The sequence below is a fragment of the Tauraco erythrolophus genome, chromosome 7 (genome assembly GCF_009769465.1).
Source record: "Tauraco erythrolophus isolate bTauEry1 chromosome 7, bTauEry1.pri, whole genome shotgun sequence".
Taxonomy (NCBI): domain Eukaryota; kingdom Metazoa; phylum Chordata; class Aves; order Musophagiformes; family Musophagidae; genus Tauraco; species Tauraco erythrolophus.
Window position 1 is genome coordinate 61,166,861 of NC_141471.1, and position 101,247 is coordinate 61,268,107.

Genomic DNA, 101,247 nt, shown 5'->3' on the forward strand with positions numbered 1-101,247 from the left:
TTACGTTCAGCCAAAAAAAAATTCAATAAATCTGTTGATAGTCAAGTCTTGTGAACTCATGGTAGGGTCCACAGAGCACCGGCCGTCAGGTAGAGCTTCACTGCACGGCCCCCCGAGCAGTTGGGCATCCCCTGCCCTGGCCCTTGGGGCACCCTCCCACCACACTGCTCTCAAGTTCAAGGAGAAACGCTCTCACGCAGGTTGAGCGGGCGGGTGGATGACATTGACTTCTACGTTCGTTTTACCGCGAGGCAGCTCAAAGCGTTTGCACGACGGCGCGCTCTAACGAGCCGTACGGCAAGCGTGCTGGTTTCCTCTCGGTAAAAAAACTGCCTTCTTAAGTGGAGTCCGTTTAAACAGAGATTTTTTATTACGATGATCCTTTGCAACGAGTTTGTACTCTGCAAAACAAGAACTGAATAAAATTTGTTTATAATTACCTATATTACAAAAATCCTTTTTCCTAAGTAGGAGATACATAAAGTCGTGGGGCTTTATGTTCTCAGGGAAACAAATAAGGTTTCTGTTTTTATTATTATGAAGTTCTATTACGTCTACATTTTGGTAACAGCTTAATTAAAGCCATGAATCTACACCAGCCCTTACAGCAGCCACCTTGAGTAGACTGTGTATAAGAAGCAGACAACATTTTTTCTTGTGGGCATGTTATAACTTTCCCTAAAGCAGACTGCTCAGTTTAAGCCTCATAGTGATACAGATTTTGGGTTTTAAGTCTTTCATTGGATACACGTACACTGGCTACCTATTTTTCAACAATTAATGGAGTTTGTAGACTTAATACCTGGAAATCAGATAACATTTCTGAACAGTACTTTGATTTGCAAATTTAACATGTCTCAATCCCACTAAAATTTACATATTGTTTACTGGGGTTGCCGCATGAATTATCCCATCTAAATTAAATATATGCATGAGTAAATGTAGGACTCCAGTCTTAAAGGAAGTCATTATCCATTTATTTGCAAAGAAACAGTCTTTTTGTTGCATTTGTTATTGTATTATATACCATTTACATGTCGTTCACATCCTTTTTCCTCTGGACATGATTGTGATGCCCTTCCTCATATGAGGATCTTTCACTTAAATGGCCTCACATCACTTTTGCCTGCATCCCTTCCAAGCCCTTAATACAGACATAAATAATTCATCTCATTTTCTATCCTGCTTTCTTACCGTGCAAGAGATGACATTTTTAATACCTTTTCATGTTCTCCAAAACTTTGGTTGTAAAGAAACTGAGAAAAAGCTGAGTTGTCCCATTAGCCTGGAAAACACTTTCCTGGCTCTCCTTTGTCTCTTTAGGAGAGTGATTTAGGGAGTTTCACCTGACTCCAGTAGGGTTCTTATTCCATGTCTGCAACTTGCTCTACATCTGTTGACTGTCTAGTTGCTTAATTGCGAGACAGTTGCTACAGAAGACCCCAGGCCTATGAGGAGAGGCAGCAGAAGTCAGTGTTGAGGTCTGAATGACCAGAAAGAGTCTGAAAACCAGAAGAAGAGGGCACCCAGCTGGTTTGTCCACAACAGCCCATGAGGAGCTTTGTTTTTCATTAGCTTTAACACTTCAAGAGGCATCTGTGAGATCCTTCTGACATTCCCAAGGCAACCAGAAATGTTTGCACGCACGACTGTTAGGACATAAAATCCTGTATGATGACAAAGTTCTGTGTGATTATAGATTCCCAGGAAGCATGAAAAATCAGATACTCATCCCTCAGAGAAGGCACATCAAACAGTACTAGGATACTTTTCAAACTGATACATTAATTCAAAAGAATAGAAAATGTGTGCTTTCTGTGACAGGTTCAAATAAAATCTGAATGAGAAAGCTGTTTAACTTGTGCTTGGACATTTTTTGATGTAATTTAAAGTTCAGTTCTCTTAGTCCAGATTTCCATCTCTTGCTAAAAGTGTAAAACAATATTTTGTCTTTCATCTTGTTTTTTGCCTTGGAAATTCCTATCTTCTTTTTTATTTTTACTTTGAAAAAATTAATGTGAGACAGCAAAATTTAACATCCAGATCACTGGGTAGGTATATTCTAATAATGAAGTGCAATATTCCACACTGCAACCATGTAAGAATAGCAAAGTAAAAGCCTACCTAGAAGCATTTTGCATCCTTCTGCACGCTGCTGACTAAGTGCTTAGAGGTGCAGACATCACCAGTTAAAAAAAAAAGGTAGCCATTGCCCAGTGGTTTTAGGTTTGAGCTTGTTTTTTTTTTTTGAAAGATATCTTTCACAGAAAAATGATTAGACCTTTTGATATGACACAGGATGCTTTGCCATCCATGAAAGAAAAAAAATTAATTCTTACACATCTCTCAGACTTGAATGAATGAAGGTCCATATTCCACAATTTACCTAGACATTTAAATACTATTTTTTTTTTAGTGGGACTCACGCACATAAACATCATTACAGAAGTGGACTTACACAACATGATTTTAGAGTACTGGCTATTGCAAGCATCAGACTCCTGCTGATAGCAGTCTCTAAGAAGAACACATAAGCAGAAGCAGTAAAAGTGAGCCCAGTACACAGAATCATAGAATGGTTTGGGTTGGAAGGGACCTCAAAGATCATCTCGTTCCAACCCCCCTGCCATGGGCAGGGACACCCTCCGCTACACCAGGTTGCCCAAAGCCTCATCCAACCTGGCCTTGAACACTTCCAGGGATGGAGCAGCCGCAACTTCTCTGGGCAACCTGGTGCAGTGCCTCACCACCCTCGGAGTGAAGACTTTCTTCCTTAGATCTAAGGAATTTCTTCCTTATGTCTTAGTTCAAGCCCTGGTAATTGAATACCAGAAAGCTTTGTGTCTATTGAAGATTTCATATCTCCTTGACACTACAAGATGCAGGAGAACAGGAAAATCCTCTCTCAAACCACAGGCCCCTATTCAACACATAGGAACAAATGACTCAACAACAAAAAAAAAGAATATTTTCAAAGTGACTTTGGCAGAGAATTTCTCAAGAGATGAGGGCTTTAGGGTAACACTGACCTGAGATAACGAAGGATAGTCTCTTGCTACTCCCTCTATGAGGAATACACTAGCTGGCAAGATGCCTCAAGTTACATGTCCCTTCGGAACGCCCTACCTCTCTGCTCATGCAAATTTGTTTCAGACAAGAACCCAGAAGGCATCACGCTACCTTCCACTTCACCTTACCCCTCACAAGGACTGCATGCATTCTTCAGAAACACTTGATGGAAACAGAACAAGTACAAAAGCAAGAAATTGCAGAAAGCGCAGCAAAAAAGTATATCTATACCACGGGCACAAGTGCCTTCTTTCAAGAAAGGAATCGTTCTACAGATAAAAATAAACAAGTGCAGAAGCTCTCTCTACCTTCCAACCCAGAGCCTGGTGCTTACAGGAGCAGAGATTTTAGCTTATTCATCAACCTTGGGAAACATGATTGATTTGGGGAGTAAATGCAATTTTGAGTGTGAGGTAAAATATGTTTCACTTTCTTTAGCAAACTGTAATTTATTTTCCACAGCGTTCAATTTAGATAAGTATAGCTGAATGGTTCATCAGATAATCTTTTGTCATGTTTGATGGCATCTTATTCGGAGTAAGCATAAAACACAGGGGTAGAGGGTTAGGCGTACAAACACAGGCATGAATTTACAAATAGACATTGTTGATTCCTCAGACTGAGTTGGTTATACTGGTACATAATTAGAAGCTTAACTGTTAATTTAGACTCAAGCGAGGCAAATGAAAATGGGTTAAAACTCAGTTTTAATAAATTCAATAAAAATGAACAGCGTCTGAGGCATCACGTAGAAAGAACTGGATGATCCTCAGAACCCAAATAGCAGAAATCATAGAATCATGGAATGGTTAGGGCTGGAAGGGACCTTCAAAGGTCATCTAGTCCAACTCCCCTGCAAGGAACAGGGATATCTCCAACTAGATCAGGTTGCTCAGGGCCTCGTCCAACCTGGCCTTGAACGTCTCCAGGGATGAAGCATCCACCACCTCTCTGGGCAACCTGTTCCAGTGTTCTACAACTCTCATGGTAAAAAATTTTTTCCTAATATCCAACCTGAATCTACCTCCCTCTATTTTAAAACCATTACCCCTTGTCCTATCACAACTGGCCCTCCTGAACAGCCTCTCCCCATCTTTCTTGTAGGCCCCCTTGAGGGACTGGAAGACCGCTATAAGGTCACCCCGGAGCCTCCTCTTCTCCAGGCTGAACAGCCCCAACTCTTTCAGCCTGTCCTCATAGGAAAGGTGCTCCAGCCCTCTTATCATCTTCGTGGCCCTCCTCTGGACCCTCTCCAACTGGTCCATGTCCTTCTTATGTTGGGGACTCCAGAACTGGACACAATACTCCAAGTGAGGTCTCACGAGGGCAGAGTAGAGGGGGAGAATCACCTCCCTCGACCTGCTGGCCACGCTCCTCTTGATGCAGCCCAGGACGCGGTTGGCCTTCTGGGCCGCAAGAGCACATTGCCGGCTCATATTGAGCTTCTCGTCCACCAGTACTCCCAAGTCCTTCTCCTCAGGGCTGTTCTCGATCCATTCTCCACCCAGTCTGTATTTGTGCCTGGGATTGCCACGACCCAGATGTAGGACCTTGCACATGTGGTGAAATACGCCACACTGCGTGCTAATAATCAATTACCTCGATTACAAGAAATTCTGCTATAAATTGAGAGGTCATCGGCTGGAAATATCTGAAGAGAAGAAACCCTTGAGCGTGTTCATCGGCCAGATGACGCCTGGTTACTGACAACAACGTGGCCAGTGGGATCAGGAGGCTGATATGATCCCAACATGGATCCAATGGAGCATTTGTCAGAAGAGCTAAGGCTATGCTAGTGTCACTGTTGCCCTCTGTGGAGAACACTCCGTGTAAAACAAGAAAAAGAAAGGACGTGGGAAAGAACCACCTGAGATTTCGGCTTGTTGAGGCTGGTAAAATGGAAAGCTGAAAAGGGGTATTTCTGCTGCCTGTTAATACAAGGATGTCAATGGGAAAAGGATGGAGGGGAGAGAACTGCTTATTATGCATGACAAATCTGCAACAAACCCTGGCCCCTGGAATAGCCTCACCATGAATAAATCTGAATGAATTCAGCAGACGCAACGATCAGCCTGTCCAGACCTTATTGCACAGGTCAGGAACAAGCTTTGTCTGGAATAAGAGAGCCCTCCCAGCTTGTGCTGCGGCTGTTTATTGCGAGCTAAATGCAAGGCAAGGCTTTCTGTGCAAGCTTTTCAAGGACACCAGGAGCCGGTTCCTCTCGATTTTGAATCGTGCTAATGGCCATGCCTTTGCAATGGTGCAGCAAGGAGATCTGATATGAAGAATATCGGTGGGGGACGTTTGTTTGGAGAGATAATATCTTTTTTTAATCAAGGTGATGGAGCTGGAAAAGCAAACGAACTTTAAGGCAGGAGCATGCCCTCCCCATCCCTGCCCTATCAACTCACATCACAGCTTTCAGAAAACTGCAAGGTAGCAGCTGGCCTTTTTGCTTGTGTTCAGGCTTTCAGGTTGAGATCAATACTGGCGAGGGCAGGGTTATACAAGCATTACTCTTTGAAGCAAAATCCTCTCTCCTCTTTGCCCAAGACACCGTGGCTCCCACTGTTTGGTCTCACACAATGAACTCGTGTTGGAGCAGCAGCCTACAGCCACGCCAGTGGCTCACAGACAATCTGGGTCTACTCGCCTGGTAACTGGGTTGTCACTCAACTACCTTCACACGTGCTCATGGTTTTACAAAGAAGCCATTAAGAACCTGTAATTGGACATCTATTTATGCATGGCTTGACTGGAGAGCTGCACCTCCTGGGCAGTACGGACTAATGCCAAAGGGAAAAATTCTTGTAGCCGTAAATTAATAAAGTGTCCTTGACTTAAAGGATTTGGGTCCCTTAAATGCATTACGCAGGAAATTTAAAGAGACTCAGACTCCCTTGATCATGCTGAAAGCTAAAAGGTACTTTATGAAGCTACCATAGAGTGAGAAAAGACTTTAAAGTGATGGAGTAGGAAAATATCACTGAGTCCCTTTTGGAGCCCATAGCTTAATCTCCTCACTTGGGAGAGAAGGATTACTCCAAGAGAGTTTTTAAAGACCTAGACAGGGGAATTACGGAGTCGCACAGACGTCAGGGAGGTGGAAGAAGAGTGCTCAGTTTTAGTACAGCGCCAAACCAACAATTTAAAGGTGACTCTGGCTTTGCGTTGTTAAGATGCTGTGGATGCCGGACTATTCATAAAGGAAAGTCAAATGCAGTCACTCGTTCAGGAATACTTGGCAATTCCCTGAACATCCCCCAGAGGATGGGCTGTTAATGCTGTTATTCCCGCTGGATGGGGTGTGGCGTCATTTGGGAATATTTATTGTCAAACAAACTCCTGCAGGAAATTACTATTTTTGAGAAAACTTTGATTTTGAAGGGTTTTGCATGCAGAGAACATCTTCAGGATCAAACAGAAGAGGGAGGCACCTCAGTATGGCCATGGGGTTAGGAAATGTGGTTAAGCAAGGTCTTGATGTAACTTCCCAGATCTGAAAATCCCAGGGCTACATAGCCAGGTACTAAATAAATATTCACTCATTTGTCTGACAACAGCTCCAACGAGATGTAAGGAGAGGCTTCCCAGCAACTTCTCCCACATGGTGCCCAGCATCCATCCTGCGGTGGTGAACTCCTCGGACTCATCTCACGACTCCCCGTTCAAAGGGGGAGACCCCCACTGAGGAGTATCCTGGAGCTGCCTTTGCTTTTGTGCCCCTCTGAAGTTGCTCCCCTCTTTCTCAGTCTATCTTCCCTCCCACACCAAGATTTTCATGTGGCTTGAGACTTCTTATTGAGTCTGGAAAAATGTCTGTGTTCTTAAGAAAAGGAAAAAAAAAGAAAAAAAGAAAAATTTCATGCAATTGAGTTTAACTCAAGAGTCAAGAGGGGTAATGTGGCTCTGCCTCAGTTTTCTTAGAGCATCACTTGGCAGGCAAGAACCACTGCAACAGATCATGCTACATGACTGCACTAAATGCTCTTTTCAAATCCTGGAGGTGTGGGTGAGATACCTAATGAACAATGCACAGAGGCACGCTGTTGATACGGATCACACGGGGGATCAGTGAGGTATCAGACAGGGCCTGTTGGGAACCCAGCATCGCACCGTTGAACCTGTTTGATATTCTGAGCCGCATTCTCCATTCATGTATCTCAGCAGGGCTTCATCACCTTTTGGTGAAGATATGATGGTTTTTAGATCAGGTCTACACCCATGTATCAAGGAATATGCACGTGAACCATTCTGAACCATGATCAATCATCAGAAAACAGACATAATTATAATTTTATAATTAGGAGAATAATTGCAGGAGATTAGTAGCCTACGCAGCTGGAGACTTTGTAAAAGCCTGAAGGCAATTAAACTGCTATATTTTGAGAGCATCTAACGAATTTAATTTATTTTCTCAGATAAAGGAGCATGAACTTCAGTTGGCATTGTCAGAGGAGGTCTCTTGGGTGACGAATAAGTGTTACTGGCAGATCAACCCAGCCCTATCACAAGTCAAGAAGAATCTTCTTGCTGGTTTCAGTAGGAGTTGATCGGACTCTGTTCAAGAACACAAGACCCATTTAACGTGTTTACATTTACTATTTTGAGCAGGACTGAACTGATTTAACTGCCACCCCAGATCAAACTGACATTTAAAAAATAGTTGCAGAGACTTTTTCAGGTCAGCCAAGCAAAACACTAAGAGAAAATAGCACATATTGACATGGAATTATCTAAGAAAAACCTAAGAAATGGGATGGGAAGAATCACTTAAATGGTGACAGAGGGGAAAAAAAAAAAAGAAAACAAATAAAACACGCACTTCCTAGAAGAACAGGTCATTCCTATTTCTTGAAAGACTGCCTTGATAGCCAGCTGAAGTTTAGTGGACTCAAATTACACTACAGACAAGAAGATCATAGAATACCAACAGTCTGGAAACAGAGTGTATTTGATGACACTATGGGGCACAAATGTCTCCAAGAACGCTGCATGAACCTCAAACATGTTCTTGATGTTTTTATGGGCTCAGCAGTGGTACAGTATAATTCCTGGATCACCGAGTATGCTTAAAGTCACATCTGTAGGAACTAAAGGCAATCGAAGGGATAATGTAAGCCTCTCCCTACTGAGATGAGAACTCTGTCGAATTTCACTCCTTCCCGCCCCAAACTGGGAGCAAGCAGCACAGAGTCCACGGGACCTGTTTCAAAGGTCCCGATAGACAAGAAGTCTTAAACTCCATAAAATTTGCTACCCTGCCCTCAGAGTGTGACCAAAAGTCATAGGCTTTCAAAAGTAGATCTGGACTATTTCACAGGCCCTGGAATCTTCATGAAGAGTTCGAGGAGTCACTGTCATCTTCTCTTTGCACCCTAGGGACACCCTGGTTACTGTGAGGTAGCTGGTAACACGTGCTAGTGGCTGCAGCCTGAACCCCAGTCTGGAGAGAGAAGGAATTGGGCTGGAAAGAGAAAGTGTTTCCTCTGCCAAGACATTGTTTTTTAAGGTTCATTATATATCAATCTGATTTTAATATTTCTATGGTGTATTAAAGCCACCCATCACTCCATCTTGGCTTCACAAAGCTAATATGACTCAGATAATTAACTCAAGGACAAATGATTATCAAGCTACAGGACGCTCACCAGTGGAGTCATTAAACCCTTTAAACATATAAGCACTGCTCTATTGGCTGACAATCTTTATGTGATTAGCTGAATTCAGTTCACGATCTTTTCAATCAGTCACCAGCACAAGCCGCACGGCTGCGGTTTCCTCCTCTCCTAAATTGCTACATGAGCCTCCTCTGAAGTTTGAATCACAAGGATTTGTGAAGCTTCTGCTGCTATCTATTAAAGTGATTTATGGTTTCTACTATTTCAGCTGGCATACCTGCAAGCAGAGACAGAAGTGGCACTTCTGCTCTAAAGCTGCTTTTAAGTCCTTTAAAGCATTTCTGAAAAGGAGAGGAGGGGGGAAAAAAAAAAAAAGGATTTTTCTAGTAGAGCGTGACTCTCGGGAAAGATTATTTACAGCAACCCATAGCTGCCATCAGAACAGCAACGTGACATTTTGGCACATCGAGCCCCCCCATTTAGGACTTTCTCCTGCTACCCCACCCTGCCCCTTCAATCCCTTACAGTGCATCCAAAATCCTCCCACCACCATGTCACGGCGTGCTGGAAAGCTGGAGAACACCATGTCCTACTGATGGCACTACTCTCGCCATCACTTTGCAAACAAGCGTTACGCAGTCCGGAGTCTGCAGGCAGACCAAAAAGAGGGTGGAGAAACGCCCTATTGATCCGATGCTCTCATCCCAGATTGGGAAATAGAAAGGAAATCACTTCTGCTAAGCTACGCAGATGGCAAACGGATAACACGGACTAGGGTGGAGCGTTGACAAAAGCAGGACAAGGACATTTAGTAAATTAGTCCTATACAACAGGCGTGTTAGGACAGTCAAACCCCAAGCTATGCATCCAGGGGGGAAAAATGTCCCCTTTACCTAAAGCTGCGCTGTGGCTGGAAAACCCGAGACTAGAAACGAACCAGGGAGAAGAACAACAAATAAACAATCCAGCGTGAGCTCCCAGTGTGATCAGGGGATCAAAGTGGATCAGGGAAAAGAAACGAGGGGTTGTTCGATAGCCTTCTACGCACAACGAGAAGGACAGTTGTGGAGGTTACACCTTTTCCAAAAAGCATTCACAAAACTCAGGTATGCTGCCAGAAAAGAGCCATAAACGAGTCCGAGCATGGAAGGAAACCTACAGTAAGAGATGTCAAGATCAATCTCTTCGGCTTAGAACAAGATTACCAATAACAGCACTTAAGAACTTTCACAGGGAGAAAAAGTACAGTGCCAAAAAATTAAGCTTACTGGAGCAAGGCGTTACACATCAGTGGGATAAAGCTGAAGCCTACAAATCAAGTCAGACATTAGGATTATATTTTAACAGTGAAAGTGTTTAACTAGTGGAGGGAATTACCGTGATAAATACCGGATTCTTCATCTTTGATGTCTTCTAACCAAAGTTGAGGAGTTTATATTTTATAAACGCAATTTGACAGTTTAAAAATCTTTGAAAAGCAAAGTTATATTCTGCATGGCTTTGCATCATCTCTTCTAGCAATAGTCAGCTGTATGGGGTAACGTCAGAACCAAAGGCTAAACGGTTGGCCAGCTTCCAACCCCATTATTGCATCCTCAGCTTTGGATAGAAACAAACTCAAAACATTGACTGTTTATCTCTAATCAAAAAGCATCTTTTGGAACCTGTAGAAACGGCACAGGGAAACCAGCAGAGGGGACTTTCGGTGTGGGTGGAGCAGGCTCCTAACCTCATCCCAGCAGGAGCACAGGAAAAAGAGAGCGAGAGGTGAACATGACCACAGCTGGCTAGCAGGAAGAAGCTTGCAGGGCTACCAAGGAGATCCTCTGGCCCTGCCGCAGTCGATGGAAATTCTGCCTTTTGGTTCAAAATGAACCAAGATTGCACACAAACTTAGAATCATAGAATGGTTAGGGCTGGAAGGGACCTTCAAAGGTCATCTAGTCCAACTCCCCTGCAAGGAACAGGGATATCTCCAACTAGATCAGGTTGCTCAGGGCCTCGTCCAACCTGGCCTTGAATGTCTCCAGGGACGGAGCATCCACCACCTCTCTGGGCAACCTGTTCCAGTGTTCTACAACTCTCATGGTAAAAAATTTTTTCCTACTATCCAATCTGAATCTACCTCCCTCTATTTTAAAACCATTACCCCTTGTCCTATCACAACTGGCCCTCCTGAACAGCCTCTCCCTATCTTTCTTGTAGGCCCCCTTGAGGGACAGGAAGACCGCTATAAGGTTACCCCGGAGCCTCCTCTGCTCCAGGCTGAACAGCCCCAACTCTTTCAGCCTGTCCTCATAGGAAAGGTGCTCCAGCTTCGCTCAGTTTACCTGGGAAAAAGTCAGAATCTGCCTATCGTTTAGGCACTGCTGGGACAGTTGCCTCAAAAAGACAGGAATAAAGTATCTAAAAGAGAGATACGGAACAGACTGGACACACCTGTCTATTTTGTCCCATAAGCAAAAAAGTGGGAGCATTAGATCCAATTAGAAAGGCAATCACGCACGCGATCGCTGTAAATGCAATATTATAATTAACACATTGGCATTTGGAATTCATTAGTCCATGCAAACACTTAATCAATTCGAATCTTCATAAGTTCTTCAATGCTTGAGGGAAAAGAGCAGCACCTGCAGGTACTGTAGCTCTGGGTGGGTTTCAGATTGAAAATATCGCGATTGCTATATTTGCAGGTAAAAAAAACATCACTGGTGGGATCAGAAATAAACTTCCATGTGGTACTTTGCATGTAGCAAGTGGGAAGAGAGTCATTTTTCACTTTCGCAGTGCGGCACAACGGTACTACCAATTCCAAATTTAATCTGCAGCGTGGACTGCTTACAGCTTTACAGCTGAGTTACTGTGATTGCTTGGATCTGCTTTTGTAATTTTGAGGATTTATTTAAAAAAAAAAAAAAAAAAGAAGGAAGGGGGGAAGAAAAAAGACTAAACCGGTTCATTGGTGCTTGGCAAACACCTGAGTCATCTCCTGCATGGAGGATTAGTGGGCATTCATCCTTCCTGAAGGCAGTATATTGAGTAGATTCCCATGGGGAACGTGGTCCGCTATGACAATTGAGATGTTCTCCTTGAGAAAAACTCAACGAGTGCCCTTGTCTGAATGCCAGGGTGCCCGTAGCCAAGCAGTGGTGGGCCAGGCTTCACCTTGGGAGAACCTCAGTATGTGGGACCCCGGCACTCAGGGCAGCAAGGAAAAATCTGTTCCCTCCATGGCTCCACCAGCGATGGTGGGGCTTCAGTGTGCTCGACCCATCCTCTCTTTGAAAGGACAAATAGATCCATCAGCATCTCACACGTGGGACTGCAAGCACAGGACCTTCAAGCATGGAGGGGCTGGTAAGGGTCTTCACAACAGTTAACCCGTATCAATTTTTCATTCAATTTTCATTTCACTTTTTTAAGGCCTGAAATTGGAATCCCACAAACAGCAAGGTTGCTGTATTTTTGTTGATAGTACATTAAGCCTGTTTTCATTTAATTTCATTTATTTCAGGTAATATTTTGAGCGCTCAGTGTTTTTTTCCAAATAACCTCTCTGTGTTCAACTGCATCCAGGTTTAGTTTAAATATATTGCTTCCTCTTCGCCTTCAAGCTCAGGTAATGGTATTTTTTTGTTCAGTAAGACAGATGTAGAAATTATTTATTACCTGATCAGCTACTGGTGGCTGAGGAAACACACTCATGAATGCTTGAGGGAATTTGTTTACATGCACTCGTTTATTGTCAGTGTTAACCAGACTGAATATCTTTGACTTTCCTCCTGTTTTTATTTTTTTCTCTAACCAAGACATTTGGAGACGTTTTGAAGGTTAATTTAGCATTTCTCAAATGTCACCAAAACCTCGCACAACAAAGTTTATCCGATTTCTTTTTCATCTTCCATCACAACAAACTGTTAGTAACGTACGCATTGAAAAAGTCTCCGGGCCGTAATCCCTACAAATGGAAGGCATCTGGAAAGCATGAGCTGAGCTCTTGCTCGTGATAGAATAAATCCCACTTCCTCGGGTTTCTTTGGTTTCCTCAGCTTATTTCCACAGAAGATAGCAACAGGGCAGCCAATTCTACCTACACCTCCATTCACTTACCGGGCAAGGATGCCGAGAAGGAAGGGGTGGGCATCCTGTAACACAGATTTGGGTTGGCAGCTTGCTAGGTCCTTTGGGTAGCAACTCTCCGTGGAGTTTGAAGCCAATGGATTTTCTCATAGCTACTGAAGCCGATCTGAACCGGAGGTGCCATGGCCACCAGGCTGGCAGAAGGACAACTGTTTATTTTTGTTGGAATTGTTCCTAGCCGGGTCATTTACGAGAACCACTCGCGTTAACACGCAGGGAGGCGGTGGGGACATGCCCTGTAGGCTGGTGGGAGTCCAAACTGCAGCAACCCTGACAGATTCAATCTACACCAAGATCACTGCAAAGGTGCACAAATCCATGTGCCAAATTGCCTGCGCCCTGGCAAGCCCAATGAGACACCTCTACCTAACGCAGAACTGGAGGCACCAGGAGCAAACTCTTCACACTACCCAAATTCGTGCCTCTCTCGCACATCGACAGTATCCTGCCAAGGTCTCAACTCTGCAGACACACAAAGTGAACTGAGACATGGGTGCCCCAGTTAAGACCTGTCCCTGACCAACCTGCAAAACAGAGGCAGATTCAGGCCCCAGTGCCACCTCCCTTTGCACAGCGTCTATCTGCTACCAGACCAGGGCACAAGACATCAAATCAGCTGATGGGTTCACTGCTTTGACCTAACCAGAACTTCCCACCGCAAATCCCAAAGAAAAAACTCACTGTGGATGAACCGCTGCTGAGGATGGAGAGGTTCAGTCCAGAGATTTGTGAAACCTCTCTGCCCCACAGTTCCACCACTGTTACCACGCTTGCGGTTTTACACCTTTCAGTGGTCAAACAATAGCAGGTCATCACCATCACAAGAAAGAAGTCAGCCTTACCAGGGTATACGGTGACCTTGAGCTGGATTTTTCCTCAGTCAGCACAGAGTGGGGAGAAGATTGAAATGGAGTCACCTCCCCGATGTGTTGTCAGCATCCACCCAAGGGCGTACGTACCCAGGTCAGCCTGCCCGAAACAGATGAGGACAGTCAGTCAAACAGAAAGTTTCAGCTATTTACCCATTTGCCGGAAAAAACTCGATTCTGACAACTCTTCCCACAGCAAATTTCCAAACAGTATTTCTTTTGTTGCTGAGCGTGACTTTGCTGTGTTTGGAAACACCAGCCACATGGACCGAGCTCGGAAATACCAGCACGGAACAATAGTGGCAGGCGGGAGGCAGGGAGGGAAAGGCATTCAAAGTCACCAGAAGGAAAACTGCCATTTTCCAATCAGCTCACGGACGAGGGTTCATTGACGCTGTGACCAACTCGTGCTTCCATCAGCCTGCAAAGCCTGTTTTATCTAATCTGCTGATGAGCCCAGGCAAAGCCTTCCTCCTCACTCGGCGCCTTGGTCTCGTGCTAACCACACGTATCGCTGAGGCTGGTGCCATCCACCCGTGTTCCCCAGGGACTCTCTGCCCAAGGATAAGTGAGCAGATGATGCCTGCCCCGCTCTTGTGATAGCATAGAAAAAAACCAAACACCTTTTTTTGAAGTTGGTGCTAATCTAAGAAGACCCAATATATCAACAAAAATATGATGGCGATAAAACAGCCTTACCAGGATAACAGCTTCAGAGGAAGGGAGGCTGATACTGTCTCTGTAACTATAATTGTTTAATAGGCATTTAAAGCAGCAGTGTAATTATTCAGCCCGCACTGTAACTGTGCCTTGGAATTTCCCCAAGCTGATAAACAGATAATACCAAGTAAAGGGTCATTGCAACACATGCAGTTTCCACCCCACATAGTCCCTTACCACGCAAAAGACCAATAAGATGGGCTGAGAAAGACAGAGGATTTGCCATGGGGAGGCTGGACCTCGGAAGACGTGGGTCTGTGCAACAACCACTGCACCGCTCCTATCCCGGGTGGGAAACTCTGAGATTGAGTTTGGCAGCTCAAAACTCCCTCATCCCATGTTTAACCTGGTACAAACGATGGCAACGTGGTTTATTCCCTGCTCTCCTCGGCTGCCAGGCAAGGAGAGGAGGAAGGAGCACAAGCACGTTTCCAAGAGGACTATGTTGCTTCTCCGTGGCTGCATTTTTCAAAGCAAGCCAGACACCTCTGTGCGTAGGATCATTCTCTACCACCAGCACAGCTCTAATTCAGAGGGCTTCTTCAAAATACCACTTTATCCCACCAATTACCCTTCCTACGAAAGATCATGTTACCATCTCTCAGATCCCATCCTCCTGTGCTCCCTGGGACATTTGCTTCAGGATGATAAGGTTTAAGAGCAGGCATGTGGGGAAGCTCCCTTAACATCGTGGCATGCAATTATCATAGAACGGTTAGGGTTGGAGAGGACCTCAAAGTTCATCTAGCTCCAACCCCCCTGCCATGGCCAGGGACACCCTCCACTACACCAGGTTGTTCAAAGACCCGTCCAACCTGGCCTTGAAAACTTTCAGGGATGGGGCAGCCACAGCTTCTCTGGGCAACCTGTTCCAGTGCCTCATCACCCTCTGAGTAAAAATTTCTTCCTTATATCCAATCTAAATCTCCCCTCTTTCAGTTTAAAGCCATTGCCCCTTGTCTTATCACCATAAACCCTTGTAAAAAGTCCCTCTCCAGCATTCTTCTAGCCCCTTCAGGTACTGGAAGGCTGTTAGAAGGTCTCCCCAGAGCCTTCTCTTCTCCAGGCTGAACAGCCCCAACTCTCTCAGCCTGTCTCCATAGCAGAGGTGCTCCAGGCCTCGGGTCATCTTTGTGGCCTCCTCTGGACTCGCTCCAGCAGCTCCATGTCCTTCTTGTGTTGGGGACCCCAGAGCTGAACATGGCACTGCAGGTGGGGTCTCCAGAGAGCAGAGAGGCAGAATCCCCTCCCTCGACCTTTAACTGATTTAACTCAGATTAACTGAGCTGTCTGTAGCACCATCGACACCAAAAACTCGTTTGAGCATGTGAATATTGGAACGGAGACAGGCTGAGGGCCAGGATGGCCAGTTCAGCCCATCAGATCCAGGTGCAGGATGCTGAGCTGCCTGTGCCAGGGCAGCCCCTGCTTCTCCTGCTCCCTGCCAGCCCCACAGCTGCAGCATGCCCTGCACCCGTGCCAAACAGCCCCTGGAACGCAAGGGAAAATCCCCAATCCAAGACCATGAGCCTAAAAGCCAGGGAAGGGAAACACCAGGCACCTCATTAAGAGGCTCCACGCAGGGCTGAAGGAAAAGGACGCCAACCAGATGCCTACAGAAAATATAGACAGGTTTTCCCCCTTGCCTTTCCTTGGGGCAGGGATGGATTTTCCCAGAGGCTCGTTCAGCTCACCGAGTAGCTCACCTGGTCACCGGCGTTAACGAAAAGCGTACGGAAAGGGCCGCCATCCAGCTCGGTGCACCTCCACCCACAGAGCCAGAGGGTCGGTTCCACCTCCCCGGCCTCGGCTGGAAGCAAGTCCCAGGCAACATCAGCAGAAGCGTGGCTGTCCGAGGCGATTTCCTCACTCCACTTTAAATATTAGATACCTTTCTGAAGCAATTTCCGATATTTTAAAAATGTTATTTTTATTCATTCAAGCAATTTGTAATACTAAATTTTAAATATTATTCAGAGGAATCCTTTGCCCTTTTCAAAACGCCCTTATACTCATCCAGGCACACATTTTATTTGCATGGCTCTCTTTGATTCTATTTTACTGTATTACTGAAAGCAAAGTGCGTAACCTTTGGCTACACTTTGAATTCCTCTTTAATTGCGTCGCTGCAAGAACTTCACCCTGCACCGAGTTTGCTGGGGGGCTCCGAGGCTGTTTCTTCGCCTTCCTTGAAATATCCTTGTCTGGAGGTAGTCCTCTAAATTATTCCAAAATCAAACACACGTGCTAGTACATAGACAACAAGTTTAGTCCAGTGATGAGACTGAATCCAACCACTAACGAAACAAAGCCTGAGTAAAACTGGGCTCCCAGGTGCTGGAAAAGTGGACTAAGATCAAGAGCAACCTCCCCAAAGTCACTGGAGTGGCACTTACAGAATCTTAGAATGGTTTGGGTTGGAAGGGACCTCAAACATCATCTCATTCCAACGCCCTGCCATGGGCAGGGACACCCTCCACTACACCAGATTGCTCAAAGCCTCATCCAACCTGGCCTTGAACACTTCCAGGGATGGGGCAGCCACAACTTCTCTGGGCAACCTGTGCCAGTGCCTCACCACCCTCTGAGTGAAGAATTTCTTCTTCAACAGCATGTTCCCTGGCAGCAATACCTGCTATAGATGAAATCCGATGGAATGCTGGCGTGTCGGCTCTGCAGGTCAGCCTGCTCTGTGGCCACAGCCCACAGCACGGGATGTGACCTTCCCAGCTTTGAACGTATCTTTTGGATGGACCTTACCGGTTGTTCGCTGCCACTCGTCATTTTCCATCACAGTCAGGAATCAGATAGTCCCACAGGAATCCATGAAGTTCATTTACAGGGTCTACTTCCAAGAATACAAGCAAGGTTCAGAAGGATTTGCTGCAATGGATGTCTGCCACCGACTGCGCAGAAATAACAGATAGAGCAAATTCCATAAGCATGAGGCATAAGAGAGTTTGGCTCCTTTGCCTTTTACCTTAAAATTGTCTCGCTGCCCACTTATTCTCTGCTATCTGCTCAGATGGCAACAGCAGCCACACTGTGCCATAAGGGACAAAATATAAGGGACAAAATATAAGGGACAAAATGGGGAGGGACAAAATGGGAAGGGGGATGAGGAGATGAGAAACTGGTGAGGAGTGTCCATACTGTTCACCCTCAGTCGCTATTCCAAGTTGTGTGATTCCCTCATCTTTGGCTCTTACCGAGTACAATCCGACCCCCACCAAAACAGATCAGTGTGATTCCGTAACACTGTCAGAAAAGATCTTTGGACTTTTTGGTCGCTTTATCGGAGGAAATTGCCACAATTTATGAAGCTTTCAGTAAAACTTGCGCGTATCTTTCCTGTGTTTGCTCGGCACAGATTTGCAGGTGCACGTTCCAGAAGCAAATACAGACATTCACAGGACAGCAGCAGTATCCCAGTATCCCGAAGTCCCTCACTGTTGTGATCCATTTGTGAAATATAACTAGGGGAGCACACGGCAGGTAACTTCCCACCATAGCTGCTTGCCCTGCACAGATGGCATTGGAATCGCTTTAGTTGCACAGGGTGAAGCGTTACCTGTAACACGAAGGCATTGGATGAAGCGTGATGGTGAGGAGGCAATGAAAAAAAGGAGCAAAACACAACTGGGAACATGGAGGTCCTGTGCCTCATCACGCTGACAGCAAAGACACCAGCACCCATGTGCTGCCTGGCAGGGTCTGAAGGATTCAAAACAACGCAGAAAACACACCAGCACAAAGATAAACACAACGGCTAAGCTGGCAGGCAACGACGGCATGAGATAACATCACCAACCCCAAATAGCTCAAATTTTGTGCTTTTAAAGACCCCAGACATGTCACCTCCCGTTTCAAACGCTCCGACACCAGCGGGGGTGATCGCAGAGGTTACCCGTTCATTAAGCACAGCTCTTCACAAAAGCTTTCCAACTGCACTTGGCACAGCACAACAACATCCTCCTGTTCCTTCTTCAGTGACTTGTCTCAACGTGCTTTAACATCAGTCTTAGGATAAAAAAAAAAAAAAAAAAAGAAATAAAAAAGGAGCCTCAGAGCAGGAGGACTGTGTAATTCTTGGCATGGCAGCAAAAACCAGTTAGCAAGCTCTACTTCTCCATTCAAAGCAGAAGAGCAGCTTGAAAAAGTGCTCAGTGAGGATCAGACGATGGTTTTAAAACTAAAAATTTATTTCTTGAAGCACTTCCAAGATTTACTGTAACTACTATTACACAGATAGCCTGGAGTAAGCTACTAGGAGGATATCAGTTTCTCTCCCTTTCTTTTAAACAAAATCTGGGGCTTAGAGTTTTGCTTTAAGTAGCCAGTTCTGAGTGACTGATGTGACCAGTATATCTTTCTGGAAATGGGGCCACAACTGCGTACCCTAGAATGAAGGCACATAAAACCAGTCACGACTTTCGAAAAGCCAGTTCTTCCCCTCTTTTGTGCTAAAGTTTGCTCATTACCTTCCCAGTGATTAACAACCTCAATAATTTCTCATTTTTCTGCTGCAACCTTGAGAAGCATCCTAATTCTGAAGTTTTCTATAAAATCGGTCATAATTAAGAATATTTTGAATGCCACAGCTATGTCAGGAATTTCTTTGATCTCCGGCAAGCCTCATCTTTCACTTGGCTAAGTACATCAAGCAGATCAGATTACACTCCTTTCAAAGGATTACACCACGATACAGTACATGATGTTTGTGCAAAGGGCTCTTAAGTTGCAGACAAAGTACAGGAAATTTGATCAAACCACCACTCTGACATCACAGAGACGTCATTCTGATTCATAGCAGTAACTCGAGTCAATTCTTCAGTAAAACACACTTCTGGACTTACTGATTAGGTTTGTAGCAACACGCTCAGTCCTCACTAAAAATAAATCCAGCTCCTATTAGAGGGTCCAGAGGAGGGCCACGAAGATAAGAGGGCTGGAGCACCTTTCCTATGAGGACAGGCTGAAAGAGTTGGGGCTGTTCAGCCTGGAGAAGAGGAGGCTCTGGGGTGACCTTATAGCGGTCTTCCAGTACCTCAAGGGGGCCTACAAGAAAGATGGGGAGAGGCTGTTCAGGAGGGCCTGTTGTGATAGGACAAGGGGTAATGGTTTTAAAATAGAGGGAGGTAGATTCAGATTGGACATTAGGAAAAAATTTTTTACCATGAGAGTTGTAGAACACTGGAACAGGTTGCCCAGAGAGGTGGTGGATGCTCCATCCCTGGAGACGTTCAAGGCCAGGTTGGACGAGGCCCTGAGCAACCTGATCTAGTTGGAGATATCCCTGTTCCTTGCAGGGGGGTTGGACTAGATGACCTTTGAAGGTCCCTTCCAGCCCTAACCATTCTATGATTCTATTAGACCACAAATTCAAGAGCACACACAGGATGACGTGGTCTGATCATCGCGGCGAGACGTCCGCTCTGGTCCCTCCCATCACAGCACAGCATACCACGCTTTGGGGAGTCTACTGTTGCTAACTGGTGAGCACAAACCAGTCAAGATCTGCTACATATGGAATTTATTGCCAAGAAAGTTATTTTCAGATATAAACAAACCTGTATAAACAGTGACAAATGACAGGTATGTGGGTTTTTTTTTCCCCTCCAACTGTGCTCGATGCCCTTTCTGTGAGGTCCTGATGACGACGTGCTCCAGGTTCAGCCTTGTCATAAGCCCAGGCTCTTTTTAACTCATTAATAAACAAATCGCAGAGCAATGGAGGATGATGACGGACCACTCCGGTACAGGAATACTGAGAAACACAGACCACTTCCATCACCTGGTTCGTTGGCACAAGCCAAGCGTTCCGACAAAGTTTAGGAAGAACAGGTCACGTTTGGAGGGCACAAACACCTCCTCAGTTTCAGCTATTCCATTTTGCTCAATTCTATTCTGTTCACTTTTATCCCATTTCCCAGCACTGAAGTGAAACAGAATAAGATGAACTAGAACACAGAAAAAAAAAACCCCAAAAACCAGAAAAACACATTCCAAATCCAGTCTGACTTTATTGAAACCGTGTTTCCTTTCGGCAATCCTGCCGCACCTTGACATTGCAAATATTTACGCTTTTCAATTTATTTCGATTCGAACTTTATTGCTTCACTACTTCCTCATGTGTAAGGACAATCTTACAAAACAAACCATCAGTGCTGACAGGTTTCTTTCTAAATTCAATTATCAACTCAATTGCACATCGAGGGTTCAAAGGAAGACGATGTATGTCCTAATTCGAAGGCGTCTTTACATTCCCTTTTTATTTCAGGCAAAAACCTAATGGATGAAACAAACCTGTAACTATTCAAGTAAATAGCCAAGACCTCATTAGTTTAAAAATTAGTTACAGATTCTGACAGCACCACTTGCTGAGTAGCATTTGATTGATTTTAAGGCTCAAGGGCAGTAAACTCTAAGATTAAAGTGCTGAATAAAGAAGTCGTGGTAACAAGATGATCAAAACTAAGTTGGATCCCATTTCTCCCTTCTCAAAATATTTACTCCTTTTCAATTATGTGACACAAAAATGGCCAAAAAGTATCAAATGAAAGATCCTGTATGCAGCAGCCTGTAGCGTAACAACTGGAGCTAACTGCAGCAAGGATCCAGAACAAAGGAAATGAAAGGAAAACATCTACTCCGAGCACTTTTATACAACTCATGCTTTGAGTTCAATGGCCTTTGAAATACTTCAGCATACAAAAGTCTCTATCCAGCTAATAAGCTTGATTCTAACTGTAGCTTATTTTTATGGGGAGTGGAAGATGAACTTCCCCAAATACAGATGCATTCTATTTTCATAATCAAAACCAAAGCAAAGCAAGGCAGGAATTCAAGCACCATCATAAAGCTAATTCAGGAATAAAAATAGGAGGCAGCCTACCTACTCTGGGGTATTTTCAGCCTTTCTTTAGCTAAGAAAAAAAACAGTTGGGTTTTTAGAAATAGTTAAACTGTAAAAGCCAATACTTCAGAAGAGGCCAGGATTTTTGGCAGAACTCAGGCAGAGATATCTACAGCAAAACACTAACTGCTTGCAAATAAATGTTTGCTGACCGCATCCTAAGGCACTCTAGGGACCTGTAGTCAGAGAAACCGAGCAGCCAGTTGCTCAATAACACAGAGATGATACGGCTCAGGTGTGTAAACACAGCAATAATTAGTAATGAAAGTAAGAATTCAGTGCATTGGCTTGCAAAATAAGCTTGGTCAAGCCTGAAGAATGAACTCGAGTTCCTTGTTTGCTTTCAGAGGGACACCTAAAGGGAAAACCTTCCACCTTTTGAAGTGGTCCTGTTTCAGGCTCAGTATTACATTTAAATCAGACCCAGCAGAGCGTTTCATATTCTTCAGGCTAAAAGCTAGATCTCATCCCTCCTGCCAAACAGGCAAAAGAAGTGCTGCTCGCACACGAGAATCAGTTGGTACATGGACTGTCAGGGTGGAAGACCGGCTGCAGGGATCCTGCCCGAGTCCTCAGTCCTCCTTCACTGTGTGTTCCATCCACACCACGTGCTCTATTGGCAATAAATGTTCTATACGTGCTGTAGTAGGAATCAAGTCATAGATGCATAGATTTCTAGGTTGGAAAAGACCTTAGAGATCGAGTCCAACCATCCCTAATCCCCATTAAACCATATCGCTAAGTAGATCATCCACCCTATTCTTAAACACATCCAGGGATGGGGACTCAACCGCCTCCCTGGGCAGCCTATTCCAGTGGCTGACAACCCTTTCAGAGAAGAAATACTTCCTAACATCCAACCTGAACCTCCCCTGACTAAGCTTATGCCCATTTCCTCTTGTTCTATCACCCATCACTAATGTAAAGAGCCCTTCCCCCACCTCCCCACCATCTTTTCTCAAGTATTTGTAGGCTGTAATCAGGTCTCCCCTCAGCCTCCTCTTCTCCAGGCTAAACAGCCCCAACTCCCTCAGCCGCTCCCCATAAGTTTTATTTTCCAGCCCCTTGACCAGTTTAGTCGCCCTTCTTTGGACCCGCTCCAGGAGCTCAATATCTCTCTTAAAGCGAGGGGCCCAAAACTGGACACAATATTCCAGGTGCGGCCTCACCAGTGCCGAGTACAGGGGCAGGATCACTTCCCTATTCCTGCTGGTTACACTATTCAAGTCATTGAACTACTACTTGACGAACCCACTCAAACAACCGATCATTTCAGACATTACATGAATTTAGTCAATAATGGTTTCACTGCCCAAGCAATTCCTCCACAGCTGGCCAATTCTCACATTTCCAACTTCTCCATGCCATTTTAGGTCCCCAGTTTTAATGTCACTCAAAGTAGAGTTATTCCTTAACACCTAAACTCTATTAATATTCAAACAGTAAAGTCTTCCTTTCACACCACACCTGTCATCCTACTCTTTCCTCATAGTACAACACTACAGCCTACATAGCAAAGCGCTGCTCAGTTATGATTTGGATTCACTTGTCCAGCTGCTGAAACGACTCAGAAGCACCTTATCCTTTTGGGTTTAAAAATTTCCTGTCGTCTTACTGCAGTCCTTCATATTATGTAACCTGGGTGAAACAACAACATTTCCAGAAACTACCCAACGATGCAATCTGAAACCACAGGTCCCGAGCCGTAATTAGCATTTTGTAATTGCTTTCAACAATGCGGATTTCTGAGCATAAACCCGACGTTTATGCTCTCCCTTACTCAGGAAGACTTAGCATCTTTGCTTCACAAAGGTGTCTCGTTCGGTCTCCACACTAAATACTTTTTGCACAATTATCAAAAGTCTGATAGCAAATTGTAATTTGTGCCTGTTGTACTGAAGAAATATTTCAGATTCCAACGGACAAATCTATAAGATTCAATATTACCAGCATGTAAGAGAAACTGTTTTCAGGTACTGAAGTATTCCAGTCCTGGGGCTAAATTACGTCACAGCCAGTGCATATTTAGAAACAAACTTACTGGAGTTAGATTTATTGATTAGGATCTTGTGAAGGGAAAAACAACTTCATTGAGAGCTAAGAAATCTCCAACTTCGTTTTCTGCTTCGAGTTGCAGTGATAAGCACAATGTTAACACAGTGCTCCTACACATAAAATATTATATTATTTAAACTCAAATTCTTTCCTTTGGAATTGAAAGCAAATTACTGAAATGACAAGAAATCCGTTACATGATACACCCAATTTCAGAACTCCCATATTTCCTCCCCAGAATCATATATTGCATTTTTTTAATTCCTATTTTTCCATCACTAGATTTTATCATCTTAACATTAGATGACAATAATTATTTGGTTTTAAGACCAGTTCAAAGAGAGGGACATGATAACATCCCTCAACATAAGCTGAAAATTCACACACAGTGCCCGGCCATGTACTCAGTAACAGCCTCCTCATGAAATGGGGAACATTTTTACTGAAGCACATCTCTGAACCTTAGCTTTCAAGTGTTTCTTCATTCTACTAGCATTTGGGCTCCACTCTTGATTAACCTGAGAGCTGAGAAACTTAGAACAAAAAGAGAATAATTTTGAACTGCCTTCCAAGCTCACTTGGCTTGTAAATAGGTATGTGACATTTTGTCAAGGTCTTTTCACATATTCCTGCACCACCATTCCAAATACAGAAGGCCAGAAAGAGAAATGTGAGTTTGGTTCAATTATCTGAAGCACTTCCGTGTACTGTTCAGTGGAGGGTTCAACTTCAATCATATCTGCTGTGGCAGCTGCATTAAACTTCAGTTTAAAGACAGAAGAGCAGAAAGGTAACATCCATCAGAAACACCAGAAAAATTTCCATCTTTTTCTTTTTTATTTAACCACATAAGTACATGTCAACAGTTGGCATAAACTTCATAAAAATACAGTACCTTTTTGTGCTGTAACACTAGTCACAATGTTTATATAAAGATTTCATTCCCGCTTCCTTGAATTCAATTAACATTTTAAAAAGTGACTTCCCAAAAGCCCTTTTGGTGATAGGTTCCTTATAGAAATTTTTTTCCAAAAAGCTATTCTGTAAAAGTTAAAAAGCTAATGCATTTTCAGCCATTCTCCCTCACCCTCTCAATAAAACAGATTTTAAAAAAATAAGAAGTCTTAGAATACTGATCAGTTGTCACACTACTACCTTATCATGGGTTCCCATTCAACTGATACTCTCACAGGCGTGATGGACGCTGTTCCTACAGCACCCAATACTGCTAGATGCTATTAGGGCTAAAAAGACCAGTCATATCAATAGACTGATGTCTGAACAACAACAAAAAAAACACATAAACAAGTCAAAACAAAACTGAAACAAATAATATACAGAGAAACATCAGACTTCAGAAGTCTTACACTGCAGAATCACAATTACTGTGATACTTCCCGATGGCAATAAGCATACAAAAATTCTATCAAGTCAGGTAAATGATTAAAGGGTGGCCTTGCACTGGGGGTCTCCTGGAAAGTGAATTCTCTAGGATTCTTTATTACCTACAATATTGGTGTGACACCAAGATGACAGGAAAACTGCAGAACCAGTCTAATGTTGCTGGAGCAATTATACCCACACAACTTACTATGGGGTTAAATTTCATTTTTCTTTAACGCTGATGACAAAATCCAGGCAGGATCTAATGCATGGGGAAAGAAAACAGGGCACAAATTTTGAAAGTAATTTCTTATCAAGTTAGGCGCTGAAGGTCTAGTTAAGGCAGTGAAGGATTTATTTTAGTATCTTCCTAAGGCTATGACAGATTTTTCCTGAATAAAGCGTTTTCCCTTAAAAGTTTCATGTATATTACGCCAGCTTATTCTGGATGCATAAAAATGCTAAAAATCCTTGGACATGGAGAAGCTAAACTATTGCTCACTGCAAATATTACCCTTATTAGTCTTCTTTTTTAATATCAATAAGATTCCAAGAACATGCACCTAAATAACGAAGTTTCAAGCCTGCCTACAAACTCTTCCATTTCAAAAGCAAGCTTAAAAGCATGTGTTAAGTGATCCAAAACAAGTGCTCTTAATCGTCTCAAAGAAAAAAAAATGTCTTTCTCTCAGACACGACCAGTGAAACTATGTGACTTTTAAGAGAATTTCTAGTATCATCTCGCCCAGAAGGGAGATGGGGGATGAAAGCGACACGAGAAACGCGATGCCAGATGCTATAGCACCATTCCTTTGTTCCTAGCTGCTAGCACCAGAGCTTTAAACAAACTTGCTTTGCTAAGACATTCTGACAGTCCCATTTCACAATATCATTGGTTTTGAGAATGGAGTTACTTTCCACAGCTACTCTTAACTCTTTTTGGATCAGTGTTAAATAAAATGTGCACACACATAATCATTTGCATAGCAAATCTCAAGGGACTGACCCTGAAATAGAAATCCCAACTGTTAGGTTTAAGATATTTCTATAATCAGAATTCTCTTAAAATGGTAAAAAATAAAATACACATTTTTCCATTTTAAGCCTAGTAGAAAAGGTATTTCTGATTTTGAATTCTTATAGTTGCCAGTTTAAAAAGTTGAGAGACTGATGGTTCTTTGCATTGCAACGTTATTCCTTTGGAATCTTCAAGACTCTGTAATTGCTATTTTCAAACACTGTGATGAAATACGGCCTGGAATCCTTGCTCAGAAGGGTACATAAAGGAATTTTGCCACTATTAGCGGGATCTTCGACATCCCAGATTTCAGGCATACTGCAGCCAGGCCTGGAAAACATATGAATACGAAAAGAGAAATGAGGAAATGCCACCAAAAACATACAGCTTGCTGAACCGAGTTTTATAACTCCTCCATGAATACTTGATTGTGCCATCTAGACTTTTTTTTTTTGAGTTTGTCTTTATACTAAAATTTCTTACCGTAATTACTTACACCTTAAAACTTCCTATGAAATGGAGGGTGATGTTTACAGTCTTAACATTTCTAAAGAAAACTCAGGAAATAAAACACCTTTTAAAAAAAAAAACCAACCCGAAAGTAACAACTCCTTGCTTTTTTATTAAGGCACATAACCAACATCAATTCCCTGTACAATTATCTTTTAAAGTTAGAATGACTGAGAATTTCCTAATTTGGTCAAAGATAATAGCAAAGGAATAGAACAGATTCACTTCATTTTAGTCCAAGTACAAAGAAAAGAAAAGAAAAAATCTAAACTAACAGTGTTCTAAAGACCCAAAAGAGAAATCAGGGGGAAAAAAAAAAAGCATAGCTTTTTCTTAAGAACAGCTTAAATGTGACAAAATTTGTAACTGACCAGCAATGGTCATAATATTTTGCTGCTCAAACTATCTTGTACTCTGCACCTTTTATTCATACCTAGGCTTTCACTATACCTACACATCTGTTCTGGCCATCACAGAACTATGACTTGTTTCCTTTGTGAATCTCTTCTGTATTTTGCAGTGAAGTTTAAAAAACCATACAACACAGCTTTTCAGGAGCACACAAAGACCACAAGGTTGCCAAGGTGGGTAAAGTTAAATATTCTTATTAAAATCTGGAGATGCTGGACAAAAATGTATTTTGGACACTTTTCATGAAGCACAGATGGGCATTTCAAGACTACTACTTGATATGAATCTTCAGACTACGTATCTGAGCAGCGTATCATTCCTGGGAGAGAGGGATTACTCACTTTTTCCTGCTTACACACAATGACTCTTCCAGAATGTAGTAATTCACTCCTAGTTTTATCAATTCTCTTTTTACTTCTTTTGCAGGTTTTCGACTGTACATGGAATATACTACTTTAGTTCTGGCCCTGCAAAAAGAGAAATATAAAACTTAGCTAGCAACATAGCATGAAAATGTAAGCTTTAACTTTAGACTGGAGAGGAAGACTTTTTATTTCAGAACACAACTAGGCTAAAACAAAGTTTAAATAAACAGTGTCATTTGCCTTCACGTTTCATGTTTTCACTAACATAATGATTCCAAGAACAACTGGAATTCAGGGCTGACCAAAAAACTTAAAGCCAGCTAATGCCAGACCCAGAACTAAGGACATATAAGGCACATAAAATGAATCTCCTTTGTTGTAGTCTAGGACCAGCCAGCAACTAAGCACCACGCAGCCGCTCGCTCGTTACCCCTACCCCTCAAGTGGGATGGGAAGGAGAAGATATAACTAAAGGCCCACAGGTCAGGACAGGGACACAGAGGGATCTCTCATCAATTATGGTCATGGGCAAAACAAACTCAACTTAAGGAAACAACAAGAAAATCAATTTCATTTGTTACCAATCAAATCAGACACGGATCATGAGAAACAAAGCCAGGTTAAAAACACACTTTCCCCCTACTCCTCCCGTCTTCCAGGGCTCCACTTTGCTCCCGATTTCCCTGCCTTTCCCTTTTAACCAGTTTTATTAAATGACCAAAAAATGATGCTACGATATTAAAATTAAAAAAAGAAATTCATGACCCTGTCAGATAAATCCATTTCAAGTTAGAAAAATATCCTGATTTTGAAAGTAATGTACAAAACTTAGTAATTCCATTACAAAAATTTCAATTTCAACTAGTCTTAATATTTCAATAGACATAATATCATGGAAAAAAAAGACAATCAATCACAGAAAGCTAATAGGAATAACTAAACTGGCTGCTTTGAGGAAAAAAAAAAAAAATCGAGTCTGTCTACAATACCAGGAGTAACTAGAACAAAGAAAGGATACAATAATACATATCAATTCCAATTTCATACTCATATTCTGATTTTTTTTGAATAGAAGTTTGAAGCCATACCTATCCTACAGTATATCCTTTCTGATGAACACAAACCCGGAGGAAATACTGCACGTGCTTTCAATCTGACTGAAATAACAAATCAAGTTCTGCGAGGTTTTAACAAATTTTACAATATAACATGATGCCATTCCTACTGTATATTACCAACATTTAGAGAATTAATAGCAAATAAAAATAAATCTTTAACTTTGAAATTTACCTTAGTCCTGCATCTTCATAGTGAGGATGATTTACAATAGGACGAAGCGTAGACAATTTAACACTTGCCATTGTAGGCATTGCTCCTGCAAAAACTGCATCTGGAAAACAGAATGAAAGGCATGCTTGAAATAAGGAATCAAGCAGCAAAAGCAGGGAAGCATTCTTCAAATATCTAAACAGTAATCCCACAGGAAGACATAAAGAGGGTAAGGTACTCTCTTTGGAAAGGCCTTACATGGCACCAACGGGAGATGCACAAAATCTCTTTTTTTTTTAAAAAAAAAGTCACCTTGAACTCAATATAAGTCATTAGAGAAATAAACATTTAGGAATGAAGATTTAATACATTTTAATTTTCTTAAATGGGTAGTATAACATATTCATTATGACAACACATTTTTATTTGGCACTTCTTACACCATTGTTAAATAACCAATAAAATCTCCGTCCATTTCAGCTTGAAAGCATTTTCCTGATTAAAAAAAAAAGAGAACTACTTTGTTTGCAGCTACTTTTCTGACACTTTTTAATCGTTTTAGTAAAAGGATGAGTACAACCACAACACCCAAACTTCGAATTCTCTTCTAGCAAAATAATGATCACGGACCCACATACAGGACCACTGTCTTTTAAGAAAAAAAAATATTTTAATTGGACTTTGCAAAAACACTTTTGTTGTACAAATACCACACCAGTGGCTAGAATCTCCAGACTGGAGTCTAACAAAGCAAGTTTTTGGTGGTTTTTTTTATTTGAGATAGCTTCTACATGAACAAGTAGATAGTCCCAGGGCTAAGGGACAGTCCCAAGGCAAAGCCACGGAGAGTAGTGACACCTCTGCAGTCATTCACACCAAGTTCTACAGTTACATCTCACAGTAAATGAGGAGTATCATACATTATGGAATAGCTTACCTTGTCTGGTATTGACTTTTATCCACTCTAAAAGTTCCTCCTGTGGCAAATTGCTAAATTCTCCCATGATATTCCACTGAGTTTGAAGGTTTGCTGATCCCTCTATTGCCATCAATGCTAAAATAGCAAAGACCAATGTTTTGGGCTGGATTTTACAGAAGAGCCATCCAAACAACTGAAATGCAAGAATTTATTAATTTCTACACAACAATTCTGTAATGTTGTATGCAGCACAATTCATTTTTATTTCTCTATAAGGAATCTAACATATATTACAATACGAAACATCTCTGCTATTGCTTGTCCACTAAACTTCAGTGAGATCTCATAAGAATTCGTGTTTACCGAACGTAGGGCATTATATTCATAATTGTACAAAAAAGAAGAAAATTTACATTAATGCAGCTTTTAAAGTTGTAGTCAGATTCTGCAAGTAAAGATGATCCAATAATGTATTTTATCTCCTATTTACACAGAGTTTCTAGCTGTAGTATATGGATTAGAGACAGGTCTGCAAACTTCCAAAAACGTCTCAGAAAAGCTGCCCTTGGGGATATAAGGTTAATGTTGTTTTATATCCTGCTCTTCCCTTTCTTGAACTGAAAAAGATGGTCTTTGCATTTTTCCCTAAAGATAGTTTGCTGGAGGCTCTAAGCGAATACTCACAAACACATGAAAAGGGTAGCTAAGAAGAAAGAATTATCAAATTTGCTACATTGAAGTTTAGTTTGAGCAAGAACACTTCATCTCATCCACATCTGACCCAAACCTTAAGGAAGACAAAGTATGATCTACCTTTTTCCCCCCCCCCAAGCTATTGTTAATTAAAAGTAAGGTTTCACATTTCAAAAACATCAAACCTGCATTAAATCCATTTCATTCAGAGCACCAAATTCATTCACAGTATCAAATTTACCAGTATTTTGTTTACTAGAATGGTCAAACATACAAGCAACATAAAAGAAGCATTGATTTTACAGGACGCTGCTCTTCATGTGGTTTTTGTACCGATGCAAAGTTTTTTATTTGTTTTTGCCAAACAAATACATCAAGTCTTTCTCCAGCTGTTTTTCTTTGCTTTCAAAATTTCCATTCAGGATAGTATAATTCCTCTTAATAGAAAGAGGAAATATGTGGATGTAAACAGTTATAATTTATATTGTCCATCAGGTGCCACAAGCTGCAGCACTGAGGTAATGGAAAGTACACAGATTCGTGCAATGGGCTGAAAGAACACAACACACAAAATTGCTTTTCCGCGTGCAGAATAATTCTAGCACGTCTTTTGCCTGTTTGTTCACTTTCCGTCTGCGTTACAAATGTCCATCTCAGGCTGGCTGTTCACTAATAAAAGGATATATTTTGAAAGGCAGCTGATTAGCATGTTATCTCTCTATAGCCTAAAAATAAATCAAGTTATATTAACATATCGCTGCAGGTAAACTTTCATGGGCTGCTACAGGAAAGGATAGTGGTGACCTCAGTTAAAATGAGGTAATTGCTTATGTTAAATTTGCTTAAATTTTTCTTTGTCAAAACAAATTGCTGCTTATTAACTCATCCTTTATGCAAACACCTTTAAACTTTACATAATGATAAATGTACCGAGCGTTAATCAATTGTTTGGTCACAAGTCCCATCTTCCCCTTCTCATCTCCCTCCACCACTGCAATTCTTCTAAATCAATAACTGCACATACGGTCAGATTTTTCCACCTCAAAATACTACTGCTGCTTAGTAGGCAGTAGGACAGAAAAAGCACACTGAAAACCAGTTGATATTTTCCTGACCCTACAAAAAAAAAAAGGGAGTTTTCTTATCCCTTTGCTTGCTTAAGTCAGAGCAGTCTTAGAAGTGGTGTGATTGATTCGGCTCAACAGCCTTAGGGGCCAGTGTCTCTCTCATGCTGAAGCCAGTCATGTATTACCCAGAAGATTTCCAGCTGCTCCCTACTAAAGCATCCATCAGTCAGATCAGAAAAAAAAAAAAACACAAAAAAACCCAACAAAAACAGCTTGCCTTGTACAGGTATCAATCAGCACCAGCCTAGGGAAGAGGCTGAAGAGGCATAAGAACCTTCACTGATCACAAGAAAAGGGAATTAACTTGGGTTTTACACACATTGTTCACCTAAAGCTGGGTACTCTTCAACACGGGTATTGCTTCTCCTAAGGCCCAAGGCAGGGCCAGGACAATCATACCCCTTATTGTACGGGGCAGCTGGTCATTTGTCATCTTCTGCACAGAACAACTGTCCAAACTGCAGTTATGTAAAGCCTTCCCTTCCCTAGCATTCCAGATCTATTTCTTTCAAGCCAACTATGCCTCCATGATGCTGCAAAGGAGGAAGAAAAAGTCACTGGACCTCAGCCATTTGGTCCAACAGGGGCAGCTCCCAGAATAGGTTATCATCTGCATTTGGAGCTTCCTGAGAAGCTTCCTCTCTGCTCTTCCATAACCATAGGAAAGAGCAGAACAACCAAAGGGCCACAATGCAGTTGGAAGCAGAAGAAAAGAAAATATTGATAAAATACTCCGAACCTGTCCTTCTTCCAATATTTACACAGTGGTAATGTGTGGCATTCTCCAAGACCCAAAACAGGCTGAGAGAGTTGGGGCTGTTCAGCCTGGAGAAGAGAAGGGTCCGGGGTGATCTTACAGCAGCATTCTAGTACCTGAAGGGGCTACAGGAAAGCTGGAGAGGGGCTTTTTACAAGGGCAAGTAGTGACAGGACAAGGGGCAATGGCTTTAAACTGAAAGAGGAGATATTAGATTAGATCTAAGGAAGAGATTTTTCACTCAGAGGGTGGTGAGGTACTGGAACAGGTTGGCCAGAGAAGTTGTGGATGCCCCATCCCTGGAAGTGTTCAAGGTCAGGTTGGATGAGGCCTTGGGCAACCTGGTGTAGGGGAGGGTGTCCCTGCCTATGGCAGGGGGGTTGGAACTAGATGATCTTTGAGGGCCTTTCCAACCCAAACCATTCTGTGATTCTATAAAACACAATAATTACCAAAAGCACCAGTTTTCATTAACTGGCCTGACGACCTCAGTTGCAGTCCCAAAACAAAAACTGCAACAATCCAGGATGAATCACTGCAGTGACATTACCCAAGTGCTTTAAAAAAAAAAAGAAATAAAAAGATCACCAGCTGGAAATGTCTACTAACTTACAATATAGTGGCTAACTTCCTATATGGAAAAACACAAAAGAGGCTACATATTAATAGAAACCATTCCTTGCAGCTCATCTTTCAGTCATTATTAGTTGCAAGGTACTTTTTCCTATATTTCAGAGTTTTTTTCTCCCCATACAGCAAAAAAAAAAGCAGTTCAGATTATTTTGGTTTTTCAATTCTCAGAAGGCTGAGAGGCCTTTTTTTTCCTATGGCACAAAATACAGAAATATTTTTAGTTCTAAACTTCGTACACTGGAAAATTCTACAAAAATTTTTCAGTAATAACACGGCAGAAGAGCCAATCAATTTTGTTCTAGGAACACACAGCTAAACCAAGAAGAATTACAAACAAATTAACATTGGATAGAATTCATTAATATTGTAATTGTCCTCTAGAAATTGTAGGTTAGAAGAAAATAGTCTTTTTTCATTTTTCTGTCTTGTGAAAAGCAACTTCATTTCAAATTACTCAGAAACACCTCATGAAAATTCATTTAGAAAAATTTAACTACAGTGTAACTGCTATTAAACAACCAGACCACCTAGGAGGGTGTCATGGTTTGATGTGGAGGGGGGGGTGGTTCTGGTGGCAGGAGAGGGGTTTTGCTCCCTGCGACCTCCCCGGTTTTGGAACCGGGTTAGGCTTAGTTCTGGCCACCAGATCAGACTGCCATCCCCCTCGGGGTTGAGCCAATAGGGCGCCTCTGCGAATTGCCCTATTTAAGTCAGGACAAAGGAACCGGAAAAAGTGCTTTGCCCAGGATCGAGCAGAGAAGGGAGGAGGGCACTGCCCCCGCTCCCTGGCTCCCGGCCGGGCAGCTGCCTGCGTCGGGCCGGCGCCGCCCACGGAGAATGGCGGCGGCGGAGCCAGCTGGGGAACTCGGGGTCACCCCACTCCCGGGGTGCCCACTGGGCTGAGTTCACCTGGAGAGGACTGAGATCTGAGAGAAACAGCCGCATCCACAGCAGGTCAGTGAGGATGGAGCGGGAGGAGGTGTGCCGGAGCCGAGTTTCCCCTGCGGCTGATGGTGAGATGGCAGGCGGCCCCCCTGCAACCAGGACGGCCTCGGTGGAGCAGAGACCCACTCGCAGCCCGTGGGGAGAAGATGCCTGAGCCTGAGGATGGTCATGTTGGGGTGCACGACAAGGCAGAGAGGCATCTGGAGTCTTCGTGACGACCCACGCCGGAGCGAGTGGCCACAGCTCCTTAAGTACCCGAGACTGTGGTGAAGCCCACACTGGGGCAATCTGTGGGGAAGGATTGTTTCCAGTGGGCTGGACTCACGCTGGAGAAGTTGGTGGATTTTTCCTCATGGGTAGGGGATCCATTGGAGCAGGGGAAAAGGGTGTAAGGACCCCTCCTCCTTTAAGAGAGAAGCAGCAGTAACAGCACGGAATGAACCTGCACTCCCCCAGTCCCTGCCCCCTGTGCTGCTGGGGGGAGGAGGTAGAGCCGGGAGCAAAAGGAAAGGGGGGGGGGGGAAGGTGTTGGTTTTTAAGATCTGGTTTTGTTTCTTTCTGTCCTCTCGAGTAATCAGTTTTGTTTCCCTTTGTCTTTCTAAGTAATCATTAATAAATTGTTTTGCTTTGAGAAAGCCCAGTCTGTTTTGCCCAGGACCATGGTTGGTGGGTGCTCCCTCTGTTCTTGTCTCAACCCTCAGTCCCTTTGGTTTTTTTTTTTCTCTCCTCTCTACTTTACTGGAGAAGGAGAGACTGTGTGAGTTTTAGTTGCTGGATCAGCCTAAAACCACGACAGAGGGCACCAATACTTCAACAACTAAAAGCTGGGAAACATTATAAGAACACCTGTGAACCTTACAGAACAGCAAAATTGTAGAGAAAATTAAATTTCCCTTAAGTCCCTATACTTGTTTACAAGGTGCATAAAGAAAGTTACTTTTTAAAGAGATTTTGACACATTTTTAGCATTTTGTATGGTCTCTGTACAGATTCATTTGATGTTGGCATAGAAGTACTTACAACCAGTAACAGAACAGGCATCAAGAAAGCGATGAGCACAACATTTAAGCAGACTGGAGTGCACCCTCAGCAAGTTCGCTGATGACACCAAGCTGTGTGGTGCTGTCGACACGCTGGAAGGGAGGGATGCCATCCAGAGGGACCTCAACAGGCTGGAGAGGTGGGCCCGTGTCAACCTCATGAAGTTCAACCAGGCCAAATGCAAGGTCCTACATCTGGGTCGTGGCAATCCCAGGCACAAATACAGACTGGGTGGTGAATGGATCGAGAGCAGCCCTGAGGAGAAGGACTTGGGAGTACTGGTGGACGAGAAGCTCAATATGAGCCGGCAATGTGCTCTTGCGGCCCAGAAGGCCAACCGCATCCTGGGCTGCATTAAGAGGAGCGTGGCCAGCAGGTCGAGGGAGGTGATTCTTCCCCTCTACTCTGCCCTCGTGAGACCTCACCTGGAGCACTGTGTCCAGTTCTGGAGACCCCAACATAAGAAGGACATGGACCAGTTGGAGAGGGTCCAGAGGAGGGCCACGAAGATGATAAGAGGGCTGGAGCACCTTTCCTATGAGGACAGGCTGAAAGAGTTGGGGCTGTTCAGCCTGGAGAAGAGGAGGCTCCGGGGTGACCTTATAGCGGTCTTCCAGTACCTCAAGGGGGCCTACAGGAAAGATGGGGAGAGGCTGTTCAGGAGGGCCTGTTGTGATAGGACAAGGGGTAATGGTTTTAAAATAGAGGGAGGTAGATTCAGGTTGGATATTAGGAAAAAATTTTTTACCATGAGAGTTGTAGAACACTGGAACAGGTTGCCCAGAGAGGTGGTGGATGCTCCATCCCTGGAGACGTTCAAGGCCAGGTTGGATGAGGCCCTGAGCAACCTGATCTAGTTGGAGATATCCCTGTTCCTTGCAGGGGGGTTGGACTAGATGACCTTTGAAGGTCCCTTCTAGCCCTAACCATTCTATGATTCTATGAGACTCCAGCATTATCAAGAACTGTCCTTCCCTGAAAGAACATTCAGGGAAGCAATCCTATTTTCTGGGAGAAAAAACTTGTTCAGTTGCCTTAACAAGGGACAGCTTTCTCTCCTTTGCATAATTCTGTCTCATTCACTCGTTTTCCAGTTGTACGACACAGGTGTCAGATGTTCCACAGACAGTAATTGCCTTCACCATCCAACCTTAATTTAATTCACCTCTGGGACAGGCTCCAATCCCAGATATTGTGGGAAAAACAGTATCTGTTGGGCATTACGGTCTGTATCATACTGCACATGCACAAGGCAGACAGAAAAAGGCTGTACATACACCGTCACTTCTGGCACTCTGGATTTTGAGTACTGAACTTTGTCATGTTATTCTTGTATCTCTTCAGTTTTTAAGAGCAGCAAACCCAACAACTCAGGTTTCTTATTCATATCCTCATTTCCTTCCCCAGTCATTGCCTGTTTCCCCACTGTCAAACATTTTTCTCTTTTCCTTTTTTTGCATTATGTCCACAACAGTTCTTAGCAATGGATTCCTTCTCCCACTCATCCTCATGGTGATGTTCCCCATATAGACATTTTCATGAGTTCTCCAACTCATCTTCCCCATTTGTTTTCTCGTTAGTGAGCCCAGCTCACTATTAATTACAATCTTTCAATCTCTTAATGTGGGACACTTATTTTATGTGATGTAAATAACACTTTCTACAAAATCACAACAGCATGATTGAGATCTTCTGGTCCATCCACCCTGCTCAAGCAGGGCCACCTAGAGCCACTTGCCCAGGACCACGTCCAGACAGCTTTCTGAACATGTCTAAGGGTGGAGACTCCACAGCTTCCCTGGGCAACCTGTACCAGTGCTTGGTCACCCTCACAGTGGAAAAAGTGTTTCCTGATGTTCAGAGGGAATCTCCTGTGTTTCAGTGTGGGCATTGCCCCTTGTCTTTCATGGCACCATTGAACAGGGGCTGGCTCTGTCTTCTTTGCACCTTCCCTTCGGGTATTTACATACATCGATGAGATCCCCCTGAGCCTTCTCTTCTCCAGGCTGCACAGTCCCAGCTCTCTCAGCCATTCCTCACAGAACAGATGCTCCTTAATCACACTCGTGGCCCTTTGCTGGACTCTCTCCAGTATGTTCATGCCTCTCTTGTACTGGGGAGCCCAGAACTTGATCCAGCACTCCAGCTGTGGCCTCACCAGTGCTGAAGAGAGGAGAAAGATCACCTCCCTCAACCTGCTGGCAACACTCCTCCTAACGCAGCCCAAGATACCATTGGCCTTCTTTGCAGCAACGGCACATTGCTGGCTCGTGTTCAACTTGGTGTCCACCAGAACCTCAGGTCCTTTTCTGCAAAGCAGCTTTACATCCAGTCAGCCCCCAGCATGTACTGGTGCCTGCAGTTTTTCCTCCCCTGGTGCAGGACTTTGGAGCTTCCCTTTGTTGAATAGCATGAAGTTCCTGTCAGCCCATTTCTGCAGCCTGTTGAGGTCTCTCTGGATGGCAGCACACCCATCTGGTGTAACCAGCCACTCTTCCCAGTTTTGTAGCATCAGCAAACTTGCTGAGGATACCCTCTGCCTCACCATCCAGACCATTAACAAAGATGCTGAACAGGACTGGACCCTGTATTGACCCCTAGGGTACATTGCTAGTTACTGGCCTTCCATCAGACTTCATATAGGTGATCACCCCTCTCCAGTCCCAGACCTTTGGTCAGGTTTTCGATCTATCTCCCTATCTGATTCCCAGACAGAGAACTGCTTACCCTACTTTTGCTGCAACTGCAAAGCTTCTAAAACAGCTGTTTAGATACAGATCCAATCAAGTTCACTTCTCAAAAACACAGATACCGAAACATGGAAAGCCAGTTCTAAGATCTTTCATACCTGGAGAAAATCTAGTAACATTTTATGTTATGGATGACTTCAAGATAGGAAAAATTAAATGTGGGTTAGGCATATGACTTTTGATTTTTAAGGCTGAAATATTATCAACACGTAAGATTTCAAAACTATACTTCTGGAAAGAATTAGTACACAAAAAATATGCAAGGCAATAAACTCTAAAGAGCTGTGTGAAAACACAATGTAAACAACATCAAACACTGTTTGGATAAAATTAATAGTCAATAGAAAAATCGCAATGGCATAGAAGTGTGCAAATACAGTAAAATCCAGTGCATGCCTCCCTATGCTCAAGCTCAGTATTAACTTGTGTAACAATGCAATTGGACAAGTCACATAAAACAAGACATTTGCTCTATTTGAGGAGAGCAAAGAGTGGAACTTGCATAACCATATTCTTCGACAGGCAATATAATCTGGTTTATTTTTAACTGGTGCACTCAGATTCAGCAATTACAAACACATAAACTCGTTTCAGGATAAATATCTGGGTAACACTGTGAGTATGGAGATAGCTACAGGATTAAAAAAAAGACCTTACCTGTTTTGAACACACCAAGGAAGCCATAACACATAGATGTGGTGTCAAAAACAGTTTTAGTCTCATGATTAAAATCGCTAGGACACTGTACGCCAACAGCTGCAATGCATGGTATACCAGCTGCAAAATAAAAACAACAAACAGCCCCAACACACAAAAGTACAATATCTGCACACTTTTCATTTGTGTCTTAAACATACAGCTTATTTTTCAGTATAGCTTAAATGACAAGTTTGTCTGAAAAAGAGTCAAAGTCATAGATTCATAGATTTCTAGGTTGGAAAAGACCTTAGAGATCATCAAGTCCAACCGTCCCTAATTCGCATTAAACCATATCCCTAAGTAGATCATCCACCCTATTCTTAAACACATCCAGGGATGGGGACTCAACCACCTCCCTGGGCAGCCTAAAGTAAAGATCTTCACATTTCAGATAGCGGTGAGGACTTTCTGTTACCTTTTTTCTAAAGTGTATGTAGCAAGAAAGTATGGAACAACAGAAATGATAAACATTAAAAATAAAACCAAAAGGAGCTGGAGAAATGGCTAGCTATGCAAAAGATCCTGACACATAAACAGGCAATAATATACATAAAATTTCTTGTATAACCTCTTTATAGAAGTGAGGAGACCTTGCTAGTTAATGCCTAACCTAAGTATGAAATGAAGGACGCAAATAAAATCATCCTTGGTACTTGCACGACCACAGGCAGCTTGCTTCAGTGTTCTCAAAAAAGCTAAAAATGCAGAGATGTCACTCACCACTCCTAACACTGAACCTGTGTTACTTGTGGAAGTGCTGCAGTAAATCATGGAGGCATTGTTGCCATCAGTGCTTTTGTCTACCTGATTGACTACCGTATGCTGAATGGCAGGAGATATCTCTCATAGCACAAACCACAAAGAAACTGCTGTTAAGAAAGTTCTGCACTGTCCTTGCCGATTTAATTGCAAATAAAGAAATCACATAAGAAAGCTGCCATTCAATTATATTTTTTTGCATCACTTTATTAAAAGAACCACGTGTAGAATTATTTTCATTATGGCGTATTTCAAATGAGAATTTTAACATTATCTGTCATGTGAAGGCCCAGTAAAGGAACCAATCTCCTTCCCAGTCTACATAAGGAAAATGGAAGGTCCAGCATCATTTCAGTGTCTTTCTGCACTGCTACAGCAAAAGCCCAAGGACTCCTGTCTCACACTGTCACCCCACTATTACCTAGTATATTTTTTTGTTCAACATTCTAGAGTTATTCTGGTGATGTACCAGACCCAATTTAAGATGAGGGAAAAAAAGATGCAAACACTTACCTTCAAATACACCACGTATCAGGATCAGACCACTACAATCTGCGTTTCAATATTAAGTATTCACATAAACGCACAAAATTGTGCAGAAAGAGTCTTACCTCACCATGGTTAAAACGTTCCTCTCTGAATAAAAAACAAAATCATGTTATTTGTTTATGTACTACAGAAGTACTGGTTTCACTTCAAACTCACCTATACTGGCTCTAGACAACTGAACTAATCCAGTAAGCATGAGTCAGCAGCTGCATGGATTTTTTTTTTTCCCCCCTCTACAAGCAGCTTGGAAGTATACTGCAAATCAGTAACTATCCTCCTTAACTCCCATATCTAGTTGGAAATCTGAAAACTAATTTTAGCAGGTTTTTAATTACTTCCATGAATTATTTCAAACATAGAACAGCTTAGAGAATGAAACTTCTGTAATGTAAAAGAGGGAGAGCACTGGTACCAAATAAAGAGTCCGTCATGTACTCAGGTACTACATAGGTCGCTTTTGGATTCCCAGAAGGAAATACAAATGTGAAAACAGTCAAAATCATCTATACTTGTTGCTCTCCAAAAACATCTGTGAATACAGGATGCTGAATCCTGCTCACATCTGCTGAAATTTTGATAACGGCCATTAGACTATGGAAAGCAGAGATTACTGAAATGCTTAGTGATGAATTAGAAAAAAGCAGGAAGCAAAAAGATACATCAGGGAAATGACAACATTAAACTGGACAGATTTTCTGCTCTTGAGCACGGCATCAACCAGTGATGCCAAATGGCTGTGGCAGGTAGAGCACATATTACAGATACTTAGAAAATAAAATTAGCACAGTTAGGATCCCTTCCTAAAGATGAAACTCAGGTCTTTATAACCTGAAAAAAAAGTAATGTGGGGTAAAGAATTTGCACTCAGTGTTCATAAGAGAAAAGCAAATAGGCACATAAATAAATCTTGGTTTAGGAATAAAGCAGAAAAATAAGTTATTAAATAGAAAATTCAGGGGTAAGAGGGTTAAGATGTCTAAAACCAAGTTGAGCAGCTAAACTTAGTTTCAGATATCCTATAAAAACATCCCGTATAGTGCATCAAAGCCATTCAGTTACTGAACTACACATAATTTACCTTTCAAAAAAGACCAATATAATGTGGAATTCTGAATTACTTAACATACAGCAAATCAAATAGACTTCCAGCAGAAAATGGAATTTTACAGTAAAAAAGAAGACAATACGTACCTTTCATATTGGCCTTCCTGAGATAAGGCCCACATGAGATATTTAATTGCCTGAAGAAAACAAGAGCCAACAAAAAGTAAGAATAAACTTTCGAAAGCATTTTCAACCTTTGCTAAATTAAATTACACCTGGGTAATCTCATTTTGAGATAATGCTAAGATGAAGACATGAAATGTTGTAGCTAAAAGTTCTTTTTGAGGATGTGTAATTAGCCAGGCAGTTAGCAGTTATCCCATCTGTTCCTGAGTAAACTGTAAGTTGTTTTTACACAAATTATACATAATCAAATTTACAAAAACAGTTATAAACTTCACTTATAGCACTCATCAGTTAAGTGACAGAAATGGCACTTAACATCCAAGTAAGTTTTACCACTGAATCAGGACTGGACCTTTGCAAAAATCTATTTAAAAAGAATACAGATTTTTAGGCAAATAGTTTTGAAAACCCGTACTTTATTACTGTATAGAGTTGACATGGTAAGGTTTTGGTAGCAGTGGGGCTGCAGGGGTGGCTTCTTTGAGAAGACCAGGGGCTGACCCCATGTCAGACAGAGCCAGCTCCAGCCAGCTCCACAACAGATCTACCACTGGCCAAAGCTGAGCACATCAGTGACACTGGTGGTGCCTCTGTTGATAATATGTGAAGACAAGGTGAAAAACACTATACAGCAGCTTTGAGAGAAAGCATTGAGAAAAATGAGACAGCAACAACTCTGCAGACACCAAGGTCAGTGATCGAGGGAGAGGAGGTCCTCCAGGTGCCAGAGCAGAGATTCCCCTGCAGCTTGAGAAGGTGACCGTGGTCAGGTAGATTTTCCTCCTGCAGCTCATGGAGGACCATGGTGGAGCAGATATCCACCCTGCAGCCTGTGGAGGACCCCAAGCCAGAGCAGGTGGACATGCCCTGAAGGAAGCTGCAACCCACGGAGAGCCCACTCGAGCAACCTCCTGGCAGGAAGTGCAGTTCGTGGAGAGGAGCCCACACAGGAGCAGGTTTTCTGGCAGGAGCTGCGACCCTTGAAGGACTGTACCACATGGAAAGGACTCATTCTGGAGCAGTTCTTAAAGAACTGCAGCCTGTGGGAGGGACTCATTGAGCCAAGGAAGAAGGTGACAGAAATGAGAGGAAGGTGTTTCCAGTTCTGCTTTTGCTTCTCACGATCCTACTCTATTTTTAATTGACAATAAATTAAATTCACCTTCCCCAATTCAAGTCTGTTTTGCTCATGACAGTAAACCGGGGAGTGATCTCCCTGTCCTTATCTTGACCCAAGAGATTTTTCAACTCTTTTCCCTCCTTGTCCAGATTAGGATGGGGAATGAGAGCACAGCGGGCACCTGGTAGCCAGCCAAGGTTAACCCACCACACTAACTTCTTCCCATCTCAAAATAAATAGCGATCCCTTCGAAAAATGTAATAAGTAAATTCAAGGTAAAGGTGATTCACTAAATCAATCACTTACCCTTTTCATGATTACCCCAAAAACCACCAGAACAACTGGTAATAGCAGAGTCTTTGTGTATCTTACTGGAGTCTACAACGGAAATAAACTGCATTAATTGCTTCCTATTCACCTATAATTACTTCGGTAGTCATTTTAAAGAAAATTTTTTTTTAAAATTTTATTTTATTTCCTCCTCGAGTAAAATCTAAACTTAAGCATTCAACAACAAAGCAAGCTTAAAGAAACTCACATTTAAACTCCACCCAGTAATTGCACTAGAGGTCACAACACTAAGGTCATTAGTCAATTATTCCCAGTTCTTTGGCAAGCTACCCAAAGACTAAAAGTGGATTATACATCATCTGAATTTGACTACTATGGGTTGAGTAACCTATAAATGTTCTAAATGCAGATCCAGATACTGATCAACTACAAAAAGTCTACTATGGCCATATTAAGAAGCTTTGATGATCTTTTGTAGTCTAAATCTACCACGCAAGACCTTTGCAGCTCTCAAAACATTTTCCCCTAGACTCAAAACCAGTTACTGACAGCCACATAAAAACTTAAGTTTGCAGAACTGTAACCTTTCATTTACCCCTGAGCAAGCACATTTTTCATTCAAGCAAGCACATTTCTTAGATCGAAAATCAAAACACTGTTTTGGTTTCACTTCATTTAAAAGCAATAAAACCAGTTAAATTTAGCTTAAGTTCATGAATGTCTCTAACTTCATGAGTAAGCACTTGAATTTAGGATGGCAGTAGGAGGTTGTGGCTCTCAGACGTTTTAAGTTATAAATCAAGATAAAACAAAAAGTTCCCTCTTCCATAATTATCTATTTTGATCAAATTACCTCTTTTTCCATGAAGTCAAACTCTGCAGCACAGGTATACATTAAAGTATCAAAATCCTTGTAGCCAATAAATTTAGATTTTAATATATTGCCTATATGAGCCTGGTAGGATATACAGGAAAAAAAAAAAAAGATATAGTAAGCAAAACCTGTCCTGTTTTCCACAACAAAGTAGTTTAAAAGTATATGAGAAATATTTTTAATCAGAACAGAAGTTTATACCATTTACAATATTGTTATAAGAGCACCAAAAAAACTATTTCTAGTATATTAAATGACATCTGAGTGTCAAACAAATTGGGCTGTGTTAAATAAACAGCAGAAAGCAGCAGAAAAAGGGTGATGCCATTGCAACCACGTTAATCAAGAGTACAGTTTTGCATACTCATATTTTAAAACATAAGCTTCCCATCTTTTGCCCCCCAATGCACATCTGCAGATAGTTTTTTAACAGCAGAAGCTGACAATAAATGGGCTGAAGCGAAGCAAGGAGTCCTAGGTACAACGAGCATTTCATAACTGTCTGAAAAATTAGCTGCAGAGGAAAGTGAAGTAAGAAACTGAGTAAATTCAGGAAAGATGTAGGTAGAAGATATCCAAAATAAACAAAGATCTATAAATCCACATTTAAAAACAAAGTATTTACTAACTTAATAGTAAAACCATTTGTCTTTTCACAAACTTCAGTAATAACACTTCAAAGCGATAATACATAATGAATGACAAAGCAAATATGCAACCCCTCTCCCATTTCTGCAAAACAAAGGCTGGAATTTCAGGAAAGCATATCAGTAAGATGCCAAGATCAAAATACTACGAATTAAAAAGTTTTTTAAAGACACCAACCAGATACTCAGACAAGAAAACTTACATCATCAGCTATTCCAAACACTAAAGAAGTTAGGTATTTCAAGGTGACTGTCCCAAATAACCAGGCACATCCTTCAATGACCTTAAAAAAATATATTCAGGATGAAATAACATGTGTCAACAAACTTTCAAAGAAATCTTTTCTTTTTCAAAAGGCTTATTAAACTTAGCTACTAGTTACAAGCTCTCCTACGTTATCACCAATAAGTACAGTAATTTCTAACCAATTATACTGCCCAAATTTCATTACACTGAGGTGTTTCAGGTCTCTTTGTGTTTTCTATTACAGCTGAAACAATTTTCAGATTTATATTAGGGCTGTACTGCTGCACATGACACTGGAGCAGAGGAGGTACCCAAGTTAACTTTCAACAGAGCAGCCTAATTGTCAATTCCAGTTGTTTTCCATACACCAGTGTTTAGTGATTATTTCCCACCAGTAGCCTCTCCGGATTATCAGCTTGTACTGCTCCGGTAATCCAAATCTTTGGAGGAATTTGCTGATTTATAGTACCTTCTCCAAATAGTCTCAAGCTAGAACTTAAAGGAAATATAAACTATGTACAATTACTACTTGTAGTTAGATATCGTGCTTATTCCTGTACCACAAAGATTAAATTCTTGGCCATCTAGCTTAATTTATCTAATTCTTTATAAAACCAGACCAACCGAATAGGACAGCCAGGCTCAGTATCGTGTATCTGGAACCAGCAGCAGATGCCTTCAGAGGGAACGTAACAACAAAACACCAACTGGTCTTTACCCTAACGTAACCTGGGTTTTTACACAATGATAAGTTGCATTCAACCATCCCCTTTAACGGCTGCAAATGAACCTAAATACTTAGGAGGAACCTAATCCTTTGCTGAATGCCTCTAATTATTTTTTTTTTTTGCTTCCATAGTATCTTTCTTCTCTTACAAGCTTATTGCTGTTAGCATAAGGGGCAATGAATAAACTATAATTATATTCTACTTCTATTCACTGCCTTTGTCATATTTACCTTAATTTTACAAAATGTAGAATTCTAACCTATTTTAAAATTTCAGCTATTTAGCAATTCTACATTAATAATTATCTTCGTACTCTACTTAAATGCCATGGTAGTACATTTTGGGGAAAGGGATTCTATATTTATTTTTTTTGAGAGACACGTTGACTGAGACTGCATGCAATATTTAGGATGCTACATATGAGTTTACAAAATAAAAATATTGTCTGCTTTCTCTGCAGGCCCTTCTCCATGACTTCCATCACGTATTTTCCTTTTTGATGCCTGCTCAGTCATGAACTGATGTGTTCAGAGAACTTTTCCTAAGAAGATCAAGATTTCTCTGCTAAGTTGCAAGGACTTATTTAGGATCAATTATTTTATATACATACTTAGGGGGGGGTGGTTTTCTTTTGAATTTAATCCCACCCTTTGTTTCTTACCTTCTAATATTCACACTTTATCACACGGAATCTATTTTCTTTCATAGTTTCAATTAGATATCTTCCCCAAAAGGTTTCTGAAACTCGAGTGCATTATATTACACCTTCCCCCCGCCTTACCTACATCCTTCCAAGGAGTCAAACACATTTGCAAGGCAGGAGTTCCCTTCACAAAGGCTGTGTTGGACCTACCTCATTATATTGCATGTACATGCAAGCTTAAGAACTTCATCACTGGTGAAGTTTTTATTCTTTTACAAAAGTTAGACTTATCAGTCTGCAGTTTCACAAATGCTTTGGATCTCCTTTCAAAAACTGACATGAGATTTGCCCACACTCCCATTTCCCCTTGTACCCCAGCTAACTACACTGGCAGGTTTTGCATGCACTGCAGTCTGTTATAAAGAGATTTTTTTAATTCCTTTATAATAACTATGTGAATTATATCCAGTTTTGCTAACAAGCCACCTTTCTTTTCATAAGAATGCCTGTCTTAAGCTAGGCACAGTCTTGGTAGGCTCCCATTCATGTTATGTCTTAAGCAGTAAGTTACTTCTCATGTTTTCTACAGTGTTTTACGTTATTTCTCATCGTTTTGGGAGTGTCCTCCATGTTTGGACGTGACTTCTGCTGCCCTCAAACCCCACTCACAACCTTACAGTGTTTTACCCTGACTTGCTTCTTCTACTTAGTTACGTAATTACAAGTTGCTTGCTGTTGTTATTAAAAAATATCCTCAAAAAAATTATGTAGGACACATTTTAATGAATAATATCTTAATAATTTCTGCAAGCACTGTTAGCCTTTTACTTGCCTTGTCTAAACTGTCCTTTATTATACAGGGATTTTCATACAGATCTTAGGTTTTTGCAAACTCATTTAAGTCGGTAATTTAAAATGAAATATGTTGCCATTTGAAGGCTGTTTCAATTTTCTGATATAAATGTATATGCTGCTTTTCTTCCTTCAGTAATTTAAGATTAATTTCTGGGAATAAGGGCAATTTACTCAAAGAGAGTAGTTAAGCAATATTTCTTGATTTTCAACTATTAGAAACTAAACCAGAAGTTATTTCTGTATTTCATTAAAACAAACAAAAAAAAGAAGTCACAGTTCTTCTCTGAAATTCAAAATACATTAAATTCCTTACCCATAGATAAACTTCTCTTCTGCTGCTTTTCAAGATTTTTGGACTCAATTCAAGAATTCCCTAACAATAAAAAGAATGTACATTTTCAGGTAATATACAGTAACAACAAGATATTGCAGTACCCTGGATGAGGGTTTTTTTTTGTTTTGGTAAGCACCTACTGCACCACACAGCTATCTAATAAAAAAGCCTCTATAATTAATACGACCTGAAATACGAATGAACATATAATATTGTGATTTCACTCTGCACTGGCAAAATATGCCAACATAAAAACTCTTCCTGCAGTTTATATACAACTAATGGAAGACTACTCTTCTCCTTATCAAGATGCTGTATTATACAGTTCTGAGATTCTTTAAATCAAAGCAAATAGGAAGCTGAATTATGTCTGCTTCCACGAATGAAAAGACACATGTGAAGCAATAAATAAATTACTGGCAGCATAATACAAACAATTTTCAAACAAGGCAACAGAATATAGAGGATGAGGGGAGCTACTGGTATTTTTCTGTTTCACATTATGTTTCTCATTTTGTGACAAAAGGAAGATTCACTTTAAGCTTGAACAAAGTAATTAAGCAACACTGAGAATGAACTTAAAAGCTTTTAGAAACCCAGTCCATACATGAGACTAAGACCGAGGCCATTATAAGCACCCAAACAACAGGCAACAATATTTTTTCCAAAGCAGAAAATAAGAAAGAAATTCAATGTATCTGTAATTACTGTATAATTACAAAAGATCCTAAAAGAAACTAGAGTGGGTTTGTAACAAGCAAACTAACAAGCAAACTATACTACAGCAAATATTAGTACCCGAAGGCAGCTTATCCGTAGCATAAGTGAGAGATTACCACTCTCTTGCTGATGGACAAAATATAAAAATAAATAATAAATTAATTAAAAATAAATTTTATGAGCTCACTCCAAGCTTCTAGGAGAGGCAAAAAGCATCAGAAATGGAAATTATTTGTAGCATGCTAAAGCAGATCTGTTCACACAGCCTATCTCCTATTTCCTGGATACACAATTCCCTTAAAAGAAACTGTATGAAACTGAAAGAGGTTGGCGGTTGTTTTCCCTATTTCAGGAAAAATTAAGATAGTGAAGGATGAGATGATGAGTCTTCAGTGAATAATTTCACTAACATGGCAGTATGAGTCAGCAGTTTCAAACAGTCTAAAACCATTGTTACATCTGGTTTAGTTATTTTTTCCTGCATTTGCAGTTTCACAATCAATAGAGCAGCAGTTAAAACAAACTCCTCCTTGCTCGTGTTCTTGTTTTACAACTATTCTGGTCAAAAACACATACGTGGAAAATCTTGTATTTTTATAAAAATAAGAGAACTGAGCCTTAACTGAATTTCTCCTATGATGCCATCTTGGTGTAAAAACATGATTTCTTAAATTATTATTTACCCACGCTCCAAATATCTTGAAGGTCTAACTCTGTTTGTCATGTGAAAGATTTCTCAACTCTCTGGTAATGCAGTAGTTTCACCTTTTACATCAACACACACAACATTACAATCTTAGCATGCCATATGATTATTTTTTTTCTTAAATAACTTACCCAGATAACTACTAAAGATGCAGCATAATATGATGTCAATAACATTGAATTACCAAACATCAGAATAAAACACACTACAAGAGATACCTGAAAGAAGAAAATAAAAATAATTAAATTTAAAATAGAAAAGAATTGCCCAAGTGTAGAAACTACCCTGTATCAACAGCTTTAAATTTAAATACAGCTACTTCACAGCAAGTGCAAGCTCGATACTCAGCTGTTCTGAAAACACTGATTATAAGGACTTAATGGCAACAGGTAGCCAAGTGTAGATAATTATGTTAATTTACATTTTAAAAGTACTTATAGACAAACAGACTTGATCATAGGACTAACTCATCTTACACAATACACCAGCTACATTTTTGAAGTTATTCCTAACTTATTTTTTTCAAATTATTGTACTATTTCTCCATCCTGTTTGTTATCTTTCAGAATCCTACACAAATATAAAAATGTTGAACTAAACATTTGCTGTCTTCTTTCTTCCCAACTGAGAAGCATACGTTTAAAATATAATCATCATCAAAATCAAGGAAGCAGAACTGAAAGTCAAGGCTGAAATACAACTTTTATCCACCATCCTGATCTCCTGCTGTGCTTTCTTTTTAATAGAAAGCAAGCTGAATTCCATTTTCTAACTTGGAGAGAAAAATCAATGATTAATCTCTGCCTTCTTCTGCGCACAGGAATAAGGAAAAATAATGTAGTTATTTATAAAATCTGCAGACTTTTGTACTCCCCCCCCTCACGCAGTAAAACTTTCGTTTTCCACAGAAAAGTGAGGGAGAGGAAAAACTGGAAACACCACAAAACACAGACTGGCAGTTTACCCAGCCTCATTAAGCTTTCTCTATAATATAACATGATTGTTTATCTGTCTGAAAATAGGCTTTTTATGACACTTAGGCACAAAAATTATGATATAGCTATTGACATAAGCCAAAAGGCTTAAGTATTTCAACCTGCTTCTGTCAAAAAATTACTAAACCAAAATGATTACTTGCAAATTTTCCTGATTAATCTGGCTGGAAAAAAAAAACATTTGGTGTCCCAGGTTTACATCAGAAATGAGTTGCACAGAACTTATTACTGCCTTTAATTTATCATATACAGTATTTCAAAACATGTTTGTAAACACATGAAATAAAATTTAGCTTAAAACTTCTTTCCTGTGTTAAACATTCTCTTTTTGCCCACTGAGTTTGCATAGCACAATTTTTGCAAAAATGCATTTTTAAAGAGAATCATATTTCTTAAAAAAAGTTGTTTACATATTCCTGTATATTTAAAACTGTAAGCTCGCCTCAAGGAGCAAAACTTCTGGTAGCAAAATTTGATCGTTATCTTAACTTCAAAAATGAAAATCAGATATTATGCAGAAACTTACGTGCTTTTTATTTATCATCTCCTTTCTTTATTGACTTTCTTAACCATTTTTGAAAAAAATAGTTTTTCCTCAGACTAGTATTTTATTTTCTTTGTCCTACTTGCTAACTGTCTCCCCATATAGTTCAACCACGACATCTTTGCATGGTCAAGACTACAGTAATCTTCAAAACCCAGTTTTACTTGGGGTTTAGTCTTCTTCAGTGACAAAGACTTACTAACAGTAAGTTTTCACTTACTAACATCTCTTTTTTTTGTTTCTACTAACCTATGGCATGAGATACATGCTGCCTTTTCAACTTTTTATTGCTCAAGCTCTATTATAGAATTATAGAATGGTTAGAGCTGGAAAGGACCTCAAAGATCCTCTAGTTCCAACCCCCCTGCCATGGGCAGGGACACCCTCCACTACACCAGGTTGCCCAAAGCCTCATCCAACCTGGCCTTGAACACTTACAGGGATGGGGCATCTACAACTTCCCTGGGCAACCCGTTCCAGTGGTATGTCTGTTGTTTGAGACAGTATCTTTCATTCCATGGAATAAGTAGAGACAGAAAGGAGAGGCAATTATTTCTACAAATCTTTTAGGTTGATCACTTTTCCAGAGTTCAGAAACTCCTGTGCACCAGAGGGATGATAATTTCTGACACTGTGATATAAATATACCTAAGAGCAAATGTTCAAATCCAGGCCCCTCCATCCCTTATTATTCCATCTTTTCAGTCACCTTGCAACTAAGGAAAACGTTTCATACAAATGGCCTCTCTTGATGCTCTGACCTGTTTGAGAGGATTTAAGTTTTTTAAAAAAAGTATTACCATATGAGCAGAGAGTATCTTCTGTAATTTGCAGGAGTCAATATAACCCATAATACACACAGCAAATAATGAAGCTATCTAGAATCAAAAGTGAAAGATGAGTCAAAACAATTTGAAGTGGTGTACTCTTTCTAGCAAAACACATTCATACAAAAAAGTGATTATTCAAACAATCATAAAGTAACTTATATTGCTACTTTTTTGCTAAGTAAATACTTAGGCATTGCATAAAGGTTTCTTTCAAACAACCTATTGTGGTGCTCTGAATAACAATTACCAAACATTCAAACACTGAAGAAATAAGTACTCAGCTTTACAAAAATGCAAGTCATCAAAATACAACACTAACACATCACCTTTCACCCTTAGATTTTTAAAACAAAACCACCATTCATTAACATTATTTAACCTTCACTTTTCACCAAAGTATGGGAACATCTATAACTTGCTGCTGAGGAAAACGAGATTCATTGACTAGGCAGCTTGCTAAAAGTCACATGGGAAATTAATGAAATTATGAATTGAACCTGTAATTTCACATTTCAGGCCCAGCATCTTAAACGGGTTATAGTGATGAGCTTCTGACAATATTTTATAGAATTTCATGGCTTCCTCTTCTGCAGTTAGAAAATTTGCATAGCACAGCGTATATTGATTGTTCAAAACTACCAACTCAAACCAAGCAACATCTGCTTCGAGTAGGACAGACGGGTGAAAAGGTATGGAGACATAGATGGATTTCAATCAACAGGCTACATTTCAATCAATTTAAACACTAAGAAAATATGCTTTATGACAACATCCTATTGCTCACATTAGCATTGACCATATTTCAACACTAGCTAAAGTTATCCCAATTCTCAGACAGTAATATTACACCACTACTTATAGGATCATCAAAATTAAGTAGGAAACCATGCAAAATCATGCCAGATATTACATGCCATGCAAACACTGCTCCATTTAAAAATGTGGAATAGCCTAAAGATGCAAAAATCAATGCCTGTTTTATTTTTGTACTTCAGTATACAAAGTCTTTTCTTATTCTGCGCTTGTTCTAATGCCATGATCTTAGGCTGGAGGCTGCTTTTAAGAGAAAAGTTAAATTCTTTAGTCCTGGAAACAGAACACTGAGTAGCGTAAATGGCCAACTTTTAATTTTAAGACTAGAAAAATAGCGATGTGCTAAAGGGTGTGAATCTTTCCTGCCAGCAAGAGTGCAATCTGGCTAAAAGAAGAGGATTGGCATAGTTGTGAATCCAGTGGCTGTCCATACAAAGCAGCAATTCACCTGGATAAGACAAAGAGGCTATTTAGAGGTGAGTATGGTCTTACCTGCGTTAGAAGAACAAACTGAGCAAACTGCCAGGGAAGCATGAAAAAGATATTAGAAACACACAGTGCAATCAAGCTTCCTGTATTAATATTCGGAATCCTTGGGAAAAAGAGACAGAATATGCATCAGTAAGTAAAATTACACAGGTGTTTGCATATTATTGAAAAGTACAATAGAGAATGCAATAAAACAGTTACCTTGCAATTTAGCTAGCAATGTTGATCAACTACAAATAACACCGCTCAAGTACATTTAATATCCATTTTCCACCAGTTTCCAAAAACAATAGTTCTGATGCTTAATGTTTCTTGTTTAATGCTTGATGTTTCTTAACTATATGATGAGTAACTCATTACCAAACAAGTCTTCTCCTGGCAGCACGCAGTATAGTAGGACAACCTACATCATTTGCAGTGGTCCACTTTCTTCTAACAACTCTACAGTCAGGTCACAACCATTTCCATCTCAGCTGGGATCACAACTATTCTCAGAACAGTCTGCATTTAAAAGTGATTTCTCACTCCTCTCTCACGTTGCTTCCATATTCTTTCTGCTAGCAACCCTGAGTGAGGTTTCAGGGCAGGAGACAATGACAAACACATTAAACTCATCTTTAACTAAAACCAGCCCGTTCTCTATGTCCTGCTATAAGTGTTATTTATTTAATCCTGTGTTAGGTTCAAGTTCACTTCAGAAACATGTCATGTTTCAAATTTCACTAAGTGGCTTCCAACAGATGAAGACACCATAAATATTCTGCTGTAAAACCCAAATGCAACAGATTACAACAGTCTCACCAAATTCAGTAAAATTTTCCTTCAGCTTCTTTTACAGAGCCTCAAGATTAACTTCTGTTGGAAGTCATGCTGCGCACGAGTCTAATGTATTCAGTAATACATTAGACAAATGTGATACAAATAATGGAGAATTTAAGTTCGAGTCTCCGTTTCAAAGACAGCTCCTGTGCTTCATTGGAATACTGCTATACACAAAACAGAGCTGCTCTTGAAGCAGGAATTGTAAGTGAGAAACAGAAAGATAAAATGTTTTATCCCTTTTTTGGAAGCTTGCTCTGAAATGCTTAGATTAAATATCTACTTCTCATTGGTAGGCAAGCCCAAGTACTACCTCATGTACCCAGATCTGACGAGGAGGAGTGAATCTATCTAATCAAGAAGTGTCATAATTATAGGTATAGAATACATGTGCTTTGATCACCCTAACTTAAAGTGTAATTTCCTCGTTTTTTGTTTGACCTCACAATTTAGCGTTAAATGAACAGGTGTTCTTCTAATACGAAATCTAGCAATGAGTCTACCAACTATTCCTCAAAATATTTTTCTGGATGGCACGTATCTTTTCCTCACCTGAAAACAACAAGCTAGTGGTAAGCACAAAAAATTTTTGGTTTAATCAACAACTACAAATCAGTATGACCTAATAAAGGAAAATCTGGGGTTACAAGTATGAAGTTCAGCTAAATAATAAATACACTGCAAATCTGATGGAATGGAGTTGATGGAAAAGCCCTCAAGTATTAACCAGAACGCTTATTTTTCAAAACATAGGCAAGACAGTAACATAACCATGTTGCAAGCCAGAAACAATCACTGAAAAGCAGGGCTAATAAACTCAAGAGTATCCCTGCATTAATGTAATTAGATTGCTCTAAATCACTGAACTAGTTAATTAGTCATAGAATCATAGAATGGTTAGAGTTGGAAGGGACCTCAAAGATCATCTAGTATAGAAAAATGCAAGAACATAATAACTTATGGGTGCTTATAGCACCCTCTGTTGCATAGCATAGGGTTATTCTAAGCACAACCAACATACCACTCTCCAAGAGGGACAAAACCAATTGATGGACTATCAGCTTTCTCATGGGAAGGAAGTGACATTGACCAAAAATTCTGATTTTTTCAGTTTAGATACATATTTGCCAACACAGTAATTCTGATTTTTATTTCAACCATGTCTTCAAGTTGCAAAGTTTTTCCTTTTTAATAAGTAATATGACTGCAGTTCTACTGGTGCAGCGTCTGCAATGTAACAGCCACAGGAAAGTTTCTATGTTAATGATATCATTGCTACAGCACACAGAGGCACTTCAATAAATATTTAATTAAATGCATTTAAATTAAAGTCCTGTGACATTCCATTTTTTTTAAATCACTGCAAAAAGCTAGGTATAAATTGAGAGGTACCTGAGAATATAGGTCAAAAGCAACATCTGAAGCACAAGGAATGGGTATGAGAAACTTTCACGAAGAGGAGGAGTCCACATGACACGAGTGCACTAAAAATAAGAACTGGGTTAGATGATAACATTTGCTGCTTCATTTCCATCAAGCAATGCATTTGTATTTCAAAGTGAATGACTACAGATACTTCAACAAAACCAAACCCAAGCTACATGAGATATTACTCACAAACTTAAAAAAAAATAAAAACCAACAAGCCAGGAAGCAGAAAAGAGGAGGAAAAGGAAGCGGCTTCCACACTTGAGGTCTATGATGCACTGTTTAATCAAAACACATCACTGCTTTTCCAAAATTAAATGTGACAGCTAGAGAGCATCCAAGGAAAAGCCAGGACAGCAGCTGCTTGTCCCTGCTTCTGCTGAAATTAACAACTCATTCAGGTAACTAAAACCATTCTCAAATTCAGACAGTGCCACACTTAGAGGGAGAAAGGATCTGAAGGATAAACCAACATACTCTTCGTTATGCTAGAGTTTTCTAGGTTACAAACATTTCACATTTCTACTACCAACAGCAGAGAAAGTACAAAATCTGAAGCTGCCCTCCGAAACAGGCCAGTCAAATTGAACACATGAAAAAAAGCTTTTACAGAGCTCATACTAACTTCCATACTTTGCTCTTCAACCCTAATAAAGCAAAGCATAAAGCAATGAAGCCCACTGAACAGCTTTTTCATTAATTTCTTGGGGTTCATGGCAAATGGCTCAGCTGTAACTGTCATCCCCGATGTTTATATTCAGCTCTTTACAAAGTGCTTGCAGATGGCACTGAACATCACCAAAATAATTACAACTTTACTTTGACATACAAATAAATGGGTTCAAAAATAGATTCGCACTAAAATTAGAAGTAGGTTCTTTACAGGACTAAAACGTAGTTTGTCTTAACACAGACCATAATGAATCTAGGAAAGCTTATAAGATGTTGACACCAGGGTGTTCAATCTCCTTCAATTCTTATTATGTTGAAACCACTTTTTAAAATACTGTTTTACCAAAGAAGTCACTAGAATCAACATTTTACAACTCCTTGCTTATTGCCTTGCTGTTTCACAAGTATGTTAATAGTGTAAAATAAATGTGCAGAAATAGTGTACAATAAGTGTACAGAAGCCCATCACATCAATCACACACAGTCCTCCCTGTCTAAAAGCATTCTCTGTAAAAGCTGCACCCTGATTATCATTAAAATAAACCTTTCATAAACATATATATACACTAATGTGCTGTCTTCAGCTGACTGCACAGATGTGATTAGTTAAAATTGGGTTTTTTTAGCAATAAATATAATCATGATTATTCTAATCAGTGTAGTCTTTCTGATTATTTTTCAAGACTACGGCAACATTTGATTTTTGATGCTGGAGGAGATAAAGACAGGAAAGAAATGATGAGCATACACGACCATAAAAAGGAAGCGTTACCTTAAAAGTGGATTGACTAATGTAGTCCATGCTCTTTTTCTATATTTGGAATGTAATACTGAACTCAAGCATCTGTGGATGATTTATCAAGGCTGTAAACTAACTTTGCTGCAGGTATAGATACATCAGATCTGCCTAAGCCTGAATCATTAAAACACAGTAGCACAAGCACAGCCCAAATGAAAACATGCTGCCTTAGGATCATCAGCTCAACACCAGAAGGCTAAAAGCCACTTTTACACAGCATTAGATCTGAGACACCAAGACTTGCAGACCAGGCTTACTCACATAGCTCAGTCCTATCCTCCCAGAAAAGAAAGGCGAATTTTTAGCAACTGGCCTAGCTCCACTGTACATACTGTTGAAGCCCGTGCAAGATGATTTCCACAGAATCAAAGGCATATCAAAAAGTTAAATAAAATAGGTTTATGAACAAGCACGCACACCCCTTGTATATGATCCAAGTACACAGAGTGAAGCTAGACCACCTACATAAACTCATAGAATGGTTTGGGTTGGAAGGGACCTCAAAGATCATCTAGTTCGAACCCCCCTGCCACGGGCAGGGACACCCTCCACTACACAAGGTTGCTCAAAGCCTCATCCAGCCTGCCCTTGAACACTTCCAGGGATGGGGCATCTACAACTTCTCTGAGCAACCTGTTCCAGTGCCTCACCACCCTCAAAGTGAAAAATTTCTTCCTCATATCTAATCTAAATCTGCTCTCTTTCAGTTTAAATCCGTTGCCCCTTGTCCTGTCACTACACGCCCTTGTAAAAAAATCCCTCTCCAGCTTTCCTGTATAACTCTATATCCACAACAACATCAAACAACTCTGAGTTATTTCATTAGGTACAGAACAAACACAAAGAGCCAGCTGTGATCTAACACTGCACCTCTCCAACTAAGTCCTACTGCTCTCCAGAAATCCATATAGCTGAGCCTGCATCAGGGTCACCCTACTTAAGCTCTACCTAAGCCCAGACTACGTCTGTGTAGAACTATGCAGATCTAATTTCATGCCATTCTTCAAAATACTCCCATTATCTCTGTTTTTCCCCCAAGTCATCATCCACAGAGAGATGACCCCCCCCTATAGAGTCTCCTATGGACAGCAGAACTGCCTGTGCTGTAGTGAAATAAATACTTCTTTTCATTATTGCTTTGAAATTTTATATCTTTGAAATTTTCAACTTGTTCCTTTCTAAAGTTACACTTTATCACCTTTGCAGACTTGGCAAAACAGTACATACTCTATCAGTATTTCCTAGCAAAGGATAAAACATTCACTTCACTTCAGAATGTCACTAAGAAGAATGGAAACCCACACAAAACTTTTAATTACCCTCTTACAGCACCAAAAAAAGTTCAGAAACTCTGTAATGTTTACCTGGTCTGGACCAGGCAGTTAATATCCATGGGTGAAAATTCTTCATGGAGGATATTTAGAGAAAAACATTCAAATGAAACTCAAAAATAAAATAGCTATTTTGTCACGTGGGTTTTTGTTTTATAAGAAAACTTTCAAAGCTCACTAGGAATAGAAGGATCTTTGATTCTGTCATGTGCAACTACGTATTCTCACTACTCAGAATTTTCTATCAAGTTCAGCTCAGTAAAATAAGAAACTACATATTCTTACTACTCAGAGTGGCCCATCTCAGGGGATGCACAGAATACCCACATGGCCCATATGTGCTTTTAGGATTTACAGAACCTGTGGGCTTTGGCCATGATATCGTCTGTTACCATTCACTTTTGCAGATTTCTACAGGTGAGCCCTCGTGCAAACGTGCTTACTGCATGTTTCTGAGGGGAGTTGATAGGATTTTTTTGAAACTTTCTTTTGTAACTCTTTTCAAAAGTCTTTCCTTACCCAAAGAGTATGGAAACACACCTTTGTAAGGCCAGGTAATGTCTTATTCCCTTTAAATTCATCCCCTAATAGCAACATCACTATCTTTAATGAAATGAGAATTAGCTTAAACTATAAAACAAACAAACAAAAAAGGGTGGAGGGTGAGGAGGGAGACCTACCTCTCCATGGTTGAAAAAGAAACACATCACAGTAACAAGGCCTCCTAAACGGCTCCCACTGTGAAAAGAACACAAAAAATAGGTACAGCAGAATCTCATAATGGTCAATGCTGCCTAAAAAAGTTCAACAGCACTTATGTACAGCTAAGTTTATGGGAGGTGAAGTGGAACGCTTTCAAGCATCAAGGGAAAGCAATCTACAGTGTACATACAATATTAAAAAACAAAGTTAGTTAGCTAATGTTTATTTCACAGCAGACCACTCTTCATGTATCAGCTCTTTTCTGCAGAACACCAATTTTAACATAAGTAACTTCGAAAACAGTTATTCCACTCCTCACAAACTTTGGTTTAGATCATTACATCAGGCGCATCATCCACTGTGCCCAGAGCTTAGTCTTGAAAAGTGCCCAATTTATTTATTTTTTTTTAAACACCAAGCAATATAAATGGAGCATTTCTTCCCTAAGATGCTTAGCAGAAAACTTAAGAATTTGCATGCTCACTCGCTCAGCAGAGAATTTTGGTCTGAATCTAAGACTATGTTAGCGTAGTCAAATCAAGCACATTCAGAAGACACAATTAGAAATGAATTTGTGACATGGTCAATGCAAGATACAATTTAATTGTTTTCTGAAATACAGTGATGTTAACATGAGAAAGTTTTTTCAGCTCTTGACTTAAGGATTTTTATATGTTTCTAAACCAATCAAATTCACCTGTTGAATAATTAGCATCACACAGTCATCACTAAAACCAAAGATATTACTTTGATTTATGCCATTTCAAAACAGCAATAGATAAGGTTCCTATTTGTTTGACTAGATTTACTATTACTCGAGTCCTGTGATATAAAGCAAAGAACATTTTTGTGCACACTGTACTACTGTAAGTGACAGAATTTTTGCTACTAAACAGAAATATCGGCCAGCTGTTAAGATTCTTTAAAAAAAAAAAATCACACAAACCTCAGATCCTCTCAGATCCTTCACCCATCACTAATATACAAGTCAAACAGACTCAGTGGGTACAAAACCTGAGGATTAAAGATAGCAACTGAGTGCTAATACAGTCTCCAGGAATTGTGCATTCTCGCATGTAAAACTCAACCTTTCATTCCAAAATTCTGAAAGCATTAACCCTAAAACCCAAAACAACTACAAGCGTGCGCTTAAGAGTGAAAAATGTTAGTTTTAGAAACAAAAAAAATTTAAAATTTGCAAAAAAACCCCAGTCAAAATCAGAAACAAAATTCAAGGTCTATGCTAAAGGTTAACGCTGTGATAAAACTTTGAAGTCTAGAATGCAAAGTCTTCATTGTATTACGAATGCTTTGGAGCTATCGGCCTCTATAAGGGATCACTATTTCACCACATGAGAAAAGGCCAGTAAATCTGTAGCACAGAACAGAGGAATGCACCTTGTCAGTATCTTTTCCAGAAAAGGAAGTGAACACAGCCAGAGAGGGTTATGTATACTGTTGAGTTAGACTGGTTATCTCCTAACAGTGGGACGCCATCACGTAGGAGATACAGGAGGTAAGCCTTTCTATGCCAATGTAAAAGATAACTCTTTCCATTGAAACTCCCATCCCACACTACAACTGGTGAAGTACATGCCCTTCAGTTGGAACCCACTTCCTCCACGTTTAATAAAGAATAATCTAAATTTAATAAATAATTAGTCATTTTTAAAGAACCGCAGATGACCTAACAGTGACACTTTGTCTGGTAGAGTCAGCTCTGGAATATCAGAAGAACTAGTCTTTTGACTCCCAAAGTACAACAAGCTGAAGCTTAAAGTCATCTGTGGAAATGCTGTAATTCATTGTTGATTAACATGCAAGAAACGAAATACCGAAAAAGTGCTGTCAGAAGGAGATATGGGAAATTTACTGGTGGTTCCTCAAGATGCAGTATCTGACAACCAGCTGAAGTATCCTGTCCCTTCACTTACAGGAATAGAGAGGCAAGGAAAGTTGGGGGAGGCAGAATCTTACAACTGCATAAAGTATTTCTCATCCAAATGCCCTTCCATTAAAAAAAAAACACCCTAAAAAACAGCATGAGTTCTTACCATATCGCTTCAGTTGTCTTAACAGAGAATGCTCCTGAGCTTGAGACTAACTTGCATCATGTAAGAAGATTCCCAAGTGTATTTGCATAACCAAAGACCACACACAGAGTGCTGGGGCAAGGACACACTACGGCCAGCCATCTTCTAACCTTGTGGGGAAACTGCTTAAGGGAGCTAAACAGCAAAAACTAGTTCTACAACAAAAATCAGTCCTACAAAAGCCAACTAGCTTTCTGCTACCTTAACTCTTCCAACAAGCTTATTACAGAGTACAGTGAGCACAGATATGAGAACACATGCTAACTTGGAAAATAATAAGTAGTTTTTCACTATTCTATCCACCTTCCATCACCAGGCAAAGTTGCAAAGAGACTAAAAGCAAATAAAGGCTGAAATAAAAAGCTTGCATGTTCCATGAACATATAGGGAGACAAAAAAAAAAACTAGAAAAAAAACAATTATGTAAGCTTGAGATGATTACTGCTAACAAATCCAGGAATGAAAAGACAGAAAGTATCAGAGGATCGTTTCCCACCATCAAATGAGTCAGGCTATGAAAAAGGCTTTCAAAATGCATAGCAGAAACAAATCAACTTTATGAAGGAGACTTATGCCAATACAATTTACTTCAGTGTAGTAGAATTGCACTACTCCAGATTCAGTTCTTCTATTTTTCACACCTTATGGAAAAGCCTAAATATTCTGACTTGCTTTGACTAAGAGGAATCTTGGAACAGCCATGATGACTAAACAGTCATCTAGATCTGGTATCCAACTATGAATATTCTTCAGAATAAATAAATAAGATTAAAATCCTACCTGCAGGAAACATCATAGTCACTTAATATTTTTTGTAACCCAGATAGCTAGTGGCTTACAACTTGAAAGATGTGCATTTATATTCTAGTCATCTCGACTACCTCATTGTAGATCATTTACGTTAAAAACTGAATTACCATCAACACTGGATAGTTACTTACATTCAACACAGCCTAAGTCTAAGCAAAGTACTGAGAAATTACGACCTTATTGTTTTTTCAATGATTTAACATGTAAAATGTGGGTTTCCATACACCTCCCTTAAGAGAAAAATGACAAGTTAACGATACGAATATTCAAAGTTTATCTACTTCCTCAAAACCTGAGACATTGACTTCCTATGTTAAGGAATACAAACATAGACTCTTTACCCTGAACATCTAATTGTTCACAAGGCAACTTCCCCTTTTCACTGTCGGCTCCTGCCCTGCACTATTCTTTATTTAAACTATCAGCATACGCTTCAGAGAGAACAGGAAAAAAAACCACAAGACAGTGAAGCCAGGGAATGAGAGGGAAAACCAATCACATCTCTAAGGAAAATGTAGCAGCCTTTTGCTTTTTGCAAAACTCACAAATGAAACTAGAGGTAAATAGAAAAATATTTCCACTTCTGTTTTTCTGCTGAACGTGACGTCTATTTTTGTATGAAAGTGTATTACAGTTCCTGAAATTTAAGGACAGATACTGAAAACAGAAATTCATAGAAAAAGGGAAGTGTATACATATTTCTAAAAGAATCCATTATTTTAAAAGATATTTTGCCTTCTCAGTTAAGTTAAAATCAGAAGACATGCAATATGACTCGAGGCAAAGCATTGGGAAAACTCCAGTCTTGCTTAAAAGTATACTGTCATTCAAACATTGTTTAAAAATGAGTTACACTGAAATTTTAAGAGCAGAAATCTGTCAGAAACATTTAAAACCTGTACAGCACTTAGTTTTATCCACAACCCAGCTGTATCAATGAGATACCACTTCACTGAAATTTTTCACAATTTTCCTGCGTCATCATTTATTTAGCAAAAAGCTTCTCTGTTCCAGTAATTTTTTAGTGACAACACATACGTAATAAAAAGCACTACTACTGTACAAACGAATAAGCAATATCCCACAAAAAATATTTTAGCATTCACTTTTTCAAATTTCTTAGAAAACCCGACAGCTAGTACCAACTAGCTCAGTCTCAGCCGCCTTACCTGAGGTATGTACCGTATATGAAGAACAGTGACATCATTAATCCATTCAAAAGAAAAATCACAGCAACATAAAAGGAAGCAGGGTCTCCCAACCCTAACAAACAAACAGTTAACACGTGTTGTCAAATACAGCAGAAAGATCATATTGCTTATAAACCACCACGCAATCAGTATCATACAGCACACAGCATACTACCTTAATATATCTACAGAAAGAGAGAACAAAAAAAAAGTCAATGTCACCAAGACTATTGTGGAGATTCAATTGGAAGACTACACTTCTGAAAAAAAATAAAGGAAAAAAAAAATAAATGAGGGGTGGACACAGCATTGGGGCAGTCGGCAACAGAACAACCCTAGAGGGAAGCAGTAACTGTAAAGAAAAAAAACCTGCAATGCACAGAAGCAATAAGCATCACTAAGAACATTCTCTACAGACGACGTTTTGACTTCATAGAGCTTTTTAGAACAGGTTTGTACTCCCTATACTCTCACTTCCCATCCCCTGCAAGAGTAAATCCATCTTTACACATATCACACATAATGCTCTTTGCTTTCTTTGTTTCATTAGAAGCCACGAGATTTTCCAATAATGCAAGTCTTTCAATTTATTCATTCCCAAACACTTCTGTGTTCACACTTCTGTCGTTATTCGCTTTCCCATTAGTTCTTTAAACCCTCCTGGCTCTAATCATTTCAGCAGTACAGCATAAAAAGCCTTATTCATTATAGAGAAGGTAGCAAAACTTCATCATTTTGTATGTAGAAAGGATTATTCACCACTGCTGAAAATACTGCAAGACAATTCTCCAAAGAAAGATGATGACATGCTCATCAGACACGGTAGTCTCAATTGTTAGTGTTTTTGTTGGTTTGGTTTTTACAAAAAACAAGAATGAAAAGTTATACATTTACTCAGTCTATTGCTTCTGCCAAAATTTGAGAAAGTCAGTCATTCAGACTCTGAAGAAAGTTCTTAGAGATTTTGCGCAAAGGAAAAATACTAACTTGTCACCACACAAAGACATCTTAAAACAAAAAAGAGGCAGCATCCAAGCTTTGGTAGCAAAATCAAAGTGTAAGATAGAAATTGTTATGTTGAATAGTAGGTCACAAGAGGAAGAGGATTCTTCCCAGCAGCATCACTACACAAAATTTCTCCAAAAGGGTGCCTTGCGGTTACCTTTTTCCTCTTTTTCCCTGCTCAAGTGGTAGTTAGAGGAAGAAGTACAGAAGGTTTTTGAAACGTAGGAACTTGGAATGTATCGGGGATTCTACAGAAGCTACAAAATTTAATACATGTACAGTGGCCTCCAATTACATTTAGGACATCTTATGCTTTGTAACAGTCCAACATTATGAAGGCTCAGCCTACAACTGTGAAGGTCTGACGTGCAGTATAGGAATTCAACCTAGGTAGGAGAAGGTAGGATCCTAGGTAGGATAAGCAAAGCCTGCATTCTCACCCCTGGTGTTCTTAAAAGTATCTTTTTTTCACGCTCCTCACTTACGTGTGAACCTGCCAAAAACACAGGCCTAGCCAAAAGAAAGCATGTCAGTGACACAGACACAGAAACATTTATTACTTCCGAAATACGAAAAGTCACAATTAGAGGCTTCCAGGAAGAAACTGGAAAAAACACAACTCACCCTCGCAGCTTTCAACAGGACTAAGCCCTTTTCCTCTGTTTACAGTCCAACAGATCTTTGTTGGCACACCAAGGAAATCCATACTGGCAGTATATATGCGGTACCAGCCGGCAAGGACCACCTAGGTGGAAAACAGGATTTGAAGCTTCTGAAAAGGAACTCCGAGATTAGCTCAACGCCCAAAGTAACCTCTCATGACAACTGGCCCTCATCCAGGATTTTTTTTTCACCTTAGAATTTATCTCAACTACTTAGCATTTTTGACTATAATTTCCTAAAGGCATCCAACATAGGCCAAGTGTTCATTAATTGACTAAAATTACGTCTGCTTCAGAACAAAAATAACTTCGTACATCAAACTGCAATATTTGAAAAAACTATGTACTTCAATACCGTCTGGAAGGTTTCCCATTCAACTATTTTTGTTTAACAGATTAAAATCCCAGACTTTGTTGACAGACGACAATTAGCCAAATTAAATCCATTAAAATATTTTTTTTTTTCCACCTGGCAAAAACATTAATGGACCAAATCTTTAGGGTTTTCACTCAGATAAACTTTGATAGGTTAAATTTAAGCACGCATTAGAAAAGGACTGCAGATGCGACGTAAGACAGCGTTTCCATTTTCCATGCAAAGGTCATGCTGTTCTTATAACAACAACCAAATTAAATCTTAACACCCGACACAAAAAAAGGTCAGTATTTTAGACACAGCAAAACGACAACGCAGCTCACAGCAAAGTCACTAGTTATCATTACCAAGCTATTTTGTCAGGATATAACTGACTTTATGGACTTCATAAATGAGTAATGTGGCCATTCCAGTCAAGCTGCTTTGAAAGTTATAAGCCAGGGGTTCCCAGACTGAAAATATGTTTCACCACTGCAGTATTAGCTGTCTCAGCCCTGTGTCACACAAAACATGTACAAGAAGGATGATTCTCTCTTTTCCTTCCCCATGCAATTAATAAAACTCTTTGTCACTTCTATCTTCAAGAAGGGCAAGAAGGAAACACAAGGAATTACACCTTGATCTCTGAGAATGTAATGGAGTAAATCCTCCTGAAAACCTCTTCCGAACATACTAAGGAGAAAAAAGTGAGTGGGAGCAGTCAGCATGGATTGACAAATGGGAAATCCCACCTGCCCAACTCCATAACCTTCTGAGACGACCGACTCAGTGGATGAGGGGACAGCTGTGAAGGTTGTGGGTTTTTTTTTAACTAGTGCCAATTCTGTTCTACATCTTTATTAAGACTAAATGATGGCACAAGAAAACACCCTCAGCAAGTCTGCATATAACACAAAATTGGAAGCAGTGGTTGATGCTTGTGTTGCCACTTGTGGAGACCTCAATAGGCTGGAGAAATGGGCCAGCAGGAATCTCATAAAAGGGAAATGCAAAGTCCTGCCCTGGAGAGGAACACCACCATGCACCAGTACAGACTGGAGCTGACCAGCCAGAAAGCAATTTTGCAGAAAAGGACCTGTCAGTCCAGGTGGACAAGTTGTACTTGAGTGAGTGATAAGCCCTTGTTGCAAGGAAAGCCAAATGTATCCTTGGCTGTATGTCACCAGGACAAGAGAGGGGATCCTTCTCCTCAACTCAGCACTGCTGAGACCATACCTCCAGTGCTGAGTCCACCTCTGAGCTGCCCAAAACAAGAAGGACACAGAGTAATGGCTGAGACAGACTCTTTTCAGTTGACAAGACAAGAGACAATGACTACAAATTGAAATACAGGAAATTCCACTTAAACATAGGAAAAAACTTTTACTCTGAGGGTGGTCAAACACTGGAACAGGTTGCTCAGAGGTAGAGATATTCAAAATGAAACTGTAGATGGCCCTGAGCAACCTGCTCTACTTTGAGCAGAGCACTGAGACTACATGATCTTCAGACATCCCTTACAACCTTAACTGTTCTGCAATTCTATAATTCATTAAATTTTAACACCAGGGCTCTGATCCATCACGGCTCACCTCATCTTTGGCCTTTACACTCTCGCAATGCAAACCTTCATATATCTAAAATACAACTACACATTCCTAGACCAAGACTCCCTGCCTCATTATTCTGTCCTGCAGAGTACGCTATCCCGAATTCCTGGAGGCTTTCTGAACATCTGAGCCCTGGCACTTCTGACTGTGCACATGTGCATAGAGGAACCAGATATTTGCCCCATCTCCAGATAGGCAACAACAGGACCGGAGAACCAAATCCAAATCTTTCCTCCTTTCACCTGAGGATGGTTTGTACGCTGCCAACAGAATGGATATGGCAGCTCAGGGACATCTGTCTAGTGTATCTGCATCACCAGCCCTGAAGCTGACCTTACACTTGGCACATAAAACATTCTTGCTGAACTGATCCTGCACAAAAAAAAAAGTTTTCTTGATTTATCAACTGAATCTTTTTATTTCACAAGTACTTGTGTCGGCTGCAGATGTTACTCCATATGAATACTCCCTAAAAAGGTACCAGGTTAGGTACTTCATGCAAAATACAGAAACGTTTTTTACCAAAAGCTGCTTTACATGAAACAGGTAACACGGGCACAAAAAGGGAAGCAAACCAGTAGTACAAAATTGCTAGGTCAATTAGAGCACAATGGCTTTTTTTTTTTTAATTTCTACGGTCCCATATCAGATGAGGCAGTAAATGCAAAACTGGGAAAACAAAAGACTGGCTCTCAGACTCAGGAGATCTCTGTGGGCCAGGCCAGTCCATGGCTGTGAAAGAACATGTACCAAAGTCAAGCCCTTTTACTCGCTGCCTTCGAGTAAGCACCCTACCGCCAACTACACAACTCTCACCACTCCAAACTCACATTTTCATCATCACTGCCACACACAGAAATATCAACTGTTCCGTAACGACGGACAGTCGGAGAGTAAACTTAACACATTATCTCTCCGCCACAGAAATTAGCACATTAGCTCTCTGCCATTTTGCATCGGGGATCACAGATGAAAACACCACCACAACTACTGGAACATGACTATGCAGCAAATACCTGGAAAAATCAAGACTTTATTGGGACTATAATATTGTACAATTATGAAGACTGACTTGTTGCATTTGATAGATTTTTTTTTTTTTTTTTTTACTGCTTATATTTATAATTTACCCAGACAATGTAGTGATTGCTATGGACTGACTTTACCTTTTTTTTTTTTTCCCCTTCTGTTGAAGTTTTCATGGCTAGTACGAGCTGCACATGCAGGTGAATCGTTCTACTTCACTTAATGAGTTCAACATCCTGTTTAGTAACCTCATTTCAAGGCTATTTTTGATGCAGTTAATTTTGAAATCCATTAAAGAAACAAAAAATTTATTAAAATCCAGCCTTAACACTACAGATCCGCTGAAAGAGCTGGAAAAGATCCTAAAATATCAAACAGGAAATGAAACACTTTCAGAAAATGAGACTGGATACTGAGTATCAGAACAAAAAAAATCCACTGCCAACAAATAAATTCACAAGCATCTTCCTACCATCCAGCCCCATTATAATCTTAAGTAAAATTAGATAAATCTGGAGAACATACTTCAAATGTCAATTTGCATTTATTGACAGTTTTATAGATGTAGTTACGTGGAAACAAGAGTACTCAAGAAATACACTTTAAAAAAAGCTATTTACAGGAAGGCTAGGCATCAAGCAGTAAATGATTGAAAGGAACAGAGAAGACTATTTGTCTGCTTTGCATGCCCCCGCAGGCACAGAAAAGATGAATGAATTCCTACCTTATCACCAAGTTCTATAAGCCAGTAGGATCCTAGAAAACTCTGAATGAACAGAATATCCTCCACATTTTGCACTGTAGTCTGCCTAATGTTCTCACAGAATGTCGGCCACTATATCTGACTGCTCGTGTTTTGATTTCCTCATCCAATTTACTTAGTCATCTTTCATGGAGATACAGATGACTCTCTAAGAGCAAGTTCATTTGACCAGTTACTTTTGACTTCTGCAAGTCACGCTACAGCTGTCAACAAATCTTTCCCAGCTAAAGAAAATAACTTTAGGAACACGTGCCTTATTTGAATACTATAATGCTGTATTTCTAGAACTGAACTGCAATCCCTTTGGAATTAAAGAAACAAAACAAAACCACCAAAAAGACACTAAAAAAAAAATCCAAACCCAAAACCAGTGAGAGGGGAACAAAACCCACTCATCTATAGTGTTTAGTTCTTTCAGAGCAAAGAATTATGCAGCAAATGAAACCACTAAACTCAAGTTATATGAATATGCATGCTGAGAACTCTTACACATACAGTTTCTGAAAGCAGCTCCGCTCCGACAGAGCACGAGTATAGTATAAATACTACTACCCAACAATTACAGCCATTATTAGTTCTTGGGTCTCCACAAAATGAGCTGTTGCTGACACATGGAGTTACAGTAACATACATTAACCAAAAGTTTTCCCTTTGCAAAATGTTTGAGACACACTGGCCAAGCCATAAGAGAGAGAAAACCAAACATTTCTGTACTTAAAGACACGTTATTTTTAGTGGCAAAAAAGCTGAGCAGGAACAGAATCTAACAAGTCTAACACCAAGTACATACAAAACAGCAGCAGCCAGTCTTCTACAGACAAATTTCTTCTGCAACACGTAAGTAAATTATTACCATTCATGGATTTTAGGGCCACAGTGAACTGTGATGACTCATTAGCACACTGTCCTACACAAAATGCAAGCCAAAACAACCTCTCAGTACCTGTAACACTGTTGTCACATACTACTGACACTTCATATGTTGTATTTCCTAAAGTACACCGTCAGCAACTTACTCACTTTCAGTGAAAAGAACAAAAGACAAGTAGTATCAAACTGGATTGTAACTTCAGAGCATAAAATACCAAGATCTAGAGAGTATTCACATTTGGTTGGAAATATTTCAAGTCTGAAAATCAATCACAATGTATGAGGTAACTTTCTCATTTTAAATCTGGAACTAAAACAAGGTATTTAAGCAAAATTTCAATAGTCACTGTAGCTTTACAACCACATTTTCCAGAGTAACATCTCTTACAAGTTTGTAGTCAAATCTAAAGCAATCAAAGATATATCAGAAGGTATCATTTTTAAAACATAGCTCACCTCTGGGTAAAGATTGAACCTTTGTAAGGTGTTAATCACTAACGGATATTCGGTTAGTCTGTCATTCATAATTGCCCATACTCCATTCCAAAACGATGGTGCCTCAATAATGATCTTGAAGTAGGAGTAATAAAGACCCTACAGGAGAGCAGAACCATTATTTACAATTAAAGGGGTCACTTCTGCTTCATGAACTGACATACACAAGCTTCATTTTTAAATGAAATTTTATAATATAACAGATAGGACAAAACAGTTAGAGATGACTATCCAGTTTTTCAAATCTCTTCTATTAGTGCCACTAAGACAAGCAACGCTGGTTTCCTTCCACCGTGTTTCAAAGGACATCTGGAAATCTCTCAATTGGGCTGGTAACTACGCACTAGCATATTATTTCACAACTCTCAAAATAAAAGCAGCCAAAAGATGTATACATATGCAAACATTTACTAATTAAAAAAAATATTTTAAAAAAAAGCTGCACAACAAGATTATAATTGAAAGTATGCTACAAGGTTCTTGTAATTTCGTATTTTAGGTCCTCTAGAATTATTTATTACAAGAACCACGTAGCATACTTTCAATTATAATCTTGTTGTGCAGTTTTTTTAAATATTTTTTTTAATTAGTAAATGTTTGCATATGTATTATTTATTTTTAAATTATATTTTAAGTGAACTGTGAAGCGATACAGTCATAGTGATCAGCTGCAAGACATACAAATACTCTGTATGTAAAAGTGTAATGCATGTTAGTTGCAAGATATCAATGTTTACTTATCCAGAAGGTGTTAAGAAATTTTGGAAAGCCTACAATCAACAAGATTAAAATTTCCCCATCACTGAATTTTTATTGAAATAGAATCTAACCATTTCCGTGCGAAAAGCCATTTCTCTTTCTAGCGTTGAGAGGTGAGAAAAATGACGGTCATTTTCAAAAAGAGTTGTTATGTGACACCTGTTAAAAAACAGTAATAATTAAAACTGAATAAAGAGTTTCAGAACCTGTACGAGGTCATATATACCAAGCAACAGCTGGCAAAACATTCAGTGAAGACCCAAAGTTTATTTACAAACTGCTATTTTAATTTATTCATACAATTTACCAACATTCTCCTCTATTCAGACTATTTTAAATGGAAAAAATATGAATCCATAAAGTATTTATTAAATTGTACTATGGAATTAGTTATAATACTCTAATGCATTTTAACTTAAGTGCAGACACTTAAGGATCAAAAGTTTAACGCTCTTAAAACTATCAAGACTACATCTTAGGAAAGAAAATTCAAATATCTGACAAACGACAAGTATCAGATTAAAAACTGGTGAAAATAACGGTGCACATGTAAGTAGTGTATGTTTTTTCCACAAAAATCTTTCCTGATTTGTATTTTAACGCAGTTATCTGCTTTACATATAGATGCATTACCATCAAAAGTATCTTTAAATAAAGGTGCAACTACAAGGTGGGGGGGGGAAGGCCAGGGAAAATGCAAATAATTTTGGAGGCAAAACTTGCAATTTCCAAGACAAGCTTCATCTCTAGAAAGGACGGAAAAAGAAGCAGAGCAGCGCGCTCTGCTTTTGAACAGGCATTTGCATGAAACAAACTAGTAAAAATGAATAGTTCTTTTTGAGCTAGGAAACAAAAACAGAGTGGCAGAAGCCCTTACTTTTTATCTCTGCAAAAGCAGCTGGTGGAAATCGCTACAGAAGCCATTCTATTTCAAGCCTATACTATAAAAAGGAAGGGTGAGGGTTAGGATGGAACCTGAAACACAAGGATTACATCAACAAAGAGTAGTTGAAGGGCCATTCTGCTGCACACAGAGAAAACACTGGCCAGGCTTCTCTGAAGAGGTTAGAGAAAAGGTGATGGAAAACTAAGAAATTAAAGCAGAATCTAAATAAGCAGAACACAGGAGTACGATGAAAGGATTTACCTGGACTTTCAAAACCCACTGAGGGCAAAAAGGTCTGTTAGTGGAAATGCACCTGAGTTTGCACAGCTAAGCAACAGTTTTCTACCTGGAAAGCAGGCTTCACTCTTCGCTGAACAGGCTTAAGAAACCTTTCGTGTCAGCTTCACAAGAATAGAATTATTCACCCTAGAGACAACAATTTGGTTTCGAGAGGAAAGATCTGTTTATAAATCATCCTAATAGCTTGTCTAAGTATGAGTGAAAATGCTATTTTTATTATTTTAAAATAGTATCATATTACTCTCAAGCAATAAATTTAACCTTACCAATGTAGGACTCCTGCAAAAGCGGCTGTAAAGGAAACAAAAGGCGTCAAGTTACTCAAATATCACGTTCTTTAAAGTAATTACAGTACTACTTCAGAGATGCACAGAAGGTACTCCAGAGGAACAGAAGAATAGGAACATCTGAATTAACTTTTATGGTCAGCTCTTTGAAAATCTGAAATTCTGCTGGTGGCATTCAGCAATAGGCAATGTTCCACCTATATCCTGTGTCACTCAAGGTGATCCATCAGAATCGAATGCATCCATTTCAGCTACCAATAACAAAACTGAATTACAGGTGCTTTTTTAATAAGCATAAATGTTTTTTAACGTTTTACAATACCTATTGTAACTATTCACTAAATTTCTGCTCAGATTTTGGCTAACACACAGCTCATACTAAGGCTTGATGTATGCCAGGAGCAGCGTTGTTAGGTCAAAGCAAGGGCAAAACCAAGGCAGGACCTGGTGGCCAGAAAGGGCTGAAGGTCCTGATGCAGCCATTGTCACCTGCAGCTTGCTGTCTCCTGCAGCCATAAATCCTCACATACTGATCGTCAGGCAGTTTCTCCAGACTCTGCTAATCAAGGAAATGGTACAGACCAAACTTGCACGCTGGAAGCTACAAATACATCAGCTTACCCAAAAAGTTTTTAAAGCTGATCCAGCAGCAGCTGGACTGCTGAGGCTTTCACGTTTTCCAGTGTGATACAGGGAACATCCGTACCCTGACAGAAGGGGAAGGATGAGCACTCCCACCACCATGGGTTAGGTAATTATGTTGCTCATAGGTGCACAAGTTAAGAGTTGCAAACTAGAGAACCTGTGGGTGAGATGAACTAATTCCCATGTTACACTAGTCTGTACGAAGCGGACTGAGCCCTTGTTTGTCATGTTTGCTTTCTTTCCCAATGAGCTCATAAAATGAAGTTTAATTTAAAGAGTACATTGTTCTGTAAATTTGAGAGATCCAAACGGACCGTGACAACCAAAACAAATCTAATTGAGACTATAATTGCTAAAAAAGGTAGATTCTTAACGTAATAACATTCCATTTGTCTATTTGGAGACTGTCTGCACTGTTGTCACATAGGTACAGAACAAGGGAGGTAACCTGAGGGACAAAGGAAAAAGATAAACGATGATAAAGTCACAGGGAAACAGTCTAAGTCTCTGACTTCTTGAGCACAACAAGGTCCACAGAGAGCAGAAGCCCCTCCATTTTGCTTGGGCAGCATTCACAACATATCCAGAGGTCGCCATGGAACCAAAGCCTGCACAAGTGAGGGATAAAAGGTGGGCATTTAGAGTGACCTCAGTGCTCCTTCTAGACTGAAGGTGCTGTGGTTGCCCTTTGGGCACACACAGTGGCTCTCTGCCATAGAAAGGTCTGCTCGACTGGTTGCCTCCAATCCAAGAAAGTCGTTACGGTTAATGATGAGCCCTCTTATTCACATGGGCTACATAGAGCAGAGAGGAGGACAGCACAACCACCCTCCCTGCTTACACCCAGCTGGAGCCAAAAAGGTGCTGAGCGCCGTGTCCCTCTCCAGGGCGCTGATCTGCGCACACCTCCGATAGCTCACAGCCACCCAGGCATGGCCTGCACCTCCATGAAGACATGGAACAGGTCACCTGCTTGCACACAGGTGAAACATCCATCGAGCAAACACGCACGTGTTCAGACTGCGTGTCACATGCGTATGGTGCTCTGTTTCTGGAAAGCAGCAGGGACAAGAGAAAGAAAAACACCTTTGGAAAACCACTACATTTACATGGAAAGAGAAGTGGACTGAATGCACACTTCAGGCCTTAGTATATATTCCCAAACCACATGTTCCTCCAACACAGAGCCTGGAAGCGCTGCTGCTGGCAGTACCTGTTATCACCGTCACCAACAACTTCACGTAGTAGTTGAGGTTGTACAATACCACACTGAAACTTCCTGAAGAGTTTTTCAGGTCCACTTCAGTCACTGAAGTAGTTTTCTCAAAGAGAAGCCTGAACTTCAGTTAGAAAACGAGTACCACAAGCTTTCATTTAAAATTTGACATTTTTACAGGTACTTTCTAGAAAAAAAAAATTCACCGAAGGATTGCTCAGTACTGTCCACATTAAGTGGAATTTAATGCCTTAGGAAAAGTTTCAGAAGCTAAAGATTTTTTTTTAAGGATATTTACATTCATTCTCATGGAGAGCTGAAAACTCCTTTTTCAGAAAAGCAGATATGGATATGCTCACTTGGAATTCCGTATCATATTAGCTGTATCAGCAACACAACGAACTATATTCCACAAACACATTTTGTAGTAATTGTATGGAAAGAAACAGAGCAGTCCATACCTTTCTTAGGTACTACTTATCAAGCCTCCCATTTGCACAAGGTATTATTTCATTTCTCAGTAACATTTCTAAGATTCCCGATAAGATGGGATGCTGAAATACACTTATCTATATACACGTACTCCAGCTATAAAAAAATATCAATTTTAAGACAGATTACATGTTAGGTAAGTATATACAGTAAAGTCAAAATAACTGCACATGAGCTATTAGCACTGTTCATGATCTCAAATTCATGTGGTTCCAAATCACCCAAATATATAGTCTTTTATTGTTGCAAATAAATTACCTATTAGTATGGAAATTACATTTCAGATTCAAACATACCACTTCTTTCATAGAGAAAACAATACATTTATATCTGATTCTTCCCTTTAACAAACATTTTATTTGAAGTTGATGCATTAATTGTAAATAGATTCACAGTTACGTTGGAGAATTTCATGTCCATTTTTATAAAACTTCACAATATCACTCTGTTGTAAGTGTAAAATGAAAACCTTTTATAATCACACAGCAATTAGTGTAATTACTCACGTTGCAAGAGACAATGCACTTAATTCATAGACATACACTACGAGTCCAAATCGACATTTTCCCACAGACTGCATCCAGACTTACATTTCTGATGGAAAACATGCAGACCAGCTCTCCTAAATTACCTTCCTTTGATCCCATTAACGTCCTTACTGGCGAAGGAAGGCACGAGAGGACAGGAGAGGAATACTAGTGCCCTAATGCTACAAGGACTTATACAGCTACTATGTACTTGAACTTGTAGATGCCATTTTCTCACCCAAGCTAAGAATCCTTGAAAGCAAAGCATGTGATCCGATTTTTGCAGACTAGGGCTATTATGTAAAATCTGATAGTTTATTCTTTAGATTTCCTATTTTTGCTTGTGCTCTGTTCTAGGAAAAGCAATGTGAATGGCATATAAAAAGCATCCTAATTCTGGAAATTAAATACTGAAGAATAAAACCATTATATAGAGAACTCATTTACCAAGAGAACAACAAACGCGGAGATACTGTAATGCAACAGGATGTGAAACTTACTAGAAACTGATTGATAATTTCTAAGTATTCCCAAAGGGACTAGGTAGGATTACAGCAGAACTGGGAACAGCGAGGAATGTGCAAGCATTGACTACTTCTGCAGCTTAGTCAAGATGTTTCATCGTGAGACTCTGCACAATCTAGAAAGGATGTCTTCAAGAATAAGGCCTCAGTTTAATGGTGGTTTTAAAAAAATCTCAACATAATAAAAGCAAAGTGTTGTATAAGAACGTCCTTGAAATTCTGACAACTTTATTCTTGCAAGCAAACTGGAGCTGGTTCTTAGAAAAAAATCCCACCCTATAACAAAACTAGCTCCAACTGTGGGAGCCTCCATTTTTAAAACCTGGACCTTAAAGCTTAAGCAAAACAACAACAAAAATTCAAATACCACTAAAACTAACCAAAACTCAATATTTCATATTTACTGTATGTACATTCTTTGCTACTGCAAATACTGCATGCTATTATGTATTTTGCTATTAAGGGTTTGCTCCTATTAAAAATATAAATAGCTCCTTGAATTATTTAATTGGTTCTCTGGGTTTCACAGCCAAATTCAAATTCCAGAAATTACAAAGCTCTCTACCTAATCTGCTACCAAATTCAAACAAAGGAAAGCATTTTTCAATTTTGACCATCAGTTTAACAATCCTATGTCATTTAAGTAACTATTAGTCTAGGAAATGCTGAAAAAACAGAGGGAAGCAAAGCAATTCGGGAACAGTTTATTCATCAATTAGTTTGTAAGCTAAGGGTTGTGTCCCTGCTACTACTTTGCCATGTAATTCATCAAACTGAAGAAACTCCCTTTGGCAACAAGGAGTACTGGTGGTGTGATAAATAGTACCAGCATCTTTGGAATACTCTGACAAGTCTTTTACTAGAATACCTTTAGGAGTATACGTAATTGTGCATCTGACAGCTATGCTATTATTTAACATATGTTAACTTCAGGAATGCATTCCTTATTTCATTTTGCAAATATTTTAGGTGCTATTTCCAAGACTCCGGCCGTTAGCCATTTTCTTATTTACCTCAAAATATTCCCAAAGATAATAACATCTGAATTTACATCCCCTTACAGTTGTATGTTCTTCCATCCGTAATCCTTCCACAACGAGCTGTTTTGATTACAGTCCTTAATAAGAGTTGGTTTTTTTTTTCCCCTAGAAATTAGTTACTTGATAGGAGAGATCCATAAATATCTGAATAATTATTTTCCTACAAATGTTCTGATACCACATCAACCGCTACAGTAACAGCTTTACAAAAGTTACCAGGTAGGAAGCTTTTTCCTGTCCCTTTTCACCATAAAGCTGTACTTTTTTGTTTTTCCAAGTTATATTTCCAAATATATTTCAATACAGTTTACTACAGTTTACAATTCCAGAGAAAGAAAGGCAAAGAGTATTTTCTTCTGACATATTCCTTCTACTTACCCAGAAGGAAAGTGAGCCATATCTTGCTGTCAGCTTTTACGACGAAGGCCTTTCTGTCGTCAACAAATACTGCCAAAAGAAAACAAGTGTTTTAAGCAATTAAGAACAGCTTCTGTACAATGAAATCTATTTGAACTCTGCAGCACTAGTTTTCGGTAAAACCTTGGCTTCAAAACTGCTGAGAAATTTCATACAGGAAGTTGGTAACTACACATAAATATCACAGGCAGGCTATTATGGCGACTATACAAACCAGGTTCCTAATTCCTGAAATAACTTCTACAAAATAACTCGTCAGAAGAGGATTTGTTCACAGACGTGTTATTGACAAACTCGCTCACACTGGAAGTCAGACTTTAAAGGAACCTCCATCCTTCCGACAGTGCTATCAAGAAACAGGCTGGTCATACCGGCGCTGGAAGCAAGGATTAGAGGGGACGAGTTAACGAGAGGGAGTTTACACGAACAGCACTTTCTCCCGTTTCACCCCTAAAGGATGCCAAAGCGGTAAAACCCCCTTTTCTTCCTCCGAACCCCCAATCCTCACCGACACCAGCGCGGGTCTCGTCAGCTTCGCTCCTTAACCCCCTCCCGCCGCGACGGGCTGGAAGACGGGCACGGGGAGCGCGGGCGAGCGCCCGGCCGCTGCCCCGGGCACAGCCCTCCCGCGGGCGGAGGTCGTGAGGCCACCGGGCTGCCCGCTTCCCGCTCCGGCCGCTTCGCTCCCCTCCTCCTCGCCCCCAGATCGCCTTCCCGGGGAAGTACGTCCCGGCGCTACCCTTCCCCGGGGCGGCAGCGAGAAGCCAGCCCGTCCGAGAGGAGCTTTCGCGCCGCCGCCCGCGCCGGGCGCCCGGAAAGGGGGGAGGCAGGCGGGACCGAGCCCCGTCGCACTTCCCGCGGGCGGCAGAGCGGGCTCCCCGGCCGCGCGGGGGCAGAGGGAGCGGGGAAGAGGCAGGATTTGGGCGAAGGGGTCGGCTCCCTCCCCTCACCGACCCCCCCTCACCTCGGAGCCGGTCTCTGCAGCCGCGCAGGAGCCTCAGGGGGCCGCGGCCCAGCGCGTCCCGCTGCCCCTCAGCCGCCGGCCCCTCCCTGCAGGGTCTCTGGGGGTCGCTCCTGGCTCCGCGCCGGCCGCCGCCTCCCTTCCGCATGGCGCGGGCCCCGCCGGGGACCTGCCTGCCGGGCGAGTGCGGAGGGCGCCCGCGGCCGCTCCCGGGGCTGGCGCCCGGCGACTGGAGCTGCTGTTGCCCGGGCTTGAGCGGCGGCGACTCTTTGTTCCTGCCTCGGGTCGGGACGGCCATCTCCGCATAGTCCCCGCCGGCGCCGGGGGTACCGCGACGGAGGGGAGGCGAACGGGGGCGGTCCTCAGCGAGGAGGTTCCCCCACCCCCGGGCAGGGCCCGGAGGCCACGGGGCGGAGGCGGAACCGGCGGGCTCGTAGTAACGGGGCGAAGGAGCGGCCGGTCACTACTCCGCCGGGCTGCGCCGCCGCCGCTGCCGCCGCCTGCTCCGCCCGGTTGGCCACGTGGGGGGGGAGGGGGCGGCGCTCCCCGGCGGGGCGGGTAACGGATCCCCGCGCTCCTCCCCGCCGCTCGCTCACGCGCGCGCCGTCCTGCCGCTTCGGCGGCCGCGCGCGCGGGCGGACGGCAGCGGCAGTTGCCGCCGCTGCCGCTTTCCCGCGCCCCGCACGCGCTGCCCGCCGTTTCCGCCGCCGCGCCGCGTCCCGCCGGGCCCCTCCCTCTCTCCGAGGAGGCGGGAAGCGGAGCTCTTCCCGCTCACCTCCGCCCGGAGGGGCGGCCGCGGCTCTTCCCGCCGGCCCCCGTGCCCCGGCGCTCGCAGGTTCTTAACGTCCCGTTACGCAGCGGTCCCGTGGATACGCGGAGACCCGGAATGTTGTTCCATGACTTTCCCGAGCAGCTGCCTTCGGTAGCTGGCGGCAGCCGTCGCTGCGGCTCCTGCGCTGACGGCTGGAATTCTTTTACGGGTTGGGAATGCGCAAAGCAACTGTCAAACTTAAGTCCCGCAACAGCAAAACGGTCCTGGCCTCCTCCCGCGCTGCTTTCCCGCTCCGCGCGCAAGAGTGTTTGCACTCTTAATATATTAATTTAATCACAAATTTTTGATAATGTTGATTAAATACAGCAGAGCATCGCCTCTTCATTAACTGCCGCCTCACCAAACATCCGCTTCACTCTCTGTCCCCTTGTTATTCTTTTTCCCCTGGAAAATACGTTTTCTGCCTGTATATATTCCTTGCATCCCAGGTGTTCTTCATCACTGTCCTCAGGCTTTTCTTTCCCCCTCCTCACTCTTCATCTCTCTCTGTATGTTTCTTGTCACTAAGTTTTCCACATGCTTGAGTTCTCTTGGCATCATCTTTCCCCTCAACTCTTTGCTCATTTTTCCCGGCCTTTCCGCCCCTTTCCTCTCATATCACAGCAGCATGACTTTTTAAAACGTTTACAACTTCTTTATTTTAATCTTTTTTCCTAATTATTTTTATGAATCTTATCCTGTGAAACACAAGGTTCGAGCCTTATGCAGCAATTACTATATTAAGATAGTATTTAAAAAATATGTTTAATAAATATATAGTCAGCATATTGTTAGCACAGGAAGGCAATTTTGGTCCAGATTCAGCTGCCAAGGTAAAGAACACACGAGAAGAGGACAGCCTCTGCTGTCTTTGGGATAGTGGGAAGGTTGTTCCCACAACAAGGGCACAAAGATACAAGCTGGTGCAGCTGGGTAAAACAAGTCTGTGGGACCACAGGGGTCCACAGCTAGTCCTGGCTCCACATTTCTTTGCTGGTTAAGGGAAAATTGTTCTATCCGCAGCTGTTTTCGGGAGATAATTGCAAAAAGGCACGTGGTACATTGAGCTCAAAAAAAAAAAAAAAAAATTAGCAAGGAAGAAATAGTATTTTTCATTTGACCAGCTTATATAGTTTTATAAAACAGCCCATCTCCTGAGCACACAGGCCCTTCTTCCAATGTGAATTGCAGTCCAGTATTTCGAGTAACATTTATCTATGCTTATTATATGCTAAATACAAATGAAAGCATAAAGGAACATGATTTGAATGTTTGAAGACTACATAATATTTTCCCACCTGATTTCCAGGAGAAAAAGTTCCACAGGCTGCTCTTTTTTGTATTTGATTTTTATCGTGCAGCCTAGTCATAAATTTAGTGGCCAAAGGAGTCTATTTTTTCTGGCTGAGCAATTGAAATGTACGGGCTCCAGATAGTTTTGCGTGTAACTGGCATAGAAAAAGAGTATTATGATATGTTCTGCTGATTTTTAACTCCTGAAACCTGTTTTCAGTTTTTCCCAAAATTAATAGAGTCACGGAACACTCAGGAGCTTGAAGGGTTGAGATTATTAAGGTTCAAATGATTGCTGTGGGATAGCTCGACCATTGAGATTAACTGGGCCTGCTCCAGCCTGCAGCAAATCAATTACCATCAGGCTGTTTTCCTTTATCAAAACTCTTCAGGCAATTTATTTCAGAACCTGATTAGAAAGGCACGTACTACTAAACTAAACAGCTCTATAAAGATTTTCAAAATTATTATAAGAACGCAAAGGCAGAACGTCACATTCTTAAAAGTAAAGGTGCCCCATCTTCAAAAGAGCTGCAGGAGAGGAGTACACCTCTAAAAATAAAATGACATTTCCTTCAATCTGTAAGAGACACAAGTAGTAAGAAACAAACCTTGGGTTTATATCATCACAGGAGTTGCATATTTTTCCAAAAGTGCTATGTTTATTTCCAACATCGTTTCATATGGAATAGCTCATTATCAATCCTGCACGCCACAGCACGAGGAGTGATACCTGTAAGCCAGCACGTGCCTTGCTGTTTATAACAAAAAGAGGTGAGGAGGGAGGAAAGGTGATAACTCTGAAAGTAAATTTTATTTCTTTTAGCTCTTGAGGGTGCCGAAGGATCTATATTAGGCCATAGCACAGAAGTCATCTTAATCAGCTTATCCTAACATCCTTTGCCCAGGGACAGCAAAACTTCTAAGATGTTTCTCCACAGTTTTCTGCTATCCCAGGGCAAAGCACATCCTGGACCACAATGTTCATGTGTCTGCTAGGTCTTCCCTCTCTCTCTGATCACGTTTTCCATGATCGCTGGACTATCTCTCCGCATTTCCAAATCACTCTGCCAGATACCAGCAACCTCAGGATGCAAAGTTGTATGGTCATTGTGAGACACTGTCACAGTTCTCAGGTATCAGGCCCTGCAAGTAATGCACATTGCCTTGGCACTTCCTATATATTTAGCAGTATTCATTCCTCAGGACACTGGACATGCACACCTCAGTACCAAATAGTCCAGAGCTTGCTTTCTTTTCTTCCACTCATTCTCATCTTCTGTACTGTTTCTTGCCACCAGTTTTCTCACTCTTCCTAGAATCACAGAATGGTTAGGGTTGGAAGGGACCTCAAAGATCATCTAGTTCCAACCCCCCTGCCACGGGCAGGGACACCCTCTACTACACCAGGTTGCTCAAAGCCTCATTCAACTCGGCCTTGAACACTTCCAGGGATGGGGCAGTCACAACTTCTCTAGGCAGCCTGGTCCAGTGCCTCATCACCCTCACAATGAAGAATTTCTTCCTTATATCTAATCTAAATCTGCTCTCTTTCAGTTCAAAGCCATTGCCCCATGTCTTATCACTACACGTAAAAAGTCCCTCTCCAGCTTTCCTGTAGGCCCCGTTTAAGTACTGGAAAGCTACTATAAGATCACCCCGGAGCCTTCTCTTCTCCAGGCTGAACAGCCCCAACTCTCCCAGCCTGTCTCCATAGCAGAGGTGCTCCAGCCCTCGGATCATCTTCATGGCCTCATCTGGACTCACCCCAGCAGCTCCATGTCCTTCTTGTGTTGGGGACCCCAGAGCTGAATGCAGTATTCCAGGTGGGGTCTCAGGAGAGCAGAGCAGAGGGGCAGAATCCCCTCCCTCGACCTGCTGCCCACGCTGCTTTGGATGCAGCCCAGGACACGGTTGGCTTTCTGGGCTGCTAGTGCACATTGCCAGCTCATGTTGAGCTTCTCACCCACCAGCACTCCCAAGTCCTTTTCCTCAGGGCTGCTCTCAATCCAATCTCTTGCCTCAAGTGAGACCTTCACTTTGCAGTTTATTACCAATACCAACCCCTTCTCTCTCCCAAGGTGATCTGAATAAGAATGCCCATAGAGAATTCCCTTTTGATATCTGTAAAAGCATTCCTTGTACTGCTCTGCTTTGTTCCAGTGGCACTGCCTCAGAGCATATCCTGCAGATTTTGTGGCAAGGCTGCCATTGCCACCTACGACAGGGCTTTGCTTCTGCGAAGTTTGTGTTGATCCCACACACTTTCACACATTCAGCCGCAGACTTAATAATAGCAGGACTGCATTGTAGCAAGTCAGGGAATTTCAGGCTCCCTTTCCTTGGTTTATTTAATCCAAGGTTAGCATGCAGTGAAGGCATAATGCAGAAAGTACGCCTCTTCATGAGTGCTGACAGCAACATAGCTGCAGCGATGTGGAGCTCAGAGCCTCAGGTAACTAGCCAGGCAGTTAGAGCACTTTGAGCTCCAGACCATATGGCTGTATTATACTTAACTCATGATTAATCCTACTCGAGCTTCAGTCACAGAACACACAAATTCTTAGCTAAGGAAAGAACTTTATAAGAACAAAAAGAGTTGGGACCTCTTCTCGTGATGACCGGGATGAGTAGAAGTGCAGAAGGCGAAGGAGTATTTTAAGGCAGAAGTAAAGAAGCAGGATCGCCCTCGGAGTTTGTATGTGGAGGAATCTGCCAGGAAAAAACAGCAGAATGTAGTGACAAACAAGTTTTAGTGTGCACCTTGTCCTATTTAGCAGCTCTGTGGGCTCAATTCTCTTTCTGCAGGATATGAATATCCACCCTTGAGTTAACTGTTAACGCCTTTAAACATTCCTTGCCTGTATCCTGAAGAGGGAGAAGTATGCTCCTGGTGAGTTAGTAGTACCACAGTCAGATCTCTACTTGCACATCTCTGTTCACATCTATCTTCTCTCACTTTTAAAATGGCAGTTGCATTTCAACTCTCTCTATATATGTAACTATATATAACTGGAGAAATTACAGTTGCATTTTATATATATATAAAAAAACTATATAGAACTGGAACATGCATGTCTCTATGGCTAACTTCTCATACAAGCAAAAGGTTGTTTGTACTAGAAACAAACGAGAACGATTTGCCCAGCTTGCCTACCCTGGCAACAAAAAAAATCACATTTTCAGAATGAGCAGTCCTGAAGACCTTTCTTTGACACAGAAATTACCTCCTTCAGTTCTATAAAGGTGATTGTAAGCCTCAAACTGCCTGCTGCCAGAATAACACTGAAGAACATTAGTGACTCAGAAAATCCAATTATTCTCCATGCGACTTTCTCTGATTTCTTGGCTTTCAGTTTCCAGTACCATTTTCATGCTACCTTAAATGCTTCCCTGCAGGTCTGAAAAAAAAAAAAAAACAGTTAAAGGAACACGAAATACTATGAATATCAGGAAGAAAATTGAAAATTCAAGCTACACTGGTAACCTCATAGGTCTAACATATCTCCAGTTACCCTTCCTTCCTTGCTGCAGACAGAACAATCACAGTAGCACCGCTGTCCGCTTGCCCTGTTGAGGAGCTGGTTTGGGAGATTTGCCAGTGTCCCTTCTTATAGCACGGAGTGTGATCATCTCCTCCCAACCGAGGCCTGGAATGTTTCTGCAATTCTTCACCGTTCTGAGGACTTTTAACTCCTCTGCACGATATAATCTCCTCACAGCTTTCAAAATGAAGATCTCTTGCTGTACGCTCCACGTTCTCACTGCGTGGCATTTGGCCACAGTGAGTAGTCATGATAACTTGGCATAGATGCCATGATTCACAGACACAGCAACTGCATCTCGTTATGCTTCTATTTGGAGGAGCAAATTACAGAGCAAGTTATCTGAGGGTCACAGAACTCACTATTACAAGCAGAAGTGATGGATCCAGCTTACCCTAACCTGATTTACCAGCCACCATGGTTTTGCTTCATTTTTTGCGGAGTCAGTGTTTATCTGGTGCGTCTCCTAAGTAGCTGCTGCCAAAAGATGCATCAGAGAAGACAGAGGAAACAGCTTGCAGTGACAAGCAGGAGCTAAGTGACAGCAACACAGCAGGATCATAGGAAGATGGGTTGAGCTATTACTATATTTCATAGCAGATGCCCTTTATGTGAGATTGAGAATATGAACACCATTTATGGTGGAAATACAGGAAGGCCAGCAATGGACTTAGACCAGAAACACGAGACAAGCAATGATCTGCAAGTTCTCACAGAATAGCTTTTCAGTTAACAGCTGGCAGAGCAGCCAGATGTGAGAAACGGTAGGGCTATTCAAACATGTTGCCATGTCAAAGTCAGTAACCAGTTTGTGTTTTCCACATCTCCTTCCTCACCTTTCTAACTTTGTGATAACCTGTCTCAGATGATGATCCTATTTGTATGCTTTCATTATACATTCTGAAACCTTGCTCGTACAGCACCCAAACCAGACTTTAAAAACTGTGTTCTCAAAATATAAAGATGTGCCACAGCGTCAAACAACTTGTTGGAATTCATCCCTTTCTTTCAATTTTCCATGTGGAAATAAATATAGTTCGTTTTTAGGCACCATGGCTTTACACTACCTATCAGTCTGCTCCCTTTTACTTTCGAGGCTTTGGGCAACCTGGTGTAGTGGAGGATTTCCCTGCCCATGGCAGGAGGGTTGGAACTAGATGATCTTTAAGGTCCCTTCCAACCCTAACCATTCTATGATTCTACTTTTTCTCACCACCACTCTAGTCCCTTGAACTACTGTGAAACAAATAGCGCTCCCTTTCGGTTGGAATAACGCCTCTGCCTGTGTCCCATCAGCTGTGCTGGCAAATAGAGACAACTAGGGCTCAGTTTGGAGCTTATTTTTGAGGTCACAGTGCCCTCTACTGTCTAAGATACCCTCTTTCGCAGCATCTTGGTTAAAAAAAAACAATACACCAAGTGTTTATAGATACTCACTAAAAAAGAGCAATTTCTTTTCCCCCCCAGAATTAATACAGTCATTTCTGTTTCAAGATACACTTCCATCTAGACTAGCAGGACAAATCTGGGTTATTGAGAGGACATAAAACAGGTTGGCCAGGGCATAGTCATTTCTTGCTGACTATAAGGCTGCTTTGTCAGTGTTGATTTAAATTAAAGTACTGATCTGTGCAGAGCCTGAATCACACCTGACTTGTAACTGTTGAGCAATTCCACATAGGGAAGCGCTCTGACATACATGCAAAGTAAGAACAATCAGGCCTGTGTGTCAAGTACAAATTGTAAATACCTCTGCCACAGATGTGTATTGCCCCTGGTGATCATTCTGACTTTGCAGACACAAATCACCTATTACAGATGGAAACATTCTTTACAAACTCCTCTCCTGTTTGTGTTTGCCTTCACCATCTCTCTTCATGAGTGATGAGGGATACTGTAGGTGGTTTCACTCCCCTACAGTATCCCTCATCACTGTCCTCATCACTCCTCGTCCCCTGGCGCGCCAACACACTGTCCTGCAAGCAAGTCTGGGACCATTCCCGCCCTCTCACCATCCCATCTCTCACAAGTAACCACAGACCCCTTGTGACATGCTGTCTTACCCCAAAGCCCCATGTACCTTCACATGAGACACGGGCTGCTCTGCTTACCCTGTCCCCACCATTAGAAAAATCCTACTTACTTGTTATTTTAGCAAAGAAAATCCAAATAAAAAGAAGCATCTGTAGCCACTGGAACATATATACACTGCAACAGGCTTCCTAGAGAGGTGGTCGATGCCCCAGGCCCGTCAGTGTTTAAGAGGCATTTGGAAAATGCCCTTAATACCATTCTTGAACTTTTGGTCAGCCCTGATTTGGTCAGGCAGTTGGACTAGATGATCGTTGTAGGTCCCTTCCAGCTGAAGTATTCTGTTGTTCTGTTCTGTTCTATTCTATTCTACCAATAAAAATCCCCAGCCTGCCCCATTTCTTAAGAAGCACGTAGCAGGTAGCACTGAAGGGGTTGTGTGGGGGACATAGAGGTCTTTTTAAAACATACTGTTTGTTGCATATTCTGATTTTTTTTTTAGCTTGACAGAACTCCTCATTATGCTCAGAGAGCAGCAGCAGGCTTATCGTTTCACGAGGCAGGTGCAACCACTCCAGCTCCTCGAGGTGCTACAACTTGTTTCCCAACAGGGGCTCTTGTAGCATGATTCCCCATAGCATGACACGTAGGAGTTCAGAGGATTTTTTCCTTCCTGAGAGATTACATTGATGATATATATCGATGTATATATTGATGATGGACTGAAGCCTGAATATAGTACTGCATTCATTTTCTCCTGGTAGTCTGATAGCAAAATGAGGAGAGTTCACTAACCAACGCACTTTCAAGTGTACACATACGTAAGTGTATGTGATTGCATGCATGTATGCATAAAAAATATCAAGAAAATACTAAAAAAAAAAAAATCAAACTACCTCTGGGCATGGAAGGCATATTTAAGCTGTAGCAGATATACTTGTCTATCTAACCATTTTTTCCATGCAACTGCCCCATCATGCAGTCACAGATAATTTCGCTGACACTGAGTAGAGCTGGGGCTCCAGAAAGAGCTCCAGGTCCACGCTGGCAGGGAACTGTGGCACACCTGTAATTCTGGTGTCTCTGAAGAAGTACTTCACAGGAAGTATGGTTTTAAAATTACCACTCAATGGAAGGAGAAAAGGATGTCAAAGAGCAGAAGATGCTGGATGGGGAGAATACTTGGCGTCGTTTTTGCGTGCAAGAACATGCTGTTGGGATCGTGCAGGGGAGCAGAGAAATGCAGAATTCCTATCAGAAAAAGGTGATAAAGTTTTAGAAGATATTTTCTCTTTAGAAAGGTTTCCTTTTTCCCATTTGCTGAGGAAAGGCCTAGAAAAATTCTACCCACTCTTCAGACAGAAGGAGCTTCATTGCCCACTAACAACTCACAAACTACCTGTACCAGGTTTAAAGTAACTTCACATTTACATGCCGTGTGTATGGGCAGAAGTGCATTTTGCAAGCAGTGTGGATCCTCCTCATTTCAGCTGTCATTGTAAGCCTTACTGCCAGCATTAGTAGAAAAGTTGCAGAGGAAAGAATGCAAAATAAGTTATGACTGTCTGTCTTTACTGTAAACTGATTAAAAAAAAACCCTCTTACAGTATAGTGAAATCAGTCAGCACTGTTGCATAGCTGTGGGAAAACGAAATGTTACGGTGCAGTATGTGAGAAGGAGTTTCATATCTCGCTCATGAAGTCATCTTTTGACTCCAGTTAGTACTGGTAAGATCTCAGTTAAAGGAATGTGTCCGATAGCGAGCACTGCACTTCAGGAAAGATGTGGACTCACTGAAGGGTAGAGATGTTTCCTAATCTTCTTTATCCCTTACGGTCATTCTTGTTTTACATCAGCCATGGTAGTTGCAAAATAGATTTCCCCCAGCCAAAACACAGACACACAGCAGAAAATCCCCTTGAAGTCTACACAAGGAGGATGTGAAAAAACAGCCTGGAGAAGAGTAATCAGAGGCAATGTAATAGCAGTTTTCAAATAGGCAAAAGTTTGCTACAAGAAGAGACAGAAGCACTGGATAAGGTGTGAAGGGCTAAAATTACAGTCTAGGTCAGGTTAGACTTCAGGGCCGATTTCTACGGAAAGAATAGTTGGCATCAGACTCTTTAAAGGACCTGTGGAATCTGCATTGTTGGAGGCTCTTAAAAGCAAATAAGATAAACATCTTTCAGAGGTGGTTTAATTATAAACTGATCTTGACTTGAGCCAAGGAGTTATCTCTGAAGATCTCTTCCTGCCCTACTTTTTATTATTTCATACCAGCTAATCCCTCGACGAGTCTTTATGAAAAAATTTCATCCCTAGTATCCCCTGACCCAGCTGTGAGCTACAGACCACCCAGCTCCTAATATACCGAGGAAAACGCTACTTTTACCCTGAGCTGCCATTCCATAGTTGTTTATCATGAAGGCTCGATGTAACTCAGAGATCATCAGTCTTCTACAACGAAATACATGGCAGTGCCAACACTTGGGGGAAAAAAAAGAAAAGAAAATAGAAGAAAAAGAACTCTGGAAGCAGAAGAGCAGGACTAAACCTGTAGCATTTGCTTGGGCTTTTATTTTGAGGGGGAAGGGGGAGCAGGAGAATAAAGAGGAAACACGGAGTCTGCAGTTGAAAACTAGCTTGAGTCTTCAAGAGATCTTCATGAGTCTGTCACAGATTTTTACACGTTGTAAGTACAGTGAATGACCTAAAATGAGGTGATACCAAGGAAGGAAGGGAGTTGTGACAATCACTGATGAGTAGTGTTGAGAAAAGAGACTGTGTATGTGGAACAAGACTGGAGAGGAGCAGGCGATCAATGAGGAAGAAAATGAAAAGTCAGAGGACAAAGAAGGCAAGAGGGAAGAAAAGTCGTATTGGAAAATAACCTTAAATGTGCAAGTGCAACAGAGGCCTAACTCCAACGAGGATTCCGCTGTTTTCAGTGTTTCATGCATTTTTAAAGGAGTGCTGTGGGTAGAAAGGAAATACCTAAATGCTGGAGAGAACCTTGGTCCTAGAACCTGGATCCCCTGACCTGCTGCTGGGGCCTGTGAGGCCCTGAGATCTCACATTTCAGTGCTTAAAAGCTCAGTTAGTCATAATTAAATTTTTTATGTAACTCAGAGATTGAGAAAGCGTCCTTGTATGTACATTCTCCACCCCAGGATACAAGAAATGTTGCTTTCTTGTGGAATGACATCCTCTCTTTTGCCCACATGTAAGAATGGGTCTGTCTCTAGCGTGATGGATTTTTGCTGCCTTCCTCTCTTGAACTGACTCTGGAGGTCTCTTCCTCCTCAAGGCTTCCACAAATAAGTCCCAAAGATCTCGTGGAGAGCATGTTTCTGGTCCTTCTTCCTCATTGTCACTACTATCTGAAAAAGAAGAACTGCACCCCTTGTGCTTAAAGGAAAGGAAAGCTAAAGCAGGCAAAGGAGTTCACACCAACAGACATTTTCCAAGAAGAAAGATTGCAACCACATCTTCAAGTGTTATATTTCTCCTGTTGTAAGCTTTTTCTCAATGAATATTGTCAAGTTTCTGTCCTCTTTCTACTTTACTCTTCAAAGTTGCCCTATCTTTGTCTTACAGTCACTGTAATTTTAGCACTAATGGAACTGGAATCTTCTTTCCTGGGGCTTAGCCCTCCTGTTTCTGAAAAGCTCCCCAAATATGGCTTGCAAGAGCAAGGAGGAATTCCAGCTTCACGACCAGTCAAGCACGCGTCTTTACTTCTCAGAGATGGCAGGGCTGTGGCAGACACACGCTCTGGACTTCAGCATTTGCATTAGATCCTCCAGCAGAGACTGTATTCATCCCTTTCAGGGGCTGAATCAATTCCTCTCATTGCATCCATTTGAATATGGAATCCAAAATCATGCAGATTAAATATAAAAGTAAGTCCTTAAGCTCAGTTACCTACAGAAATAAGTCTCTGTATGCATATATGAGTTTGTCTAATTATACCAAATGATTCTTTACTACTTAGCCAATTTTGACTTAATTCAACAGTCACACTTTACAATAGTAGGGTGTGTTTTTGTATTCGGATGGCTTCTGTATTAGTAACAACTTAGATCTGTGCAAACAGTAGAAGGAAAAAAGGACAAAGCGTTGAGAGCACAGCAAGAGAATAAATCACAAGGTCTCCTTATAGCTCACTGTCAGCATGCTTTCCGGGACTCAAGGGGAAGGTCTGCAAAAGTATGAAAATAATTGCCACAAAAGAAAACACATGCATCTTTATGCAAACATGCGATCTACATAGTTTTGCCCCGAGTAAGGTGTTAGGTGTGGCACACTCACCTGGTTCAGCAACGGCAAGTCCCGAAAAACTATCCAGTTACACAACCCTGGTGTGGAAAGAGCGCTTTAAGTGGGTGCAGACATCTGCTTCGAGCCTTGCAAGGCTTCCTGAGCATTATAAATCGGCCTTTGTGTAAATGAAAATCAGGCTGTGTATTTTCTGCCTGGTATAGTGTTGAGTACATGTTCCAAAAGTATTTAAAGATAACTTCTTTGTTAAGATACGGACTGATATATTTGCTTTGTCTACTGGGAAGAAACTTGAAGTAGTGCATGCGGATACGAGCTAATTATTTTCCCTTGTTCAGACAGCGTTTATTACAGACAAGACTAATATTTGCTGAGAATAGGAGAGTAAAAGAAATAAATCAATCTTCCCATGCATAATCCAAAAAGACATATCACAGTTTACAACTGCCTGGATGCCGTCCAACCAGTAAGTAGAAAACAAACAAACAAAACAACCGAGATAAAAACAAACCAGAGAAAAACCTAATTGACTTAAGAAACGTCAATAGATTAGATGACGCAGGCCAGCATCCTTTCGGTCGCCACGTGGATTTTGCACCTGAGGTCCCGCTAGAATATCCGAGAGCGTACACTCGAGGCAGACTGTAGGTTACATATGGTGTAGGGAGAAAAAAATGCATTTTGCTGCCTGAAAAAAATGCTCGGAGCATTGCCGTGACATTTTGCGGCAGTGACAGAGCAGGTTCCAGGGGAAAAGAACTGAAACACCATCATTTTTGCAAGGGCTTGAGGGCAGAGGAGGGAGACCAGCAGGATTTGAACAGACTGGATCGTTGGGCTGAGGCCAATGGCATGAGCTTTAATAAGGCCAAGTGCAGAGTCCTTCACTTGGGGTATAAAAACCCCAAGCATCGCTATAGGCTCGGGGAAGAGTGGCTGGAGAGCTGCCTGGCGGAGAAGGACCTGGGGGTGTTGGTTGACTACCAGCTTGATATGAGCCAGCAGTGTGCCCAGGTGGCCAAAAAGGCCAATGGGATACTGGCATGTATCAAGAATAGTGTAACCAGCAGGAATAGGGAAGCGATCCTGCCCCTGTACTCGGCACTGGTGAGGCCGCACCTGGAATATTGTGTCCAGTTTTGGAGATATCTCCAATATCTCTCCCTCGCTTTAAGAGGGATATTGAGCTCCTGGAGCGAGTCCAAAGAAGGGCGACTAAACTGGTCAAGGGGCTGGAAAATAAAACTTATGAGGAGCGGCTGAGGGAGTTGGGGCTGTTTAGCCTGGAGAAGAGGAGGCTGAGGGGAGACCTGATTACAGCCTACAAATACTTGAGGAGGGACGGTGGGGAGGTGGGGGAAGGGCTCTTTACATTAGTGATGGGCGACAGAACAAGAGGAAATGGGTATAAGCTTAGTCAGGGGAGATTCAGGTTGGATGTTAGGAAGTATTTCTTCTCTGAAAGGGTTGTCAGCCACTGGAATAGGCTGCCCAGGGAGGTGGTTGAGTCCCCATCCCTGGATGTGTTTAAGAATAGGGTGGATGATCTACTTGAGGATATGGTTTAATGGGGATTAGGGACGGTTGGACTCGATGATCTCTAAGGTCTTTTCCAACCTAGAAATCTATGAAGGCAATTTGGGGAATACCGGTAACAGCATCTGGAGCGCATGGAAAATTCGGGATAGACCAAACCGTTTTTTTCCCCCCACTTCTCGTTTTTCCCTTTCCTTATTTACTCTCCCACCTCCGTGCGGCTCCCCGAGGAGACGGCGGCGGCGGCAGGGGGCGCAGAGCGGCTGTGAAACGCGCGGCGGAGAGTTATTTTATGTTAGGGCAAGGTTTTTTTGGTTGAGATGAGTTCTTTTGGGGCAGCTAACACTAAAAAGGTATGACGGAATGGCAGTGCGTATTAGTGTAAAAATTAGGTATTCAGATGGGGGAGTGTGACTTAGGACCCCACCTGGCCAAGAAGTTCAGTGATGAGTGAGTTCATCAAAAGAAAGATCTGGTTCCTTGAAACTGAAATGAGTTTCTAATTCAGACCAAATGATTCTCGGATGGAAATAAAAAGAGGAAATTATATCACAAGTGAAAAAAAATGCTATTTTGATAGGTGATAAAGGGTTTTAATGTTTCATTTTCAAACTGATGTAAATAAGTAAGTTAAGGAAGAGTGGTAACTAACCTGAGGACACAGTCAAATATTTCCAGTGAATACAATATTGCACATCTACCTTAAATGTGTGGTTCTTCTTGTACTTCTTTTAAATCAGCCCTTTATACTCCTCTAAACTTGATATTTGCATTTTCAATTCATTGCGAGTTAATTTTCCCCTAATTTTTCAATTCATCAGCCAACCAGAAAACATCCACAAGCCCATTATTTTAGAGCTGCGTAGAGTGACAGTGGAGAAAAGTCACTTCACTGTCATTGTTTATTTTTGTTATGTAACTGGAATAAATTATATTAGAAATAAATCTATTTGCTGGCATGGCAACAACAGCAAAAGTTGTTCCGCTATTTCCAGTCCCAAATACTAAAAAAATAATTGGTAATCTAACAAGAATCATAAGGGTGTTTTAGATACTATCCTGAATTTTGGAGCAGGTTAATTTCAACTATTCCCTCTCCCTTCTTTCTCTTTTTTAAAATGGAAGCTGGGGTTCTGGTGAAATTTTGTTTCTCGTGGTCATGCTTTTTAAGAAAAACAGTGGAACATCACAAAAGTCATAATTAAATCACAAAATAAAAATCACAGGGTCTCTTACGAGGGTGAGGGGGGAAGGATGCCCTACTGCTGAGATGAAATGTTTTAGTCTTAAAATTAGATTATGGGAATTGCAGCCATTCTGTATTCAAATTTAAAATGAGTCTTGTACCTTACAGCTCTACGTCTGGGTATCTGATACATGTGAGGTTGGGTGGAGCAAAGTGAACCAACTAGTTTATAATGTCTTGTAGATAAAAATAAGGAAATTCAGTAAAAATAGCTGAAACCACATTTGTGTTTCATGGACAAGCTCCCCTGCTACAGTCCTTTCCATCACAGAGATACATGGCACTTAGAGAATCAGGTTTATGCCTGAACATCATCGTGTTTAAGAATCACGACTTTCTTTACTAGCAAAAGTGCAGACTATCACATAACATTTTTTGCAAAGACTTGCATTTTTTTTTAAACCCTTGTGATTTCCTCACTAGCTTAAAATGCTTCTTCTAAGTGTGACTTTTCAAAGCAACTTCGCATGGAAAAATCTATTTTAAGGCGTTCGTTAATTCAACATCAGTGAAGTGTGGAGCAAAATAAAAATGAAGTCATTGTTCGTTTTAATATTATTTGTGTCATATTCAATTGGTGGGGGAAATTTTAGAGAGCTCTGTTTCTTTTCTCAATTTTATTCCAACAGCTTGGTGCACTTATTAATTCTTATGGCTTTCTTTGTTTAAATGAAGATGATGTACAGTTCTCTGTTTCCTTTTCTGGGGTCCTTTTCGTCTTCTCTGACTAATTTCTCCATCTGGATGTGTGCTCAGCCCTTGTCATGAATCACAGATAAAGCAGAAATCCATTATTGTTGTCCTATTTGTTGTCTTTGTGTGTTTGAGTAACTGGTTTAGCCCAGCCACGCAAGTTATTTTATGTGGACATACTCCAGAACCAAAGCAGTAAATAGGGAATTAGCAGTGCATTCTAACACAAAAACTAGAGTAAGCATTCATTTTTCCTGTGCTTAGGCACGCTTATATGGGCATTTTTTTAACATTTTCTTCAATCAGGATCTGGTATAGCTGAAACTTGGATGTATGATCTGGTTTTCCTTCAGGTTACAGGATAATGGAAACCTTCCTAAGGTAGAATTGTCTTTAATCGTTCTGCAGTTTTGTTTATGATCGTACTGCACGTGTGACTTGTAGTCAAATATTCTTTTCGGTGGTTTGCAATTTCTCATGTGATTTTAGGTTTTAAAATGTCTCCCCTAGTCTCCTGTTACCACGCAGTGCATAGTCAGTGCAAAGTTTTGTGCTTGGCTCATAAAGCAATTCATCTCAAAATTACATGTTATTTGCTTAATTTGGTATTTCTATTTACACTAACTCTAAATACCCACTTGGATCTTATGATCAGCTTCCAATTTATTTCTACTGTAGCATCCGGACAGTTGCTATTTATGTTTTTCTCGTTTTTCCAGTGCGTTCGTTCTGCTGAAAGTGTCCATCTCATCACAGCTGCATTGTGGATTCCCATTCCCAGAATAATGCGAGCCTTAAAAATAATTTTAAGTCATAAGTTTTTGTGTGTGTGTGAGAAAGACTTGAACATTGCAGGTCTTAGTTTCCAGGCACCGAGATCACTGGCAGAATCCACAGCCTTGCGCGGCTCTCGGCGCAACAGCTCTAGGCACAAGCTGACAAGGCACTTCCTCAACATCAAGTGGTCTGTGTCTTTATCTGTTTGTGGACCAGGTGGGGACAGACCAGTCCCAAACCTTCTGCCTGCTTTGCTGCCTACACCATAGCCCTGAAGAGCAAAATGTATTGCTTTTGCTGTGGGGGGGGGAACTCGAACACGCAGGGCAGCAGCAGCTGCTCAGGAGCAGGGCTGGAGGCAGCGCTTGCTGGCTGCAGTAGGAGCGAGCTGACCCTACGGTCCTCCGTGTAATTTTACATTCCTACTTCTCCCCGTTTCTTTTGTGGCAAGGCAGCTCTAGCCCATCCCTCTTATTTCAGCCAGCACGATTCGCTTTTGCCTGTATTGTCTGCCTTTGAGACAGGTATATAAACTGTTCTTCTGCAAAGCACAGGGAGAACTAAGCTCCCAAGAAGAGGTTTCACAAAAGCAAACGTGTCCCAAACCCCGCAAGCAAAAAAGAAAGATAAATTAATCTCTGCGACTTAGATGAGTGCTCTTATAATTGAGGTAACAAATAAAAAGGAAGTATCCATGTGTTCTCTAACAGTTTGGCCAAGGTTGAAAGAACAGGAGAACAAAGGCACGATATTATGGCACGGAGCAAAAGAAGCTTTAAAATACTGTTTCAGGAAGGGATGATAAAACGTTTAGGCTGGTCTCTGAAAAAACCATAAGCCTTTTAAAATAGCAAACACTATAGCTAAGACTTTCAAACAGGACTTAGAAGCGTTATTCTTGCTAAAATTAGTTGGAGCTGTGCATCTACATCCGTAATAGCTTTGAAATCTCAGCCTATAATATTCCTTGTTAGTCTCTCTCCCTACGTCAGGCATGGAGGAAGGAAAACAATTTTCTGTGACTGAAGACACAAGTGGTTGTCCGTCCAGAACTACTGGAAACCGTGCCAAGCTCTCTTAAGCGCTAGGCAGGCTATATGGTGCGTACTAATTCGTTTAAGAACAACTAGAAAATGTTTAAAAAGCCCTGTAAAGGAAGTTAGGGGGCACAAGTGTTAAGACTTTTATACGTTCATACAAAAACACACAAAGGTTCCTAGTGTGTTGTAAAATGAAGAAGCAAAGGAGGCCAAAGTCGTTAACCATCTGGAACAATCTAATCATCCTCTGGAAATGCACTGTTTGGAGTGACTGTGTTAACTGAAAATGGAGTGATTAAATAAAGTCAGGCTGATAAATCTCCTGAGTACTACTAACTTATTTGTAATATCATTGAAGATGAGTAGCATGACTGGTGTCTCAAGTCTAAAAAGCTATGACATTCAGAGGAAGGTAATTGAAGCCTGCCATTCCAAAGCCCTGGGAGGCTTTGGAGCCATGTTCAGATAATATCAATGCAAATTCTACAGCCAACGATTTGCATCAAGATAAAAACGAATTTTTCTTTTGGCTGCCTTGGGATCGATCCATGAGGCAGCAAAGGAAGAAATAATAATAGATTTGTAAGTGACTATCAACCATGACTTTAAGACAGGGAGTAAGATAAACAGAAAAAACCTGCTCTCTCCCACACTCAGCTTTCACACCAGAGAACACCAGCGAGGTCAGATAGACTTGCTGTCTCACAAAAGCACACAAAAACGCAGGTACAGACAGAACAGGAGGATTGATTTTCAATAGAGAGACCCCTGATTGAAGGCAATCCAATTCCAGCAGCCCCTATTAAACACAGACTACCAGTTTAAGAATCACAACTATTCCAGCTCTGCGAGAACGCAAAGAGAAAGAGAGTGGATTCTGATGACACCAAAAACCCCAAAGATTTTGTATTTTATAGTTAAAATTATGGTATGCATTGTCCCTAGAAGCTGACTGGAAGACAGTGCAGACTGCAAGTAAAGACATCATGAGCTTCTCCAATTCCATATTACCACTTTCATGACATTTTAAGATGCCTTAAGACAGAGGCCCGTGTAAAAAGCACAGTAGTCATTCTGGTTTGAGTTGACAAAGACGTACGAATGCATTGCCTCTGAAAGAGCAGATAACAGGTTTCTGACACAGGTAAAAGATACAGAATTTTTGCTACATACTTTGTCCCTTCCAGGAATCTCTCAGAACAACTGACGAGAAATTAAGCATCTAAAAAGAGAGAACCTGCAGCTGTTCAAGGAACTGTATCACCTCCAGCTTTTGGAGGTTACTTCTTCCTAAATATCATCGATGACAGATTCAGTTACAAGTATTTACTCTTCTTTAATTCATCTTACAGTTTGAGCTAGTCCCCTGCAGTTGCTGGCTGAATTAAAACAGACAAAGAACTAGCTGAGTGCCTCGTGCATATCTGAAGGACAATCATTCATCTCATCGCTGTTTCTGCTGACCACCCATCTCCAAACAGAGGAGAGCACAGAACTTTGAAGCAAATACTCATGAAGTCAGTGAAAACGTGACTCAAAACCAGGAGATTCTCTAGGACGCAGAAAACTGAAGCCACTCAAAAATTACTGCACGTATTCCTGGCAGGCTTCACAATGAGAATGAAAAAAAAATAAGAATAAACCAAAATGATTCAGCATGGTTGCTTGATTTTAATTCAACAAATCAGTTAGTCAACGCTGCCCCTGTATTAAGCCTGTTTTCCAATCTAAAAACCCTTAAAAATACCAGATTTTGCTTGTAAAACTGTGTTTTATATTAACAGAGCTAAAAATGCTGCAGTAATGAATTATCTAATACTCTCTGCATTGGGAGAAGTTATCATCCTACTCTTCAAAAAAAACCTCTCTGGCAAATTTTTCTGGTAGGCATCCCCATAGTTTTTTCTTAGTGCCTCTGGTTTTTACTATGGAGAGCAAGGACCAACTTCTGTAGTTTCCACAAAGGTCCCTAGAGCCTCATGGACCAGCCCTGATATCAATGACTAACTTTACTAAGGATCTTGGGCATCAGACCACTGACAGTTTAATTCTTTATTCTTGGTGTGATCATCACTGATTATTGTTAGTGCGTATATGTTGAACTGATGGTGTATAATCTAAATATTTCCTGTGTATTTGAGATGGTCATTTTACTCATGATTCAAAATATCATTTATTGCTTCATATTTCTTGCATACCATTAAATCAGTGCATTCACTATGCTTCTGTACAGGAAGTTTGGAAAATATCACTCTCCAAATAATTTGTTTTCTGCACTGCTTATCTCCAAGATAGATAATTTGGATATAAATATGTTTTTTGAATATGAGACACAAGGCAGCCTACAGTCATCACGTCTACTCATCAGTCTCTCAGTAACCCTACTGGGAGGCAGTACAGAATTGTCACTTCATTTAATCCCCTGGTTTTAATTTGGGCAATAGCAAATAAAGGCTCCAGTAACGCAGGTGCGTGTTGCATGGACAACTTGTTCCCAAAGGTCTCGATTCTGCAAAGCACAAGGAGTGTGATGGTTGCAGAGCCACCGAAATACTTAACCACTGATTTAACTTCAAGCAAACCAGCCTCCTGATTCCAGAGAGGCCACTGGCATAACTATATCTTGAACCAGCATATCCTTCTGATTCAGGAAAGTTCCTGAGCACGCGCTTAGTTGTACATGTAATCAAGAAAGCCCTCCAGCCTAAGGTTAAGCAAAAGACTTTCACAGCACTAAATATCCATGGTTTTTGCTAACAAGATGACATAAAACTATAATACAGAGACAAAAGGCATCATGCACAGTTACCAAATCAGTGAGCTGTCCTCATTTTCCTATATTCCAAATGTAAAAGAGATATATGAACGCGTGGTTGCAACTCAGCATAGTTAAAAGGGAATTTGAATTACCTCGAGCTGTTCTCTCCTTGCTGATGCTCGCAGACAAAACCAAATTAAGGCAATGCTGCTGCTCTTCCTTAGGACCTTGCAGCTCTTCCATCACACTGAGGTTCTCTGCAAGGCAGCAACTCGACTCTGGTGAACTAGCTACAAAAAGACCCAGCAGCTGAGCTCAATTTGAGGACAAGCTGAACTACAGGTGTGTGACAAAATCTTTTGGAGCAACAGGAGGGTTTTGTCAGAAGCTGCTCTAAGGAATGGCTCTCACAGAAAGCTCAGAAGCACCTCAAGAGATCATTTGGTTGTCCCAAGGCAAGATTAGCTCTAATCACATCATTCTTGACTAATGCATGTTCAACCTGTTCTTAAAGACTTCCTGTGATAGATGTTGCTCCTTATCTTCTCTAGGCAATCTGGTGCTGTGCTTCACTATCCCTCTTCTTTGAATATCTTAGATGTCTCAAGTAACTCTCCCTTGCTTTAATATATGCTATTAAAATAGAAATAAAATCCTACTGAATGAAAGCCTGCAGCAGATATGGAGAGGAATTTATTCCTTGCTTCTTTACATTCTTCATACATTTGAAAACTTTATTCTATCTTCCCACAATCTTCACTTCTCCAGACTAAACAGACCTAATTCCTTTCCACTTTCTGCTTAGACTATGTTTCCTGGGTCTCTGTTTATTATCTTGGGCATCCTAGGAACCCCATATTTCAGCCACTTATGTGGGCTCCAGTGGCAAAACCATTCCAGTGGCAATTTTTCCGAATGTGATTGCAAAACACTTGGAAAAAAATAATTTGTGTAACTATATGCAAACTGCAATTGTATTTAACTACATTACAACTGTCACTCCTTATGGATCCAAGATTTAGACCGCCTTTTGCAGATGAGCAGCCTTATCGGATTTCATGCACTCTCAGAAAAATCCGTCACTGGTTCCAGTGCACTCAGTGACTTGATTAGGGGGAAAAAAAACAGAAGCAGAAAGATTTGGCTAAATAAGAATGATATATCAAAACACCCAATATTTTAATGAAAGAAACTGAATATCCACACGTTTGCACTTCTGTACAATTTTTTGTGATATATATATATAATTTTAAGCTGTTTACAAATAACATTTAATGCTTCAAATATTACATAATGTTGATATTATATTTCTAGCAGAAATAAATATATTGCACTTAAAAAGAAACTTTTCATTAGATGTTGCTTCATAGTTTATGTTTCATAACTTCTTTTTCCATAAAAAGATTTCCCCCTACCCCCACACAAACACACACTTCAGTACATGGTGAATGTGCTCACGCAATGCATTATAAACAACAAAGTCAACACAGCAAACAGCAGAACTGTGGTACATTCTGTTAGAGAGGTTACATCCAGTTTTTTACCTTCCTTATTTTTAAACCAAATCTTTCCTCATGTTTCTGAAGGTACAGTAAAAAAAAAAAAAAAAAAAAGATTGTTTAAATGTGCTAAAGGTAAAATACAGCAAACTGTATTTTTTGTCCTTAAACTATCATAAAAAGTTACTTCAGAGTTTACTTGAATCACTGCTTAGTTTTCTTTCAAAAAGATAAAATAAAGAAAAGGAAGTGGTCAACTGATAAACTAGAGACTATATGCAAGGACAGTTTATTACAGAGTAATACACAAATCCTCTGGCCAGCGAGTAAGTGGTTAGTAAGGCAACCACATCTCCCGCCGCAGAAAATGCTCTGTAAGGTGTTGTGAGAATAAGATCTCACTAAAACCAAAATTAATCTTGCAGTGAGTGAATGTCATCCCTCTGCAGATGAGGAGTGTAAGCGCTGTCGCCACGGCTCCCTCCCAGATAAGGAGCCCTAAGCGTTACATTGATCTCACTCTTGCTTTTACCCCTTATCTAGGAGTAAATTATTCACAATTTATGTTAACTTACACTTTTGGAAAGCTCCCCAAGTTTTTGCAATAATTTTCATCGATACTTCTGTTTCCCTGGAGTACACACACATAAAGATGATGTGGTGCATAATCAAGTTGCCAGCTCCAACGTTTTCGGTTAAAAAGAGGTTAATTTTCAAATGCTCATTAGTGTTTGCTGGATGTTGGAAGCGGCAACATGTCCTTATGTGTACATGCTCGTGCAGTGTCCCAGCATCTACGGATGAAGCCTTCTGGGAGAAAATTTGCAATTGCATTTTGTAGATGGTACTACCCAGTACGTCAGCTATCCTACAACTTACCATCTTTGAGCTCGTGAAGAAGCATTTCCATTAGAAACTCTGTACCTTTATCCACCTGGTCTCTGCTTGTTTGTCAGTTTATACCTAGAAGAGTACCACTGAAACCCAGTGGCATTGGATTTCTAGCTTTGACAGTGCCTCAGGCCATATAAAGCAATACTGCAAACCAAACAGCCAAATTTAAAATGTCTTTTATGTCTAGCTTCAATCAGGGCTCCAAAAGAAGAAGATAAAAAAAAAAATCAGACAAATGCATTTAAGTCACCTTTGTTAGTCTTTGGGATGCTTTTGTTGGATTAAAGACCTGAGGCTGTTGACTATCTATGGCTAAAAGGGTAATCCAGAAAACACCCAAAAGTACTTGTAACACTTTGGAGGATCATCTTATCGTTCTCTTTGAAAAGCATATTCAGGCATGTTCTCTCCACCCTTAGAAAGAACCCAACGACATAAACCAGCACCAGTTTCTTCAGCCAAGAGAGCTCGTAAAGGTGAAGAGCACTTCTCATGGGATATAATATGTGAATTATATTGGAAAATAAACTTTAGATTATATTTGGCATTCCTAGACCATCTACCAGCAACAGATGTTCTGTCCTGAAAGTGATATAATTTTGACAGCAGTACAGCAACTCCTTAACTAAATTACTGAGTTATTGTCAAAGTAGTACAGATAAATATATTTTTTTTTCGGAAAAGTGATTTCACTCTTTAACCAATTAATTACGAATTTACATTAATTTTCTTGGGAAATCAATGCTAAAGCTGATTTGTAGTTGGGTTTTGGCCTTTTCTGTAGAGTTCCTATATTGTTGCTGTCGCTACAGTCACTCTTCTTACAGTTAGACTTTATGTTGAGGTGAGAATGTTGAATGAAATCCCATCTCCATTAACGGTCAATGAATTTGCAGTTGACTTCAGCGAGGCAGGAGTTTTATCCCTGGAATCACTCCTATGCTGCCTCTTGCCCACAGGAAGGCAAGAGGGACAGGGAGAAGAAACATTGCAAGGTGGCAAGATCTCTTCATCGAGCGTTCTGTGGTCTCTGGGAATTTAGTCCCTTCAACCTCAACTACACACAACAGGTTTTGGAGGTGGGATTGTGAGGGTGAAGAAGAGGTGGTGAGAACTGGGCATACCTATTGACATTATGCCTGGGGAAGGCTCTCACAAGCTGCCTTCCTGCCCTTGCTTGGAATCTGCCCGTGATTCTGCATTAGTGGGGAGCCCAGTGGGTTTCTGATGCAAAGGAATTAAACCATCGGAGAGCAGCGTGTGCCAGAGAGCAGCACAGAGAGGGATGAGCCCACCAAGAGACACTTGATCTGACTGGAAAAATCAAGCTGTAGATTTTGACAGATAGTTCTGCATTATCTGCGATATGAAACTCATCACAGAGATTTGGGATGAGAAGTTGGCCGTATCGTGGTTTTATATAGGGACAGTCTACTGCCATATTTTTTCAGATATGAGCCACATTTTATTCACAGTGAAAAGCACTTGTCTTTCATTTAATATTTTTGTAAATGATGTTGTCAAAATCCAGTTTCATTCTCCAGGAAAAGCCTGGAGAATCTTCTCTGAAACAGTGTCAGGGCATTTCTGCATGCCAAATGTTGGTTTTTCAGAACAGGGCTAAAAAGATTGTACAGTTTATTTCTCTGAATTTGCTTTACGAAGGAAGGACAGGTCAATGTAGAAGCAGGCGTTACGTGACTTGCAAAGCCTGCCTAACTCAGCCTGCCTGTCCCAAACTTATTTCTGGAGTCATGTGAAAGCTGCCTACTTACTTGACTGTTTCCTGATGGAAGTTCAGCGTTAAAGCTACTGGCTTGAATTCTGAACCTAACCACATCCCCTGCAACTCCAGGTGAGTTAATGGAGCTGCAGAGGGAAACAGATAAAAGAAGGAGAATTTCACCCCAGGCTTTAGTGCATGTCGTCGTAGGACCTTCGTACAACTAAGAGAAGTCAAGCCATTGAAGGAGAAGGATTAGAAATTTCTTCCAAATCTCCCATGAAATTCTCATTTCTGTGGAATCTCCTATGTACTTGAAGAATTTTTTTGTTGTGGGGCCGGTATCATCTAATTTCCTGAAAAATAAGGGGTTTATATCAAACAGGTCATGAATAGGCACAACCTTGCAACATGCACTGTTCAGGTGAATCTGATATCCTGGAGCAAAATCTAATATTTGGATACATCAAGCCAAATTCAGTGTCTGATTTTAAACAATTTAAATACTGCAGAGTTCAGCTTATTATATGCATTTATGGAACTCCTTGTAGTAGTTCTGAACCCAGAAACTACTGTCAATAAAAGTTCGTTTTCATTCACATACGGAGCACAAAAGTTGCAAATTGCCTCAGGTCATTTTTTTACCAGCAGGTCCAACAGTGAGTAAAGTGAAATTAGAACGATACTGCAGATAACGGAGGTAATTGAAATGCCAATTTGACAAGATTTTAAATTCAACTACTGGGAAATAAGTAGAGATGCCCCTTATCTCTGAGATGCAAGTACTGGCCTACAATAGGAACTGGGAAAAGCCCAGGAGGTTGTGATTGCTCTGTGTGGTTGGGCACCTAAGATGAGGCAATGGGACAAAAAAAAAAAGGCACTTGGCTTGCCTTGCACTTCACTGAGACGGGAGGCAGGTGACTCAGTGAACTGCACTCCACTTCTTGCCATATGATACCAACACACCCTGGTCAAAAATAGAGGAGAATAGTGCCAAAATAGTCTGTTTTCCATTCTGTGTTCCAACTCTACACAGATGTTTAATATATGAGATTGGAGTGCTATCAGTAGATGCGTTATCATCTACAACTTGGATGCAACTCTACACAGGAACTCTGTGTTGACTTCCTATTTACAGTGAAATCCCA

The 101,247-nt window shown here is 41.0% G+C and overlaps 1 protein-coding gene across 2 annotated transcripts; it reads right to left on the reverse strand.

Moving 5' to 3' along the window:
• Positions 1 to 24,927: 24,927 nt before the first annotated feature.
• On the reverse strand, positions 24,928 to 76,266 carry DPY19L1 (dpy-19 like C-mannosyltransferase 1). Of its 2 annotated transcripts, XM_086614761.1 has the most exons (23): positions 75,972 to 76,266; positions 74,969 to 75,037; positions 70,126 to 70,150; positions 68,745 to 68,832; positions 67,876 to 68,013; positions 62,758 to 62,878; positions 61,108 to 61,201; positions 57,014 to 57,071; positions 53,496 to 53,587; positions 51,288 to 51,387; positions 49,953 to 50,030; positions 47,745 to 47,831; positions 46,167 to 46,226; positions 43,584 to 43,664; positions 42,713 to 42,814; positions 41,875 to 41,946; positions 40,410 to 40,459; positions 39,281 to 39,305; positions 37,869 to 37,988; positions 29,284 to 29,458; positions 28,368 to 28,467; positions 27,054 to 27,179; positions 24,928 to 26,121 (listed from the first exon to the last, which is right to left on the reverse strand). In XM_086614761.1, the coding sequence occupies exons 1-23, from the start codon at positions 76,264 to 76,266 to the stop codon at positions 25,965 to 25,967; spliced, it is 2,313 nt and encodes a 770-aa protein (XP_086470887.1). In that variant the 3' UTR covers positions 24,928 to 25,964. The 2 variants fall into 2 exon arrangements, with proteins under 2 accessions (XP_086470887.1, XP_086470888.1); XM_086614762.1 differs by lacking the exons at positions 70,126 to 70,150; positions 75,972 to 76,266 and having other exon boundaries at positions 74,969 to 75,027.
• Between the last annotated feature and the right edge of the window lie 24,981 nt (positions 76,267 to 101,247).

What these genes read in the sequence shown, in the direction of transcription:
- DPY19L1 (XM_086614761.1), bottom strand. Translation starts at nt 76,266, where the DNA reads ATGGCCGTCCCGACCCGAGGCAGGAACAAAGAGTCGCCGCCGCTCAAG. An exon ending in TTTGCAGGAGTCCTACATTG is followed by an intron (nt 68,833 to 70,125) that starts GTAAGGTTAAAT and finishes GTTTTTTAACAG; the next exon opens with GTGTCACATAACAACTCTTT. An exon ending in CTTTTGACCTATATTCTCAG is followed by an intron (nt 51,388 to 53,495) that starts GTACCTCTCAAT and finishes CTTTTTCCCAAG; the next exon opens with GATTCCGAATATTAATACAG.